The sequence below is a fragment of the Epinephelus fuscoguttatus genome, linkage group LG19, assembly GCF_011397635.1.
Source record: "Epinephelus fuscoguttatus linkage group LG19, E.fuscoguttatus.final_Chr_v1".
NCBI classification, from domain to species: Eukaryota; Metazoa; Chordata; class Actinopteri; order Perciformes; family Serranidae; genus Epinephelus; species Epinephelus fuscoguttatus.
The window spans coordinates 22208164-22347668 of NC_064770.1; the positions used below are offsets into that span (position 1 = coordinate 22208164).

The following is a 139505-nucleotide window of genomic DNA, read 5'->3' on the forward strand; positions in this document are numbered from 1 at the left end:
CTAAAATCTCCAAATCCATCTTTTGAAATATTTTTACAGACAAAGAGTAAGAGTCCTGACACACCAAACTGACGGATGGCTGTTCAATGTTGGGCCATTGCTGAGCATCTGTCGTCATAGTTTTTGCTGTCTGTCCCACACCATTGGCCCTTGGTGGCCCTTGTTGGCTTTTCTTTCGTTTTTTTTTTAAAATCGATTCAGCATGGTAAACCTGTGTTGGAGATGGCGGAGTCTGTCGGTGGGTGCAGTTGCTCTGACTGGCAGTTCAGCTCTGTGTATGAAAAGAGAAACGAGTTGCGAAAGAGCGAAACAAGCTTGTTATATTGGGCAAGATTATTTTTTCTAGCCACTGAGTCACAGCAATATCATTTGTTCTTTCAACAATGGGTTGTGTTGTTAAAGTGCTAACTGGCTAACTAGCATCTTGAATAATTCTTGTCAGTCTTCCATTCCCCTTTTTTAATGACAAACACAGACTACTGCCACCTGCTGGTATGGAGGTGTTTCCTCTCACACAGGTCCAGGACAAAATGCTGTGGTTGGCCATTGGCTGTGTTCTCTGCGGTGTGTTCAAGTGCAACTTTTTGGCATTGACACAGGCAACGTGAGGCAACACGACAGTTGGCCTTCATCGCTGCTAGTTCTTTGATGTCAGTTTAGTGAGTCTGGCCTTAAGGTGTCACACTGAACTTTGACCACAATGACGGTGTCATTTTCACAACAACTACATCTGATGATCTGAAGAAAGACTCTCTGTGTCTCAATTTACGACCCCTAAGCTCTCTCCAATCTTACTGCCAAAGCTGAAATACACTGTCAATACGCTACCTGAGTCTGTGTTTTGATCAGCCACAGTTGTATGGACATGACAACAAGTTGAGAGTAACTCCCTTAAGCTGCTCTAGAGTAAGAACTTTGTTGGTTTTATATATGTACAGGTAGACTGTCTGTGCCCAGTGCCTTAAAACTAAACTGAATTGCAACTGTTTCACATGGGAGGAAGGAGCTCAATCACAGACAAAAGCCACCATGAAGTGTCACCTTGATGAGTAATCACTGTTATTCTTATGCAATCGCTGCGGGCTACACTTTAACTTAAATGTGTCCTTAAAATGAGAGGTTGTTCGAGGGAGGCCTACCTCAACCGTAACGAGGCATTCCTGTGTTAAAAAGCTGGCTTCCCATCAGGATGCTCTGCTCGACTTAAAATATACAGTAGACCAGGAAAGTTTGGAAGAGACTGAAGTGGGAGGGAGGAGGCGAGGCGAAGAGGGGGAGAAAGAGTGATGGTTGCTTTGATCTTTGGAGGCCCCGTCTGGATTAAAAAAAAACAAAAAAAAAACAAGTGTCCAAGTCCCTTTTTCTAAACCTTAAGAAAACAAGAGCAACTCAACTACTCAGAACTGAAAGTGCTTCTTAAAGTAAGTTTTTTTGTGGGGTGGAGGTTTCTGAATAATGCCATGATTAATTTGCCTTAAAAAATAAGTGGAATTATATAAATGAAAAATAATTTATTTCCCTTGTTTAAGCAGGTAAAATCTGGTGAGATTGATTTTTATTTTCCTGGCCAAATATTGCTGGAACTCTTTGCACCAGTTTTGATTGTGTTCTGTTTTTTTCCCCACTTGATTTTCAGGCAAGTGTGTAACAAGATGCGTATTCTCACTTCATAAATTTGTGGTGGAATGGGAAATGGGCATTTCAAGGCCAATAAAAGCCACCACATCAAATAAAACATCGCGGATCAAAAGAACCAACGCATGGACATTTTTTCCCTCTATAAATTAAAAAGGGGGGTAGGCTAGTCTGCCACGCTTGATCATGCCCTGAGTCCTGCCCCGCTCCTGCGATTGGCTGGACGGACACACAAGGGGGGAAAGTTTGAATAAAATACAAGAGCATGGCACGAGTGTTGTCGTTCAAGCTTGTGCGCTTGGTTCAGCAGCGTTTGAGTTGTGAAGGTACATGGGCAAACACTTGTAGGCGCACTCCGAAAGTTTAAAATATATCCAGAGAACTCGGCGTATGATTGTGATTGATCTAAAGGGACTTTTAATTTAGTTAACCTTAAATGTAAGCGTTTCTGGGAGCGGATGATAAGAGTTGTGGCGTCTTTTAAACCGTGCGTAATTGTCGTTTCTTCCTCAGCTCCATCAGTGAAAGTTTGCACTTCCCTGACGAGGCTTTGCATTTGGAGAACGGACAATCTAACACCGGAATAAGATGACAGCGATCAGAATGGTTTCATCAGTGCTGGTGCTGGTGCTGATGCAGTCCGGAGCTCTTTGCGCACGGAGGTTCCGGGGTGGCCGCAACCCACAACCACGCCGCTCACCACCTCCTCCCACATACCGGGCGGATCGGGGAGACACCACGGAGAGCTTCCCTCTGGATTTCACCGCCGTGGAGGAGAACATGGATAACTTCATGACACAAGTGAAGAACCTTGCGCAGTCCCTCTACCCGTGCTCAGCGCAGAAGCTCGACTACGACATGAAGCTGAACTTTTTGGAGAATACATCAGTCACCTGCAACGATGGGAGTCCCGCGGGGTATGTACCAAGTGACAATACACATGTAGAGTGTTATAAATCGTGATTGAATCACAAGCAGGTCAGGGCAGGGTCAGCTGTGCAGCCTGGAGCTATAGCAGGAATTGTTATTTTGCTTGAGCAGGGCGCACCCCGTCCTGCTGGTCATCCTGCTACCCGAAGTAACCCACATGTATCTGGCCTGGGGACAGCAAGGCTCCTCTCAGTGGAGCGTGCGCGCAAAAGACAACTTCTCCTTATTTTGGCTGGTTCCAAATTGGTTTTAGATCCCTAAAAATGCTGAACAAGAAACAGAAATATATACATGAATGAAAAAAAAAGAAAAAATGTGGGGATTTTCAAAAGAGAGCAATGTCCTAGGACAGAATGACGGGATGAGATAAACAGCTGCTTTGCGTCAGCGAAGCGTGAAATTTGCGGATAGCCACATGGCCTATGCTTCATTTCCTTTGCTTCAAATTAGAATGCAGGATTTGTTCTGCAGAAAGTTTAGATTTAAGTTTTCAGACCCCCGCCCATCTCTCTGTGCCTGTCTCTCTCTGATGATTGCGCCCAGTGCGCACACTGCTGAATTATGATTTTACAGCCCTTTGACAGTGTGTTTTCCTCACTATAAAACGTGTACACATTCCTGCACATTGCTTTTTATAACTTGCTACAGAAAAATCATTTTTCATAAACAATGCATCACTACATTTATTTGCATTGATATCTAATGTTGACACTGTTGTTAAGCGGAAATCCATTTGGCAGTAAGAAAGCCTGCATGATTTCTCTACTAAAGCGGGATAAGCCATGGCACTAAAAGCATATTAATATCAGACAGATCCACTGCCTCTTATATTTTATAATACACAATACTCAGTCATATAGAGTCTCTTTTATGTTCCATTTGGTTGCAGGGAGTCAAACTGAGTACTGTAGGTTAAACTGACTTCTAGCAGGTGTGCATGGATCAAATAAAAAGCGCTTGTACAATATGTAATTTTTTCTTGAAATGGTAATTGTCTTTCAAAGCCAGTGGATCTGACTGTGTCTCAAACTGTCAACACGATATTTTGTATCACAAACTCAACCAAAGAACAACATTTAACTTGCATGACCCCATAATTTACTGGTAATATAGGAAAACTATTGAAAAGCAGAATTATATAAATGCTTTACTGTTGATGTTGCCTGGTCCTTAACAAGAGGCTTTGATGTTTGTGAATAAGAACTTATGTGGGACCAGTTCAGTGATGACCAGACATGTCTGAAATGGCTTTTTCTATACATGTCTCTTTATGGATTTACTATCCCGTCTAATTCCTGTAAAACCCCAAAGTGCCCGGTGGAGAGAGCTGTCTGTTAGTGCGGTAAAGCTCTTTAGAGACGCAGGGGACAGTTACTGGCAGATGGCCGTCTCATTTACTGCTGTGGCTGTTGTCAGTTGAGATGCTAATCCATAAGCTACAAACAGTATTTTCCAGAGAAGACGGTTACAGTCACAGTTAGATGCAATGAGTAAAATCATTCACTAGACGGGGAAGGTGGAACCGCGTGATTCATCTTCTGGAGTTGCACTTGTTAGAGTGAGTGGGTTGATGCAGCGCCTTTTTCCCCTCTTGGCTTGCTCAGCTTGCCAAGCCCGCCTTCACTTTGTTGTTTGGAAGTAGTAAGTAGAGTGCACCGTCCTCAGCCTACATCATTGACTGTGGCTCGCAATAATAGTACAAGACATTAGCTGAGCAAACAGCTCAGAGCCTCAGCCAAGTCTGTTTTCTTTAAAGTCACTGAAGTGTTTTTGGCAATCCCTTGAGTTTAGTCATTGGTAAAGTCGGGTGGATACTGATTGAATATTAAAAAAAAAAAAAAAAAAACTCTCAGCATCACAGAAGCACATTTGTAGCATCTTGATTTTGTGGCTAAAGCTACTTAACACACCAGAAAGTTCTTTGATTTTTCTCTGGCATCAGTATTAAATAAAAATCCTGTTGATGATGCGTCTGACATGAGTGCATCCAGCAGCATGGGTGAATCTTGATAGCATTGCCCTCTTCTGGGCTGACAACATACAGCACACATCTCTGGCTGAGCTTCTTTTTAAAGTTGTAGCCGAGCACGTACAGATAAATCCCTTTATCGTAACACGGGTGCATTTAAGGAGCATTATCTTGGACATACGTGGGATGAAAAAGGCAAACTGTGTGTTGCCAGCCAAATGTGGTATCTCGTATCATATCATTTCTATGGGCAAGAGCCTTGATTTTATCCATGTCATGTATGTTGTGAGCTGATGATGATGACCTCAGAGTGAGACGATGATGGTACATGACCTACTCTTGCTGCATTAAGCATGACGAACACCATCTACTGGCATCAGCATTACGAACAGGATAGGGGACAAGATGATGTTTATCTCCTGTTTAATCACTATATCAGTTTCCCAAGTGCAGACTGTACACACAACCTCATTGTTCTCTCCTGTACGCTCACTGAATTTATGTCAGCGTGATTTTATTTCTGCCGTTGTCTGTCACCTTTTAAGAGATAGAAATCAACAAAGTGACGAGACGTCCTTGTTTAGTTTAATGTGATGTCGTATGTGTTTATATTTCATGCCTGGATACCGTCACTGGTGGTAGAAACAGTGAGGGTATTATTTTTCAGTGTTATCTCGTCTTTCTGAAGAAAGTGCACCATATCACAATTGTGGAATGTGTGTTGTTTGGATACATTGTTATGCAGGCGGTGTTGAATAAACCATATTCCCATAGATTCAAGCATTACGGATGTGTCTGCTATGATGTGCTGATTTGATATTCTTCGGTCTCTTGCAGGTACTACCTGAAAGAATCTCGAGGCAGCAGAAGGTGGTTGATATTCTTAGAGGGTCAGTATTCATTTGAGTAATTTCATTATGTTTCTTCTTTCATAACTGTAGACAATTTATGTGATAAATTCTCCATGTTTTGTTTTCTGTGTGTATCTGTGTCCAGGCGGCTGGTACTGCTTCAACAAGGAGAACTGCGACAGCCGATACGAGACCATGAGGAGATTGATGAGCTCATCCAAGTGGCCCCAAACTAAAACAGGTCAGCTGGTCTGTATAGCTCACTACGCTCCCATAAGCACCACTGTTACTCCACCTGTGGCCCGTAGCACAGCCTGACCCCCTAACATGGTGAAAAAAGTAGCCAGATCCCACTGTAATGTCTCAGTAATTAAAAGGATCGGATGTATCTGTCACCCCGTCATAATGTAGCTGCGTTGCGCGGCTACCTGGCGCCCGCTTTTGTAGGAAAGGAGACGCCTCCCTCTCTCATTGCAGTGTAATAACTGTAATCCATGTGGTAATGATGATGAGGAAGAAGAGGATGTGTCTGGGAGTGCCAGGATGGCTAATGATACATGTCGATCTGTCTCTGCAGGCACGGGGATCCTGTCTCCGCTGCCTGAGGAGAACCCTCACTGGTGGAACGCCAACATGGTGTAAGTTGACTCATGTTTGTGTGTTTATTAGAGCTCAATTTTTAATCACGACTGCAAATTTAAATTTCGTGATGGCTGTGCAGGTTCGTCCCGTACTGCTCCAGCGATGTGTGGAGCGGAGCTACAGCCAAAACAGAGCAAAGTAAGACATCACTGAATTATTAAAACAGTCACGTGTGATCTTCTGTAAGAAATGTGTCATTCTACAGTGCTGCTCTCTTTGTGTTATGTTTAGGTGGATATGCCTTTATGGGCTCGCTGATTATTCAGGAGGTTGTGAAGGACCTGCTGAACAAAGGTCTGGACAATGCAAAAGTTCTGCTATTAGCAGGAAGCAGGTAGACAATTTTGTTTGTGACTTCAAATTTAAGATATTCTGCATTTTATTAATATTCCCGTATATGTCTTAATGAGAATATTTTATATTTATGCATGCAGTGCGGGTGGTACTGGGGTCCTTCTGAACGTGGACAATGTGGCGGAGCTGCTGGAGGGACTTGGGCACACTGGGATACAAGTGCGAGGCCTATCCGATTCTGGCTGGTTCCTGGACAACAAGCAGTACCACTGCACGGACTGTGTGGACGCTGTCAGCTGTGCCCCCACGGAGACCATCAAGAGAGGCATCAAGTATGGGAGCCAGGGATTATGATCGTTAAATAGACGAGATGTTTTGTGAGATAGACTTATTTTAGCATGGTGGTGGCTAACCTAACATCTGTCCCTTTCACCTGCCCCATCAGGTACTGGGGAGGTGTGGTACCAGAGAGGTGCAAGAAGACCCATGAAGGAGAGGAGTGGAACTGTTTCTTTGGATATAGAGTCTTCCCATCGATAAAAAGTGAGTTTGGGGACTCACTCTGTACATGCTAATGTTAGTGGGCTTCATCAACATATCAGTGCAAGCCTAAAACGTCTGTGTGCCATATATTAATCTTCTTCCATTCTCCCTGTGTAGGCCCTGTGTTTGTCGTCCAGTGGCTGTTTGATGAGGCCCAGTTAACAGTGGACAACATCCAGCTAACAGGCCAGCCTGTGCAGGAAGGCCAGTGGCGCTACATCCAAAACCTGGGCATTGAGCTGAGGAACACACTCAAAGACGTCCCGTAAGGCCGTGTTTCTGCATTTTAGGAAGAGAAATGATTAAAGCGTGGTTTCAGATTTATTCATTTGGATTTTTTTTCTATTTCCAGGGCTATGTTTGCTCCAGCGTGTCTATCACATGAAGTTATCACCAGAAAGTGAGTATGCTTTAATTTCAACCCCATTTTCCAGTGTGTTAATATCAGGAGACGCTCAGCTTTGTGTGTCAGACTTTCTTCCTGTGAGCTGACAGCGCCCTCTTGTGTTGTATTCTAGTTACTGGATTGACGTGCAGGTTAAAGGCACCTCCTTGCCCCGAGCTCTGCACTGCTGGGACCGCAGCCTCAACGACAACAGGAACAACAAGGCCCCGCCCAAAGGCTGCCCCGTACATTTGATTGACAGCTGCCCGTGGCCACACTGCAACCCCACCTGTCCCACCATCCGAGACCAGTTCACGGGACAAGAGATGAACGTCATTCAGTTCCTCATGCACATGGGCTTTGACGTGCAGAAGATGGCCCAGCAGCAGGGCATGGACCCCAGCAAGCTACTGGGCATGCTCAGCAGCGGCAGCTAAAAAGGACACACGTACACACAGTATCAACAAGCTAAGCCCGAGCAGGGCTGGCTGGTCTCTCCGGCCAGTCTTCCATGCCTGATACCTCCAACTCCACCTTCACAACCCATTCTACCTAAAGTCGATTCCCCTTTGACCTCCTGTTTACTTTAGTCCGAGCCTCAGTCAAACACAGGGGCTTAGATTTCTCCCACAATCCCTTCCCTCGCAACTGGTGACAAGTACAAGGGGGCAACATGCCGCCACGACAAGGCACAACTCTCTGCTACTCTCCATTTAAATTATCTTTTGCTTTGTAAAAGAAAAAAAAATATCACGAATGTAATCCAGTTTTAAGGATGCTCATTGATGTTTTTTAATATTATTTTCATCCTTCCATATAGATTATATTCAGTCATTGTTAAGAAAACAAAGAAAACGCCACAATGACGTAAGAATGCTGTCTTTGTTAAGTAGTCACTATAGAGTATATAAGGGTATAATGTTTTACAGTTTCTCATCATACATAAATCTACATCAAGGCAGAAACAGGGACATACGTCATAGGGTGAGAAAGGCACTGGATCAGACAGGAAATTTTGTATTTATCTCAAAAACAATGGCAATAACGATAGCGAGACAACTGACACCAAAACACCTCTCATTAGCTTGTGGTATGAGACCAGGTTGGATTTAACATGCATCTTGGGTGATCTGATGACAAGTGGACAGTTTGTCTGTTCACACCTGGTATTAGAATGCGTCTCCACTTGCGTCTCAAGTGACCACTTGGGATTGGATCTGTCTTTCTTGCTCTTTACGCAAATGAACACATATATCGTTTCCATTTGCAAAGACAGAATGTTTTTAACCAGTTGGAGGACTATGTTGCTATAGGCACACTCACAGCTTATTTAAAATTAGTAAAATCATATTTCATTGTAGAGATGAGTGCAGTATATCGATTTGCTTCGCCCCTTCTCGCTTGAGACATGACACAAGTACATCCCACAGTCCCCCTACCTCTCAGAGACAACTGCTGCAGGAGTGTGAGCTCTGTGCCGAGGACAGCTGGTGAGAAATTTGGGAAAAATAAGGGTTTAACAACAGAGTTGATCTGTTTCCAATGTCACTTTAAATTGAATGGGAGTGTTTAACAGCTGTGTTAGCTTGTGCTAACCAGGCAGATGTTGAACTGACCACTCGTCAGAAGGACAGTGGCTCCAGAGGGGAGTCAGATAAGCAAGGATGAGAGTTGAGTAGGTGGTCCTAAATGTGGCTCAGGACACACTGGCGTACACTGCTGAAAGCATACAGTATGTCCAGACCACCTCTGAATGTAGTCTGAGGATGCAGGTGGCGTATTCAAAATTGTACTCAGAGCTTTCCACATGAGATCTGATCTACCAAGACGCATGTTAATACCAGGTGTAAACAGGGCCTTAGTTAGGCCAATAAAAGTTGCCAAAAAGATATAGTGAAAATGACAAAAGACAAACAATGCTAAGAAAAAGGATATTATTGATTACTGATGATTGATTATCATGGGTTTAGAGAAAAGATTATAGTAACCTAAATGGCGTATTTTCAGATTAGATAGCTGTAAAGAGGCCACGATGCCTGGTTTGGTCATTTCCTGTGCTAAACAGGTAGACATTGAACTGACCACTCGTCAGAAGGACAGTGGCTCCAGGGCAGCAGCAACAGACAGGTAATATCTGGAGGGGAGTCAGATAAGCCAGGACGAGAGCTGAGTAGGCAGTCCGTAATGTGGCCCAGGACACATTAGTGTATACTGCTAAAGCACATGGCCATATGCAGACCAGACCCCCTCCGAATGTAGTCTAAGGATGCGATGGGAGCATTCAAAACTGTTTTTAGAGCTGTCCACTTGTGATCCAATCTACAAAGACGCATATTAATACCAGGTGTAAACAGAGCCTTAGTTAGGCGACTGGAAATAAAGCCACAAATAGACAATATTCCTTGCTAATAAAAGTAGCCAAAAAAATAGTGAAAATGACAAAAGACAGACAACGCTCAGAAAACAGATATTGTAGTGATTATCACGGGTTAAGAGAAAAGATTACAGTAACCCATACCTGACAGTGTTGACATCTAAATGGCGTATTTTCAGTTTAGATAACTGTAAAGATGCCACGATGCCTGGTTTAGTCGTTTCCTCAAGCTGATTGTGGTGCTAAAGCAGACCGAAAAAATACTTTAATGGTCTTTGAGTAGCTATACACACACCACAGTGCCATTACATCTAGTCTATACCTCTTTGTCATGGGCCGCATCGTCACAAGAGGACTGTTTGAACCCGAAACATCGGGCACACACTCATGCTAGGTCAGTAGTTCAGCAATCCTCGGATCAATGCAATGAACATTTAAAGGGAGACAAATATCGTGTATTGTATATTTTTTTGAGTATTTGTATAGGTTCTTTCAAGTGTTCACTATTGTAACTCCCTTCTTATATTTCATAATAGAGATCACTTTTTAATATAATGACAATGTTGTATGTAATGATGTCTTTATAAATGATGTTTTTAAAGGACCTCTATTTCACATCACACCAGAGAAGGAAAAGGTATTACTAATTGTAATTTTATTCTGTAACATATTTTTTAACAGAAAAAAAAACTCAAGCTACATTGGTAATTTACATATTTATTTTGTTATGTAAATCATATTTATAAGTGCTATTTTCACAGAGAAGTGATTCTTTGTAAATTGTAAATACATTGCTGTTTTTTCTCTTTGTGTTGATTGCATGTCTTTGTATCAGACCTGAAAGAAAAGACACATTACATATACTACAAGGTGAATATTGCTGCGCAGTCTTGTTGTTATTATTGTTATTAGTAGAAGTATCAGAAAAGGTATCAGTGGTATTTGCACAATTCTCATTCCCATTTTACATTCACGGCACAAAAACCTTTCGCAGGAGGAAAGGTCAACAGCTCCCTCGGGCTCCCAACAGTTTGTCACCATTTTGACATATCTGATAATAGATATGAGGCTCAGTGTACACACACTGAAATTCAAAGGGTTTTCAAGCCCTTATTTTTGAAGAGCCTTCGTGAAATCTCAAGAAATGTGGTCAATTTACAAAAACAGGAAAATATTTCAGAGTAGGTGAAGTGAAAGTGAGAAATGTGGCGTATTTATTTTATTGAAAATGGCACATAAGTAATAAAAAATGACCTGATGAGCTGATAAACTCAGACTTAAAATAACCAGGCTACACTACATCTTCTAACATAAAAGGTCTTATACTGGCTACGCCTAGTCTGTTTTGACATTGCTTTCAAATTTGACATTCAATCGCCTATTCACACATACACTCACATGTCGAAGGCACCGGCCTAACCCTCATGAGCAATTGGGGTTCAGTTTCCTGCTCAAGGACATTTCGACATGTGGTCAGGAGGAGCCAGAGATCAAGCTATTAACCCCTTCGATGAGAGCACCACCTGTGCTGTCTGCTGAGCTACAGCCATCCTCCCACACTCACAACTACGTCTGATTTTGTTTGCAGATCTACGTCTGCCACATTCATAGTTAGGGTGACTTTAATGTGCCAAACATGATGCTGTAAAGTGAATTTGCGAGGGAAAAAAGGGGGGACTGGAGCAGCTCACTGACTGACTTGCGGTCTTAGCCTTAGTCCATAGCCAATGTCCAAGTGCTTAACTTCTATAGTCACGTCAGAAACAAAAGAACACAGATTTATCTTAAAGTAACAAAGAAGGAAGTGTAATAAATCAAATCATGACAATTCAGTTCTTGATTTAGGCCTCCTCTGCAGAGCAGTGAGTTAATAATGTCACCACTGCTAGGCGAGGGTGAAATTATTTTTTATTCCCCAGGACTTTAATGACAGATGGGCTGTTTTGGGTGATTACTCTCACCTTTTAGAGGTAGGGCTGGGAATCATTTAAAAACATTATGATACCAGTACCAACAGTACTGTTCAATATCAAGAGAGTACTCCATTTGATACCATTTTTTTTTTGTTTAATACTTAATACATGACACCAACCTGGGCTGAAGCCGCTGCGGTAGTGGACCAATCAAATGCCACATTAAAGGGGAACTTCACCCGGTTTGAAAATTCATACATTTTATCTCTATGGTCAAAAACAGTTCAGAAATATTAGTAAAAATGAACAACTCTCTCCTGAATCCAAACATTAGAGTGCTAAATCTTACATTGCGATGTCACAGGGTATAAAGTCTGGAGCTGTTCCACAGACAATTAGTATGTTTACATGGACAGTTTAATTCCACTTTCATTCGGAATGAAAGGCCATTCCGATTAAAAGTGGTCATGTAAACGGTCATTCCGATTGAAAATTAAATCCGATTAAAGGGGGTGGTTTATTCCGTTTGTCATTCCGAATGAAAGAATTTTGTGTGCATGTATACACTCATTCCTCTTTAAGTTAATTCCGGTCTTTCTACGCATGCTCGTTTCCTTGCCCTTCTGGCGCGATGACGTATATAGCGCGCATAGCAATGGGCTGAGATAGAGCAGTCGGACTTGTTGCACTCACCGGTTTCCATACGCCAAAGCACGGTCTTCTATCTCCCTTCTTTGACCTTCTACTTCCCTTCTCCTCAACAGACGAAGCATTAGCAGAACAAGGTTGTTGTCGTACTGCTGCTTCAAGAATATAAGCAAAACAAGCCAGAAAAAGACACTAATAACGGCGTCGTCAAGCATCTTGTTATCTGGAGCGAGGACTACAGTGTTTTCTTCCGGTAAGCGTAAACACGTAACATCCGCCCCGCCCCCTATCCGATCAGAAACCTTCCCTGCCCCGAACCTTGCGCAGACCCGAATAAAGGCGATTAAACTGATCTCCCGTGTAAACCCTCATTCGGAATGAATATTTCCCATATAAACTACCTGGAAAGACTTTAAATCTGAATGATTTCATTCAGATTTATTTCATTACGAATGAGAAGCCATCATGTAACCGCACCCAGTGTATGATGAAAGTATACTAAACATGACGCTTCGAGCACAGAGGGGAATGTTATAGCATGAGCACTTTTTCGGTTTCAGGACTGAGCTCACTAGAATAGAATAAAACTAATTTGGGTATAAAAAAAAACATAAATGTTGTGGGTTCATAAAATCAGGCTCCCATTCATTGTCTGTGGAGCAGCTCCAGACTTTATACTTGATTACATCACTTCTGTGGTTTCTGGCTTCGAGAGAGAGTAACTCATGTTCACAAATATTGACTGAACTTTCCTAGGCCATAGAAATAACATGTTGGAATTCTTAATTTAGGTGGCGTTCCCCTTTAAATAGACGGACATTTGCGGTGACTGGCAATGGACACAACCTTACAGAGAGTCTTTTTTTTCTAGATCTGGGTACAAATATGATTGAAGGTGTCACTTTACTGGAGAAGTTTTGATACTTTTTGTTACTTGGTTATTTGGGTCAATTTAGAGGCCCTATTTAGAAGTTAATTTCTGCTTAAGGGTTTGCGATAAATTGTAGTCTTGTTGCTTCCCTTATATAGAGTTAAGTCTATGAAGGTTTCATGGTTTTCTAGTGAAAGAAAGATAGTATTAGAATGTATATTTTAAAAATCGGTCAGCCCTCCAACCTCTTAATAAGATGACAATATCATCAGCGTATGTTTTCCATAAAGCGATGGAGTGGGTTACGCATGAATTTCTTTTCCCATAGGCCCTTAAAATGATAGGAAGAGGCAAAAGCACGGCCCACAGGGCGCGTATTGGTGGATTTTGCAGTTTGGGGCAGGCCACATAAAACAGGACACACAGGAAAGTCTTTTTTGTTATCCAATCCCATTAAAATGCAGAGTCCATATCCTCATCAGTTTCGTCATTTAAACCGTTACCTCCCCTCATTCAGTCTGAATCCCACCATACTCACCTCCGGCAAATCAGTGGAAAATAATTTTTCTGAAATATACCACACTTCACAGGCTGTAAAAAATGAATATGTTCACCTTGCACACTGTAACTCAAAAATCACAGCATACTAATATCACAGGTTAAAGTATTTTAAGCAACTACTAATTATTCCCACTTCCCTCTTACAAGCATCGCTCAAATCTGCCATCACTCGTGCATAATCATTTCTCTGGACCTGTATGTAATTTCTGCCTCTAATGGGAGTCTTAGCCTCCCTCCCTGTCATTACACGGCATATAAATGCCAGTTTCATACCAAGGGTGCTCTGACTCAGCCTCTCTGGGTGCTCCCTAGAAATACGACTCCCATCCTGACTGCCACATGCAGCCTCCCACCCCTCTGTGGAATATAGAACCCCTATTTTTAGAGCTGGCGAGGCCTGTAACCCTGGGCTCGGCGCAAACTTTCATTTAAACAACCGCCCCTTGCAATCTGCCGAGTGCACACTGGAGGGAGAGGGTGTGTGTGTTTGTGTGAGCGAGAAAGAGTGGGAGACCAAATCCAAAAGGCAAAAGGAGGTAGAAACAGCTAGACAAAGAGAGCCAACAGTTTGAGTGATTCTGACGGGCTGTAAGGGCCTACAGTGGAGAGATTACAAGGACTGAGTCGCTGAGTAATGGAACTTGACTGACAGGACAACAAACTAGTCCACCTGCTCGGCACTTGGGGCTATTGTTGGAAGATTGATCTCTGGATACGGCTTACAGAGGACCTTACTTCACTTTGAACTTTCGATACACTGGACAACTTGGTGACTGAAGAGAGCACACGGGTGAAACCTAAGATTTCCGAGGACATACACTACGGCTTTGAGTAAGACCGGGATCAAATTCCTAATCTCTAGAACATTTTAAAACACTATGAAAGACTGAAACCAGTGTTTTGTGATTTACAGAAATTATGATCTGTATGCTTACTTCATAGACCTCTGCAGCCAAGTAGAGACATTACTTTAAAACAACAAAAATCAAAAAGATATCTCATTCAAGGTCCATCCTTTATGACTACAAGCTACTGTACAGACGTCTACATAACAGCGTATAAATGTGACTGGATCTAAGGCCCACTACGGTAATTACAAAGCAAGCTCAGGGAAGAATTACAGACATTTGTAATTAAGGACCATCTATAAAAGGCAACCAAAGGAAAGGGTGAGGTCTGTGACGAAAAAAAAGTGGGCCTCAAGGACACCAAGACAGACAGGACATCAAGAAACCAAGAAAAACAGCTGCTACTGGGAGACAACACACACCATGGATCCTCATGGCGGACACTACCTCAACAAAAAAGCTGTGCTGTCACCTTTAGGTGCAGCCCGAATTTGCCAGCTGCTACTCGGTTGCACCATAATTGCCCTTGTATCCCACAGTGCGGGCTACAGCGCAGACTATGGGACCTTTTGCATGTTTGTGTGGTGCTTCTGCTTCGCCGTCACACTGGTTGTGTTCACCTTGGACATCACACGCCTCCACACATGCATGCCCATTTCCTGGGATAACTTCACTGTGGCGTTTGCCATGCTGGCAACGCTCATGTACATCACCGCCTCCGTGGTCTACCCTGTTTACTTCCTCCAAACAGAGTGCCCTGATGAGAGCTGTGAAGTCCAAATCTACCGCATTGTTGTCACTGTCTGCTCCAGCGTCTGCTGCTTCCCCTACGGTGCTGAGGTGATTCTGACTCGAGCCAAGCCAGGAGCTGTGGTGGGTTACATGGCCACTGTGTCCGGTCTACTCAAGGTGGTCCAGGCTTTTGCGGCCTGCATCATTTTCGGGGCCCTGGCCCACGACAGCGAGTACAACCTCTACATCGCCACCCAGTACTGTGTAGTGGTGTACAGCCTGTGCTTCTCCGTCACCGTTATAGTGATCATACTGACAGTTTCTGGGAGGACCTCTGCCCTGCGGTTCCCCTTTGATCGGTTCGTGGTTGTCTACACCTTCTTCGCCCTGATCCTCTACCTCAGTACTGCACTGATCTGGCCCATATTCAGCTTTGACAGGAAGTACGGCACCACTACTCGTCCTGAGGACTGCCCACGTGGAGAATGTCCCTGGGATAGTAAGCTGGTGGTGGCGGTGTTCACCAACGTCAACGTGATCCTGTATTTTGTTGACCTTGTTTACTCCCAGAGGATTCGCTTTGTCTCCAGCTCTGCTGCCTGAGAAACTTTCCCCCCTCAAGACTGCTTAGCCTCAGAGACAAATAAAGAAAGTTTGAGGCCTCATCCATCATACTCTCCACAGTCAGGTCTCTGTGAAGGACTCATTTCCTTGGATCCATAGATTCATGGTGTCGTATTTATGTGTGACATTTTTTATTATCAGTATTCATCTAGAATTGAGCCTGTAGGCAGCAAAACTGACAGTATTACCCTATGCTATAAACTTAGAGGCCTTTTCCCAGTTCTGCGGTGACCTACCAGGGAGAGACTGCCGGGTGCGCCGATGAGCTGATCTCAGCAACTTTGTTCACAAAGGACCCTGGGAAGTATGTCCATCTCAGCACCCAACACATCCCTCTGCACCTGGTTCCTTTGGTGTTTGCACACAGGACAGACCTATGGGAGTGTGGGATAATGTTTAGAAAATCAGAGCAGTGTTATGTCAGTCAGATTACAGTGGCTGAACAATTTATTTATGTATTAATATATGTATTAAATGTATGTAAACATACATCTCATAGAGATGAATAGCTAATGTTAGGTTTACAGTTTGCACTGAACATAGCTTTTGGTTTCAGTTTAACCATTTTGTTGCATTTTTTCCACATTTTGTCCTCATATGTGCCAAAAGTTGAAGTTCATTAGGCTTTTCTGACATCCATTGAATGTTAAATATATCTGATACATTCATTTTTGAAGGCGAAATTTTGACAAAAGTATTAATTTTTCACTTCACTTGGGAAAGCACAATCATGTAGTGTAATAACTCCCCTTTTGCTATATTTCTGATATGTTCCATGTTCAATAAAATATCGAACAGGATGTTTTGTCTGTCTTTTTTAAAATATCTTTACCCTTTACTGCATGAACTAATGTGAGGTCTTAATTGATATGTGAACCTTTAACTTGCCACTTTCAGAAGATAGAAGACTGCTCTATCACATATTGAAATAAATCATTTGTTTATTGGCTAAGGATCAAATCAAAATTGAAATTGATCTACAGTTATGTTGATTGTTAAAGTACATTTGATTCATAGCCTGATTAAATCAAATAAACATTTCAATATTTGATAGTATCCTGTACCCTTTACTTTGTATGAAGTAATGTTAGGTCTTAATTGATATGTGAACTTTTACTCTCCACTTTCAGAAGACCGAAGACTCCTCTATTACACACTTTGACATCATAAATCTGGTTTGTTTATTGGCTAGGGTTCAAATCAAAATTGAAATTGGTACAGTTATGTTGATTGCTAAAGTGCATTTGATTCATGGCCTGATTAAATCAAATTAACATTTTAATATTTGATAGTGCACCGGAGTCATTTATAAATCTATTAAATTACATGTTATGTCGACAGTGTCAGAAAACAGTTTCCTGAAAAGCATGTTTGTTGGATTCCTGAGCTGCCAAACCAAATTGGTGAAATCTTTAGCCGCTAACTTATCAGTGTCAAGTGCATTGCTTTAAAACAATCTCTGCTTCATACCCACCCCGATGACCCTGATGAAGGCCACAAGCTGAAATATGTCTGTCTAATGATAAAGTTGTTCTATAGCTAATGCTACAAGTGTAATGGGAGTTTTACCTCTTAAGACTGTCTTCAATTCTCCATGCATCTTGAAAAAAGTTGAAGTTGTGCTGGATGTTGCTACTCTGCCTCCTAAAGTGTAGAGTAAGATGGGCAAAGATCTCCCTCCCCTAACCCCTCTCCTAACCAACAGATGGCACTAAATCTACTATCAACACATACATTTAATGGCTTTGCTCTGGTGAATTGTGACAATTAATTTGGATTCTTGCATTCTTAAGCAGGGGGAAACTGATTGCTTTTTTTTTTTTTTTTTTTTTTTTCTGGTCAATGGATAATTGTGATGCATGTTTCATGTTAAGATATACATAACAAGCTTTGATATAAATATCATGATGGGGGATCAGTTTGGAGGGTCATTCAATTGGTTTCTAATAAAAAAAATATTTTTTTCCTTTAAAAAAATGAAAAGTTAGACCTTCGGAGCAAGAAACCTGCAGGAGCATCCTGCCTCCAAATATTATGTAATTATATTTTCTAAGCTACTTGTAGTCAATAGGGTGTGGGAATCACCAGAGGATCCACAATAGGATATTATCATGATACAATATTATTGCGATTTAAATATCTTGCAATATGCTGATTGTTTGGATAAAATATATTGTGATATACTGAAATTTATTACCTTTTGTCAATTATGAATTATGTCCCCTAAGGAAAACTTTTTCTTTTCTTCAGTAAAATGTATCTAGTGGACCAAAAAAGCAATTAATCATATTATGTATTCTAGTAGGCTACCTGAAGTTTTATTTGTCTTTGTAATATTAATAATTTATATAATAAATATAAATTTTGTGTATATGTGCAAAGTTTGGGTGCATGTACTGTACGTGTGTATACATATAGTTTGACAAAGCAAAAGATATCTGTCATGGTTGGATAAGCATATAAAGATGAGATTATATATAGGTGTGTGTGTGTGTGTGTGTGTGTGTGTTTACATTTTTGTAATTATTCATATCATGCTATAAGCCAAATATTATTGGTGATTAATTTAATATATATCATCATAGGTTTAGGAGAATGAATTATTGTACAGCTTTCTAATGATGGGGAGCTACATAATTGACTATTATTAATACATGGAGAAGGGGTGGGAATAAATAAGTTTGTACTTCCTCCCACTCCTTTTGGACATCTAATCAAATCAGTATGTTGTTTACAGTTTTGAAGCTTCCTTTAGAAAATGTATGACTATTTTGTTTATTTGCTACTTACATGTTTGAAATAAACTGCCACTAACTAATTTTCATTTTTGTTCTAATTACAACACAATTAGGCCTAGCTACTCCACCAACAGTGTGTTGGTTTGTGCATCATCGTTCTGCATATGCTAAACTCATGTCCAAATATTTTTTAAATTTTACAGTAAATTAACTATGTTGTTATGGCATAAATGCACAACATAAACAAACAGGCTATGACATGTAGCTGCGCAGTTACTAGATAAATACCCAAAATGTATTACTTACTCCAGGCTGGTAATTGGGCTACAGATTGTCTTTCTGGGTTAGGCTAATTTGTGTGTCTCCCTTCCCAGTAAATAGCCTCCACCAACAACTTTTCTCCCCCAGAGCACAACCTGATGCAACTGGCTTTCCGGCTTTAAAGACCCCGCCCCAAAGTTATGCTAGCATTGCTGTGATTGGTCGAGCTTGTGACGTATTGACCAAACCTGTACGCTGATTGGCTCTGTCGCTCGTCAGTTAAGTGAATCTCCGCAGGTACAGTAGAGCGCTAGACAACCGCTCTGGCCACGTTGACATGTCGTAATTTCAGGTGTTTCGGTTAGGCGGTTGCTGTTTCGGTCGGTCAGTCGGTCAACTTAGGAGCTCTTCAGTTTATCCGTAAGTGTTTTCTGAACGAATGTGTTTACTGTACAACAACATGGCTGCCCCCACTGTGTGTTAACGAATGTCTTTCACTTTGCTTCATAAGGAAGTAAGAGTTTGTTTACTACTAACTAACTTAAAGGACAACATACCCAGAAATGTAAAGAGGCTACACGCTGCACATGAATTGTTAAACGTAGAAAATGATTAGTTTGTGTTGAAATGAAATGGATTAATCACTGTTTAAAGTTTTCAACTCTGTCCCCACACACACACACACACACACACACACACACACACACACACACACACAGGTAGGATGAGTGTGGGTTTCATAGGAGCAGGCCAGCTGGCCCACGCTCTGGTGAGAGGCTTCACAGCTGCAGGTGAGTTTTGAATCACACTTTCAAATGTTTTTTAGGACTATTATTCAAATCTGACTTGTGTTGTTGATGTATGTTGATTGCAATCAGACACTGAAATGACTTCTGGACATTTTGTCCCCTTCAAGGCGTGATTGCCACCCACAGAATCACAGCCAGTTCCCCAGACACAGATCTCCCCACAGTGCAGGGACTGCGGGTGGGTAGACAAATGGGGATCAATATTGCACTCCACTGGTGATTCTGTTAAATTCTGAATATGTTTGTGGGGTTTTCAAGGGATAAAGAAATACTTTTCTTGCATGTTATGAGTTTCTATTTATAGTATAAGCTTACCTCTGTCCACCAAAGTACTAAAAGATGTCTTTTGTGCCTCTTGTACAGAAACTGGGTGTCAATTTCACCACCAGCAACAAAGAGACAGTGAGCAAAAGTGATGTTCTCTTTTTGGCTGTGAAGCCCCACATCATCCCTTTTGTACTGGATGAGATTGGACCAGACATTGAAGATCGTCACCTTATTGTGTCCTGTGCTGCGGGTGTCACCATCAGCTCTATAGAGAAGGCAAGTCATAGTTATCTGTATTCCCATGTTACTAACTGAACACAGGTTGATAATAGCACACCTGGTCAATATGACAAAATCAAATACACATTTTTCACTTAATACTAAGTCATAATACATAATCTGGGAGTATTGGCGTTACTGCATGTACAGTGTTTAACCTAAATGAAAGTCAGTTTTGCTTTAAAGCTGCCTGTAAGGCCAGAAAAATGCATTATTCAAACTTTAATTTTGTGATTATCACATTTTTTAAAAAAGCGAAGTGTACCGTAAATCACTGGCTATGTTAGCCTTATGCACAATCTGTATTTGCATTGGTATCTGTGCGCGTATTTATCTTCAATTTACTGTTATGTACTGTAGTAATAGCTCTCTGTGGTAGCTCTAGTACTAGACTATCATTTCACTGCTGTGTGTTTTTTATTCTTTTGTTTAATTTTTCTGCATATATTCTCTGTTCCTTTGTGTATCTGTGTTTTTGTATGCATTGTGTAAAAAGCCACTGGGTGCCTCAATTTCCCTTGGGACTATTATCTATCTATCTATCTATCCCAGATGATATGTAATTTTGTATGACATGGTATTAATCATGTTTTTATCCAGATGTTGGCTAATGCTTGTGAAATACTGGCTTCACTGTTTATTTGAACTTGAGGTTCTCACTGTATTTCTGGGCTCACACATTGCAAAGCCTCGGGCACAACCGTCACATGTTGTAACATGACGTTGGTTAGCTGCCTGAACTTGAGACACCCCTGTCCATTTAATGCAGCCTAAGATATCTTATCTCAAAGCAAATGAAATGTCAACTATTCTAGACTAGTGGATAAACTTTGATCTGTGTTAGTAACTGTAAATAAACTACATTGCTATCCGTTACAGAAGCTGCAGCAGTATCGTCCTGATCCAAAGGTAATGCGTGCAATGACAAATACTCCAGTGGTGGTGCGGGAGGGGGCAACTGTGTACGCCACGGGCACCCATGCACAAGTGGAGGATGGAAAGCTTCTGGAGCAGCTGATGGCCAGTGTGGGATACTGCACTGAGGTGGAAGAGGACCTGATTGACGCTGTCACAGGCCTCAGCGGCAGTGGTCCTGCTTACGTGAGTCATTTATATCATGTCCAGCGTGTTTTAAAATGCTGCCTTACCTGTAGCAATTGTGATAAATCAGTCATGTGGTTGTTCTCCCTCGTTTCATTATGTTAACAATTATGATTGTGGCTTTGCAGGCGTTCACAGCTGTAGATGCTCTTGCTGACGGTGGAGTTAAAATGGGCCTGCCTAGGAGATTGGCTGTACGCCTTGGAGCCCAAGCTCTGCTGGTATTACCTGTTACATTTAAACAAATTTATGTTCTACAAGCCTTATTTGCCTTAGCTATGGCCATAACATTCTTCATTTGTTCTAATAAACATTTAAATTTGCATTGTCCCTGTAAAATCTATAGATCCAGATACAGTTGTGCCTGTTGTTGGCTGCAGTCTGTCTTGATTTTTTTCTACACACAGTCTGAATGTACAGCATCTTTTTAAAAAAATACAGGTTCAACGTGACATAATCAATACTGTGTTTGTCTAACGTGCATCTCCCTGTGTGTTTCTTTCAAGGGGGCTGCTCGAATGCTGCTAGATTCAGAGCAGCACCCTGGCCAGCTCAAGGACAATGTGTGTTCACCAGGGGGCGCCACTATCCACGCCCTGCACGTCATGGAGAGCGGTGGCTTCCGCAGCCTCCTCATCAATGCTGTAGAGGCCTCTTGCGTTAGGACCAGGTAGGTTGACAACAAAAGTGTCAGACAAACAAACTAACAAATCATATTTCCTGTCACAGGGTCACACAAGAAATGCTTTTAAGTTAATTGTTCTATTTAAATGGCCAAAGGGTGATATATTTCTTTACAAGTTTATATTTCAGACAGTAGATGGAGCTATATGCAAATAATGTTACAATGAGAGTTTGTCCTCTGGTTGTAAGTTACCTAGTGATAGGATTGATATTACACCCACATACTGTGCTGTGCTGAATATGTATGTTGCATACTATGTTGTAAATGCCTCTGTGTTCCCGCCCCTTCTCTAAAAAGGGAGCTTCAGTTTTTGGCCGACCAAGAGAAAATCTCCCCAGCTGCCATAAAGAAGACAACTCTGGATAAAGTGCTGCAGCAGCCAGGAGTGACTCCAGAGGCAGTCGGAGTCAGATCTCATGGGATCAGTTTGTTCAGTAAAAGTAACCAGAGGACCAAGAAGAAGTGATCTTGTTTTTTTGGTCAGGCTTTGAAACAGCACATTTTAATATACCGTGAAACTTCAATTAATAGCCTGCTTATTTATTATTGGCTTAAATCACTGAAATCAACAGGCCTATATATGGGACAGGCGTTAATTCCTTTCAGACAAAATGGTTGATCTGCAAAAATTGGGAAATACAATAAAATTGTTTATATAAACCAGTATGAATATTACTTGTTTAAAAATTAGGCTTCAGACAATATATCAATTATGAATCATTTTTTTGATCCAGCTCTGATAGACAGCACATCAGACAGAGAGAGTGACAGCACTCGAGGATTATGGCAACTGACACAACACCACTTTATCCTGTTAAAACAATACTCGTAACTTGGCTTAATTTTTTAAGAAAAACCCTTCAGATTCTTATGATCTGAGGACCCTTATGGACTTGAGGAATATGAATAACTTGCAGGGTAATCGAGGAATGGACACATAATTTGAGGTGGCCTTTATTTGTCCAGGCCAGTAAAAGGGACTGGGCATTTAATTGAAGTTTTATGGTATGTCACATCAGTGAGGAGGCAGGATATGCTGTGAATAAACCACTACTGGCAGGTGATTTTTGGAACATAAGATAACAAAGTGGATTTATTCCTAGATTTTAAAATAAGCTAAATGTTGGATGATGCTGTAAAAATGGCACGAGCCATATTTCTTCTTGTAATGAAATGCCTTTACTTTCTCAGGCTAGATAAGACTAGAGTAATAATGCCAATACCTGTGTTTGATACAGAGTTATAAATCTTATTGCAGTCAGTCTTTCTGATTGGGGAAGTTAGGTTGACTAAATAACAATGCAATTCAGTGGTATGCAGTGAGCTCTGTGGTACGTTTTTAAATGGTGTTACAGTTATGTTTGTAGTTGTATTTGTGTAATCTCAACATCATGTTAAAAATTGTACTTTAAAGTGTTCTCAAACAAAATGAGCTGAATGCAATATTTTCTGATGCAAGGAAACTGTGAGGATGTTATCAAAACCTTGTGTTATTATTAAAAAAAAAATAGTTTGAGTGTTGTTTATTCTGTGAATTGGCAGGTGTTAGATTCACTGCTGTTTCCCAGCCATCTAGCAGTTCTCAGCAGCCACGGTTTAACAATAGGTGGTATATATTTGGTTAAAATGTTTTCTCCTTGTGAGGAAAGAAGATCCTTCATGAATGAAGGCACGTGACCAAACACGATGACGTCTGGCTTCGATACAAGAGAAAGGAATCAACAAGGAGAGCACGAGCTGGCATTTGGAAGCGCTGTCGCTTCTGTCAGTTAAACCGACATTTAACCGTGCCTCTCATGTCCGGTCACCGTCTTGTCGGTGTAGAAAGAGGACCTTGACGGCACCGACTTCAGAGGGCGTCATTTTCAAGCCAGGTAGGTCTGTAAACCCAAACAGAGTCGGTGTTGTTATGCTGAGTGTGCATGCCTTCGCCTCGCCGCTGACAAGCTGGCCGCGGCTAGCTTCATGGGCTAGCATACCTAGCTTCTTACATCTATCTATGTCAAGTCGGCTCAGTTTATACCAGGATGTGTTTTCAAACTAAGAGTATCCGCATCACTCCCGGTGTTAAACGCACCTTCTTTGAAGTGTTTGGTTTTATTTTGAAAGCGCATACCGGAAATGCTCGTGTAGCCGTTGGGAGCTGACAACGGTCAGGTTCCTACTATGCTGAGATGGCAGCTAAGCTTTTGTACACACTCATGAGCCGCAAATAAAACATGTCATTCAGATTTGGGGTTTGATGTAGCGTAAAGGCCAGCTGTTTGGCGCCTAAATGGTGATATCCCCGGTGGAGGAATGGCGTGTGGTGCCGTGTTGCTTCAGTTATAGTAGGAAAGACTGAGCACGGGGATTTCCTCGCCTGCTTGTTTTGTAGGCGGGGAGTTGTTTGCCACTTTCACAAGCAGGGCGCTGAGAGGTTGGAGACAAGAGTCGAGGAATGTCAAAACTGTGTAACTAGGCTGCTTTTGTGAGAAACAGTTTGCCAAGGCGTCGCGTGTGCCTCTGTATCACATCACAGCGCTTCTTGCTGGTTTGTCAACTCATGCGCTTCTTGCTGTTCAAACCTGCTGCTTCATCACCTCGTTGTGGAGAGGAGCAAGAGCGAGCCGAGGCAGCGGTTTAGCGAGATCAGGTTGGTTTCCAATATTTTCCCCTCATGACATTTCTGTCAAACATGAATGTGATTTTGGAATCTGGGCAGTGTGTTGTGCTTTTGTGCAGCTTTTTTTTTTTTTTTTTTTTTTTTTTTTTAAAATGCATGCATGGATTTAATCTTTAAGGGAATGTAAAGCATCGCTTCGGATTGAATTGGTTCACCTGAAGTGACAATTCATTTAACCGGTGGTTAAATTGTAACAATGGCAGTGCCAAATCAAACCCGCCGTCCTTGGCTTTAATATCACAGCCAGGCAGTTATTTGTTTTATTATCATACCCAACAAACAAGCAGCGGTATTTTTTTATATCGTGCTGAATCATCACAATGATGTATTTAGACGTTCCTCAGAATCCACCCCGAAATATGGCACCACCGGACAAAGGTCTGCTCGGTGGATAAGGGTCGATGTTTATCACCACGCCGCCGTTAATAAGGAGATGGATCGAAATGGTGCTGATCTGTCGTGCAAGTCAGTCATCAAGCCATGAGCATCAAGTGATGACCATCATGCATTTATCAATAGCCTCATCTACATTCAGCTGAGAATGTGCATTTTATTGCAGTGCTGTCATGCTACATCAACAAACCAGGGTGTGAGTACATTTAGACTAAGTGCTTAGATGTCAACTGCGATGTCAAATCCATTTAAAAAATGCATGATAAGCAATATATTATGCCTGTGTTGTTATAATGGAGTCTTGCAATGAGTGGCTGTTTAAATTGGGTCATGTGTAATTATGGGATATATGGGAAGTTAAAAACAACACCTAATGGAGGTAGAATTTGAGATAAAAATGTCTGTGTGGGCAAAAATATTTTGGTGTGTGTGTGTGTGTGGCATGCTGTATAGCTTTATATTTTTGTTATTGAATAGTATGCTATGGAGTACCAGCTTGCTTGTGATATTATTTAATGCGGTATAACACTCAATTTCTTTTATTTTGGGCTGGCAGATGCTCTTGTTTCCCTGTGTGTGACATGATGAAATTTGCTGCCTATTAGAGTGCACGCTTATGGAGGGCAGGTAATGAATTATCCATGGAGAATCTCTGTGCAATTTGAAAAGTCACCTTGGAAACTGTTGAGCATATATAGGCACGGCTAAACAGATAGAAGTTGCCCATTCTTGCTCAGATATCCAACTTATTTCATCATCTCTGTTCATGCGAGCAGGGCATTGAAGTGTGTTTAGCAGACAGGCCAGCCCTACATCAGAAGCTTGGCTTCGCAATAAAGCGTAATGCCCATCTCTGCCTTTCTCTGCAGGTAACAAGAACAGATGAGGGCCCATATAAGAGCCCGATGGGGCTGGCAATAGTGTGCGGATGGAGGCAGGGAGTGGTGGAGATCAGCTCTGAGATTTATCGCCTCTTGTATTGAGGTAGCGACGATAAAATAAGGCTGGATACCACAGAGGTGAACCGAGTGCACAACTCATACCCAGTGGCGTTGCTCAGACTGGGCAGGCGGCGGAGGGTGGAAGAGGATATTTGAGGTTGATGAAACACGAGGCAAGACTTTGCACAGAATAGAGTACACTCTGGCCACCAACACCTCTGTATGGCCAACACAGCTGTGCCTTGGGAATAGTTACGCCTATTCAGGACAATTAATAGCCTCCAGAAAGGAACACAAATGTGGGATTTGTCCACAAAAGTGCTGCTTAAGCTGCACGGGGAAATGGGAATGCCTGGAAGGAAGGGAGAAAAAGATCAATATAGTTTTTTTCCCCCTTTTTTTGCAATAGGGAGGGAATGGTGGTGATGAAACCTCTTGCAAGTGTAGTGCGGATTATGATTGCTTAGCGTTGCGATATGCCCGCTCCACTTCTCAAAGTAATACTTTCATCCAGACAGAGTAGCAAGTGTGTTTGATGAATTTCTGTTTGGAACTTGAGTTCGACTTGGCATGTTCATTACTGCTCTCTGTGTGTTCATAATTTAGATTAGCCAATATCGGACAGAACATGGAGAGCATAAGCGTGGAGCCGTGCACTGGCTGGTGTTTTTCATGTAACCTACTTTTATCTTGGCTGATTAATGTTTGAGACGTATCAGTGGTGAACTGACATTAAAAACAAGTGATTTAACCGTACCCATATTTGTGTAATAGGCCAAGTTAAAATGATACTAGTGAATGAGGCAGGGAAGAAACAGTCAGTGTCAGTGCATTTTTGAGGAAGCTATGTTCTGATATGTTCTCGGCTGGATATGTATAAAATTTTCTAAGGAGGTTAAAGATAGCGAGACCTTGTTCTAAGATAAGCAGTGTATAACCCACATTGGAAAGGAGCTCAGGCAGATCATTAGAGTACGGTTAGTGCTGTTTTTATTAGTTCTTGATTAAATTAACAGATTCTTTGTAAATAACTGTGGGTTTCCCAAATAAATGCCTGCTATGTTTGTACCTGATTAAATTATGCCCCACATGCAACAGGATCCAGCATTCATATCTTTTTATTACTTGCTCTGTCTAGCCAATATCCCTTCACTGGCACCAGCAGACCATTTGACAATAATCTAAATTTATGAATGTGAGGTGTTTATTATTCAGAACTTAAAACAAATACAAAAGCAAAGGGACAAAAATAAAATCAATAAAACTGTCCTTGGACAATCTGTATTGCTGAATACAGAGTTGGGTTCTTTATTTAATAGTTTACTCAATATTTACAGAGCAGGTTGTGGTTCATTTTCCTTTTAATAATATTGCAGCTCATCTGTGGATGGACACAGTGGGTGCTTTTGGGATCAACCTTGCGACCTTACTCTTACAAAATGATGTTTTTAACCTTCAGACCATTGAACCATCTTTTTCCCTTTTCCACTGTCTTTGATATGTAATTGATTTTTTTAATTTGTTCAAGCACTCGAAGCTTGTGAGGGAAATATGTGAGGAACTGAAAGGGGGGTTACATTGACAACCTGAGTTAAAATTCCTGGTACTGATCGTGTGATCACATATTCAGACTGCATTCTGGAGTGACGTAATTGTAATTTTTTTAATTTATTTTTTTTGGACAACCACATCAAGTGTGAGGCTCCATCAAATATCCTGTGGGCAGACATCATCAATCACTTGCCATAATTTGAACTGAGTGGTGGCAATGTTATTAATAGAAATTAGCATCTTTGTTACTTCCAGGTAATAACTCTGGCTAGCCGACTGCATTTGAATCAAAGCACTCCCCGGGAAAAATAAGATGATAAATTTGTTTTCTTTCTCTTTTTTTGTTTGTCAGTGATGCTGCTGAGTTTGTTTGATGGCCTTATCACAGAGTTGTGTTTTAATTGAAGAGAATCCACCTCAAATCATAGCTATGCAGTTGTACCAGTGAAGGACCTGAAATATTTCAGTTTTATTTTACTTTAAATAGCATTTAAAATGTGTCGAACTGCTTTAGTTTAGCCTTTTGTGCTGTAAAGGCTGCCTTGTTATTGTCAGGTCAGAGCAATATGCATTTAATATGTATGCAACCAGTGTAGTAAAGCTCCTGGATATTTTGCCAGTGTGTGGGTTGCCTGCAACCCTTACTTCCTCTGCCAGTGCAAGGCCGAAGTATCAAGAGCTATTCTCTTCCTGTTTAATCAAGTCCTCCAGGCAGATACTGTGGAAGGCCAATGGAGTCTCTTCTCCTGTCATACCGCTTGTACTAACAGAGCAGCACAGAGAGTAAACAGCAGCTACTGAGCTCGGAAATATATTTTGTATGTATCGAAACATTGGTTAATGCAAACCAGTCTAACCCGAATCCCTTTAAATAAGCCTCACATTATCATTGACTTCAGAAATACGAAATCCCTTGAGGGAGGTGATTCATGTTTTCACTTTAAACCACATGAACTGGATGCAAATTCCAGACATAAATGTACCACATGTTCTTCTGCATGGTATAACAAACTAGCTCCCATATGGGACACTTTCAGTGCCAGTGTTCATTATGGTACATTATGTTATGGTGTCTATTTTCACCTTGTGACAAATAATCAGTTATCAAATGTGGGGTTTTTTTAGCACATGGCATATAATGTGCCAAATGAATGTTACAAAATATCTACAGACATTTAACTTTTTCTGCTTTCACCATCTACTGTTTGTCTCCATCTTACAACCAGAATTTCTTTATACTTTGTGATCGATGTCAAATGGTGACACACATTTTGGAAATTAAACAAAATATTTTGACAGGAACAAATGAGAGAATTACCACACGTTTAGATAATTACTAGCTAGAGATCCTCCTAATGACTCATTTCTCTGATGCTGAACAGAAGGTTAAACTTAGACTAGTCTAAAAGTAGGAAAGCACTCAGAAAACAGTCAAAATTGGGCCCAATTTAATCTTTAAATTTAAACATTGTTTTAAAAAATATTGTATACGGCTGAATATTGCCATTTAAAATCGTTCATCACATTTTTAACAACCAAATCAAATTTGAAATGCTGCTGAAATATGTTGTTCTCAGCTTGGTGCATTATGAACAATGCACATTATCCTACAAAACATGACAACAACTTACTGAATAAAATCAAAACACTGCTGAACCACATTGGATTTACGAGATTTGAGTTTTGTCCAACTTTTACCTCCATACCTCTGTTGTTTTTGTTTTTTAAATCTGGCGTTAACATTAATAGATGCTCGTTTTTTACAAAGCATTTAACCAGGATGACATGACATTTCCACACACAGTATGTCAATATGTAATTTAAATGTGTACATTAATAAAATATCGATAAGTTTAAGTTTAACCAACTAGTAGGCCTATTTCTGGTGCTGACTAGCCAGGGTAGCAATGTTAAATTGAGTAGTCAACTAATCGTGCACATCCCTACTATAAACCCCTACAACATTTTGCTTTAATCCTGAAAGGCTTTTTCAGGTCTTCACCGACAGTACGAGGGGAAAAGGACACTCCTTCTTCTTCTCACTAAATCCTGTTGTTTTACAATGCGTTTATTTCATCGCTAATCTGTTGATCATAGTGTGTTTTGATTTAATATCATAGTCCTTGTCTATCTATTCATTTAGCATGACTTAATTTGCAGGTAAGAGCAATATCAGTACAGGGTAGAATGTTTGAGCAATCATTTAACCCTTCATGATGGTCACACAGTCCCTCCAAAAAGCAGGCATAAGATTTTGGTTAGCTGCTATTTTAGCGTTGCCCTGAACTTCCACTGGTCAACAGTATAGGCTTAGTATTTCCCCTCTACTACAAGCATATCACATTTCCCTCTGAAAGCTGCTGAATGATTTCCCCTCTCCCTCTTTTTGTCACTCTTATTTCACGCTCTGAATACTTAGTAGTTAATAGCTTCCCTCCCCTCTTCCCGTCGTACCTTTCTCTCACACAGACACACTCGCACACTGTGTTTTCCCCACACACAAGTTTACACCAGTCTTCCAGTAACTCTTCCAGAGCTATCAGAGGAGTCTGATTTTTAATTTGCGGTTAAATGGCGCCCAACACATGCAGCCTGCTTGATAATTGACTTCACTCAGCTGAAGGGAGGAATGATTAGATCTGAATATCTAGACAATCTTTTTCGACTCCGAATTAGAAGGGAGGGAGGGAGTAAAAGTAGTGGCTCCTCTGATCAGGCAAGAAGTGGTGAGAATGGCTATTTATGGCAAACAGGGTGAAACTGTTGGCTCTCTGCTTTCAGCATCTCAATAACAAGCAAGCACAGTGTAAATTAACGAGCTAAACAATAACAAGAAAATGCTGACATTTTTTTTTCTGTCACACACTTATCTCATCATGTGCTTTTCAGTATCTTTGTGGTTATCATCATTCTATTTCCTGTGGAAAGTCCATGATAATGGAGCGAGAGGCTACAAGTCTCATACATTATTGATCAGGGAAACTGAATAGGTGATCATACTGATTTCACATTCGGCTCACTTCTTTTGTGTTGTGTTAATCGTTTAATATGTGCAGGCTTAGCGAAGGCAATCGAAAATGGTGCTGAACCAATGTATCATTCAAGGCCTATGTTAAATTTGGGCCACAGCTCCTAACTGTCTTCTTCAAGCTGTACAAACCTTTACAAGTCTGGACGAGGAACAGCAAAGGAACGAAATTTAAACTAGGAATATGAGCAAAATGAGCCACATTGTGCGTCTGCTCTTTTGGAGTGAAATGCATTGTTTGGTGTGAGATGATATTCAGCTGTTAGTTTCACAGAACTGAGTTGCCATTGTTGGATGCTGCCTGTGCTTTCCTGAAAACAGTCTTTCATCAGCATGCACCTCCACTGTCTAGTTTTATTCACTTCATTAGCAAGCTGCCAGTGCGAAGTGCTAGGACGCTTCTTTCCAAGAAGTGATCATGACAAGTTAAATGTATATGTGCTTGTGTGCTTTTGGTAATCTGTCGGCGCATGGATACATGTGCATGCGATTAGTTAACGTGATATGCAACCCACTGTCATGTCTCAGTAAAGCCCGCGCCCCGTTAGTCCTCCCTAGCCATGTTTAGTATTCAGAGAGCAGGCGCTGTTGTAATCTGGATTCTGAGGCAGGTTGCTGGGGTTTTTGTTTGCTCTTATGGCCCTGATAATCTTGTTACACCGCTGTCAAGTGGAGCTGGCTCTCCCTGCAGCCCTGAACCACCATGCATGCCACCTCCAGTACCAGAAATCCACCCCCCCTTCCTCCCCCCTCGCCGCCCCCACCAGCCTACCGCCATTTTGAGACAGCCGTTGATGGAAGAGCCTTGGATGTATCCTTGAAGAATCACCTCCTGAGCATCTTTATTCAGCCTCCCACCCCCGCCCCTGTCTCCCACCCCCACCTTAGGCGGTGAACGACAGTGATAAATATTCATCAGGGGACGCAGTGCGTGGATGCTGTAGCCTCGGTTCCCCCTCAACAAAGGGTCCCCCAGCTAATGGTGTCCATCCTTGGCAGCCCCCCTGGAGAGATCCTGTGGAGGGGATGAGATCATTAAAGCATGACACGGGCTCAAGGCCGGACCTATCATGTCACATCAGCATTTATCCCACCAGTCCCCCCCCCCCCCAAGTCTCAACCTAAGCCGACCCCACCTTCACGAGCTGCCCTCTATGGATTTAGATGAACACAGACAGCTTTTGAAGGTTGGCTGGGTTGCTCTCGTCGTGTTAGTTCAACTTCACAACTTCCTAATTGGCACCTTGGTTTTGGTCCTTGCTGAGATCAGTATTTTTTTTTTTTTTCTCAACCTGTTCTTCTCAAGCTCCTCTAAATGTGTCGATCGTGCATTTTTCACAAGGCTCTTTGCGCTCACTCTCTCTCTTTCTTTCTTCTCACCCTCTCTTTCCCTCTCTCTTTCTCTGTCCGTCTCCCTCACTATCCCCTCCTTCTCTTTCTCCGGGTGACCACACTCAGCGATTTCTATTTCCTGTGGGTGTGATGTCTCTCCTCCACAAGCAATCAGCTCTGATTTGTCAGCGTTCTTCCAGGCGATTCATAAAAATTCAGCAAGCACCTACAAAAGACGTCTGTGTCCCTGCGCTTGCTCCCTACCTCTGCTGCCCCTGTGCTCCAAGCTGCCGCATTTGTCTCCTGCTCACACAAAAGACCTGAAATCATTACTAGGAGGTAATACATGTGTGCGAGGAAGACATTGGTGTCTAGTGTCTTCCATCGTGACTCTTGAAAGGGTGAACCTATCAAAATGCAAGGGCATTCTGTTGCGATTAAATTAGCGCAGCAAATCTGAAATTTTCCTCACATATCTTTAACAATATAGGTGTGTTTTTCCTTTCTTTTCATCCCTCTGTGTTTGTGTGAGCATGCCTCTTTGTCTCTGTGAGGTATGACATGCCTGGTAGTGGAAGGGAGCAGCTGTGCATTGGACCTTGTCTGTGTTGTGCTGCCATGCCCTGTCATTGGTAGCCGTCTGTTGGCAGCAGCCTGTGCTGGAGGGTTGCAGCCTGGGCTCAATCATTCCACAGTGTCATATGGTGAGCTTTCAGCCATGCCAAGCCGTGCCTACTATGTCACCCTACACAGCTGTGTGACAGAATACGCCTCTTCAACCTGGACAATGTGCCATCTCTTTGCATTTTCAAGATTCCAACTGGTTTTTGAACAATGTTGGGTCTAGGCGGCTGAGGGGGAACTGATAGGCTTATATGAAATTTGGAAGAAGCAGGGCTTTTTTTTTTCTACTCTCATCTCAGTAGCTATTAGTGGAGTACTTTCCTGTCTATTTGTCCATTATCTGTGCATCATCAGGCAGACCATTATCCCATTATGTTTTGCATCTGTGGTCCAAATGCTTACTGGAAATGAGTCACCACAAAGGCCGGTGAAAGGTAGGTGTTACTATCAGTCAGCTATTCATAGCCAGCCCAACAGGGATGAAAGTATCACATTTAAAAAGTCCTCCGCAGAACGTGAAAGGCTTTTTTTAAATGGGCATCTGCAGCGCGGGGAAACATTGCCGTTTTATGAGGAGCCAGAGGACTTTTTGAAGTGAAAGCATCAAGAATGCGAGTCACAATCTGACCTCATGTTATGTCCCCAGCCTGTGTGATAGTGTCGTATTCAGGTCATTTTTAACAAGCGTCTGTCTCTGCCTGTTTGGCTCAGGTGACCAGTCCACCTGTAGCACCCTTTTGTTGCCATGGAAATATCCTGGCCATCTTAGTGCACTTCAGAGCTACGACTCATCTCTTTCTTTTTCTTTTTTTACCCCCTTCCTCGCTGAGCTTCTTTGCACACATCATGCATATACATGATGACTATCTTAGTGGGCGTGTAGACTATAAACACATGCACACACTGACAGTAGTTCTTTTTAGGATTCCTTCTTTTTTTTTTTGAGATTCTTTTGTTTCCTGTTTTGACGCTAAAAAGTTGTAAGAGCCCACATGCATTTGTTTATGTGCTCAGTACAAACACACACTGCTGGGCTGTGTAAATCAGCTTACAGAGGCAATGTGCTGGCTGGGCTGACTGTGGTGGGTGCCTGTGTCGCTGACACAGCATTTACTGTGTGTAGTGTAAAGCACCCAGGGCCACAACTGTGTGTGTGTGTGTGTGTGTGTGTGTGTGTGTGTGTGTGCGTGTGCGTATTTGTGTGTGCATACTTATCCTGTGGCAGAGCTCACACGGTGAAAGACACCCAGCCTTCTGTCTGTCTGTCTGTCTTAACACCAGTAGGTTAGATTTCTCCTCTGCACAGCTTCCTTTGGTCTTCCCTCAGTACTGACATGACAGAATAAACTGCAGTGCAGCCCTGTTGTTCTGGATGGTAGCTGGGCTCTGCAGCAGTTACAGCATATCCCCTTTTCATTGATTTATGGGATTATAGTCTCACACCAGCCAAATCTAGACAGGTGTGACTGTCTAGACTGGATAGCTCATACAGTAGATGAAAGTCTGCCCTGTGTCCCTCCAGTGATATATTTTAGCTGAGGTTGTATGTACAGTAGAGAGGCTGAAGGCTTTGTTTTAGTCCATCCGCATCCTCTGCTGTTGCTGCTCTGAGAGGCTGCACTTAACAGAAGTGACTCTTGAGCTTTGTTTTCCAAGAAATCGTTGTGAATTGCTGCCAGCCAACTAAATGTCATCCTCCTTGTGACCTGCCACATTGCTGTTTGAATGCAGCGCAGGCTTGGAGTGAGAGACCTATGTTGGAGGGGGAAATGCATACCGCCAAGGTATTTGTTCATAGTGACAGGTGCAGTAATGGTCCAGGTACCACTTGCTGAACAGACTTGGCATCACTTGCAAGGAAGTCATAAGTCCTTGACCCACTTTGTGCCTTGTGTATTTGAAGGACTTTGTCATGCTGTAGCATCTTTGCCAGAACATTTCACAGAAATGTTCTTCCTCTGAGCTTGTTTTTTTCTGGTGGTATTGTTCTGTGTACTGATGGTGACTTTTCTTACCCACAGACCAACCAGCAGTACAGGTGGACGCGGCTCTCGTGGCATGACTACCACAAACAAGGGAAACAAGGCCTTGAAGGTAATTAGCATGTATGACACAGATTTAATTTGTCAAATTGCAAGGGTTGGGTGCTGAACTCGGTACTTTTAAGGGAACCTACCAAATTGCATCGGTACTCGCAAGTACTGATTAACATTAAATCAGTCAGTGCCAAATTTCAGTACCTAAGAGTGCACCTGGGTGAAAGGGCTGGGTTCAGACAAGACGCCGAAGCACCGCGAAGCACCCCAAAGCGGGAAGCTGCCTGTGGAACTCCCTGGCCGGCTTTGGGATGCTTTGCAGGGGAGACAACAAAACTCCATAGAGCCGGTAGTGCTGTGAAATGCCCAAAAGACGGGAACCCGGCCAGGGTGCTCCATCGGCTTCCCAGTGAGTCAAACCTACTCCTGCAGCACCAATAGTTTCATTCTATCTGACCTGCTTTCTTTTTATTTTAGAAATAGCCTAGTATCACTTCTGTTTGTGATTGTGGTTTTTTCAATTTACATTCTTATTTCTCACGTTTATCAGTTGTGTCTAAACACAGAGACGAGCAGACACATACACACACATGCACACACACTCACACACAGGAAGCAGATAGACAGAGATTAAGCTCTATGTGTGATTAGAAAAGAGAAGAGAAGCTGAATTGCTTGTTGACTTTAGCTTATTACAGAAAGTACCAAGAAACAGTACTGTTTGGTAGTGGTACTGAATTCAAGGTGAACTGGTATCGGTTCAAATGTGAATGGTACCCAACCCTACAAATTGTGAAAAAGTCAATGTTAAATGCCAATATAAAGACCAACACTTACTAATCCCCATCCCCAGGTGAAGCGGGAGCCAGGGGAAAATGGCACCAGCCTGACAGATGACGAGCTGGTGACCATGTCAGTGCGAGAGCTGAACCAGCATCTACGAGGCCTGACAAAGGAGGAAATCCTTCAGCTGAAGCAGCGGCGGCGTACCCTGAAAAACCGCGGCTACGCTGCCAGCTGCCGGGTGAAGCGTGTCACCCAGAAAGAGGAGCTGGAGAAGCAAAAGGCTCAGCTGCAGCAGGAAGTGGACAAGCTGGCCACAGAGAACGCCAGCATGAAGGTGGAGCTGGACGCTCTGCGTTCAAAGTATGAGGCCCTCCAGAGCTTTGCTAGGACTGTGGCCCGCAACCCCGTCGCCTCAGCCAGGGGACCCATGGCCTCTGTCATAGGGCCCCTCATCCCTGGTAAAGTAGCTGCCACCAGCGTCATCACCATCGTCAAATCCAAAACGGAGGCTAGGTCGTAGTAGCAGAAAGGGCGGGAGGAAGATATTCAAGACTAAACTAGTCAGTGCATCGTAACATGCTGCAAGATTACCTGTGTAAGTTCTCTGTTTTAACCCTTGGCACTAACACTAAAAATATGCTTCCCAAATTCACTCTTAAAGTATGACTCAGCAGTGGTTGTCTAAGAATGACGAGGTATTGAAAATACTGAAACGTTTTATTTAAAAAGCAGACTGTGGTTACAAATACTCATGAAGGGAATGCTGGGTAGAAAAAGTACAAAAATTGAATCAAATTCAGACTGTTAATAGCTTGTTGATTTTTGATGAGGTACTGTGTGTGATGTGTTTGTTTCCTTGAGGCTGAGCTCTAAAGATCTTTCCGTCCTAAAAATTGGCATTTATAGAGTCTCACAAACAGTAAAATAATATGTTGTAGACATTAGTCCTTGCCCCTGAAGCCCTTTGCCTGTTATTATGCACTGACTTAAATTTGGATGAATAACAAATGGTCACAAACTCTTGGTGTGGATGCTACAGATGTCTTCATAACAGCCTGACTAACCCAAAACTAGTAAATTAGTCAAATTTGTGATTTTGTTGGTCGTCTGTCAAGAACAAGCGTGAAATAATGCTCCCAAATCTAGCATTCATTTCTGTTTATCTGCGACAGGCTTTAATGAACTTGTCATTATCAATATGACTGGTAGATGCAATAATATATGTATGCACTGAAAATACAAAGAGGTCTTGCATATTTATGGTTAAGTGGAAACGTTAAAAATGATCAGCAGTTCTTAATGATATTGTTCCAGAACTGAGTGCCATTCCAATATGACAAGATTCTTCTACAATATCTGAATACCTGAATGTTATAACAGTAATATCCTCGTGTTTTGTGGGGACGGTGAAATCCACAGACATTTTGAAACATAATTTTTGCTCATAGAGAAAATACGTTCAAGTTGTTTTGTTTGAAAGATATATATTGCATTTTTTGTAATTACTTGTTGACAGGGCCGTCAGATATTTCCAAAAGAAAAATCTTTACACAAGCTTTACTGTTTGAATTGTTAAGGTGTAGAAAACTTTGTCTAATGTTGAGTTCTTGGTTTTTATTACTAGGTAGATTACCTTCCATTGTTTATAGAAATACAGATAACGAAAACGTAAAAAAAAAAATCCTGTGACATCTTTTTGCAATTGTACCGAAAGTGGCTTACTATTGAAGTCTGATAGCTTTTTTCTAGTGACTAGGCGCGTACTGTGGGGTAGCGCGTGACGTGATGTGTAAGTGACAAGTTGGCAGTGTCGTTCACTGTATAGATGTCAATGCTGTGCTATTTAAAACAAATCTGTAGAGCTAAACTAGGTGGTGTAAACAAGGTCAATTGTCTTTGTGCGTATTGGCATCTGTGATATCCTCCGCTTCCTCGGTGTTAGTTACAAATCATATTGTCATCAAGAGTTTACCACATTGAGCCATGTAAGACAGAATTGGGTGGAATCGCATTAGTGACTTTTACCTGAAGCTTAAAGTGATACTGTCATTGCAGAATCTGAATAATGTTTCCACTTGGTGCTGGATGCCCTCTAAATACATCCTCTGTAACCTGGTAGTAAACGACTTCATTGTTGGGACGATTTCATCATTGTATCCATTCCAGCCACTGAATTTATTTGAAATAGATTGCAGGAATAGAAATGAAAAACCCTTCAAATTTGACAGACTAAATGAAATGTGAAGTGAAACGTCCAGTGTGTAGGATTTAGGGGGATAAAATGAATATGTTAAGTTTTTTTTTTTTTTTTTTTAGTGTATAATCACTTTAAATAAGAGTTGTTGCGCTTTTGTTACCTTAAAATAAGCTGTTCATATCTAAATAGGGAGATGTTGCATCAACACGTTTCTACAGTTGCCCAGACCAGACAAACCATTGGCTCTAGCTGGGGCTGTTCGTGCTTTCGCGTTGGCCACCATAGTTAGGGGCCCCTCTGTGACACGTTGTTTGGAAAAACACACATTTTTTAACATGAAATTGCTTCCCAGCTGGCACCAGATGTCATGTGATGTTAGAAAGACGTTGGACTCTTTTATCAGACAAATGTAAAATTTTGGTTGGAATGAAAATCGAGTTGACGATTTCAAATGTCTAACGTTAGAATTTCACTTTGTGTGGACGTTAACATTATTATGTTATTCTACATTAAGTCGCCATCAGCGTGAGACATTTGGAAGATGCTGGATTTTGGTTATTTAACAAAACTTACTACCAACAAAATATTAGCATCATCTGTTGTCAGTAATCTATGTGAAATTTAGGGATGCACGATAATATCGGCACATTATCTATCGGCCGATATTGGCTTTAAAATGAAACATTGGAATTGTCCAACATGCAGATTTTTGCCAATATGACAAACCTATATATTTTTTTAATTGACAGTTAAATGATACAGCACAGGTAGCAAAACAACATATCTGAAATATATACAAGTATGTAAGTAGGAACGAAGCAGAAAAGGTATCTCACGTGCTTGTAAATGACAATGAAAGGGCCATTAACCAAAGACAACATGTCTTAAATGTTTATGATTCAGTTACTAACTTTTTGGTGCAAAAGCACTTACAATATAGTATGAAATGCTGATACCCAGTGTGAAGATAATGTTCACAATCACCATAAATTAACCATTAACCCAATACGTTTGTCATTTGAGTCTATTAACAAACTGTTAGGAATAAAACATACTGAACAATGAAACAATTGGGCCCACAGATGTGTTACTGTTACAGTCTGTGAAAGTCTATGTAGTAGTTGAGCTCAGAGGAGTGAATCCGTGTGTTCAGAGTTCAGTAACTTACGACACTGCACTGTCCTGTCTAAGGTAAATCTAGGAAGCTGCCTAACAAGGTCCTTCGCAGAAAAAAACACTTTAAAATCTGAAGACTGATGCCAAAAAAACTACGATGTTAAAGGATGAGACCTGCAGTGCTGTGTTCTGATGTGGCGTTATCCTCTCTTGATCCAACAAACAATGTAAACTCAACTGGTAAGCTAGCTAACGGTTAGCAAGATAAAGTCCACACTAGTTGGAGGCTGCCAAAGCAGCTAGCTAGATGCTAGTGGGCTAAACCATCCACACAATTCTTCCGGCATGGCACTTTGTCAAAAGTTTTTTTTTACAGTCATTCCAAGACACTGAGCAAAAGCCCCACAATCAGCATGCTCCTGTGCTTACAGTCAGCTCTTTTCGGCTCACTATTTAGTACATGCTACCGTCTCTACCACTACCGACAGCTTAACAAGCAAATTAACACCCATTCAGCTTGAACTCCACTAAATAAACTCTGCTTTACAAATTTCTTTAACCACCACCAAGGAAAACAAAAGACTGTGAAGTCTTATTTTTCTTATGGCTTTTCAAATTTTAAAGGGAACGTTCTTTATAAATACATATAAATCAGACAGTAAAAAAATAGCACTATACAATGTAAACACAAGTAGGCTACATGCTACAGGCCTACAAAAATGAAAAGACATGTAAAAATAAAGAAACTGGGTGCAAGCATACAGATAAAGAGGTATATTCAGTCATAGATTCGGAAAAGAAAGATGCATAATTTTCCATTATATATAGATATATTGATACCAGTAACGGTTATCAGCCAAATGAGATTGCGTATTGCATATCAGATATCAGCAGTGAAATTAGGATGGGTTTACAAAATCCAACCAAATATTAACGTCTAATGATGTTTGAGGCCAGCTGGGTGTACTCAGTGTTTTTACCAGTTTAAAACGCCACGTTTGTTTGTTCTGGAGACGAACAGACCTCTGTGGATAATTTGACCCCCCGTTAAAATCTCCTGAACATCTGTATCTTAAATTTTCAGACAGAGACACATTAGCAGGTGCTGGGCTAGCGTTCCTTTTGCAACAAGCCGAACAGCATCAGAGAAACACTGATTTTTTTTATCGTGCTTTTTTTCAGTGTTTTTACCTGTTTTAATCCTCTGGTCCGTTTGTTTTGGAGAGGAAGAGACATTCGCTGATAATTCGGGTCCCTGTAAAAACCTCATGAACAATGAACACCGAAGGAATTCTAACCAGGAGGAGTTTCAGCTGTTTACAATCTGCATCCTCACAGCTAGATCCCCCTAAATCTTACACACTGCTCCTTTAATACTGTTTTTTTTCCCCTCTGAATGTTGAGAAACTTCCTCAATACTCTCACTAAGATTGCATCAATGAACTGAACGGGTAACAGGCCAAATGGTGCAGCATCACTCGTGTAAATTTCCCCACTGGACTTCAGATTGTCAGATTAAAAGCGGTAGGGTTTGGCTGAGGGTTTGTATGCACTAAGCTCCTGCTTGTTTTGCTCAGGACAAAACAGGTCACTCTAAAAATGAACAAACCATTCTAGATGAGAAGCAGGGGATGGCAGCTCTATTCAATTTTTGTTTTCCTTTTTTTTTTTTTTTTATAATAATAAGCATGTCATAAAGGGCTTCAATCCACACTCAGAAAGAGACACAGCAAGACCACGTAGAATTACAATCAACAACTGCTGCCAGCAGCCGCTCCTTCTGTGCCAAGTGTCACATCACTCTCCTGGTCCTCTAAAACAAAACAAAAAAAACCAAGGAATTTAACAGTGGAGCGGTTTTACACCTCAAGGTGAACGTAGTTGTGTAATGACGTTAACCGAATGCACTTCATCCGGATCTCACTCTCCTGCTGGTCAGAATGTCTTATAGTGTCGGCGAGGTGTTAATCTGCGGTCACTCTCAAAGCTACGCCTCAGCAAAAACTCCTGGGTGCTGGTTATACCGTCTGTGTGCAAGTATCCTATCCTCAACATGCTTAGCTATCTACATTGACTGGTTAACTGTGGGAAAATATATATCTGACTCTTGACATAGCCCAGTATTGATGTTGGCGTCCTTATTGCTGTGGCAGTCTTGTGGAGTGAATCTTTTTTCGTGTCAAGTGTCTTTCAAGGTGTTCGAGCGGCACCGCCGACCAATCTCTCGATCTCCGCCAAGAGATGACGACTCTCTCTTTCTCACACATACAGGTGTATAGTATGTAGCTACAGTAGGTATTAATGACCATTGTGAAAAAGTGACCCTTAATATGCAACTCAGTGGAAAGGTGTGAAAGAGTAGATGTAAGAGTAATCAATATTGTCAAAGTGACTATGGTCTGTTATTTAATAATTCTTGCTGTTTTGTAGGTTTTTTTTGTAAAGATGTGTTTTTTATTTCGCCCTCAGATTTTGAATCCCTCAAAGGAAGCGCAATTGGCCCTTGTTTATCGTAGCTAAAGCTGTAGTAGTGTACAGTGCTTCAAAGGAATCATGGGACAGTTGCACTCAAGCCTTACTCACTAATTACTCTGGTCTCAAATTGGCTGATTCACCCGGAACCATACATTGGACTTGGATATCTGACTGAAAGATAATGCTATTCTGTAAACGTCTGTGCACTGAGTGAAATGGATGCTACAGTAGATTCTGTCACAAGGGCCACTTGCAATATTTTACTTTCTTCGGTGTGCGTGCGAGCGCGTGCGTGTGTTTTTTGTACGTTTGAGGTTCCTCTGCTGCTACACCAGTCATTAATGCTCGTCGTTTGCTGTAGCATCATCCACGGCGTTTTCTGTTCTCATTACGTGTCGAGTGTGTATTTGAAATTGATCTTAACACTGTAATTTGTTCTGCAGATTTCTATTTTAATTGGTTATGGCTTTTGTTTTCTTCTTATTTTGTTTTTACAGGCAACATGTTAGAGAGGATAAATAACAGCACTTGTGTGGCAGTTGAATTTAATAGCTCTCAAGACATTGGCTTTTTTTTTTCCCATGAAATTATGCTTTGAAAACAGTTGACTGTGCAGGTTTCTTCCTCTTACTCTATGGAGTGGGTCTGTGTTTCAAAAGTATAAAAATCTGACTAAAGCGAGTAATACAAAGTTAATTATCTGTTTTTGTTATTTTTCTGTATGGGTTGTAATAAAATATTGCAGTACTTTGTATGAAAACAGACAATAGTTAATTGTAACTATTTATAAATTAAATTATTGTACTTTTTGCAATCTGTAGATAAGTACTATGTATTCATATATACAGTAACAACTGTGGATTTAAACGTGATTCTCTGAGGTGTCTAAGTTATTGATGTATATATTGTATGTTTGTTGATACAGCTTACTTTATTTTCTATAAGACCAATAAAATGTTTTGAAAAAGGATACTACTCTGTCTCTTTGGAGGCTTTTAAACACTGTTGAAATGGGGTTTTGTCATATTCTGTGGCGTCATTGACCCAGTTTGATACTTGTAAAAATAAACTGGCGGGGAAGGCTCTTTGCCGTCCAGGGTGGGTTTTAGAAGACAGCGATCATTTAGATGGCACGATTTCTTTTTCTGTGATCCAAAAAAAGCCGTTGGGCGACCCACTTTGGCTAACCTCAGCGGACATATTTTTGGCCCGACACGAGTAAAACATTAGAGTCATGAAGGATGTCTAGGTGTGCTTGTCCTAGATTAGGAGGAGTAGTGAGTTAGTCATCTGTGCTCCCTATGGGCCTCCTAAACCCCCCCTCTGTCTCAGCGCACCTCATCAAACATCACCCTCCTCAGCAGCGTTTCAACCCCAGCACATTCAAAACACATCTCATGAGAGAACACGCGGAGACAAAGAGACAGATGGCTGAAGACGAGCTACATCTTACCCCTCCATCCTGCGGGGGTGAGTCTAAACCCCAGTGCCTCTGCAGCGATGCAGAGTGGTATTGTTCCCCCCTTTGTCTTAAATTGAAGAGACTCCTACAGGTCTGTGTGACCTGTGCCTTAAATCAGGCTCCTCTTCCTCTGGATGCCTGCCCCAGACAACCGGATGGCCTCTGAAGAGTTGATTAATTTGGCGGGTTGGGTTAAGGTGAGCTGGTGGGCAATCTAGGACAGCATTCTTCATCTTCACCCACTTCTGCAGCAGGTGCCTGCCCCAGTTCTCAGACCAGAGCCCCGCTGTACAATTAATGTTGCCATCCCCATCAGCAAGGCTGTTCATTTAGCACATCTGCCGTGCCAAAGCTTGGCATGGGGCTCCGCTCTGCAAATGTCACCACGGCAGAGGACATGCCTGTTTGTAAGAGATGCTGCACTGGGTGAGAGGTGTATTACTCCTCGTACCATCAGCAAATATTTGAACCACATACAGCTGTAGTGATGACACATCATATGAAGGATTCTTATCGTATCAAACACCATGATTTTTCAGACAGTCAGTGCCATTGCAGCTATAAGAAAAACCCACAGGATAAAAGCCAAGTTAAAGACTCCAGACAGCAGATACCAGGATGTAGTGAGTTCACCTTGCCCCAGCTCACATGCAATAAGTGGGGCTGGGTTTCCCTCTGCTGGCACGTCTGTGTAAAGACCTTGTGTGATTTAACAGGGTTTTTCCACAAGATGACGCCACACACTCTTAACACAAGGATTTCCCCTACACTGCACAGCTTTACTATGTCAGTTAGGAAAATCACTAACAGCATCACAGTAAAGGTTTGTGAGTTCAGATTTTATTGACACTGTGCAAGTGAGGCGTTTATTTAACCTTTTGAAAGCATGGTTGGTGATGTTGTATAAGCCAATTAGACAAACTTAAAATATAACAAAACATTATCTTTTTTTTGTGGAATAATTTTATTGTTTTAAATAAAACAAGAAAACATGAGCACACCACTCCAGTCTTGATCTCACTTCACTGGCTTCCTGTCCGCTTCAGGATTGATTTTATTGCTTGTTTTTAAGGTTTTAAATGGCACGGCACATCCTTACTTATATGAGATGTTACGCATCCACACACCTGTTAGAGCTTTGAGGTCATCCAGTCAGATCCAGACTAAAAAATAGAGGTGACCGAGTTTTTTCTGTGGCTGCTCCTAACCTTTGGAATAGTTTAACTATGCAGATAAGAACTGCTCAGACCGCTGAATCTTTCAAGACTTTACTAAAGACGTACCTTTTTCTTTGGCTTTTAATGTGAGCTGATCTTTAACATCTCCACATATTGTTTTTTGTTTGTTTGCCATGTGTTTCTGTTTATTGTTAGTTTATTGTATGCTTGTGAAACACTTTGGTCAACTCTGCTTGTTTTTAAATGTGCTATATAAATAAATTTGACCTTGACCTTGACAATAAACACTGATAAGAGTGTCAACAAAAATCAAGCAGTAAAATAAAGATTTACTGCAGGGCTGTTGTGTTGCATGCCTGTAATTATTTATCTATTTACATTTATTTTTTCATGCACTTCACGATCTATCAGCTAAGCCTGTTTGTACTTCATTTTGTCTTTTTTTTAATTGATTGCATATGTTTGTTTTATCCGCCTTAGTTGGACTTTAAAGTTTGTAAAAATGTATGTCTGTGTGTGTGTGTGTGTGTGTATATATATATATATAAATTTAAAAAATTAAGGAAAAAAAAACACACAACAAAAATAAATTTATATAGGTAGAAATTGGAGAATTATACCAGTAATTATTATTGGTTTTAGATGCACATAAAAATTTCCCAGTATGGAGATATTTCCTTCTTGCTTGTGATCTTATTAGTCACCACAAATTCACAGTAATATTTTAAAATAACTTTTCATTCATTTTCTAACCGCTTCATCCTCTTGAGGGTCGCGGGGGGGCTGGAGCCTATCCCAGCTGACATTGGGCGAGAGGCAGGGTACACCCTGGACAGGTCGCCAGACTATCGCAGGGCTGACACATAGAGACAAACAACCATTCACGCTCACATTCACACCTACGGACAATTTAGAGTCTCCAATTAACCTAGTCCCCAATCTGCATGTCTCTGGACTGTGGGAGGAAGCCGGAGTGCCCGGAGAGAACCCACGCTGACACGGGGAGAACATGCAAACTCCGCACAGAAGGGCTCCCACACCCGGGATCAAACCGGCAACCCTCTTGCTGTGAGGCGAGAGTGCTATCCACCACACCACCATGCCGCCCTCAAAATAACTTTTATATATGCTAAATCAATATATCTATAGATAGATTATGTAAATTTGCCCAGTGTTTCTGTATGTGTTCATAGATAGGTTACAGTTTGTATTTATTTAGCCTTTAACTCTTTTTTTAAATTATTGTAATTTGATTTAATTTAATTTAATTCCGTTTTATTTTATTTTATTTTATTTTACAGACTCCCTGTCTTTTAAACCTCAGGTTAATAATCTTCTTAAAAAGATGAGGCTGAAGTTAGGGTTAAATCTCAGAAACAAGTCCTGTGTCTCCTTTGAGGCCAGAAAAAGACTGGTTGCTGCTATGTTTTTACCATTTCTAGATTATGGTGACCTGCTGTACATGAATGCATCTGCACATTGTCTGCACATGTTAGATAAAGCACATCATAATGCACTGAGACTTTATTCCAGGGCTGGTTGGCCTTCTTTAACCTTTGCTATAGCTCAGTCACTGGTATTTGTTCATTTATAAAGCCTTACTGGGTAAACTCCCTTCATACATTTGTACTGTGATTGAACAGAGATCTGACAGTAGCTTCAGTCTGAGATCACAAGACTTAGTGTTGTTGTGTGCTCCTGGTGCACAGACTGAGCTGGGAAGGAAAGCTTTTATGTGCTCTGCTCCTCTCACTTGGAATAACCTTCAAAAAGAGCTGAAACTATGTGAACTGGTCCCACTGCCTGATTTTAAAGCTCTCAGAAGTACGAGGATGAATGAATCTGTTTGTCACTGTGCATAGTTGTTCTAATATTTCTACAAGTTACTGTGTGTCTTTTATGCTTATTGTGCGGCTGTTTGGCTGAAACTTTTTGTATGCTGCTGTCTTGGCCAGGTTTCCCTTTAACTAGTTAAAAATTGGTTAAATTAAAAAAAGCATTATTGTTTGTGATATTTTTCCTAGAAGCACAAAGGAGGAATGTGTGTCTCTCTCCACTGTTATGCAGATGACACTCAGCTGTACCTCCCTGTTAAACCCACTGACCTCAGCATGCTGAGTTCTCTACAGGACTGTCTATATGATATCAAAAACTGGGTGTCTTTAAATTTTATTCAGCTCAGTTCTAAGAAAACAGAAATCCTTGTAATTGGGTCACAACATATCACAAAACAAATACTGCCATCTACTGGTCACCTGTGTCAACACATAAAGCAACAACATGTCACTGAGCTTATCCAATCATGTTTCCATCACCTCAGAAACACTGCTATAAGAAGATCTATTTTAATGTTCAGAGATACAGAAACTGCTTTTATCTCTTCATGTCTTGATTATTGCAACAACCTTTATTCATATCTTAATAACCAAGAAGCACGACCACATCACACCAGTTTTAGCCTCTTGACACTGGCTCCCCATTTGTTTTAGGACTGACTTTAAGGCTCTTCATGGCCTGGCTCCAGATTACATTTCAGACCTGCTAGTCCCTTATGAACCCCTGTGTAGTTTGAGATCCTCAGGCAAAGGTCTTCTGCTTGTCCCAGAGTCCGGACTGAAGACCAAAGGAGACAAAGCTTTTGCCACCAGGGCCCCGAGGCTCTGGAATGACCTGCCTGAGGGTGTAAGGCTGTCTGAGTCACTGTCTTCATTTTAGTCTCTCTAAAAACATACTTCTATCAGCTGTCTGTGTATTTTATTGCTATCTTATTGATGTTATTTCCCATTTATTATCTTGATCTTGATTTTAGTTTTGGCCTTCCTTATTTTATGACTTAGATTGCTTTGTTTTGTTCTCCTTGTCTTTGAAGTGTGTTTAGTTTTATTGTAGCTGTGTTTTGAAAGGTGCTATACAAGTTAAAGTTCATTATTCTTACCATATCTCCAATGTTACTTGTTTTATCAGCTGATCAGGTCCTGTGTTTGGATATGGGGATGCAATTCATGTGTTTATTTGTGGATGTATCTTAGGTGAATATTTGTGGATGCATACTGTGTTTTTAAATCTGTGTATGCGTTTGTGGATCATGTTGTAGATGCATTTTCTTTTCTTTTTAATATCATAATTTGTATTTTCTTTCTTCTTTCAGGCCTCCAGTGGACAGGTGTTGTAAATTAGTTTCTGGTTCTCGTGCATTAATATGCATTTTTTTTTTTTATTTCAAGACAAGGGACAGGACAGTACATGTATGAGACAGAACATAGAACAGGGTACGAAACGAAAAATAGATGGCAGAGCAACATGAATAACACAAGTACGGGTCTGTGTGTGTGTGTGTGTGTGTGTGTGTGTGTGTGTGTGTGTGTGAGGGTAGGCAAGCATGGATGTAGGGTGTGTGTGTGTGAGATAGGGTAGAAAGGAGGACTGGGGGAAGCACACACACAAAAATAAATAAAATAAACAACTAGATTATTTACTTAAAATAATAATATGAATTAATTAAATAATAATAACAATAATGATAATAGATGCTACTACTGTAAAATTTATCAAATTAGTAGAGAGAAAAAAGTAAAATAATAGTAAAAATAATAGTGGACAAAAGGTGTACCATTCTTTATATAAAAAGAAACTGAGTAAGCATTAATATACATTTCTAATGCTGCTGTGATGTCCATATTAAATAAACTATAAAGTGTAGAAAGTGTAAGAGGTGTATTTTAAAGACAAAAACAAATATATTGTTGTGGTTATCTTACTTGAGGTGAAGGTGCTGGCCCCAAACTGGCACGTCATCAAAGACACTCTGGCAGATAGCCTGCTATTTCTGTGGGAATCCAGATACTGTCACATGACAGTGGAAAACGCCGCTATTATGTAACAACATGTCGGCTGCGTGCACCGGCACTCCATCGTACGATTCAACCTGTGTCAAGTCTGTCGTAATGAACTCACTACTTCATGTTTGGTCTTTTCAAAATAAAAGTATACACCACAGAGGTGTGTTGCAGTGAGTTTTATAAGCAGTGCTTCATTTCCTTCGTGGTTTATCTGCTTTCTTTGGCCGGCTTGACGTAGCGCGTCGTGCGTCGTTGCGTCGCCCGTGGAGGAGGCGTTTGCGCATCGCACTCACTGCTGCTGCTGCTGGTGCTGCTGCTGACACAGAAACCGGCTGTCCTGCACTGAAACGGGGCACACAACTGCCACCGCTCACCATCTCACCTGGAGGGATCTGTGGCACCTGACGCGGTCATCACCCGGCAGCCTCACCATGATCAAGAACGGACATCACCACCACCAAGTGAACACAGCAGCCGGGAAAGACGCAGGGACGACCCCCGGCGCTGCAGCGTGCAGTCCCGAGAAGAGGAGGCGAAGAATCCGGGTGTGGTGCGATGGCTGGTGAGTAATGCACTGGATAAATTATGGCAAGATGAAGATGCACTATTGTCCTTACTGTCTGCATCGTGCACCATCTAATGAGTGTGTCAGGCTGTGTGTCACCTACCTCCGGACAGGCCTGCTGCAGGTGACACAGCTCTCAGGACTGCTGCTTCATCCTCCAGAGATATCACTATACACTCAACTTTTAACTGGATATCCCACTGCATATATCCTGCCATGAGGGCTTCAATGACCACCATATAACCTGTATAACTCAGGACTTACTCCATCACTTACTCTACATTATCACTGGGGCATCCTGGTGTCAGTATTCCTCATCAGTAGACACATTATTACATAATAACACCAGGACAGATTAATATTGATCTTTGCTGCAGCCATTTATTATAACTCACTGTCATGAAGAGGGAGCCTCCAAAATATGACCAGTATACTCTGTGGTAATGCTTATAATGGCAATGTATGTGGTCAAAATTAATTTGTTGTACAAACTTAACACAGTAAAAAAGCCTATAAGAATCAAGACACCACTGTCAAGCATAGCACAGGCTAAATGTTGAATTTATGTGTAAGATTTTGCATAGATGCTTCCAAAAATCCTCATCATACTTTACTGGTATAAAAGCTTATATAATATGTTTATAGGTCTGTATAAAATCCATAATGCCACGCCTTGAGACACAAGAAGGTCACATTGCCACGAAGGTGTTCAGGTGGTCACAGCGGTGATATTAGGCACAAGGAGGCACAGACATATTAGGCTGAATTGATGGCATATGTGTGTGACCATGTCAGCTTTACGAGATGGATGTTTAGACTACAATTATTGCAGCACAAACATGCAAGATATTTTGTCACTTGGACAAATGAATATAACGAGCCATCATTAATCTTATTGGCAACCCTTGTGCTTCTCCTCCTAACAGTCAAAATGTCTATTCAAATATTCTAACACCACAACATGATAATGTACACACATTTCATTTAAAAACAATACATTTATTTATTTTGGGACGTGAGGCTAAGAACACTCCAAACATGCTCAGTTTGACTTTTCATTGGATTACTTTCATGATGCCATAATGGCACCTGTACAAACAAGGTGTCTTCTTTCAGCACGGTGTAATGTAATAAAGAATAATTATATTAGGAGTTGGGCAAGGCGCTCACGCAGCGCCAGACGCGGCCTTTAATGCAATACAGGTGATTAAAGTGAGCACACACGCACAGCTGTGGGAAGGGCGAGACTACCCAGAGAAAATTAGCACTTGCGTTCACATCGATTGGCAAAGCATGTACAACAAAGGTCACAAACAAAGAGGAGCTTTGTTCGCTCTTCTCCTCCAGCTTTATGGTCTTATATCATACTTTTCAACTTATATTATTAATATGTTTTTTGGGTTTTTTTTTTCTTGGTTCCTTGGGAAAAATTCAGTGTCCAACTAAAACACTTCGGCAGCAGCAGCAGCAGCAGCAGCAGCAATAATGTCCTCCTTGTTAAAAAAATGACAGGCAGCCATATTAACTTTTAACAAGCTAAATGATGCTGAACACGCTCTACAGGTTTCATTAACTGGACTAGGTGAGGTTAGAAGTTTTGGTGTCTTCTCAGATCCACGTATGGGGCTCGGTCAGTGCACTAATATTTCAGCCACCTCACCATGACACTTTCAGGAGGACTGTCATGTAGAGGATCAGATACAGAATACTTCTTTGCTGCAGCCTGCTTAACAGGACATTATGGAAGACCAAGAAACTGGCCAATGAATAATTTTCAGTTTTAAATGACAAAATGGATCACATAGTGACAGTCAGGGTACAAAATTGGCACCATCCACTAGCTAAATGCTGGTAAAACATGCAAGAAAATACAATGGCAATCTATATGCGGGTTAAACTTAAACTAGAACTGGTTATATGTTCTTTGAGCTGTATGCATCTCAAAAATGACGAGGAACTGATTAATTGATTAATCAATTGACAGGAAATGTATTGCCAACTGTTTTGCAATTGATTAATTGGTGTTTTAAAGCAAAAATGCCAAATATGCCAAATATTTACTGGTACCAGAGGTGATTTGATGCTTTTCATTGCGTAGGTGATAGTAAACTGACCATCTTTGGGTTTTGGGCTGTTGCTTGACCCAAACAAGATATTTAAATACTTAAGTTTCTACACAAAACTATTATTTGCTAATGACTATAATCATTAGCTGCAGCCCCTAGATGTGACCCTATAAGATGCCCCCTCTGGAAGAAGCACCAAGCCTTGGTGGACAGAGTGTGGGCTCCATGGTGCGGCAGAAAAATAAATGTTTTGAATATCTGTATGAAGGCCAGGATTACGGTGGCTTTCTCTGGTCGAATTCCTGCCATTTAGGTGTGGCTGTCTATCCGTGGTTTGATGGAATGTTGCAGAATATTTGGGATGCCAGAATGTTAACCGGTGGGGTGAGCACGCAAAGAGAGCCAATGTCAACAGAGCTCATGCCATTAACCCCCTCTAACCCTTCCGGCCCACACCTGCTACAGCCGTTGTGCCCGTGCAGCCATTCCCGTCACTGAGTGCATTGTCGTCCCCCCCCGAGCCCTACTGGACGCCACCGCTCACTTACTGACAGCCAGCGTTGTCAGCGGTATGAGAGGAAAATTCCAAGGAAACAGCACAGTCACTTCATGTGTTGACCCGGCCCCTTTTTCTCTGCACACAGATGCTTATTTGTCACAATGACAAGAGGTGACAGGGGTTAAAGATCAGTTGTCAGTGAAGCATCAGCAAGAGGAGGGTAAAGTCCACTTCCACTGTGTCTCTGCTGAGGTAGTCCGTCCATGCAGGACCATAAATGTGCTATCTAAAGCCTCAGTGAAGCAACTATTGCGACTATTGGTATCCTGAGAATTACTCAATAAAAACATCATTACTGTGTGTCCATGTATTTAAATTTTTAATTCAAGATTATAATTTTTGTACTCCTCAATCCCTACACATGTCCCATTGTATTCTCTCAGTGTCCACAGATGTCTGTGTGGCTTTGTTCTCCAGAAGCGTCTACAGGTGATGTTTGGGTGTCCGCTAACAGCCTAAGCTAATTAATATTTAACCATGTCACGGTCATGATCCATCCCTGCTAAAAAATACAACAGGAATACGGTAACACATGTTGGACATTGAGCTAGTGTAACACCCCCAAAAGCAGCCTCCTAGTCTTATGTAACTCTGTCTGGGTCTCCGAGTTTCCTTCCCTATTCATTCACCTCCAAATGCTCCCCTTTGCTGCATTCTTCCGGCCCTGCACTATCGCCTCAGAGCCCAAACACGTGGATCCCATTTCAACAGATTGACAGCACAAGACACACACACACAGAGAACATCTTGCTTCCTCCACAACAAGCCTCTTTTTGTGGCTCACCTTTGTGCATTCTGTAGTGGATGCATCTGAATCACGTGTAGAGAAGCCCCGGAGTCTGGGAATAGTTGTTTTTGTGTTACAATCCATTCAAGTGCAGTCCAGGCTGTTTCCAGTCAGGCTGTGTGTAGTGACACCACAGCAGGGCACAGATGCTGTCTTTCATTAGCATAGCCTGGGGCTGCAAACAACATGGGATCCTATTGCTGTTGTGGCTGTGTACATACTGTAGTCCTGGCAGTGCTCATCTGTTTTCTTATTGATTTTTGGAAGATGCTATTCATAGTGCTGCTTTACACCTGACTCCTGAGAGACCTGACGTGTAATTTAATGTACTAAAGAGGACGCAGGTGCCAGTTTTAATGTATTTCTCCCCCCATTTCAGCCAGTTAATATCGGTCACAGAAATGCTAATGATGATAGTAGCTATTGTCACCAAATTTCTCTGCTAATATGCTAATGAACTCAATGCATCCTCAGTGACACCTGCTGTCGCTCTCACCAGTCAGAGCACATTCTTCTCTTTTCTGTGCAGATGTCAATATCACGTTCCAAGTAGAGCAGAAAGGAGAATGATCGGACTGATGTCAGCTGTTGGCTGTAGAAATAGTGATGGAAGGCTAATGCCCATCTGTTCTCTATTACTATGCTAGATTACCATGTTACAATCTCAGTCTCCAATCTGTGCTAATCTAATTATCTACAGATGGTATCATGGCTGGGGTGGAGTGAAGTGGGAGGGTAAAACACACTGGCTGTGCTGGTGACTTTTTTATGTTGAGACTTTGATCAGATATCTAGGAGATTGCATGAATGAATGTGCGTGGATTAGCTTGATGGGTCGATAATATCAGAAACACTGAATATTAAAGGTCCAGTGTGCAGGATTTAGGAGGATATACAGGCGGAAATGGAATGCAATATAATAAGTATGTTTCGTCAGAGTATGATAAGAATTGTTGTGTTTACGTTCCCTTAGAATAAATAGCTTATGTCTACGTAGGGAGCAGGTCCTCGTATATGGAGATCGACATGTTGTACTGCCATGAACGGACCATTCAAACACTATCTAGATAGGGCTATTCATGTTTTCGCTTTTTCAGTTTTTATACCGATCCTGATGCTGTGGCTTTGAGTATCAGCCGATACCCGATCCGACACCACGGTTGACCTAAAAAGCTATATACCTTTACATGTAGAACAGAGAAGACGAGAGGCATCAGGCATTGATGACTACACAGTTCTTTCCCAAGATAAAATGAAACAAGAATAAATGGATTAATGCAATGATGAAGTATTTATTTTTAACAAAAATAAACAATTGTGCAACAGCAGTTGAAATAGTGTGAAATACCTCCACACAGCAGATTCTCTCCTTCACTCCATGACGTATGACATAGCTCACGTCGCAATAGATTTAAAGGGAAAGGATTGCCGCAGGTATAGGTTGCATTTTCCGATACCCGATCCATCTGTTTTGATGATATCGGGGCTGATATTCGATCCAGATATCGGATCGGTGCATCCCTAGCCACCATACTGAGCAGTCCCTCCAAGATGAGCCAAATAACGTTAGAAAAAAACAGATTTTTCACGTATAACTGCTTTATTCAGTGTTTTTACCGGTTTAAATCCTGCGTCCAATTGTTTTAGAGAGGAAGAGACCTCTGTGTTATCAAAGGAAGAAAGTGAGTTCACATTAGCAGGTGCTGGGCTAGCGGCCCATTTGCGACGCTGATGCACAGCCTCGCAAAAACACAGATTTTTTTAACCGTAAACTGCTTTATTCAGTGCTTAAATCACCAAGGGTCTCATTTATGAAACAACGCGTAGAATCCAAACTAAAAATGTACATACGAACAAAAGCCAGAAATGGCGTGCGCTAAAAAATATTTGACGATGTGTATGATCAGGCTTCCTGCTCACCATCTGCGTCACCAATTTCCTGTCTCCAAAATTTTTGTAAGCATGGGTCAAAGTTTCTCCCATCAGGTCTGTTATTATAGATCACAACTTTTATGTAGGCAGCGTGCACCTCTTTCAGGACTCATTTTGTGCATACGTAGTGTTTTTAAATGAGACCCCAGGTGCATTTGTTTTGGAGATGAAGAGACCTCTGTGGAGACTTGACTCCTGATAAAAAAAAAATACCCCTCCTGAACATTGAACACAAAACAAATCCTAACTGGGAGTTCATGCTTGGCAGCTGCAATCTGCAATCCTCACCACTAGGTGCCACTAAATTCCACACACTGCTCCTTTAAAGGCTCACACTAGTAGTTTGCATGTTTTAGCCCATCCTTTAAAATGTATTGATCTCCCACACCCCAGGTAGTCTTTACTTTTCATTTATTTCACAATGTTTTAATCAACTTTCTTTTTTTTTTAGTCAAAATGAACTAAAAGTTGTGGGGAAAAACCTAATTGGTGCATTCAGGGACACTCAGACATCTGTGTACAGTCCAGTACACTGTGCTTTATCCACCAGATGTTTCTAACTATCTTGCTATCATCAGGATAAAGCATATGTACTGTGGAAGACATACATGTGCAACGTGTTTTAACTTTGATTAAAGAGTGGCTGCCAAATCTTATTACTCTAATTCAAAGAATCCTTTATCTTTGATTTTCTAACCAAGAGTTTTACAAACAATCCTTTAATTCCTACAGCTCCTTTGCCTCACTACGATCATGTAACTTTTATGTGACTTCTTCTCTTTTCATCCTCCCAGCTATGACATGGTCCATTATGGACACTCCAACCAGCTGCGACAGGCCAAGGCTATGGGAGATTACCTCATCGTTGGAGTACACACAGATAGTAAGGCTCAGAGCCATTGATTCATTTTCCCCTCCAACACTACAACTGCACATCTTCGGTGGAAACCCTGTCTTAAAAGTCTAGCTCATCTGTACATGACTTTTTTTCCCCATCCTTAATTCTAATACTCCTCCTAATACTCTTCATGCATGGTTCAGCCTGGAGCTGCTGGGTCTGGGGAGCCATGGCACCTGTAGCCTCTGTTTATGATCTTCAGTCCCATCATTACCAGGCAGACACCAGCTGTGCCCTGTACCCTTTGGAGGGGCTGTGGTGACACTAGTGCAGCGACTCAGGGTGATTGCATCTCGCCCTCCTATGGTACGCTGGAGCATTCTGACGTTAAGATAACTCAGAGTGACTTAGTAGTCAGGCCCAGCACAGATATCTGCTGAAGTGCAAATAAACTATCTCAGTGACGAGGGGGATGCTGCGTTCAGTGACTGTAAAAACTGCTTATCAGAATGTCACGCAAAGGGAGATTTCTGTCTCGCTGTTCTGTTTAGTCTCAGTTTATTTATGTGTCAACAGTATGGTTTCATCTGAGTGTACATGTTTTGTTTTTAAGGTGAGATTGCGAAGCACAAGGGTCCGCCAGTCTTCACTCAGGCAGAAAGATACAAGATGGTGCGGGCCATAAAGTGGGTGGATGAGGTCGTGGAAGGAGCGCCTTACGTTACCACCCTCCAGACCCTCGACAAGTACAACTGTGATTTCTGTGTGCATGGAGGTACACTTCTATCACAACCTCATGTCCTTATTTAGATGCACAAACAGATTCATTGTCATAAGCTCTCAGTATAATGCTAGATTGCTGATTTTTTGTTGTTGCAGATGATATAACTCTAACAGTGGATGGGAAGGACACATATGAAGAGGTGAAGAAGTCAGGGCGGTACAGGTGAGTTAATATGCAGAAGATTGATCACAGTTTTGACAAGATGCATGTGTTTCTGAAATTTTTTAATTGTGTTTTATGCTGTTCCAGGGAGTGTAAGAGAACCCAGGGAGTTTCAACCACAGATCTGGTTGGCAGGATGCTACTGATGACCAAAGCACATCACAGCAACATTGTAAGTGCAGCCTTATTCTCTCTAAATCTCAGTCTCAGTGCACAGCACAACCCTAATTCAATCCTCTCTTCTCTTTAGGATAGTTCAGACTATCAGCAGCACACAGACAACTTTGGAAAGGTAGGTACCAAACATATTCACAGATTACTTGAATGTCACGTAGTCAATATCAAATCCTCAGCTTATTACCAATGTGTTTTTAAAGAGGATCTATTACGTTCATTTTCAGGTTCATACTTTATTTGAGGTCTCTACTGTGGGTGTGTCCCGAATCGCATACTTTTTCTTTCTACTTTTAATAGGTACTGCAGCTGCCCTTAAACAGTATGAACTGTTGCATGCAGTATGTACACATACAGCGGGACATACCACTTTCTCATAACGTTACGCCCTGAACTTTGACCCCCTTGCTTTTGCATCCCTTACCTCGGAGATAAGCAAACGCCACTTTCTGAGATTATCAGGGATGTAGATAAACCCACAGAGCTCTGCTGTTGTTACTTTGCAATGTATGTAGTTTAAGTTTAAAGTTATAGCTGCACAGATTGTAGATTCTAACATATTATATTTGCGACAGTGAAATTACATCTGCAGTTCCCTGTCGTTTTCATTTTGTCCTACTGGTGTTTGTGGCATTTATTTTGGTAACTTAAACAATTGATATTCCTATTATTACTATTTGACTGGTCATCGGTTTCTTGAATGCGCTGTCATCCGTCATTGGGACTTCTGACAGCTGTCAATCAGCTGTCAAACGGCAGTCATCTGTTTGCAGCTCAGTCGATGTGACGTATCGTTTGCTATGCAGAGGACTTCTGGGCACAGTCTGCTCTGATCAGTCCGTTTTCCAGGGTCAGGGAATGACTATAATAGAGCACAGCGGCTCTTCCACTATGAAGTATCACCAACAATAGCTTCTAAACAAAAATGGATATATTCCAGCAGGAATATGATCCAAAATTGAGGAGAAGTTCACAACATCAGCAACCGAATTTACATGTTTCCCTGAAGTTAGCATGTAGCTACATGTAGCAGTGTAGGCTATGTAAACACTTGCAGAAGCGTGCCTGGAGCAGATGACCATATAAAGAAATCTGGCACAAAATAGAAAAAAATGAAAGGAAAGCTGAGGTTTTTTCTACTTCTACATATGTTTACCTTATTATCTAGAACTTTGACCACGTTTAATTTGAACATCCCTCACTGTAACACTATATCTAAGACACAAGATATGTGAAAGCATAATAGTCCCCCTTTAAAGCTCAATTCTTGGTAGTCTTCTTCTCCTTCAGCTTCCTCTTCCTTCACTGTTTTGTCATTCAAGTAGTCAAAGTTGCTAAGTGGGCCAGACGTCAACCATTATTAAACAAAGGCCTTTACTGTGTACCCACTTTATAATCAAGTTGCAGGCCTTGCCAGTAAAACAGTGAATGCCACTTCTGTTCCTGAATGGGTAAAGTAGCTCAGAGTCAACATGCTGGGGATTTGAATAGTGTGAAAGCAGCAGAGGGTCTCTCCACATTTGGACATTTAAGACTGGCAGAGTGATGCTGTTCATTTGGCAAGGGCTGAATACATGTGCTGGGGATTTGTGGGACAGCCTTGAGTTCGCTATGGAGCAAAGGGGACATTGCTGCTCACACCACTAGGTGGCAGTGATGCAGCGCTCTTGTCTCATGTACTCAACATACTCCAGTGATGATACTGAAGTGTATCTGTCTTATTGTGATGCTGTTTGTACTCATTGTGCCTGTTTCTGGATTATGGGGGTCGCATGGTCAGAAGGGCCACAGTCCCTGGACCGGGGTGTCTCAGTTCCTGCAGACTTCACAGAAGATCATCCAGTTTGCTTCAGGCCAGGAGCCTCAACCTGGAGACACTATCATCTATGTGGCAGGAGCCTTTGACCTCTTCCGTATCCTTTTAAACCCTCACTAAGAAAAGACTTGTGCGAATTATTTACAATTCTGTGAACTGCTGTTATAGAATAGTCAGCTTATCTGAAATGCCTATTCATCCTTAACTGGTCTCCTGTCAGACATTGGCCATGTGGACTTCCTGGAAGCAGTACATAAGCTCGCAGAAAAGCCATACATTATAGTGGGGTTGCACTTTGATCAGGTGACTCTACTTGTGCTCTTATTCAGCCATGTGAGACAGTTGCTGCTTCCTCAAGTTGAGCATTGACATTTTACTTCACATTTCCTCTTTGTTCAAATTTTCAGGAGGTGAACCGCTACAAAGGGAAAAACTACCCCATCATGAATGTCCACGAGAGAACCCTCAGCGTCCTGGCTTGTCGAGTAGGTTCCTCTTCTCGTTTTCCGTAGACTGTTAAAGAAGTGAACGTAGCCTCCAGGTCTGAAAAGTGAAGCCAGTGTGGAAGTGCTTTAAACCTATACAAGTCTATGAGGAAATGACCCCACTTCTCATTTAACTTATTACCTCAGTGGACGTTTTCTAAATGAGTTTATGGTCTCAATCACTAGTTTCAAGTCTTCTTCAATAAAGCATGAGGTTCATTTTGTAAATGATGTTCCCATTTAGAGTGAAATAGATGATAAAGCAGGGTATGCTTAAGACATGGCTGCCCTGTGATTAATAGGTGGTTACCACGGAGCCCTGTCAATCAGGATAGAGGTGTAGCAGTGCGTATCCATGCCAGCTCCATCCTCTCATCCAATATTGTCACCCCTCACTCTAAAAAAGCCGAGATGGCGACGGCCAAGGTGCCACACAGTAGTCTGCAAACCAGTGAGTCACATCACAGTGGCAACGTCCACTTCTTTTATACAGTATGTGGTTCTACCGCCATCAACACAGTGCATTGCAAGTACTTATCTACTATTCATTTTGTGTGACTCATTACTGAATTTGTTGTGTTGCTTTTTCCTCTCAGTATGTGTCAGAAGTGGTGATCGGTGCACCCTTTGCAGTCACAAAAGATTTGCTGGACCATTTCAAGGTAAGTTTAGGCAATACAGTTAACACTCACCATTAGATAATGATGTTCTTTGCGATAAAGAATCAATAAAGTAGCACATCTTTTTATTCACAGGTGGATCTTGTATGCCATGGAAAGACTGAAATATATCCTGACAAGGATGGATCCGACCCTTATGCTGTAAGACTCTAGGGGTGTTTTCACACGCGGTCTTTTTTAGCCCTCTTAACTGACTCTGACGAAACTGATCACTTTTTCGTGCATATGTGAAACACTCCAAGAGAACTCTCGCTTTGCTCTTTGCCACTGTATTTAGCCCTCTTTATCACATGCTGTTGCACTGGGACGTTTGAAAGAAAAGACGAAACCACGCCGGCCTGTTACACTTGCAAGGATGCAGGACGAGGAGTAGTTTGGTCTATGAAAGATACTGCACGTCTCCAGATGTGGAATGTAGAATAAATTAACGGCAACAGTCTACAGCACAGAAATGCAAAGGCTTTCCTTATATGTTAAGTTAATCTGAAAACGTGGGGCTTCATAACTACACTGCAGTCTCACGTCACAGTAAAAACAAAACCATATCAATATGTATTATACATTGGCTATAGTGAACAAAAAGAGGACTGAGACCTCATCAGAGCTGAAGCTGACCAGAAAGAGTCCTCATCAAGTAGACTGACAATGTGAACACAAAAAGGAGTCCCTTTTCTGTTGGTCCACTTTTTGGTGCACTTAAGAGGACTGAGTTTGGTTTGTTTAAAAAGGACTATATGTGAAAACACCCTAAATGCCGACACAAAGCTTTTTTAGAAAAAAAAAAACACCTCCATGAAATGCTGTAATCTGCAGAGATGCTGAATCACATTCATTTGGGTTGTTTTCTTCACCAGGAGCCGAGGAGGAAAGGAATCCTGCGCACCGTTGACAGTGGGAACAGCCTCACTACAGATGCCATTGTGCAAAGGATAATCAAAAACAGGTAAAAAGAAGGCAAAATTCCAGTCAACTTCTAAAAAAAACAACAGTAACAAAGGCTTGAGGGCAGAAATAGCCAATGTTATATTGGGCAAATCATTATTTTTCTGACAGATACAGTGTATCGGGGATTTACTGGCATCTAGCGGTAACTACGGTGCCCAGCGTGAAAACTTTGCCTTTGTCTGAAAGAAAAAAAAGAAAGAAAGAAAAAAACTACCTCAAATAGTTGTATTTCTGATCACTGCATCTGATAGTAGACTAGTTAAACCCTCTGGGAAAATATATTTTCCCACCTCAGGCAAAAGGACTAATCATTATTATCCATTCTTTAAAACTAATAGTCGCTTTGGGTTCAATTCCGTCACAGACAGGATTTTAAAAGTTATTCAAGTAAATTTTTGACGTCCATTGTTTAATATCACTTATTCTAAGTATAATTATTATTTCTACATACCAAAATTTGACTGTTAAGCAGGTCATGAAAACCTTATCTAACATCGGTCTTCATATTTTATCAAAAATATGCATCAGTGTCTAATGTCGATCAGACTTTATATTATTTCTTATTTTCCAGTAAAATGTATACACAGTCCAACAACATCAACCTCATATTTCCTGTTAGCATTAAAATATTGGTTAAAAACTCATCAAGTGACAGAGGATTTTACCGGGAGCCAAATTATCTGCGGAGGTTTCTTCCTCTCCAAAACAAACAGACTAGGTGATTAAAACCGGTAAAAACACTGAATAAAGCAGTTCCGCTGGGGTTGATCTCTACAGTGGCCGACACGAACATGGGCCTATCTTGAGCCAGTGTTTGGTTGTACGTTCTGGGCTACTGTAAAAATGTGGCAGTGCGACATGGCAGTCTCCGTGGAAGAGAACCTGCTCCCTATGTAGATATAAACTAATCCAGGTAACGAAAACACAGCAAATCCTTAACTTTTTAGGGTATTGCTCTCTAAAGAAAACATACTTACTTCATTTCTGCCAGTATATCCCCCTTAAATCCTACACCATGGACCTTTAAAATGAATGGGACATCATTTGTTTGCCTCTGTGATAAGTCATATTAGATTTAGACTTTTTCCGTTTTCCTTGTTTCGATTCAGGTTGCTATTTGAAGCGAGGAACCAGAAGAAAGAGGCCAAAGAGATCGCTGTGATCCAGGCCATGAAGCGACAAGAGGAGGAAAAGACTACAGAAAGAGCCCAGGCCGTGCTGTAGGAAAAGCCTTGACCGAGCACCGTAGACCACGTGTCAACATCAAACTGACAAGCTCAATGAATCTAGACTCATGTACAGGAAAATCAGCCCTTTTCTATGTGTTATGACACCCTCCACACACGATCCTGGTTAGTAACAGCAGTCCTTACAACAGCCCGTTTATGGCCAGGGCGCCGGCATAGTCTGCTGTGGGATCATCAGGTATACAACGTGTGTGTGTGTGCGTGTGCGTGCGTGTGTGTGTGTGTGAGATCTTCTGTGTATTAATATATTCAGCATATGCAAATACATGTTCATGTCAGTCAACAATCACTCATACAGATGTCTAACTAAGCAGTTATGGACAGAAAAAAAAAGTTGAAACAAGGAAGACCTATTTTATGTCTTTGGATATTTTTAATTCCTTTTATTTTTTTGCCTTCAAAAATGAATTTTTAAGTGATTATATTACAGGATTTGGACATATGAAGGGCAAGTGTGGGAACCTGAGATGTTGAGGCATTAAACTGTAACCAGGAAGTGATTTGATCAGTCATTTCCATGGGGTCGTTGCTGCTTTCTGCCCAGCAATGGGTGTAGCCCCACAACTGATCTATCAATGTATATACTGTACGTACTGTATCTATGTATTATAGAGTCATTAAAGGCTCTCTGGAGGATGCTAAAACCACGAGAGAATCAGGGGAGGAAACCCCCCGCCTCTCTGCATCTAACTTGGGTTGTTTGGACGTGAGAAGGTGTTGAAACTCTTTCGGGACCTCATGTACATATCAGACCTTTCTCCAGACTGCACTGACTGCTCAGAAATCATCAGAACTGTTTCTGTTTTACTGGTAGAGCAGGTTTTTAACTCGAAAATGCACACTGTCAAGACCTGCACGCCTGGCCTTTTGAGTGCAATTGTATTTTTTTTAAAACCACTTCTTAGGTTTATCCTAACATAGAGAACACTAGAGAGTTTTAACAGACTGCTTTTAACCTTTAGTTTTATTAGTAGAACCAGAGAACTATGACAGATGCTCAGTGTTGTTGACTTGATCATGAAATAGACCTCTTACTGTCATTGAGCCCTGAACAATTTAACCTCTGTCTCTATATCAAATGGGATTAAATAATATATTTTTTGTAGATGTATATTTTACTCACCTCCTCTCCATTAACTACTGTATAGATGGTTTCATATTGTTTAAAAAAAAGCATAATAATCTGTCTGTATGTCAAGTTGGAATGTATTCAGTGTAGGCTATAATGTATATGTTATTGACAACTCTCAGTTGACAGATACTGTAGGAACTGATTGGACTACAGTTTACTGGCGCTGACAATAATAACATTCTAATCTGAAAGGCTACTTGTCGTCTTCTTTTCCCTGAAACGCAAAATGTCTGGGTGAAGTGTTGCAATGTCGGATCCATGTCTTCAGTATAATGTAGGTAGGCTGTACATGAGTCATATTATGAAAGGGTTAAGGTCATGTTTGGACACAGAAATGACCTTACCTATCTGTAAGGTTTTTATTTAAAAAGAAAAATACACAGGCATCGTGACCTAATTGTGACCTCGATTTAAATTGGAAACATTAACATATAGGACTACAGTATATTTCTTAGTGCCCCAGAACCTTTGGCTCATGTTGGCCGTATGTTAATAAAACAAAGCGTGCGTAATTCATTAACATATTCAAAAAATTTAAGGTCACTTAAAGGTGCTTTTAGGGACATTTGAAGTGGTCATAATGAATTTTTGGCAATCCCCATGCACTGTATCATGCAGGCAGTGTGGTGACAGAAGTATTGTCATTTTAAAAAGTAGCACGGTACAATAAATCAATACTCCATTAAGAGAAAGGCCCTGCATTCAAAATCTTACATCTTATCTTAAAGTCTTAAAAGTGAAAGTATTAATTTTGCAAAAGATATATGGATATATTTAAATATTATCACTGATTCATTAACATGTAGGCCTGCATGTAAACAGCATTTTAATGTTTCCAAGGTAGCAAGGGTGTGAGTTTCAACATATGCGTAAAAATTCAGTTAATAGCCTGTGCTATTATTTGCTTAAGTCACTACAATCAACCGGCCTATATATGGGCCAGGCCTTTAATTCCTTTCACACAAAACTGTTGCTCTGCAACGATTAGGAAATGTAATCAAATTGTTTGTTTAAACCAGTATGAATATTACTTGTTTTAAAAAGCTTGAGATAATATATCAATTATGAATCATTCATCTGATCTAGCTCTGACAGACAGCACATCAGAGAGGGAGTGAGTTATGGCACCCAACATACTGACACAACACCACTTTATCCCGTTCAAACAACACTCACAACTTGGATTAATTTTTTATGAAAAACCTTTTTGATTCTTTTGATCTGAGGACCCTTATGCACTAAAGGAATATGAATAACATACAGGATAATGGAGGAATGGACACATAATTTGAGGTACCTAACAACCCAGTTTTATACATGTGAAGAACTAAAAATGAACTGCTTGGCAACCAGACAGGTGCCTAATTGAGACAGACCCGTATTTATCAAAATGTGTAGCCACACCTGGCTAATAAAAGGGACTGGATGTTTAATTGAAGTTTTACAGTCTTAAAAGGGGAATTTGGTGGTCCTCCCCTAGAAACTTTTGTGCATCATATACTTAGTTTTCTGCATTCCGGTGAATTTTTATGCACCAAATTATGGTGTAAATGTCTTTCATTATGTCAAAATTAAAGTCCTTTGCTTCTTTCTTGTTTCACTGGGAAAGACAAATGCACATATAACCTATATTATGTGTATATATGTATATATATATATGTCCACTAAGACCTCTCACCTCTTATCTAAACCTATTCAAGACAGAGTAATTAGAAGCTTGTTATACTGTAGTAGGTGAATCTATAACAATATAGATTTTGTAAAGTGAAGCTGTCAGATTAAATGTCATGTGGTAAAAAGAACCTTTCTCTGAAAGGCAGTTCAGAAGAAGCATTAAGTATTATTTTAACAGACTCTTCTGTATTGTTTGTCCCTCTTGCGTTGCCGTAGGGCAAAAAAAGGTTTTGGGGTGACGGTCCATTGTTTTAAGCATGGTTTTAAGGGGCTCATACCTGTGTAAAAGTGTTGGGCGTGGAAAAATTAAACGGGACAGGAGACGGTGTAAGAGCTCCAACAGCAACCGCTGCCCATTCTTTTCCTTCACACCCAAAACTCTCACATAAGCATAGCGCATTAAAACCTACTGCCCTACGGCAACTCAAGAGGGTCAAGCAATATAGAACAGTCTGTTACATTATAAAATGTAATGATTCAACTCTTGTGCTAAGTAAGTTATCTAACATCTTGAGACGTTACTGTAGGGCTACTTGTTGAATAAAACTGTGGCCTTAATTTAAAACAAAAATACATTTCCCGGCGTCCTCTCGGCATCAAGCTGAGAGCAATGACCAGTCTACAGGTAATGAGCACGTGCGCCTAATTAAGCTTATTAGCACTTCCGTTGGTTGCTAACTTTGTTTGCTAACAGTTCAGATTGAGACTCAACGACACCAGCGTGCCGAGCAGGAGCAGAGACATGTTTTGCTGCCTTCATTTACTGCCAGTCCCACTGCAGGTACAACATTTATTCAGTTGGTGTTATAGTCACATAAAAATGAGAATTTTGCCTCAAAATAATTTTATGAGAAGGTTGTGTAAGGGAAGTGCATATTTATTTTGTAACACTGGGTGTACACTCCTCAAAACATACTTTTGTAGAAAGGCTTTTTTAACTAAACCTGTTGTGTCCAATTTCTATCCTTATTTTATCAAATTTATACTTTATTTATTTTAATTATACCCTTTTTTTTCTGGTCTTAGCCCATGCTCAAAGTTTTATTGCTGTTTTTATCTTGATGGTGTATACTCTTTTATTTGTCTCATAAAGCACTTTGTAACTGTTTTGAAAAGTGCTATACAAAAATAAAGTAAAGTAAAATTACTTATTTATTTAATTGGGTGGTAAATAGACTGGGGATAGTTGTATATTGGTTGTAAATAAATTTGGGAATTTGTTGAAATAATACGAGGTAAAAGAAGAAATGTAAAAGGGCAAGGGACAAAAGTTTTACTTCTACCTACTCCTTTTCGGACACTTATCTTTGTCTTGTTTGTTATTTCTTTCTTTTTTTTGTAAGTTTTATGACATTTTAGATTACAAAATTGGTGAAATTAACCCACCATTATGGGTGAAAAATAGACAACATAGTTTCTTATAAGCTAGTCATCAAATATTGACATTAAAATTACATTTCTGTATGCTATTTAGTTTTAAATTACTCCTCTATGCTATATTTGAGTGCTGAAGATATTATTTTGATGCTTAGAGAAATGAGGAATGTCATCTACTGCATTTTTAGTCAGTGTTGCTTTTTAAAACTCTCAGTAAACGTCGTAATCATTTATGAAATGTTAATATTAGTAACGTAGCAATAATTAGCCATATTTTTTTGCGGCCAGTGCTTTACAGTAGTACTTATGCCTCCCTGTGAAAATTGAATCCTTTCTCAGATCTGCTTGGGAATGTGCCTGCACCAGGATATCACAGAAGAGGGTAAAAAGGCTAAACTCCAGAGCTCTAAAATAGAGCAAGACCTTTGTGAACAGGCCAAGACTGAGACGAATGTGGTGAAAATCCTCATGCTTGGTAAGTTTAAAGGCACTGACATGTCTGTAGTTTCAGGTTTCACTGAAGTGATTTTAAAGTGAAGCATCTCTCTTGTTTGTGTGTGCCAGGGTCTGCAGAGAGTGGAAAGAGCACCCTGATCAAACAGATAAAGATAATCCACAGTCACGGCTTCTCCAAACAAGAGCTCAGTAGTTTCAAGGTATTGGACTGCAGCGAAACAAATGGAGGATTTATTTTAATGACCTGAAATATTAAAGTTATGAGTCAATGGGACAAAAGGTTGACTGCCATTCCCTCTGCAGCCTGCAGTACTAGACAACCTGCTGACCTCTATGAAGTTTGTTCTCCGAGGAATGGGGATGCTGAGGATTAACCTCGCTAACAAGAAGAACAAGGTGAGATGGGATGATGCGCCTTTAGATTAGGTTTCATTAAATCTGCTTTGTGGTAGCGCAGTTTTCATGCAGCTCCTCACTGTCACACTAGATGTCAGTCTTCATCTGTAGACAGTACACATTGTCAGTAGAGATGACTGATAGAGATCGGTGATCATTATGTTGGAAGGCACGACATATTTGTACCTTCAGACAGTGTATCACCTGTACTTTTGTACTTTTACTTTGAGTATAAAGATGTATATATAATGTCCTGTCCTGGTTTGGTCCATTTACTGCAGACGCACGCCCGCTCCATCCTGTCCTGCAACCAGTGTTTAGGGGACGACCAGGAGCTGCTTCCTTTTGTAGCTCATGCCGTCTGTGCACTTTGGGCCGACCAAGGGGTGCGAGCAGCTGCAGCCAGAGGTTATGAGTTTGAGTTGAATGACTCTGCACTCTAGTGAGTAGAATGACCTCAAGTGATCTATCAATGCTGCCCAATTATGATAGACAGTGGAAATGTCAAGGGAAATTGCCCAGTAAGATGCGTGTCATCACAGTTTATCAATACAGAGCAACGGTGAAACAAGTGCTGAGAAAAAAACTTGTCTTCAGGAAATGATTCATGTGACATTTGTTTAATGGGAGGCTTAATTGGGTCCAAATTTAAAAAGCACTGTTTGCAGATATCCAGGAAGGTGGGAGTTAGGGTGGAGCAGATGAAACAGACTTGGTTAAGGAGTTAATTTTCTTGTTTACTGAGTAAGAAGTCAAACAGCATCATGTGAGGAGCTGTGAGGCAGGGAGAATTGTGGCAGAGGTTTTGATGAATCTGTAGCATTAGCTTTTTATTAAACTTTTTAATGTAACTGTATTTTACCACAATACATCTCCCTGTCTGATTATGTCCACTAATTATATATCAGATTTTATCTTTATGTAGGCAGAACTGTGTTTTTTCCAATTGCTGTCCTTCAGCAGTGTGCTCTTTGAATTGGTCATTGTAAAAAAGAAAAACTCAAACAAGCAAAAACACCCATCATGCACATTGTCATGAAATCCTACCCCACTTCTCCGCGTGGATCCTTTGTGAGTGTGGGTTGTATCATTGGCTGAAGTGTGGATCATTAACTTGAGTGTGGAATACGTTTGGTAAATGGCAGTATTATTGTTCTGATCACTCAGTTTCAGGCCAACTATGAAGTGTGATTATTTGTTTAAAAACTCAACCTCCAACACACTTTACAGTTCACATGTAAAATAACTGAATTTATAGCACCAGTCAGTGTTTCATACTGCAGCAAAATCAAAAATGTGTGACTTCCACATGGACAGTTTTGAGGGCCATTCTGGGAAATGTAGGAAATTCCAAGGCATAATTTGGCACCTTTTTTAAAGGTCCAGTGTCTAACGGTGAGGTTGCAGAACTGAAACTTCTCCAGTGTGCCAAGCGTGTAGGCAAACTACAGTGGCCGACACAAATAGGCAAATGGCTGTATTTGGAGCAACTGTTTGATTTATTCAATCTGGGCTACTGTAGAACAACATGGTGGACTCTGTGGAAGAGGACGGCCTCTGTATGTAGATAAAAATGGCTCATGCTTAGATAACGAAAACACATTTCTTATATTCAGGCGATAATGAAAACATAGTTATGATTATTACATAACATTTCTGCTAATAGATGCCCCTAAATCCTACACACTGGACCTTTTAATGGGAAGCAGTTTCTCACAATAATCAGTGAAGACACTGAATGAACAGAGAATTCACACAGGCAGCTGTGTACCCCATTAATACTGATCTATACCTCAGTAAGTTGCAGTATTTCCCTTTTGAGGGTTATCGTCAGACGTCATTAAAGGTATCTGCTACTTATTCGATTGACTGAATGACCCACTTATGTTGCTCATGTTTAGATGCCTTCTGTAATTTAGTTGATGCTTAAATTGCTGGTGCATCGCTTACAAACTACAGCACAAAATTCTGTTTTGTGACTTATCGTGGTGGTTGCATACAGTCTTTGAAATGAAGTAAAGGTTGACTAATTTGTCTTTAAATAAACTTTGAATAAATAGACTGAGGACGAGGTCTTATCTCCGAGGCAACAGGGAGGAGGTCTGCCAAGTTTAAAGGTACTCTAGCCGGCCAGACTGAGAAAGATGATGTGACAGCTTCATTATCGGAACTCGATAAGTTTGGGAGCAGGAGGATGATATGAAACTCAACTGACTGCCTTACAGTATTCTCACTCTGCCGGACCCCACATTGATTTCTCCCCCCAGTAATATTGGATTAGACTGTGTCGTGACACACTTGACTTCCCCGGGACCTGAGGGCACCTCAACGTGTGAAATGACTTCTCGGACATTAGCTTCGACACGAACTGAACTGTTAATGTAGCTAGAAAGAAATGTGAAGTTAGAGGAAGTTAACTATTGATGTAAAATGTGTGTTTTAGAAATCCATTCTAATCAACATGAGCTTTATTAGGTTGAAGTCACAGCTGTTGAGAAATGGACATTGTGATTTGGAAACCAGCATGAAGAATGACATGAATCCAATCAATTAGTGTTTGTGTTTTTAAATGAATCAAGGGTAGCTGTGGGATTTTTTAATCGTGACCCTATTTTCCCACATTTTTTGTTCAAGTGACTAATAAGAGCAACAATATTTGAAATTGCACCAGTTTGAGCAAGAGCGCTGCAGCCAACAGCAGCAAAACGGACAGCAATATAACCATTTCAGGCGTGTGCACAATGTACATTTACGTTCACTAAAAGTGGAAGTGAGTCTCACAACATTATGGAAGGGATCCATGGAGAGGTTTTTTGTTCAAGAATAAGCATCAGCCCCCAAAATCGACATCACTTCAATAGTCTCCTCTATGGTTTGTCAGCCAAAACAAACAGTATATCCAGAAGTCAGCTGCTCGTCTTCTCACGCACTCTTGCACTCGTGATCACATTACCCTCATCCTTCATAACCTCCGCTGGCTCCCCATCCACCAGCGTATCCAATTCAAACTCATCACTTACAACCTTGCTCCTCCTTCCTGTCTGAGCTCCTCCACCGCTATATAAATCCAATGTAATCTTATTATTCAAACAATTAATATTGCCAAACCACCAGGCTCCATTTGAATAACACTAATTTTAGTTTGTACAGAGTCAGCATAATTTTAACGTGAGTTTAATATTGTTTCTGTCAGCTTTCAATGAAGTATTTTTTACAATGATAGAATTACTGTTTATTTAAATTGAGGATGGTGGGTTAGGCGATAGCAATTTCGGGGCTGTTTCTGGTTAATCAAAAAGGATCTTACTCCTTGACAGAAAGGTCTGTTTCTGTAGGGATCCTTTCCATGATGTTGTCAGACACTCAGAATAACAATTTGAGCCTGCAGTGGCAAAAACAAGCACTTTTAGTGAAGGTAAAATGACATTGCAGCCTGTTTCGCAGCTGCTGGCTACAGCCCTCTCACTCAATATCAAAAGCTTTTAGACACAAAACTCTCATTAATAGGGACCAGGTTAGAAGATACTGTATCAGTATCAACCGTGTCACTGACATAAAATCATTGTTGGGAATCGTTTGTGTAGTCTACAACAACACAAGTCACACACAACAGACCTGCAGCCAGTAAAGTAGGCAAAGATATTTTCTAATCTGTAGGTCACGTAATGGCACATACTATACTTTATATACACTCTCATCACATTGTCAGACTCATGATGGACAGTCCAAAAGAAAATAAAATCCATGCAGTAGAACAAGAGAGATCCTATTCTTTAGTTGCTAATGTAGTCTTCACCCATTTGCCTCAAGCAGAGATGAGGCGCAGACTACAGGGGCTTGCAAAACGACCAGCGCTCACTCAAGTGACATCTCTTGACACTTCCTCACACAGCTCCCTGTGGAGACACAATACTTTATACAACTTCTTTCCCCATATGCAGCAGTACCTCCTAACACCTATAAACAGACTTTGATGTGTAAAATCTGTGCAGTTCCTCTTTAACTTCAGTGTTTCTTCTTGACTAATGGAAGTTATATCGATCAGGGAGACTATATATTAGAAATGCCTCTCAGTTTAACACATTACAATTCAACAGTCTCCAAAATTAAGTAAAATCAACACATCTGCACTAAGTCACAAAACCCACCAAATCAGTTTCAACAAAAAACAAACATTTTGCCCTCCATGGAGGTGGAATTTGGTTCAAGGCTGTTGTCTTAGAAATTAGTTTTCACTTGTGGCAACTGGGTGTAGAAGTAGCTGAGTAATAGCTTGAATCAAAAAGAAAGAAAGCTTGTGCAGGTGAGAAATTACTTTTTACTGCCCAATTTCATTAAACTAGCTCTCAGAGCCCAAAGCCTCTGTATGAAAACCTCAAGCATTTGCTGTCTTAGTGTGATATTAAAAGGAAATCTGACAAAAGCAAAATCTGGATGCGTATCTTCTCATAATAGACTTTCTATGTTCGTCTGATGCTTCTTGTTCTCCTTCCTATTCCCTCTCCAGTTTCTTCGAGAACATGAGTCGAATCATCGCTCCCAAATACGTCCCCACCGAGACAGATGTTCTGAGAGTGCGAGTGAGGACCTGTGGAATCATTGAGACGCAGTTTCAACTTAATGAAATGATCTTTCGGTAAGACTTATTAAACTGGCAGTGTGAATTCAGCAGTGGTTGCAACATGATATAGTGCCAATGCTGTATATTGAGTTAATAAAGGTAAAGGTTTTATTAAGTCACACTGGGCTCTCAAAAAGCATATTATACAGAAATACATTGCTGAATATGCACTGTTAATATTAACACAATATTTCACCTGCCTTCACTTTCAAAGGACAGTTGAACTCTTTGCTTTTTATACTTAAAAATGAACAGTCAAGCTATTCATGTCTTATGGCGTTATGAAGTGTTAATAATGTTACCTTGAATAATTCTAATGAAGCAATCGTAATTATAAACTGGATATTAAGTCTAAAAGCAACATTTAATGCAAACCTGGGGGGGTATAGACATCACTGCATGCACAGTCAATGTGTATACATGGCAACCACATGTACACATGCAGTTTAACACAAGCATGCTGTTACACACACATACACAAAACACTTGATGTCAGACTGTAGGCTTTACATTGCATACTAAGTGTGTTTCAATATGTATCTGTAGACGAATAACAAATCAGTTTTGGTCAGGGATGAGAAATGGTAAGATTTTATTGATCCTTATTCCATTATCTGTTCTGCTTCAGTCTTTCTGATACTTTATTGATTGCCTTATTGATTCTTGATCAGTTTTCTGTTTGGGGAAAAAAGTTTTCAGCATCAACGCAACAATTTTGTTTTGCCTTCACACAGGCAATAGCTGTGGCTGGAGGCATATTTTCAGGTTGTCCGCCCGTCCCATTCTTATGAACGCAATGCCTTAAGAATGCCTAAAGGTCATTTTTCCAACTTTGGAACAAACGTTCCCTTGGACTCAAGGACGAAGTTAGATATTTTAATTGTCAAAGGGCACTGGGACCTTGCATCTGTCTCATTCTCATGAAAGCAATATTTCAGGAACACAGTAAGGGAATATTTTCAAATTTGGCACAAATATCAACTTGCGGCCAACAGTGAACTGTTTAGAGTTTGGGGGTCGAAGGTCAAGGTCACTGTGACCTTGTGTATGTCTCATTTTGTGAATGTTTTGTGTCAAGAGCGCTTTGTTTTTGGCCATAACTTAGGAATTTATTTGCGAATTTTCACACAAATGTCTAATAGGATAAAATAATGACGTGGTGACATTTTCTATCTGACAGGTTAAAGGTCAGCTTCATAGTGACACTTTTCTGGCCATTATTCAGCGTCATAACTGAGAAGCAGAAGGGGAGACATTTTGTCAGATACTGAATCTGTGACACTGATGTTGGGTGTCCATCTTAAAACTGTGCTAATGGTATAGATCTTCTGTGCAGCTGGGGGGGAAGATGGGTGTGAAGCATCCATGTTTTTCACAGACATTGATGTAAATTGTAATTGCAACTTGCCAAGTTCGTGAAGGCATACAACCAATAATTGTAATTCTAATTATCTCAGAGTCTGAATAGTGTTGATGAAATGAGAATATTTGTACAGCCTTCAAATTCAGCGAGTATTTCTTAGTCAAATGAAAAACGTGCCAAGACTGTCTTCATGGTGCTAATGCTATTGTAACACAGGATATTGACCCTTGGTAATGGACATGCTGCGCAGTTGGTAAGCAGTGTCACATGTGCATAGAGTGTCAGATACAAAGCATTTGCGGAATTTATAGTGTTTTTCCCCCACCCTTACTTGAAATGATAATTTTATAGAAATTATAGAAATTACCACCAGCACTGATGTTATCTTTGTTTGTGAAATGAAGCAATGCTTTGAACCATTTCTTCCTCTGTGTCGCAACTCCTTGTTGCAGGTTTCCAGTTTATGAGCATGAGCTTGATGTCATTGTTTGGCAGAAAAACATGCCAGCATCAGTAAAAGCAATTGCTAAGCTAAGATTCCAATGGATCAGACAATTTAAAACCGGTTCTCAACTGGAACCAGTTCCCTATTTTTTTGGTTGTTTAGCAGATTTGTGCTTTGCGCCGCTGCCTTTAAAAGGTTTTGATTATGTTAGTAATTAGCTTGCTTGGTAACGAGGAGCAGCCTGTAATAAAGATGGCTTTGGAGCTGTTAGAAGTTGTAGTTGCTCAGTTGTTTTTATGGTTATTGTTCTGCATGTTTGTCCTTTTATTGGACAGTTGACAGCATACAGACAGTCAAGAAACAGCAGGAGAGAGAATTTATAATTCATAAGCCTGTAGCACAAAATATCGTAACTTCAAATTTTAAATAAGTACATTTGATTAAATGTTGGCTGTGGTGACAACAACCACATTTTACCACTCTCTAAATAGGTTTTCAGTAAAACTTGTGATGACTGAGAAGGTATGGAACTGATCAACAATAAATAACTTTGGGAAGTGGGTGTCAATAATGTCAGTATACTCAATTTCCAATCAATGGGTTAAACACAAAACCTATTCTATGGTGCATTGAGGACTTGGACTTAAATTTATTTTCCATCAGAGTTACTGCTCATGGAGTTGTCATACACTCTTTAAGATGATGCTGTCCTAGAAAGCAGTTTGTTGAGCCTCCAGAGACTCGGCCTCACCACCAACACTTGAACGGTCCCTGATTGAAGCTGAACTCTTCTGAGCTGCAGGAAGCAGCTGCCTGGGCATGGCTCAGACATGAAATATTGATGGCTTGACTCCACCTGGTTATTCCAGGAATAATAACACAAATATGGAGGAAGCGTACAGAGTAAGCAGTCATTCTTGATTCCCCCTGCGCCTTGTGCTACGACTGCATTCAGTGTGTGGGTCATTATAAGAAATCCATACAGACCAAGACATCATTAATATTGTAAACACTGTAGCTTCTTCAACGTTAGACCTGCTTCAAAGTTAGGACTGCACAATGAATCAAATTATTATCAGAATCTTAATATGGGCAAGTTCAGTATCCAAATTTCAGGACCTGAATTTTTTTGATAAAGGTTAAATGTGTTGGAACATCCATGACCTCCAGCATGCACTGGGGCAGTTTGCAGCTGAGTGTGAAGCGGCAGGGATAAAGGTCAGCACCTCCAAATCTGAGGCCATAGTTCTCTGCCGGAAACTGGGGGATTGCCCTCTCCAGGCTGGAAGAGAGTTACTGCCTCAAGCGAAGGAGTTCAAGTATCTTTGAGTACTGTTCATGCCTGAGGGTAGAATGGAGCGTAAGATTGATCAGAGATTTGGTGCGGCTTCTGCAGTGATGCAGGCGCTGCGCTAGTCTGTCATGGTGAAGAGGGAGCTGAGCCGGACAGTGAAGCTTTTGATTTACTGCCTCATCTACGTCCCAACTCTCACCTATGGTCATGAGCTCCAGGTAGTACCCGAAAGAATGAGATCACGGATACAAGCGGCTGAAATGAGTTTCCTCTGTGGGGTGTCTGGGCTCAGCCTCAGAGATAGGTTAAGGAGCTCGGACATCCGGAGGGAGCTCGGAGTAGAGCCGCTGCTCCTTCGCGTCGAAAGGGATGAGCTGAGGTGGTTCAAACATCTGACCAGGATGCCTCCTGGGTGTCCCACTGGTAGGAGGCCCCGGGGCAGACCCAGAACACGCTGGAGGGATTGCATATCTCATCTGGCCTGGGAACCCTTGGAGTCCCCCTGGAGTAGCTGGAAAGTGTTGCTGGGGAGACGGAAGTACAAAGTACTTTGCTTGGCCTGCTGCCCCGGCAACTCGGCCCTGGATAAGCGGACAAAAATGTAATGGTGTTGCAACATACCATTATAAATGAAGCATTGTGGTGTTACAGAAATGCTCCTGGCGAAATGCTAAACTTTCATTGAAGGACATTTCATCATATGATATTCTAGATGTTCAAAAGGCATTTGGGAAAACAACTGCAGTGTACTTAAAGCATTTTTTATCACCTTTGCCAATTTTCAAAGCCGGAACTGCACATAAATATTTGATACCTCATAACCTACCAAAGTATAAAGTTATGTTTTTATTCCTTACTGTAGTGGTGCAATGTCTTTTTGTTTTACTTTCATGCTGAATACAATAACAGTGTGTAGGTGGTTCAAGGTCATCAAGCAACATTTCCATTCAGATACCACAGAACAATAAGCCAGCCAAAATTGTGCAACATTGAAGACCATGTAAATATTATAACTGTCCATATGCAGTCTGTTATTATGTTCCCTGCAGCACTTATAATATTCTGAATAATAAACAGACATGTTACATAGAAGCAGTTTATGTGGCCTTGCTTTCCATCTCCTTATTGAATTATAGGCATACGATTTTAATATGTTCTCAGGCAATAGTCATACGCATGGCTAAAACAGCATCAGACTGAGTCAGTCTCATATGTCTTGAGCTGATTTCACTAAATACCTAAATTCAATAATGTTATTTCCTCAGGTCTTGTGAGGTGTATCAGTTTACAGGTCTGATCTTGCTCTTCCACTAAATCTGAAAAACCATAAAAGCCGGCCATGAGTGATGGTTTTCTTTTCTGCAGCTCAGAAACTACAGCTGTCAAACACCACAGTTAAGGCTTATTGTCCCCCGGCTTGTTAAATCTGACTCTTGACCCAGGGGATAAACGCTTCATTGCCTCTGACATGAGTACTGCAATCATGCACCTGGAGACCGTCTGGCCCAAATGGGAACTCATTACCTGTGTCACCAAGACCCTTGACTGCACTATCGTGCCGCACCATAATTTGAAGTGGATTGCCCCAATATTTGAACCGGGTTTGAATTAATATCATTATTCAATATAAAGGATATCACCCTAGACTGAAATAGTTTTCTGATATTTCTAATAAACTCATGTGACCAGTCTCTGGAGAGTTTAGCACACACAAGCGCTCCATCATGTCTTTATAGATTGTTAAGAGTGATTTAAGGTGTAAAACACACACAGTGAATCATACTTTTCTCTCTCCTTTGACGCACGGTCTATGTGAGCTGTTGTAAGCAACTCACTGGATGAGTAAAGCATGACTGGATTGCTTTTTGCTTACTGACAGGTTGTATGATGTCGGGGGCCAGCGCAGTGAGAGGAGGAAGTGGCTCAGCTGCTTTGACTGTATTCAGGCCGTGTTGTTTGTCGTGGCCCTCAGCAGCTATGATATACAGACGGAGGAGCCTTCAGGGGTATGGTAATTTTTGTGATGGTATAAATCAAATTTGATACTGTGTGTTATTACTTGGCAGAAAAGTCACTGATTTTAGCTGAATGTGTTGCTCTCGGCGCCTCTACTTCATTTTCCTTCAGAATCGCCTGCAAGAAAGTCTCAAACTTTTTACATCCGTCTGCACCAACGCAGTTTTCAGCAGCGCCTCACTGGTAAGTTTATTCACACCCTGGCTTTCTTACAAGGGCTCTATGCAAAATTCAGAGCACATGAGTTGTCTTCTCAACATGAAGGTGGCTGAGCTGGTGGTGAGAAGCTAACGATGCTAACTCCATAAACAGGAAACAGACGTATGAACCAGACTGGCTTGCCACAGCCAACCACAGAAGTGTGCCTTTATTCTCAGCTCTTGTTGCTCCGTCTGTTTCAAAGCTCATCTAAATGTGTGGAGGTGACGAAGGCACTGAGGGGCTTTTTCGGTAATCATTCATGCCAAGCAGACGTGACACAAACTGGGTATGATTGCGTCTGACAGACATAATTAGCATACAAAGTCTAGCTGAGATGTAGGGCAGGTGATGTGTGTTTAGTAAGTTGGCTGTGAGCACTGTTTAACACCTGGTGTAGTGACTTTTATTTATTTCATATTGTGAGTTTCTCGGGCTCTTTGTATCAGCATTTATATCTCACGTGTTGGTCAGTAGCATTTATATCTGTGCTTGATTAACTCGAGGCGTTTAGGGGCAAGGGATATCTTACAGATATTCTCTTGCATCATTTTTAAAAATATTAATTGTGTTTCCAGTGCTGGACAGTGTATTGCTTCTCTATTAGCGGTGTGAAGAGATCTGCTTTAAATAGAGATTACACATTATTATGCATTCAAGGCAAGGCTACTGAAAACCAAAATATATTTGTAGGTATTTGTAAGATTTTCATTTTTCACTGAGTGTGGTTCATTTTTGTGTAAAGTGCCAGTAGTGTGTGTTTTCATGGACTAGTCTGATACACACGTTGTGCATTAGTGTGTTTTGGCTCTAGAGGTGCAGTTTCAGCCGATGGCTCAGTGTAGAGCAGGACGCTTGTATGTATGGAGGGTATTTATTCCCTCGTGAGTTAGATCCACCGTGTCCTCATTACAGAGGATGTCAGGATGCTCTGTGTGTGATATACAGCAGTATGGAGATACTATCTTATTCATGAGGCTCATGCAGTCTTTTCATAATTTTAAACTGATACTTAAATGTTGTGAATGTGATACATTTCACACCCATGAGTTATGTTGTGAAACTGTACCCAAAGTCATCCACTAGAGGGTTATTTGACTGTTGCCACTGTGGATTTTCTTTTTTAAATTTACAATTCTGGTGCTCTATCTCTCCTACAGATTCTGTTTATGAACAAAACCGACCTTTTCCGAGACAAGATCCTACACTCTGGAAGACACTTGAGATTTTACCTGCCTAGTTACAAAGGTACTTTAGAGAGGATTGATTGTTTTATGTTTTATGATGCAGGTAGAGCTGTCAAATATCTGTGTGATTTTTGAGTATGGCATATTTTTGCCTTTTTGTTTTGGGCAAACCAAGACAGTTCAAATAGTTATTTAAACAAAGATGATAGATTTTAAACATATTTAGTTATCTTAGTATCTTAATAGTAATCTAGTGATCTTGGGAATCTCACATTTACATTGCAACTGCCCCAGTGTTCTGACCCCAAACTTGAGGAACTGCTGACATATGCTATCAGCTGTGTGCAGCTCTGGAGTTCACAACTTGTAACTCAGAGGTATATTTTAAAATTCTTACTACCTCATGGAATTGGTTGTGTGTGTGTGTGTCTGTGTCTGTTTTTGCTGGGTGGTCGCTGCATCCTCTGTGTCCGTTGGGTAATCAGAATTCCTTCTGGTCAGAGAGCATCAGAGTATTCACATACAGTCCTCTGTTTGTGTGTATATCATTAATTCTGGCCAGATCATGGTCATACATATTTCACACTCATTCACAACAACTGAGTACTGAACTCTGTGTCATGTTTTATTTGTGTGTTTGAGGATTGAGGAGGAAAACTTGTGTTGAGTTTCTCACCGGAAGACCATGTCTTGCTTATCAATATTTAATCAATGAATCAGACCGACTGTGTGCAGTTTGGACTGTCCTTAACACTGACTCCTCACTTCACTGAAATCCAGGAGCCGATGGTGACGTGGACGCTGCAGCCCACCACATCACTGCCATGTTCTCGTCATGCAACAGCCGCCCGGACAAGCCCATCTACCACCACTTCACCACTGCCACAGACACCGCTAACGTACAGGTTGTCTTCCACATGGTCATAGATCAGGTTATGAGTGAGAATCTAGCGGCTGTGCAGCTGCTGTAAGCATCTCCTGAGGGCTGTTAGGATTGTGAAGTTGTGTTTTTAGTCATCCAGCACTGGACTTTTAGTTTTATCACGATTGGTTTCACCATTTTAAAATAACTTATTTAAGCAGATGATGATGTTCTGTTAAGATGCACTTTCCCAAATTTATTTTAAAACATTTTAAATAAAATATTTATTGATAAACATGCCTAGTCCTTTTAGTGCCGTTTGTTATATCTTCCATTTCAAAGACGATATCTATGCAGGAGTTTTTATTTATGAGCTGTTTAATGCATGCATGTTAACTGTAACTTGGAGACTGCACCAATTTTTAGTTATGTTTTTAAGGTTTGATTCATATACATTTAAATCATCCAGAACTGAATTAATCCCCAAAAGGATTGTTCAAGTACTGATTATGACGTTAGCTTGCAAAAAGTGCAGTGTGTTTTTTATCAGTATATATGAGGAAAAAATAGAAGTTTTTCATTCAGTAATTTCAACAAGAGGCTGCAATGTGATTAATTTATTAATGAAAACTCATAAAATATGTACAGTCATACATTACTTTTACAGCTTAAAGATTTAAGACACATTTTTTCTTAAAACCAATAAATAACCTGGTGAAATGGTAAATGAAAAGTATCATATCTTCCATCTAGTGCAACATTAACATTGAGGTTGAAGTCTGAGAAATGTACAGTCATTAAAAATGGCACGCTTTCAAGAAGTAGGCTTCATCATCCAGCCCGGCTGTCGGCTTCACTGCTCAGTCTGCTGCACAGTCTGCGGAGTCCAGAGTGAGGAAGATGTCCGCTTTGCACTTAAATGAACCCTTCGTTGCCTGGAAGAGTTCACAGCTCTGCAGGTTTGGTGTGATGTCTTTGATGCAAACGGGCTGTTTGGAGAGACACAGACAAATGATTTTGTTACCTTAGGAAAAACTTAACCTTTTAAATTCTATACGCTTAAATCAGACAAACTGTGATGTGTGATATCCTAACAAATATAACACTCTGGACCTCATCTCAGTAGTTTGTCTCCTTTTATGTGACAACCAAATACATTTACTACCATAGTTTCCATCCTACATTTCAGAGAGAAATACTGCACTTTGTACTTGAGACAGTTTTGTATTTACTAGTAGTTTGGTAGATTAAGGTTTTAAAATACAAAACATGAAGTCAGTTTATAAAACTGGATGCACCAAGAAGGATTAAACTGCCCAAAATTAACCAGCTACATTATTTTCCAGTGATAATACATCAATATAACACATTATTTTTGATATGGAACAAAAACCAAGGAGGTCTTGCCGTTTGTAGAAAATGCAGACGACCAAGGAAAAAATGCTGAGGCACTCCGTCTTCAGGTAAAAATATATGAAGTAACTAACATTATTTTTGATATCCTAAGTACATTCTAAATCATCTAACATCTAAATCTTCAACGTTCAGTGGTGGTGACTGGACAGCTCCTTCTGACTGGAGTGACCATGAGTCCAGGAGAAGGAGAATTTTTCTGGATATAAAAATAAAACGCAAAAATAAAAGAATATATAATACAAATATAAGTAATATTATAATTATATATATATATATATATATATATATATATATATATATATATATATATATATAATTATATAAAAAATATATAGCGCTAGAAAGAGGGGATTCACTGCAAAAATAAAACAAATGGTACTACAAACTAGCCAGAGTTTATGCCAAACTCATGAGCATAAAAGTTCAAAATCTGACATTTCAAAAGCAAAATCCTTCAGTAACTTCACCTGTTTACAGTCTGTGTTCAAGACAATCAAATGCTGTTTTGTACTTTTAAGGAAAATTGGATTTTCAGGTTAAACAAATCATATTAAACTCGGATAATGCGCTTTTACGCTGCGTAATGGCACTCCCATCCAACCCATAACGCCTTGATAAAACACAGTGATCACTGACCATCGTCTTCAGGATGTAACTCTGCGCAGTGAACTCAGGAAACACGCTGTTAGTCGCCAGTTCTTCGCCGTCTGACGGCTGCGGCTCGGCTCTCCTGATGTACGGTGACCTCCGGATTCCGGACAGCAACCCGGACGCCCTGCCCACTGAGTAGTAGCTCGGACCGGCCATCTGCTTGTACCACGCCTCCGTCGGACTGCAAGCCACCAGCACGGAGATCACCACGATGGGGAACACGAGTTTAGCGGGCATGTCCATGTCGAGCACTGAGGCTAGGTCCTGTGCAACTCTGACTGACTGGTCCTCCTCTCTGTCACCGCGCACTGCTCCGGTCTTTATACCCGTGATCGTACTTACGTCAACGTAAACTGACCCAGACTGTGTTTCACACACCCCCACACACACCTCAGAGAAATTCACTCCTCCTGGCCAATGCTTTTTGTTTATTTGTCTATCATCAACATTTTAAATAAAAAGTTGAACTTAAATGCATCAAATTTGTGAAAGCACTTGTAAAACATTCCAGTTAAAGTCTGATAAATCTTTATGCATTTAACCTGAGTTAAAGGAGCAGTGTGTAAGAGGGGGATTTGGTGGCACCTAGTGGTGAGGATTGCAGATTGCAGCCAGCTGAAACTTGGGGTTAGGATTTCTTCAGTGTTCATTGTTTAGAGCAGCGGCCAACTGGTGGGAGTCGTGGGTCCTTTCTAAATTGATCACAAGTGACTGCAAAAGTCTGAAAAAACAAAAACAAAAAAACACACTTTATTTTTAAATACAGTGGATTTCCGACACAAAGCTTTTACTTTGAAGTGCTGTTTCCTGCAGTAGAGTGAGTGAAAAAGCTATTAAACATACAGAGCAAACTAGCTCAATGACATGGCCAAATGCAAGTGTGACGCTGAATATATTAAACTGTTTGGACCTTGAACTGATGACTAAGGAGAAATCTGGAACCTGTGGCTGGACCGGTTGGGAACCACTGGTTTAGAGGGTTTTTGATGGAAGCTGTATTAACTGCGGAGGTGGTGATGCAACATGGTGATCTCCGCAGACGAGGACCTGCTCATGATTCAGATATAAATGGCTCATTCTACGGTATCGAAAGCACAGCAATTCTTTTTTTCAGGTGATGACACACTGAAAAAAACATTATACTATGTTCCATTTCTGCCAATATATCCTGCTAGCACAACCTATTAAGTCTAAACTAGGTCTAAATGAGCATCCACCATTCATTAAAATGTTGTACCAGAAGGTGGCTACTCTGCAGTGGGCTATTTATGATTATTTGGTGGCACGGTGGTGCACGGTTCCTGGTTCGAACCCAGGGTGGGGGAGCCCCTCTGTATGGAGCTTGCATGTTCTCCCTGTGTCAGTGTGGGTTTTCTCCGGGTGCTCCAGCTTCCTCCCACAGTCCAAAGACATGCAGGTGAATTGGTGACTCTAAATTATCTGCAGGTGTGAATGTGAGCGTGAATGGTTGTCTGTCTCTATGTGTCAGCCCTACAATTGTCTGGCGACCTGTCCAGGGTGTCTCGTCCAGTTTTCTCCAGCTACTCCGGCTTCCTCACGCAATCCAAAGACATGCAGGTTAATTGGTGACTCTAAATTGTCCATAGGTGTGAATGTGAATGTGAATGGTTGTCTGTCTCTATGTGTCAGCCCTGTGATAGTCTGGTGACCTGTCCAGGGTGTACCCCGCCTCGTAGTTTAACTTTGTAATGTTGGCAGTGAAAGCAAATGAATTAGTTGGCGATTAAATTCTCTATTAGAGAGCTAGGGAGACAAGCCCCCTCCCCACTGAGGTCCAGCAAAATTCAGAGGAAATCGATCTATGAATTAATGCACCTTTTTTTTCTATTTGGTGCATAGGCTACACATTTTTACAATTGGAGAATTTAAGAATCACTTTAGGTCTACAACATAGACAAATATTATTTTTATTTTCTATTGTTTTACTTTGTCAAAGCCACAGGAAGCCATTGGAGAGAGGCTATTGAGCTGCATGTGGCTCCAGAGTCACAGGTTGCCCCCCTCCCCGCCCTAAATCCTACACCCCGGACCTTTAAAGCAGAACAAAGCAGGAACTACTGGAATAAAACATGAGACACTTTTCATTTGAAATAAACTTAAAGAACACCTAATGTTGCCGTTAAAGTACTCAAACATGAACCAGTCAGTCTAAAGCTAATTCTAAATACACAGTATTCTTGTTTGTCTTGTTGGACGGTGTCATTTCCTAACACTTTTTGACAGTAACAGTAACAACTGGTTGTGCATTTTTCTAATGTGACTGTGCTGTGACCACAACAAAGCAACAAAAGACTTCCAGGCATGTACACAAGACATATGTTTTCTCTACACAGGGGGGCTGGTTTCACATATTCAAAGAGAAAAAGCTGAAACGGCGCACTGAGTCTCTGATGCATGACCTCATTTCCACCTTGTATGGGCAACTCAACACCTTTTTTTTTTCCATCACAGGAAGCTGTGTCAATAGTACGTAGATTAAGAAACAGATGAAGACAAGACAATGCTCTTTCACTGTGTATTTTGAAAGACCATCAACGATCCCGGTGAAGCTTTTTACACATTTAACAATTAATTGAGGATTAACTTGATTTGTGACTGGAAACATGCACGTTGAACCCAGGAACTTGATGTGGACATTGATGCCACTTTTTCTGGCTGGTAAGTACTTACATCTCATTTAATGTTTTATTAAAATGACACAGTCTTAAAGGGTGTTAATAAATCCATGTCTTTCAGGTGCTCTTTGCAGTCAGTGGAAAGTGGTGTATCAGCAGCAGCATATCTGTGCAGTGAGAGGCTCGTCTGTTGTCATTCTTTGTTCATTTTACTATGCTGACGAGCTGAGAGGGAAGAGATTCATGTGGGGTATTGTAAAGTCTAATCTTCTCAGTGGTCGCTTCATTTCTGGCAGGAACCTGGGAAAATTCAGCTCAAGATTTCAGTATATTGGTGACAAACATCACAATTGTTCTTTAAAGATACACCAAGTGGAGCATAATGATGCAGGAAAATATGCCTTCACATTTATAACGAACTCCAAAGAAAGCAAATGGCCTGGCCCATCTGGCTCAACATTAAAGGTTGTTGGTAAGTTGTCTTTCTCATATAGTTGTCAGTCTACTCCACAATTCAGTCTGTGGAGTTTGAAACTGACGCAGCCCTTTGCTCTTCTAGATTTGAACATTTTGGTGACTAAGCCTGATGGGAACAGAAGAACAAAGGAAGGCGACTCTGTGAATCTGACCTGCTTAAACAGCTGCGATGGCGGTAACCTTTCGTCTGCTTTCACCTGGTTTAAGAATGGAGAACTCATAAATGAAGGACCTATACTTTATTTAAGCAACATGTCCATCGCTACCTCGGGAAGCTACACTTGCTCTCTAGAAGCACACACAGGAACAGCTTCAGGAGTCGTAAATATTGATGTTGAATGTGAGTATTGGACTCAAAATCAACACTATAGAATGAGAAAGAAATGAATACAATAAAATTTAGATAACAGAAATTAAATCTGCCATTTTGAGGGTGTGCCACATGATTTTTCTGACAGATGGCCCTAAGAACACTTCAGTGTCCGCCAGACCATTGACGGAGGTGTGCGCTGGCAGTAACATCACCCTCGTCTGCAGCAGCCGTGCAAACCCTCCAGTGAAGATCTATACTTGGTTTAAAAGAAATAATGATGATATAATGGATGTCGAACACCAGCCTGTGTTCCTCCCTGGTGCTGGTGGTCAGTATTTCTGCAGTGCCACCAACAAACATGGAAGTCAAAACTCTTCTGTTGTGACTGTGACGATCAAACGTAAGTAGATTGATACCGTTTATTACCAGTTGTTTAGTGAATGCAAAATAAACCATGTGTTATATAGAATATGCAGAATATTTTTGTCTGTTAAAAACTAATTGACAAGGACATGTGTGGATTAGGGATGTTATGTGAATTAGATCCCAGAGAGGTCAAACGGGAAGTTAGACCTCTTATCAACAGTTTTAAAAGAAGTAGTCAGAACATTAAGATTAATTGAATTAATCGCCTTTTTTATGTCACATTGATTTAACACAAAAACAATCAAACAAGAAAAACAAAAAATCAAGGTATTAAAACTGCTCTAACACGCTGCCTTTGTTTCACAGCATGTTGGATAACATTTACCAGAGATGCACTTATCATTGCTGCTTTTGCTCTGCTTCTGATTGGGACCACTGTTATCACCATCAAAAGGTAAGCTGTAAGAACCATTTAGACGCTTAACTTAAGTAAAAATATTAGTATTAAGTCCTGCTTTTACATTCTACTTAAGATAAATTAAGATAATCCTTTATTCATCCCTCAACTGGGAAATTTGCAACATTACAGCAGCAACGGGAGAGTGCAAACAGGAAGCATCAGTAGAAAAAAATAAAATACAAAGCAATATATAAATAGGTAAAATAAGTAAACTGTACAAAAATAAAGAGCAGAATAAGCAAACAGTATAAAACACAAACCAATATCATAAGGAAGCATCAGAAAGAAGCAGAATATGATAAAGAGACTGACTGACTGACTGAGCCAGTATAGATATTGCACAGTTTAACAATACTGATATCGCACCTGAGTCATTGTCAGAAGTGAAAAATAAAAGCAAGATATTAAAATAAATAGGCTGAGTGGCAGAATTTATTTTATTGCACGTATAACTATTTCACAGTTGCTGTACAGATACAGATATTGCACGAGTGATGACTGATTGTCCGTCCATTTAGTATGTGTGGTCTGAATAGTCTGACAGCAGCAGGAAGGAAGGACATGCAGTATCTCTCTTTGAAACACTGTGGGTGAAGCAGCCTGTCACTGAAGGTATAGTGACCCACTTACTAAAGATAAGTAAAAGTATACAAGTATAAAGTATGTAAGTATTATCAGAGAAATGTATTATGAATAATAAAAAGTAAGTTATTGATTTGTTATTTCTGATAGATGTATTAGCAGCATTTAAATGTTAAATGTTTTTGTGTAAGTTGTCGAGCGTCAGCCACAGAAAGGTCTGCCTTCTAATTGGATATATCGAAACTAGATGACACTCACCTCCCAATCATCTACTCATTCATCTACTGCATGAGTAGATTGTTTATATCTAGTAATGGATGAGAGGCTTGTGCTCATGACAGTGCGAGATGTAAAAGCGTCCTCTTCAGCTGAGCTATAATGTAAGCTAGCTCAGTGGTGCTAGGTGAGCTAGCAGTAGATGCACACTTCCTTCTGCACGGTGATACAGTTGTCAGGTGGAGACTGGTGGAGAGAAAATAGCTCCTGCATGAAGCAACAAGGTCTGTGGATTACCTTTAGTAAGCAGGTCATGATTTCTGAAAAACAGTTTTTTTAAATGTGTTTTTTGGTGCCATATAGTTAAATTAAGTACAGCACTTGAATCAGAGGTGTAAATATAGACAGTGCAGGCAGTATGGTTGCACCAGGGCCGGTGAGGTGGGGGAGGCTGTAGAAAGAGTGGGCCCTCCAACAATGTGGTTCTCACGAGTGATTGCCACCTAAACATTTGCATGTGCTCAAAGAATTCTCATTAAGATTAAGAACATTTGCTATATATGCCCTTAAAAAAAAGGCAAACCTGACTTTGTCATGTTTTTTTGATTGTAAAATATCCAATAGCATCTATAACAAAATGATATGTCTATTAAAATAAACTAATAACCTGTTAAAAATTAACTTTTGTTATTTTCTTTTGTGTTTTTTGTCATATACAGATATGCAGTGATGATTGTTGGGTAGTCTGTATGTTGATGTTATCCAATGACAAGTCTCTGATCATGTGACAAGACGATATGTGCACAATAGCGTGCACTATGGCCTGTCTCAACTACCTTACACCACTGCCAGATTTTCCACGAATGTTGGGCCGTTTTGCCGGCATGCTGCGAGTGTTTAGACACACAGAGCTGGATTGGCGAGTTGGTCCGAGGTGCCCAATTTTCCGCTTCGTATGGTAGACATATTGGCGGAAGCCTTTTAGTTTAAACAGACCAAAGTGGCCTTCCGCAATGGGAGGGGCTGTTGAAGACTTGTGGGAGTAGCTGTTGATGACGCCGCACGTGCGACCCACTGGCTGTGGATAAACAGGAAACAGCTGATAGCAGGAATTAGCGAGCAGCTAGTAGCAAGAGGGAAACGCAAACCTGACAGACACTGTAAAGATGAGCAACTGGGGAGACAAGGAATTGCGCACCCTCCTTGCCCTCGCAAATGAAGAGGCCATTAACCGTCAGATGACAGGAACAGTGAAGAACGGGCCGACTTACGAGAGAATCGCTGAAGGACTGACTAGCCACGGCTTCCCTCCCACGTAACTGTTTACGTCACATGCTGAGCTACACGTTTTGTTACTTGCTCACGCCCCCCATTGCCCCGAAAAAGGCGCATTCTGTATTAACAAAAGCAGGTAGGCAGCATTTTGCCGCACTCTCCGATTTTGCTTTTATACTGCCAATGCTGAAAGAAGACTGATTGGGCTTTCCTGCAAATTTGCACAATTCCTATCTAAAAAGAGGTAATAGCTGTGTCTCAGTTCAGGAGCTGCAGCCTTCGAAGGCTGCATTTGAAGACCAATTGCGTCACATCAGCGTGACCATGACTGTCCCATTTCATAGGCTCCTTCAAATGCAGCTGAGAAATGCAGTCTTTCCCAGAATTTGGAGGGGGCCACCGATGAATCCTTCGTGGCCCAGCCTACCCCAAGATGCATTGGTGACGATTACATATTAAGTTAACTAAGTAGCTAACAGTTAACTGTTGTTAGCATTACTATTAGCTAAAAGCACACAGTTTAAACATTCCTAATTTTATAATTTAACCTGAAAACAGTCCTCCATCAGCCTGAAATACATCAAACAGCTGTGACTCCAGCGGTTAATCATGTCCTCAAGTATTAAATTTAAGAAAATATATATAACAACAAACTCTGGGTCCATGATTTAGGGCTAGCTGACTTACTAGCTTACTCCTTCTTGCGTCAAGCATAGCTGGTTGCTATGTAACAGTAATGTGAATCGGTCGGGGCAAGAACAAGCGGTGATGCATCCAGGATATCCTCCACAGACCAGACCGACTCATTTCGGAGACTGTTTGGTATGGATGATGCGGTCTTCAAAGGACGTGGCCGATGTGGACTGTGAAGGCCGCATCCTTCATTGGCTGCAGCCCCTGATTGAGACGCAGCTATTGCCCTCAGATTAACTCACATCCTTGTTACAGGCCACTGGTGTCATATGAGTCCTGTCAGCAAAACACACTGTGGATCAAAAGCATCTTCTTGCTTTTGCTAAACATGCTCTGATGTGGCAGATTTTATCACAAACCACAAATACAATCCTTGTAATCATTCACTGCTCATGAGTCCATTAATTGTCTTATACCAATGATCATGTCATGATTCTACTTATTATTTCAGACTCCACAAAAAAAGGACTTGGACAACAAATACAGACTGTGAGGAGGAAGACACTGAGGTGACCTTTTCGTGGCATACATTTTATACAGAACTCTGTAGTCTATATCACAATTAGAGCTGCCAGTTGCACAGAGATTGTCTACAACTGATTAAAGCAGGTGAAAGGCAAATCAAACCCACATCCGTAAGTTTCTGTTGACTGACAAATACCATGATGGGCATCAGATAAGAGAAGACAGGCTGTTTTTGTTGTGCGAGTGAAACAGGAACTCAAAATAGGCATATAAAGGCACAATCTGATGTTAATCTTGTGTTGTTTCTTCACTATGGTATGCAGGATGCAGACTACGTCAACTGGCTCAACTGTGACAGTCAATCACAAGAGGGAAATCAGCGTGAGGGAGAAACAGCAGAAGTCATCTATACAGCTGTATACTTCAACAAGAAAAGAAAGTCAAACATGTGAGATATTTTTACACTTCATGTCATCCATTGTGTCACACATGTTGCATTTGAGGCACATGTACTGATTGACTGTATCACTTGCAGGGAGCAGCAGATGGACGACCATAATGATGTCATTTACATCGCAGTGTGCAGGTAAAGCTCAGGAAAGACTTGCTGATTGAAAGAATGATTACTCACATCTCAAGTGCAAACTTTTTGCCTCTCTTTTTCAGGAACCAACTGCCGAACCCTTCATATGTTGAGCCTCCCTAATGAAGCTCAGCGTAAGTTCAGTCAGGAATATCCATTCACAATTCTCTCTCTATCCCACTGCCACCACTTCCTCCAATCAGCTGACTATGGCCGTCCTCTCTCCTAGTTAGCCAATCAAACTTCAGTCAGTCATTCATATTGCTGCTGCCAAACTTTAACTCTGTTCTCCTCTCTGCTCCTGTCAGCTGTCATTTTAGGCGGAATCATCACACCCTCCTCCACCCCATTCACCTCCAGTCACCTTATCCAGAGCCCAGGATGAGCTCATCAACAATCCGCTCCTCTTCACATCCAGATCCTCAGCTCTATCTTCATCTCATCTCACTATTACCACCACCAGCGTCTAGACTCCACAGGGGGGGGTTCCCTAATCTACTACGTCTTTACCGCCCTCCTGCAATATACGTCATCACAATGGGGTCTAATCGCCAAAGACATTTCACATTTCTCATACTTATTTGCACATGTAAATAAATATTCTTGTCTCTTAGAATGAGTCTCTGCTGATTGAAATGAGTGTGTCATAGTGTCTCAGCTCATTCTCGTTCCCACGTCATCAAATTCTGAGTCTTTGTCATGCCCTTTTAATTGTAATTCAGGAGGTGTTAGTTGTCGAGGACTGGTGAATGGATGTCTTCTGCTAGGTTGATCTGGGAGGATGTGCTGGAAATCGCACAGAGTAAGACTCAACCGAGGTGATGACAGGCCCCCCAGACGGTACCTAGAGTGAGATATGGGAGAGGTATGCACCAGATTGAATAAGAAAAGATGTGGGGAGAGGGGAAGAGAGGATGAAGGAATGTTGGCAGGGATGAGGTTGGGAGGATGATGGATGAAGGAAAGGGAAAGGGAGGGTGGGTCAAGAAATCTACAGCAAGCAGAGCATGATGGATTGACCAGGTATACGTAGGTGTGGCAGGTAATTAGAGGTGTGGTTGAGACGTGGCCCTGCTCCAAAACCTAAGGTAACAAACTAACTACATTTGTGGTCTCGTGGGTGAAAGTCTTGTTTCGTTTGACTCATCCACCTCCCTTACCTACTGTCCTACATGCACTTTCATGCTCTTTTGCTACGTCTGTTGCTTTCAACGTCAAGATGGGTTTACATAAGAGGGAGTTGAAAGCCTGGTGTATCCCATAAAGAAGCTAGAAGAGTGTTCTGACGTTGATTTCTCACACCAAGGGGCTGACAAAGCATCCATATTTGACGACCGATGGATGAGATTGAGCTGAGTGTTTTGAGGGTATTTGGTTAAATATTTCCTTACATTTTACAAATGTGTGAGATGTAATGCACATGCATTGCAGTAAATATAAATATTTCAATCTAGACAACAAGACAGTGACACACCGGGGCACTTAAACTTTTTAACTAAAAAGAAAAGACACCACCAAGAGTCATTAACCAAAACAGAGTTCAACATAATCTCATTTGCAATATATACATAAGAGACGCCTACAGAGGGTACACATTCACAAAAAGCTTTTGGACAGTAAGTCTGACATCAGCCTCTACTCTTGTACTGTTATGTTAGCTGAGTGTGTAAGAGGGATGCATGTCTTGGCATCAAAAGGTAGTCCAATGGGAAATTTAGATAAAAACGCTGGAAAGGGAATAAGTGTTTTGTGCATCATTTTACTGCAGTGATTTTGTTGTTGGTTGTGTGTATGTGAGAGTTGATGAAACTTCTTCAGGGACTTATTCCCGGTTCAATACAAAGGAACGACTGTGAGCCCGAGACATGATGCCGTTTGTTGTCTCTTTGTTTCCCTCAGTGTTACAGGAGGGTGATGTCTGCCGGCAAACAAAATGACAATCAAATGATCAAACATACATCAAGGTTTCATCAAAGGGGAAAAAATGATTTGTCTTTACTGCATTTTGTTGTAATTCTTTCACCATGCCTCTGGGTGTGCACGCTCACACGAGCTGTTAAGTTGCCTACTGGTGCTGAGTGTTTTATAAATCACATAAACTCCTGTTTTGTGCTTTTGGCACTGAATGTTCATTTAATGTCTGCAGTCTTTAGTTCCTGAGTTTCTCAAGAGTCTAAAATTGTGTTCCCAGCTGTAAACATACTGACAACTACAATAAGTTACACAGGTTGTAAAAACTGGAAATATGTGAAAGAAATAATTAGGTGAGAAACTAATTGTTATATTGGACAAATGAGAGCATAACAGAAACATTGTTCAGAGAAACGGTAAAACATATTTGCTTGCAGCGGTTTAGTGGTATTTCTTTTAACTGATGCACGAGATACCAGGTCTGCTCACTGCATACAGTAATACATAGAGTGATGCATCTAAGTCTTCACTGCATAATGTTTAAACCCTTAAGTATTCTTCACCAAGAAAATGAGGTGACTTCACTTGTTTATAGTAATCCTTTAGATAACTGAAAGAAAACTGCACTGCTTTAGTGTCACACTCCTATAACATTGTCGGTTTCATGATGGACAGTATTTAAAAAAAGGAGCAAAATCAATTCCGCAGAACCTGAGATGTTTTTTTTTCTTTTCCCCACGCATTCTTCATCTGTTTTAAAACCTTGCACCTACATTACCCACAATGCAACTTGACCACTGACAGTTTAATTGGAAATTTGGGTTTGTTATTGTAGATATAGGTAGCCTGTAGCACGCTATAGCATGGAGCTGCTAGCCTCCAGCAGAGATGAGGAACAGGCTACAGAGGGCTGGTAAACTCACTTCTTCCTAACTCCACAACACCAGAATTCTCTCATGTTTAAACTTGTATTGATTGATTGGTTAATTGATTAATTGATCACTTGCATGTGCCCAACCCTCATGGGTTTACAAGACACCTTTACAATGATGTTGCAGTAACAATCGAAAGTACATGTTATTTTACCACTCCAGTCTAGAAACGGAATACTCTGCCTTCTATCCTGGTGCTGGCAAGAAAAACTCCACAAAAAAGGTTCCCTTTCTGAGACAAAACTAATTTTTTTCATGATCATCCAGCCAAAACAAATCAACATAAATAGAGGTCACGTTACTGAAAAGTACATTCCGTATGTCTTCATATACAGGACAGCAAACCAAGAAATGAACCTCATTCTCTTCACCTAAATTACACAACAAACAAATTCTGTCCTCCTCCAGTCTCTAAGGCTAATGGTAACGTTCCTGAGTGCAGCTGTGCACACAGGGATCTTTGTCTTTTGTTTAGATTGTACTTCACATAAGATTCCACACTACGCATTCTTCAGCCTCAACAGAGTGCTGCAAGGATGACGTTTTTTTTTTTGTTGGGCTGACTAGGAAGTTAGTGTTGCCAGTGTTGCTTCAGCAAAAAGCCAATGGGATTTTTCCATTTTGGATTATTGTAGAAATCAACTCTGTGGTAAACAAAAGTTCATGATACTTACATGTTATATTCAGTGTGATAATCTTCACAAGTAAACCCTACTTTTATGATTTTTGAAGCATAAATACAATTACCAGAATTAATGTGAGGCAATAAACAAACTACAGTACGGTTGCATAACTTCGGCGTCGCCACAACAAGACTGTAAAGCTATGTTTGGTGTAATGATGTTCTGCACTCTCATTTAGCAACTTGACATCAGCCGCCATTTTTAAGAATTCAGTGGTGGGGAATTTACTGATGTAGGCTACTTTGTATTGTGGAACAAAATGTGAAAATATCTTAAAGGGCCAGTGCGTAATATTTGGCATGGTTTATTGTCAATCTGAATCTGAATCTAAATATTCTACCCTTTAATATGTTTATACAAGTGTATAATCGCTATAAAATAAAATTCGTTTGGTTTTCATAGCCTTATAATTATGCTTTTATATATATAGCAGGGGCCTTGCTTTAGAGAGGTTGCCATCTTGCGCCGCCATGTATGTATGGCAGAACGAGCGGACAATCCAGCCAGCCAGATTTCGTGTGTATAAATGAACCAACGAAGACAGCGGAAGGAAGGAAGAAGCAGGAGGAAACAGCAGAGAGTGTTAGTAGTTCGTTGATAGAGAGTAGTGAAAAGTTTTTTTAGTTATAACGTTTGTGAATGGACCACACTTACCACGCAACAGGAGAGAATGAACCTGAACCGTCATCTGCGAGGAAAAGAAGACGCAACTTCACTCCTTGTGATGCACTCTCTGCGACGCTTTTCCTCCTGATGATATATCTCCCCAACGATGGTAGCAGTAGCACCGAATCCCATTCTGTGCATTCAGCCTCTCTTCTCGCCCGCTCAGGATCAAACACATGGAGTTCCTCATCTGTATGCTCCGGCTCAAACAGGTATGGCTCTGGGTCTGTGTCCGCTACAAGAAACTCTTCAAAAATCGCGTTCAAAGTCATCCATTGCAGCTACTATAGTCCGGAGATATCGCTAGGCTAAATAAACAGCTGAGCTCCGCACACTGACTGTCAGTCAGTGTGCGGGCTGGAGATTGGCGGAGCAGAGAGGGGAGGGGGTCCCCACTCAGTATGGTAAACGAGTATGTGTGTAAAGTTATGGAGTGTGTGCGTTACGCTAGAAGAGTCAGAGTTTGGGACGGAGTGTTTTACCCCCTGGAGTGTTACCGGAGTTTCTTGAGTGCTCAAATAAACTGGCCTTTTTTCTGAACGCTCCTCTGGTCTCCTGCTCATGAGGGATTCATTACAATATCGTAACATGGTTTAGATTTCTAAATAAACATTCACCTTGTGGCTAGATAGACCTACTCCTGAAAAACTCATGCGCAAGGCTTTTTGTCCCTACGAGGCCACCGTCATTTACCCGATGGGAGGGGTGAGCGAGTGAGCCCTGCAATCTAGAATTTGACCACTGATGTCACTGTTTTCAACCCATTTTACACACTGGCCCTTTAAGCTTGTGTTAATCATGGACAGTGGTTTGGAGGGTACACTCAGGTATATGGGGTATACCCATCTCTTTTTCTGGCTGGTTACAATGTACCCACTTATCAGCCAAAAAGCCAGTGGAATATATGGGGGAGTGAACCAACCTCTTCCTTCCTGGTAGTCAGTGGTGGAATTGTTAATTTTTAACGAAGGGGATGCAATATAGCTTTGATTTTTTTGCGTGCACACATGATCAAATATGACAGCACAGATGTGCAAAATTAATCAAGATCAAAGAAAAATGGCATGACCTATACCTGCTGCCTTTAAAAACACAAATAATGCAGTAATATTGCTATTGCAATACAGACAAAAAACATTTTAGAGTATAAATAAGAGTGGTTCTGAAATAGCTGTGAAAATTAATCTTAGAGTCACTCTTATCCTATAGACATTTCCTTAGCCAGTTATAAAATCTCCTTACCTGTGAAGCCTTGGGCTGATAATTGGTGCTGCTGTCAGGTCCCTGTCCTAATACCTGCCTGGTTTCTCCCTGTCCCTCTTGTATCTATTGCAATAATATAGATAATAAATGTGCAAAGCAAAATTTAGAAATAGAATTACGAATAGTAGTGGTGACATAGCTGTGGAAATTAATCACACACTTGGTCACTTTTATGCTATAGATATTTTCTCTCAGCCAGTTAGAATCTCTCCTCACCTGTGAGGATCCTGCATGATCATCCTTGCTGGTCTCTGGTCCACTGTCTCCTCCCTGACCCTGCTCTTCCTATTGTAGCAATAAAGATTAAAAAAATATGTGCAAAGCAATAGTGAGCACAAGTTCTGCGCAGAAATTAAGGAGGAGTGGGTTTAAAACACGTTATCACAGGTTAAAAACGAATTGAACGGTTGTAACAGCTATAAAAAGTGCAAGGGACGAAGGGCACAAATACGGGAAGTGCAGGGGACATGTTCTCTATGCTCCTCCCCTCAAATTACGTCCATGCCTGCACATAAAGATTCTAGATTAACAAGGGGGATGCTTTTTGGTAAATTTTCTAACAAAGGGGATGGCATCCCCCCTCAATTCGACCCCTGCTGGTAGAACACCCACCTCATCAACTACCACTACACCACTCTGACCAAATCACAGCCATGCTGATATATAGTACAACAGCACTCCCTCTTGTGTGATATTACTTAATTAGAAACCCACTGACTTCAAGACAATAGAGCCAGAGGTGCAAAAATGCTCAGTCATTTCTGCATTTTAGGACTCATTCCTTCACCACTTTGCTAACGCTGACTGAATCATCACTTTAGGCAGTTTATCAGACTTTGTTCAGCTTCTTCTGAAGCCAAAAAAACGCTTCATATAACTTTTTTTCACATATGCAGGAGTTTTCCTAAATACTTAAATGTGTAAAAGTGGTGGATATAGCTAATGTCTTGTGATGTACACAGATATTACAGTTTGGTTTTAAGCTCTAAGTTACCAAACGTAAACATGGGAAAACAACAACAAACAATTTAGTGCAGTCATTAGTGCAGCAACACTTTGTTTGTACTGCTTAATGTCAAAGTACCTGTGACTGTGCTTTGCTAACAAGAAAGCAACATCATTATCGCTTGACATATTTCCTCTACGCAGGGCCTGGTTTCATATATACCTACTGCTCAGGTTCAGATTGAAGCCGTACATTGAGTCTGTGGTGAGACTGACCTGATTTCAGAGTTTGTGAAGCTTTACAAGACAATCCAAAACTTTTTCATACAGGAAGCTTTGCTCAGTAGATCTAGAAGAGAAAAGAAGTTGGTAAATTCAAGCAGAACTTTGCTCTCTTAGATATGAACATAGTGTTGACTAAACCTGATGGGAACCTGATGGCTGTGAATCTGACCTGCTTAAACAGATGTGATGGCGGTAACCTTTCATCTGCTTTCTCTGGTTTAAGAATGAAGAACCCATGACTGAAGGACCTGAACTTTATTTAAGCAACATGTCCTACACAAGCTCTGAAAACCACACCTGTTCTCTAGAAACACACACAGACACAACTTCTGGAGTTGTAAATATTGATGTTGAATGTGAGTATTGGACACAATGTCAACACTTTACAGAATGACAGGGACATCTTTATTATTTATATAATGAAAATTAAATCTGCAGTGTGTTGTCTCTGAATACACTAGACTTTTGTTTCAGAGGACATATCCCCTCAACATCAAAAACATGAACCCCCGCCACAGTAAAAACATGAAAAACATGAAAGCAGCAGAAGACTTTTTCCTTTTTTTGGATGAAATTATGGACATTTCTACCATAAATTGATGCATAAATATTCAAAGGGTCAAGACTCAAGGGTCAGTCCATGGTCCAGTCTTGCTCTCATAGCCTACATGCTCCCCTTGGGTGATACCATCCTTCCACATGGTGTTTCTCTCCACTGTTATGCAGATGACACTCAGCTGTACCTCCCTGTTAAACCCACTGACCTCAGCATGCTGAGTTCTCCACAGGACTGTCTTTATGATATCAAAAATTGGGTGTCTTTACATTTTCTTCAGCTCAGTTCTAAGAAAACAGAAATCCTTGTAATTGGGTCACATCATATCACGAAACAAATACTGCCATCTACTGGTCACCTGTCACAACACATAAAGCCTGTTGCAAGAAATCTTAGTGTCATGTTTCATAATAATTTATGTTTTGAACAACATGTCACTAAGCATGTCCAATCATGTTTTTATCACCTCAGAAAACCTGCTATAAGAAGAACTATTTTAACTTTCAGAGATACAGAAACTGTCGTACATGCTTTTATCTCTTCATGTTTTGATTACTGCAACAGCCTTTATTCCTGTCTTAATCAAAAAAACCTTGCAACGACTTTGAATTGCTCAGAACTCAGCTGCAAGGTTTTTAACCACAACCAAAGCTCTTCATGGCCTGGCTCCAAATTACATTTCAGACCTGTTAGTCCTTTATGAAACTCTGTGTGCCAGAGGTCTTCTGCTTGTCCCAGAGTCCAGACTGAAGACCAAAGGGGGCAGAGCTTTTGCAATCAGGGCCCCGAGGCTGTCCCAAACCCCCTGCTTTAGATGTCCCCCATGCTGAGACAAAATCTGAGCCCCTGCTTGAAAACTTAAATTTGGAAAAAAAAAATCATTTTCACTGTTTAAGGGTCATTAATTGAAACTGTAATTTTTAAAAGAGTAGATTATGTCGCGTGACATATTCTGACTTTAACTTGAGCACTTCATTCTTGTGCTCTCGCAAAGCTAACAAGCTAGCAAGTTTGTTATCACACAGAATATTTGACAACATTTAGCAGACGTGGGTTTATCATTGCAACTGTTGCTGTCCTCTGATTGTAACAACTGTTTCTGCCATCGTAAGAGAAGCTACATTTACATCATATCACTTTTATATCTCTCATACAGCAATCACATGATGATGTTTAATAGTCTGTTCGTGTTTCAGACTTGAGAAAATGAAGGACAAAGCCCTAGAGGCTGACTATGAAGAGGGCTTGTAGGCGGCTTATTATGGCTCTATTGTGCTCTGATCTGAAGGTGAATTTCAGCTGACATATCTATACTGTATGTATACCGTATTTAGCTGTAGGTAGTATTGAGGTGGTCGACATGTAAAGCAGAGTATTATGAGCAAGTTAAACCCACATGACAAGGCTGTTTTTGTTGTGTTTACAGTAGAGAAAGAAAGGTAGAACTGAATGTAATAGATGGATATTGTTCTACACTAATTCACCATTTATTATATTCAAAACACAGACTACATCAACTGGCCTGTTTTTGAAATCAGTATGAAGGAGCACTCATATACGCAACTGCTGACTTGAGACTAAATTGTGTCAGACTGGAGAAAGTCAAACATGTGAGATAGTTTTTTAATATTTCACCTATTTTTCAAATAATAATTCATGTTGCATCAGAGGCACATGTACTACAGCAGGTGGACTCTCTTAATGATGACAAAGGTGTGATCTACAGCACAGTGTGCAGGTGAAGCTCTGTGAACACTCACACATTTCATCAATAATGGCTGTCTCAAGACAGTGCAAATGCTTTATTTCCTTTTTTTAATTTTTCATATATATATATATATATATATATATATATATATAGGGTAAAAAGTGTCTTTAATATGTAAAAAAAATCACAGCAAGACTACAGTTAGAAATGGACAGGTTTAATGAACAATCGCCCCTTTTTTTTCCTTCAGTGGAATTAGTAGTATTGTTTTGTTGTACATCTCTTGTGAATTTTTCAGTAGATTATAAATGATAATATGCTGATCTAGTATCCTAGAAGGCGACATCACCATTGCAGATGTACTAATTATTGATGAATATGGACATGAAAAGATGTGAAGTGTGAATAAGTATGTTGATATTATTGCAAACATCTCCTTTACGTGTATGTTTTGTGTATTGTCTTTGTGTTACGTGTACTTTAAGGGATATTTTAGTGTTAACAAATTAACTCCAGCCTCAACCCTTTAATAGTAACCCGTTAGATTATGTCGGTAAAGGTAATCTGATGAAAGACATGCTGGGAATTTGTGTTTTTAAATGACTCAGTTCCATGTTTGCAATGATTCTGTAAGCTGCACATTGGGAATTCAATAAATGTTTTTAGTGTTTAGGGTGTCACTTAATTCTCTTTTCGTGTCTGAATCAGTGTAGAGGAGCGCCTGTGAGTCAAGAGACCCCACTGACACATTGTCACATGATGCTTTGTTGTCTCTGCTCTTCCCTCAGTGTTACAGGAGGGGAATGGCACCCAAAACAGTAAAAAATTGTGGGAAAACTGCACTCAAAGTGAATGTGAAACAAGTCAACTCATGACTCATTAAGGTTCGGTCATGTTTCTCTCTGTGGATGTGACACTCATTCCTCTTTGACATAGTGTGGGGGAGAGAATGGGAAAGGGGCCCTTGAAAAGCCTGGGATGAAACATTTGGTTTTGTTTGCAATGTTTTAATTGGCTCACAGAATCAGTGACTTCTTTCAAATCATTTCTTAAAACCCATTTTTATAGACTTGCTTTAATGTGATGTCATCTTCTTATTTCATTTTATTTATATATTATTTGTTCTATTTCCTGTTTATTTTGTTGTTTTATTGCTTAATGTTGTTTCTGGTCTTTATATTTATTTATATGGATATTTTGCATCTTGCATTTTTTTGTGCTCTTGTTTTGACTTTATCTTAACTCTTCCCTAGTTTTGTCTCGATTATATTTAGTAGGACAGTTTGGCTTTCTGTTGCTAAATTGCCTTCTCAGTATCCCGTGTCTGCTTTTGCTTCATTTGTCAAAGCACTTTGGAAACTCTGTTTTTAAAGCTGTTATACAAATTAAGTTAGTATTATCATTACTATTTTATTTCTAAATGATTAATGCCACAATTAAATTAAAATTGGTTCTATATATACATAGGTTGAAAGACTGAACTTTGTAATAAAAAATATGTGGAAGCTCTCTAAGGCCTGTCCCACCCTCTTAAAGGATAAAATGGTTTAGTCCACTCCTGCTCTAGGATTCAGCTCTAAACTCAACCAGAGCTGAGTGAGTGGAAGGAAGGAAGGAAGGACGGAAGGAAGGAAGGAAGGAAGAGAAAGAAGGAAGGAAGGAAGGGAGAGAAGGAAGGAAGGAAGGAGAGAAGGAGAGAAAGAAGGAAGGAAGGAGAGAAAGAAGGAAGGAAAGAGATAAAGAAAGGAATAAAGAGAAAAAGAAAAGAGGAAAGAGAGAAATAAGGAAGGAAGGAGAGAAAGAGAAAGAAAGGAGGAAAGGAGGAGGAGAAAGAGGGAAAGAGAGAAAGAAAGGAGGAAAGAGAGAAATAAGGAAGGAAGGAGAGAAAGAAAGAAGGAAGGAAGGAGAGATAGAGAAAAAGAGAGAAAGAAAGGAGGAAAGAGAGAAAGAGAGAGAAAGAATGAAAGAGGGAAAGAGAGAAAGAAGGAAGGAAGGAAGAAAGTAGGAAAGAAAGAAAGAAGGAAAAAAGGTGCATGGCAGGGTGGGGGACCCACAGAGACTGCTTATTGATGCCCTGCTCATTTAATGTCTATAAGCTACCTGCAGTCTGAGGGCTGCTGTGAAACGGCGCCCTGATGACAGCACTGATGGTAGCACTGATGATAGTCGAGACGAGGACTGAAACGTTTGCTGCTGTTTTTAGTCACTTTTTATTATTTGCACTTTGAGCACTCTTCTTTTTGTGAACGGATGTCTTAAATAAATTGACTATTTTGGCATTGATCTCAGCCTGTGGACATTTTTGTGGCTGTCCAGCCCAGTTGGTGTGCAGGTGTCTCCTCTGTCATCCTATATAAGCTACCTGCCAGTGAATGTAAGCAGCCATAAAATAGCCTTGACATGCTTCTTGTGTCTGAGACAACAAACACACTCCAAACATCTCCTCTTACTCGCAGGACTCTCTAAACTTATTGTTTATACAGGTTGCATGTGACTAGTTTGAATACCTGTGGATCTGACAGCCTGAATGTAACACACCCCTGATCTGGGAGTGCAGTCCAGGTTACCATGGTAACATACTTGCACAAAAAGAACCCGAAACCCTCACGATTGGTGTTTCAGCAGGATAACTTAGGTGACTGATCTTTTAGAGATGTGGAAGTCTTGCTACAAATGTGTGGTTAATGGGAAAACTTGCATGGTCCCTGCACTCCATGGCACATTCTTACCCAAGCTTCCAGATTTGTCTGCCCTCTGTTGACAATTTTAAAGTACAGCATCCTGAGACAAGTTCATATCGAGCCCCCGTTACTCCAACTGCACGATGCAGAACACAACACTCCTCAGTGGGGAAGTGGGTGTCATGTGAGAGCTGTGGAGAGGAGCAGCTCATAACTGGATAAAAGGTCAATCCCACAGGCATCACAGGATGCTGAGTGTAACTGTAAACATCTGCAGGTTGAGCATGTTTCACTTTACTGAGAACTGAAACAGGATAGTGGATCTCTCATCTAACAGAAAACAACACACAACAGCTGCTCGTACATTAGTTTCTATTACAGATTACCTTGAGACAGTGTTACGCAAATGTAATCTTTGTCCTCTGCTTTCACTCATTGCTCACCCTGAATCCATGTGTAGCTTTAAAATGACAATGAAACAAACGGTAAAATGTCCACACTGAAGCACATCATGAAGGGGGGGTTTCCAGTAGGCTGCAACTATATTTCTAACGATCTGCTGTGTATGTCCTTACTCAGAGTGAAAATCAAAGTAAAATACATCCACAAGCTGTATTTCTTTGAGGGCCTGAATGTGTTGTGATCATTTAAATGTGACCAGTGGCTGCAACTAATAGACTTTAAGTTAATTTCTGCATGCATGGTTATGTAAAAAAATGTACTTAGCCTATTGTAGGCTACTGACGACCCTTGTTTAACACAAAGAGAGCCAACCAGTGGTGTAGTGGAGGGTTTACCCACCATTTTTTCTGGGTTTTTACAGTATACCCACCTATCAGCCTAAACACCATTGGAAGATATAAGAGAATATACCCACTTCCTCCTCGCATTAAAACAGTGATGTGCTTTTTATGCCACAGGTCATCAAGCTGTGTGACAGTGCTCTCTAAGGGGTGCACATGCACATTCTTGCCTTATAAAGCACTTAAATGTCACTGTATCACAGCCTAAATCAAAAATATTGATTAGAGTGGGTGTCAAACTCATTTTAGTTCAGGGGCCACATACAGCCCAGTTTGACCTCAAGTGGGCCGGACCAGTAAAACCACTACATAATAACCTATAAATATCAATAACTCTTTTTAGTGTATTTACTTTATTTTATTTATAAGGACAACGCACATTAATCAGCATTTCTGTAAATGCGTCAGTGTTAGCCAGCTGGCTAAATTTCAGCTGCAGTCCTTTGGTGAGATGTTTTGAAACCAATAACAGGATAAAGTTCACAGGACAAAGACAGCATGAAGACAGCAGCATGCAAAGCAACAAGCAACAGCAGAGCATCAGTACAATACAGTAACACAACAACAACAAATGGCATGTTAGCAAACAGACATGCAAGCAACGTGAAGCACCAACACACAGATTAGCACCACATTCAGACATGCAGAGCAGCAATCGAAAGGACACATAGATAAAACACAATAGTTATGTATGGACAAATGCACCAACACACAAGTTAGTGTAAAGATTGTGAAAACATTCATCCATTTACAAAACAAATGATGAACAGTACGCGATATCCTCAGACAAATGATGTGCAAAGTCTGATACAGCTTCTTTTGTACTGAAGCTGCTGACCAACACTATCCATCCATCATCCATCCATTTTCATCCACTTATCCAGGGCCGGGTCACGGGGGCAGCAGGCTGAGCAAAGCACCCCAGACGTCCCTCTCCCCAGCAACGCTTTCCAGCTCTTCCTGGGGGACCCCGAGCCATCCCCAAACCAGATGAGATATAGTCCCTCCAGCTTGTTCTGGGTCTGCCCCAGGGCTTTCTAAAAAACCAGGATGTGCCTAAAACACCTCCAATGGGAGGTACCCAGGAGGCATCCTGATCAGAGGCCTGACAGTATGTTTCACAATATTCAATATCTTAAAATATGACCACAGGAAGTAGTCATTGTTATTTCAGAGGGCGATATTGTGGTCAGGGTGGAAAAGCCTGTGAAGTCATCTAATGAGCCGGATTGGACAATTTGGGGGGCCTGTTGTGGCCCTCGGGGCATATGTTTGACACCCCTGGGTGAGGGTGTTATTAGAAAAGGTTCTTATTAACCACTTGGTTACAGTAGCCTAATGAGAATCCTGATTAGTCACTCCCCACACCTGCGCATGAGACCTTGCTCTGTCTTGAAATAAAAATATGGATATGACTCATGCAGAAAGTGAACTTTATTAGCTGACGCCCATTTCTGACAAAACGAAACTTTAGAAGACATGCGGAAACGCAAACACATCGGCTCCACACAGCCGGTACAGCGACAGGTCCAGCAGACATGACCTGTGCGCTTTTCCTTTATGCACCACACACGAACAGCTCGCGACACCGCAAGCTCAGGTAGGACTGCTAACATGTTTGCTTTGTAGATATGGAGGCGACAACGTCAGACTTTACGTTATGACAAAATTAGCAATAAACTAATCCTATTAGCTGGAGGAGCTATCTGACCTCGCTGTCACGGGACACCTCCGAGTAAGTCTGGCTCAAACTGGGTTTAAACGCCGTGTCCTCTGGGTGACAGCTGTCATTGCACCTGCACAGTTTATTGGTTTTCTGGAAAGTGTGCCAGAGAGCAGACAGACGCAGCTAATGCTCATGCTAGCTAACGTCACTGTTACGCAGCGCGAGCGAGTTTAGCTAGTTAGCTAACGCGCTGCTAAAACGTAGCGAGGACATTTATTGAGTAAGAGCTGTAACTACAGTGTTAAATGTGTTGCTGTACAACAGTAATAATGGCTGCTGTGTGTTTATTTAGGCGGTATTCTCAGTTTAGCTGTTGTTGTGAGGGTTAAATGATGGTATATAAACAGGTAGTGACGTCATTTTCGAAGAAAGCATGTGATTGGCTGACCTGCGGAGCCAAAGATCTTTTCACGAACAAGAGGAATCACTCGGTACATGAAAAACGTCGACCCACGTTCCAGTCTGCAGTTTTTCCATGTTATTCTAATTTTACCACAGACCAGAAGTGATTTACATTATACTTCTTTTACAGTGCTGTGTTACAAGTATTCCAGATTTAAAATAGCACAGACGACTGTATAATTAAGTACACTGACAAGCCTATTTCCTGATTTTTTTGGTGCATTTTCCCTGCATATCAATAATAGCACAGTAACATAGACCTGAAAATATGTTTACACGCACATAAAAAGTGTGATTCTCAGTGCAAAAGAAAGATGGGAAGTATTTAAGTATGCACAGAATGAAATGTGACTGATTTTTTTCACTGGCTCTGTTAGGCATGACAAAACAGATTCAGAAAAACACTTTTGGACAAAGTGCAAATAAACAAACAAACAAACAAACAAACTTAATCACACTCAAACACCGCTATGGGTTTAAATGCTCGAGCTATTTATTGCCTCAGGGTGTAGCCAGAAAGCCAGAGTGTTTCAGTGAAAAAGGGAGCACGTTTAACTAAAGTTTAACTGAATCCCTTTTCCTTGTTTTCACAAATGATTTTTAATAAGCAGTGATCATATTAAGACACGTCATGCTATAACATCAAAACCAATCACATATATAAAGAACTCTGCAGCTCAGAATTGTAACTCATATTTTATGTTCACTGCATGTGTATGCACTGCTTGTGTGTGTGTGTATGTGTGTTTAGACTGAATGAATGATATCTTATCCCCTCCTTTATTATCTATTTATTGCTTTTATGATGAGTTCTGTTTTAGTTTGTGCATTGGATTTTGTTGTATTTATTTCCAATGACAATAAAAAGGAATTGATGTATGATCAGCTTTTACTAGTAGCTGCAAACTTGTCATGTGAACCAAATAGAAAAGTAGTAAAGAGGGCATCCTGCCTAGTCTGTCCTTTGTACCCTGGGAAAGGTAATTATTTAATATTTAAGACTACATGTCTTAAATATTCTATAAATAGGCAAGTTTATTTATTTTTTTTTACATAAGAGGTCTTCTTTTAAGTAGTTTTGGTCCATTTTTATCTTCCTAAAGCCTCAGGGTAGTGTATTTTTAGAGGAACTCAGTTCATTATAGTGCGCAGTGAGACCGCTTAGTTTTTCCACCTCTTTGGCTGCAGTGAGTTAGCGGGACTGAAGTGGGTGTGCATTGCCTCACTGCTGCATGGTTATTCCTATTTCAATCACTCAGCCTTACAAAGTGTTTATTGGTCAGTGTGTTGGGCAACACTGCTCAAAGTCCATGTCGGTGATAGGAACAGCTTTGTTGCGGGCGGTTGTTGTGCACAGCTGAAAACTGTCATATGAGGCCTCATGAGTGGGGAAATTGAAAGTGAAAGGAATCTTCCTCAGGGTGGGACCTCAAGGCACACTGCAGTTCAGCCTTGTTTCTTTCTCTGCAGAGATAACTGAAGTGTGAAGATGAAGTGTCCTGGTTGTGGCCGTGATATTTTGGAGAATGATGCCAATTTCTGCAGCAAGTGTGGCCACAGGCTGTGTGTCCAACCTGCAAACACACAGGGTGAGTGGAGATGTGGTTTAATGTTACATATTTGCATACAGGGTTTCATGAATGATGTTCACACCGGGTATAAAAGAATGTTGTTTTTGATACAGCTACCAGAAAATAATTTGTGAGACATCTGGGGTGTACTGTGCGTTGATGAACAGTGGTTCTCAACTTTTTTTGTGTGTGTGTGTGTGTGTGTGTGTGTGTGTGTGTGTGAAGGACCCCTAAATTAATAAGGTTTCATTTCAGGGACCTGCACCTGAAAAGGTTTTGGCTGTTAGATCTGATTAAGACCAGAATTCTACAGTTGATTTGAGGTGTTAACTGTGGAGGAAGTGAAACTTACCGACAGAGTCACTGGTATCACTCCTACTCACAGTGGGTACTCCTCATTTTCTGGGAATCCCCTGGAACTCCTTCAAGGACCCCTGTCCTCAGACCCCTGATTGGGCACCACAGCAACAGAGGACTACCCTATCAATGCCATTAACTGCTAAACCCCCCCCCCCCCAAAAAAACACAATTAAATATCACTTTCTCCCTAAATGATAAATTTAACATCTTGTGTGAAAGGAAAGAATGATGAAAATTATGTTCAGCTGTTCAAAACCTTTTTTTCTGTAGATTGTGATGACAATATACATTTCATTACTTACATAGGACATGCAAAAAATTAGAAAGTGCTTAACATAAAAAATGAAACAAGTTTGCAGCCAGATGTTCATGTTATTCTCTTACTGTACCTCAAGATGGCAGCATCTCTGCATCATCTGTCCACGTGTTCGCAGACAGCAGGACAGGTTGTAGTTACACAAGCGGCAAGATTACATTTGAGAACAAGGTCAATATTGTGATCTGTAAAGGGCTAATGGGGAAAACGCAGATGCAAATAGAAAGGTTTATTTGGTCGAACAAACACTACCAAGTGCAGGCAGGTGTGACAAAATGCTGTGAAGTACGAATACTTTGTCTTTGCAGTCTGATTTGTACACCATGTCTTTATTCCAGACACTGGAGATCAGCCTAAATCCTTAGTAGCAGACTCGGAAAGTGCATCTGAGAAATCAGTGTCACAGGAAAACGACCCACCTGTGGACGGCAAAGACCCCAATAAATCCACCAAACGACCGAACGATGAGACCACCAGCAACCTAAGGAAAAAGGTTAGTGTAGCTATCAGTGTGTGGCCTCGCTTTTCAATTTTCTGTCTCTATATATGAGTCTAAGTGCAGCTGCTTTTGGTGTACAGTGACTTTATGATTGTCAAGCAAATGTTATGGCAACTTTAAACTTATCTTAAGTTTGCAAAGAGTTATTCTTCAAGGCTGAATGCTATCATCCATTCTGATATTTGCTATTGTTCCGACTGGCTCATGGGCCGCAACAAAGGAGGGTGATGTACACTAAACTTAGCAATAATAAATAGAATTTATCAAAGTGACTGAACGATCGTTCCCCACAGTTGAACGAGTATGAAAGTAGGAATTCAGGGCGTCAGTGGCTTAGTGGTAGAGCAGGCGACCCATGCACAAGGCTGTTGCCGCAGCGGCTCGGGTTTGACTTCGGCCTGTGGCCCTTTGCTGCATGTCACTCCCTCTCTCTCCCCCTTTTCACACTTGTCTGTCCAATCAAATAAAGGCTAAAAAAAAGCCCCCCCAAAAATATCTTTAAAAAAAAAGAAAGAAAAAAAGTAGGAATTCCAATTTGGAAACTTGGGCAAGATCCACCAGGCACAATATCATCGACATAAACAGGCCTGATGTCACGGTAACATAGCAGCGCACACAGTAAACCATAGCAGAATGACCTTTTAACCTTTCACTCTGTATTTAGACTATGACATGGTTTCATTTAAAAGTACAGCAGGATTTGTAAAACATATCTTCTTCCTTCTGGCTTTAATAGAAAAAAAAGAGGAAGAGGAACAAAAAGAAGAAAGATGGCAGCTTGTCAGCAGACCAAGAGCTGTCCCTTCTCTCCCTCAGAGACAACCAGGGGAAGAAGACGCAGGACGGAAAAGACTCCTCTGACAGTGAAAGCTCAGATAATGCCATGGATGACGCACCAGATTCACTCCAAGACGGGCCCTCCTCACTAGAGAACCAGCCTGGTTCTGTAGCCGCTAACATTCCTGCTGCGCCACCTGAAGACGCACAAGTCATTCAGAGTGAAAAGGCTGCTGCCACAGAAGAAGCAGCGACTGCGATGCAGTGTGAGGAAGCTCCAGGTGACCCAGGTGAGGGAGAAAGCAATACACCAAGATCAACTCAGGATCAGACAATCGAGACAGCTGACACTCCGACTCCCATCTCAGAGGATGGCAAGAGTACGACTTCTCTGGCAGGTTCAGGCAAAGGGACAAATCCCATTAACCCTAAAGATCAAAAGACTGACACGAAAAACGTAAAGAACAAGAAAGACACGGCACAACAGCCTTCATTGGACCAGAATGCCAACATGGAGACAAGTGTGAAACAGACGGAACAAAGCAAACAGAAGGGGAAGAGCCAGCAGGAGCAGACACAGAAGCAGACTGCAGCAGCTAGCCCTCAAAAATCATCAAAGGTAACACAAACTAAAATGTATAAACAGTTTTAACAGGCGCCTGTACTTTATTCTTTTAGTAAAGAAAGTACATCTGTTAATTTTCATGAGTTTAACGTGTATATTTAACATGTATGGTTAATGCTGCTTGTGCAGGCTGACAGTAAAGGCTCCACTGGGGACCAGGAGAGGAAAGCAGGAGAAAGCAACAAGAAAGACACGGCCAAAGAACCCGCACTGGACCAGAATGCCAACATGGAGACAAATGTAAAACAGACGGAACAAAGCAAACAGAAAGGAAAGAACCAGCAGGAGCAGAAACAGAAGCAGCCTGCAGCAGCTAACCCTCAAAAATCATCAAAGGTAATGCTGACTAAAATGACCGAAAAGTTCTGACAGAAGCCTGCACTTTCTTCTTTTAGTGGAGAAAGCACGCAAGCTCAGTTTCATTGTTAAGATGCATGTTTAATGCTGCTTGTGCAGGCTGACAGCAAAGGCTCCACTGGGGACCAGGAGGGGAAAGCAGAAGAAAGCAACAAGAAAGACACGGCCAAACAACATGCGTCGGACCAGAATACCAAAATGGAGACAAATGTGAAACAGAAAGGACAAAGCAAACAGAAGGGAAAGAGCCAGCAGGAGCAGGAACAGAAGCAGACTGCACTAGCACAACAGAAGATGGTTTTTGGCCCTCAGTTATCATCAAAGGTAATACTTACTAGAATATATGAATTTATTCTTTTAGTAGATTAAGATGTATATTTAATGGATTATGGTTAATGCTACTTGTACAGGCTGACAGCACAGGCTCCAGTGTGGACCCGGTGGAGACAGGAGGGGACATGGAGGTTCAGCAGTCTGGGGGCGAGGAGGACTCAACCGCAGCACAAACATCAGATGATGAATCGGGAAATAAAGACGGCAGTAAAGATAACGCAGAATCCAGTACCCCAGCTGGCCAACCACCCAAAACGTTAGGAAGCTCCCTCAGTTTGTTGTACACATTTGCTTTGGATCACAGCCATGTGGTATATTTGCTATATCTGTATGCATTTGTTTTTGCTTTTTAGGTTGACCAGGAACAACACCATCGCCACACGTGACAGACTCACAATTTACTTCCACGCAGTTCTCTCAAAGGATTTTAAGTTTGCTCCAAATGAAGATCGTATCTTCATCAGGGCTGGCAACCGCATTGGGAATTGGGAGGAAGATACAGTTGAGCTGTTTGTGAGCAGGTACGTAATCTTGAAACAATTGCCAGTTAAGGCTCAGATGGTAATTTACTCTATAGGCAAATCAAATAATTCTCCAAACTTTCTTTGAGCAAGAAGAAAACGTTTGAGTTCTTTTTTTTTCTTTCTTACATTTTTAAACATACACTTTTTCTCCACGCAATCACTGTATGCACACATACAATGTACAACACATATGATGGTTGTTGTGTGTTGATAAACTGGCTTTAACACATCTGTGATCCTCAACTTGGGGTTCGCCTGCCTCCCCTAGTGGCAGATGGAGGGATGACTGGGGCTTTTGATGTGTACATTGACAAACTGGGGAGTTATTAAAGGAAAAGTGTGTGAGATTTAGGGGGATTTAGTGGCATCTAGTGGTGGAGATTGCAGATTACAACCACCTTAAACTTATTCTGGTTAGAATTCTGTTAGTGTTCTTTGTTCGAGGGATTTTTAACCATGAGCTATATTATCTGCAGAGGTCTCCTCCTCTGCATAACAAATGGAGCTGGTGATTTAAATTGGTAGAAATGCTGAATAAAGCAGTTTTGCGTTACAAATCATTGTTTCTCAGATGTTTTTTGGTATATTGGAGATGGGCTGTTGGCCCAGCACCTACTAATGTGTTAGGGCTGTCAAAATTGCTCAAAAATGACGTTCGAATATTCCTTCTAAAAATAACTCGAACCATTCGAATTTTTTTTTTTTTTTCGTATTATGTCCACAAGAGGGCAAACTAATCAAGGAAACATACTTGTATATGTATTAATACAAGGAAACATAACTACCTGTAGGTATTTTTATTTCAACATAAACGTCTTTGAAAACATTTACATACCTACACATTAAAACAATTATCTATAAAATTATGTTATAAACGACTGCGGACCTCTCGCTCGCCCCCCCTCTCTGACCCATGGCCACACTGCCCACGTTAACCGATTGTGACATCCACACCGGCTGCGCCGCGCCGCGCAGCTCCGTTTCGGCGTCTGGTCTATTTTCTGCACGAGCCGCGAGCGATTGTGTCAAGCTGGGGGGTGACGGAGACAACAGCCTCGAGCAGAACCTCTAGTCGACCAGCAGCACTTCTACGGGCGGTGTGGCCCTGGCATTTATGCAGTGCGTTCAGTGCAGCGGCCCAGGCCAATGCCCATTCGCAAAGAGGACAGCTGCGGTGGTGTTTTTTTTTTCTCTCCACAATCGAATATCAATTTTCACATTCGAAGGTCCAGTTTTTTTCAAATTCGAATTTAAATTCAAATTTAGAATATTCGTTGACAGCCCTATAATGTGTGCTCATCTACTCTGATACCTTCAGATCCAGATGTTTAGGAAATTTTTACCAGGAGCCAAATTATCTGCAGAGATCTCTTCCTCCTCTAAACAAGCGGACCTGGTGATTTAAACCAGTAAAAACACTAAAATAAAGCAGTTTCATGTTAAAAAATGATGAAAATGATGAATGTTTTTCCGGTGCTCTTGTTATGGAGCAGCTTCTGACTACAGTAGCCAACGCAAAAACACTAATGGCTCTATCTAGAGCCAGTGTTTGGTTCATCCGGGACCATTGTAGGAACATGGCAATGCAACTTGAAGATCTCTGTAGACAAGGACCTGCTCCCTATGTAGACATAAATGGCTCATTCTAAGGTAACAAAAATTCGACAGTTCTTATTATCAGGCGATTATACACTAAAGAAAACATTCTTACTATAATGTATTTCATTTCTGCCAGTATGTCCTGCTAAATCCTACACACTGAATCTTTAATGTCCTATCTGACTGACTAAACACCATGTACATTTGACTTTCTTTCCCTTTTCACGCAGGGATCTTGGAGAACACGGCTTTCTGGTGGAGGGCAGTCTGCTGACACTCAAAAGTAAAGCTGTATCTGTGTCGATACCATACAAATACGTTGTCTATCACAAAAAAAAGGGCAAATATGACTATGAGTTCATATACAAGCTGGATGCTTCACAACACACAACTAACAGATGCTTGTTTGTGAAGTCCCACCTCCTCAATGAAGAAGGTAAATGCAGCCATTTCTGAGGCCATTTGCAATTACATAACTTCCTGCATGGTAGCAACCACATTCTGATCATTATTCTGAAATCTCATATTAGTTATGTTTTCATTTTGTAAAAGGGGACTGGCATCAGTATGATGACATCATCTGTGTCGAGCCATCCAAGAATGTGCTCAAACGCATCAAAGATAAGATCTGGCCTGAACAAAGGAGGGATCTGATTCAAGGCAGAGAGATCGCAGGGAAAGTGATGCTGGAGACCATATTTGATCTTCTCAGGACCTGGACCACCACAAATTTCAAAAGTTTTCTCATCCAGCTGGACCAGTTCTTTCAGATTTATGGTGACCCTTTTGTGTATGAGGACACCCATAAGAAATGGACCTCCTTAGACTATGGGAAAGAGGATGTAAGTTTGTTACTTTGTAAACGTCACACAGAAGCAGTAGAAACACCATCTCTAATGACTACTCTTTCTTTGGTTTCATATCTTAGGTGAGGAGGATGATAAAGGAATTCATGCTGACGAACGTGATTCCTCAGTTGGTGAAAGATGGAGATGGCAAGATGCTCTTTATCCAGGATTCTATGAGAGCTGCTGTTATCATGCTCTATGTATGCAAACACCATGGTATCAGACTGAATGAAGGTGAACTCCATCGGCTCTGCACTGCACTGTGCCTGCCCAGCCTAAACAAAGATGAGTTCCTTCAGTACTGGGCAGATTTTACACAAGATGTCTCTATTCTTAAAAAGTAGGTACCTAAGCTACTCATGAATAACCTACTGTTTTATTTGCTTTAATAAGTCATTTTCTTTTCAGATGCTCATCAAATTTTCTTTGTTGCAGTCTGACAGTTCACTTGGCGTCTCTGATAAACGCTGTAAAAACAACAGGAATGCCCCGATGGATTCTGGTCCTACCGCTCCTCCACCTGCTCAGAGGCAACATAAAGCCCTTTGAAATGCCGTCCTTTGGAAACTTAAAGTACGGCCTATCCTGGGCAGGTTTGCAGGGCCTTGACATTGGTACCTCACCAGTATACATGAACAGTCAAGAGAGGAAGTAAGAGTCCCCCTACCTTTGCCAAAGTACAGCTTACACAAAGATCGTCCATTAGATGGCTATTACATATGTTCACTTGCTCTTCTGTCTCTTCTGTTCTTCAGGGCACTGGTGAATCTGATGAAAAGCCACAGTCACTTGATGAACGTGGATGCACTTTTGGTGCGATCCTGTTCGTACTTGATGCCACTTGACGAACTTATGGAGTGTATCATCAACATCAACACTGAGCTTTTGGACATACTTCAAGTTTTCACTTATAAGACTCCTGCGGGTATTACAAGCAGTAATGTCCAGGTGAAGTGGAAACAGTAGTTGTAAATAATACATTTCATGCGTATAGTACAGAACATTGAACAAATTAATCCTCTTGAATCTTGCTTCACAGACAGTATCTGCCATTCTCTCACATATCCAAGAAAACCTCATTGAAGAAAAATACAGGTAATTTGAGTTAGACACGTTTATCATATATTAATTGTAAGTGCTGTATCGTAGGCAACTGGACTTGCTTGTGTTTCTTGAAGACATTTCGCCTCTCATCCAAGAAGCTGAACTGAAGAAGTTTCTTGGATGAGAGGCGAAACGTCTTCAAGAAACACAAGCAAGTCCAGTTGCCTACGATATAGCGCTTACGATTACCATGACCTGGATGACTGAGAATCTTCACCAACATCATATTAATACTTCACTGGCAAACTGTCATTTCTACATCAGTTTCTCACTGTGTGTTACCTTAAATATTCTCTCATGCCTCAATGTTTAATGGGAAATCCAAAAAAACACGAACATTCTTCATGAATTGAGGTAAACGGGGACTGCGTTTAAGTATTTTATGTTGTACGTTTGAGTGAAAATGCATGTGTTTGGGAAGTACTGAGCATACAACTTGATAAATGAGACTTGGATTATATTGCACGAGTTGTATGAGAGTTTGTAAATGGATGTTTTGATATAGTTTTGCTGCTGACAAATTGTGGTCTCCAATGATGTTAATTCATGAAGAATGTTCGCCTTTGTTGGATTCTTCGTTCACAGTGGAGGCATGCAAGAAAAACAAAGTTTTCTTAATGAATTCAAGGTAGCATTTTGTGGATGACATATACTTTTAATCCTCCATTCTCTCTTGTTTTATTGTAGTCCTTTTACCGAGGTTTATAGGAGAGAATGCCTTGCAACAGCAGTGAGACTGTTAGAGACGCTCTGCAAAGGAGTCAAACTGGCATCCTATACCCAGAACTTCCCTGATATTCCTGTAGCATGCATGAATCTGGTTGCATCAGTGTCAGACTTTATTCACTCTAAAAAGCAACAGGTATGTAAAGTGAATCTTGTAAGGCAAGCTGTTGGTATTTCAGACAGAATTCTCAAATACTGAACTGAAAATTCTCATTCAGGAGACTCCAGAAGGGGAAAGAGAAGAGCAAAATGCAAAAGACTTGGTGATCTCTCAGGCGATGGTCATCATGAGAGACTGGATCAGTGTGTCCTTCAGACAGAGTCTGCTCAAAAAGGGTTGGTCATCCATGTTACGAGATGAGACCAAAGCAGAGATTGAGGTGAGCAGCTTTGTTATGTTTGGAAATACAACACAAAATGTACATACAGATGCTCATTGGTAAAGAAAGCTGGAAAATGGTTAATTTGGTGATTGCCTTTTACAGATTTGGAACAACATCATTTCTGTGCAATTCAAAGATGAAGACTGCACTAAAAAATGGAGACAGACATTCATAATGGATTTTGAGGGCAAGTACAGACAGGTATGTGGTACATCTGTTGCAGACCCCTGTTCTTTTTTGTTTTAACTACAGCATGTTAGACATATCTCATGTGTCTGTCTGATTTTAGGAGTCTGCTGTGGATCAAATTGAATTCTACTGCACAAAGATAGAGGAACTCAGTGAATCCCATCCACACATTGCTGCTAGTATTGAGAGGTGTGCTCTTGAGGCCGTTACATCTTTGTGCCAGGTATGAAGAGTTCTAATTTACTTTTGAACTATGCAAAACATGTAAATACATATACATGTATTGATGGCATAGGTTATAACAATCCTAGCCATATTTAAGAACTACTGTACAACTGTAGACTAGATTCTCTGCATCTATTTAAAATACACACAATAATGTTTATGGCTGTTTTACCTCACTGCAGACTAAGTCTGAGGGAAGGCTGTTTGAGAGGCTCAAGATAAACTGGAAGTTCGGGAAACTCATCTCAGCGATTATCCAAAAATCCTGGCCGAAGGATCGTCAAGGAAATTTCCAGGAAGATGAAGAATTGGTCCTTCAGCACCTCCTGTCCTGGACTGCCGCCAAAGACATTTTCCAAATGCATGGTATCTCCTTGGGGAAAAAAAAGTCATTAAAACATGCACACACCAAATAGAAAAAATCATTAGGTTAGGAAGGTAGAAAACCAGGCCTCAGTTTATGACTTCATGGCAGAAGCAGAAGAATTGTAATTATTGATGTGGTTTTGGACAAAAACACTGACATGTAATTTCTGTCATCACAGGCGCAGACGAAAAGCTGATTGAGAAGCTCTCTCAAGATGCCAGGGACAGAATTGCTATAGCCATATCATCATTCACAGCCATCAACAATCAACTGGTCGACGGAGGCATTAAGATCAGCCTACTCAATATCATTTTGGACAAGAGAAATGCCTTCTTAGATATGCTGAAGATTGGTAATAACAGTCTGCTTGTTATCACATATTTCCAAAGAAATTTGTTCAACATTTAATAATGAATAACCCCAGAATGTGTGCATTTCATATTATGGCGTGCACTGGCCTATTCGAAATATTGATTTGTGTGTGTGATTTGAAATTAACAGATTGCCTCTCTGAGAAAGAACAATACAAGGATAATGCCAAAATGAGGAGGCTGTTACAGTGCAGAGAGGATGAAGTGAAAGCTGTGTACCATGAGAAGGAGCTTGTGGATGTCTTCTTAACAATGAGCCACAAACTTGAGGAACACATGACAGGTATTGTGGATAATCCATCAGTTTGTTTTGACCAGGCAATTAAACGCCTGCTTACATAATTTAACACATGCTTTATTTTTATGACAGTTGATGTTGCCGACATGGAAGAGAGACAGCAGGTCAACGTCGAGATTAAACCCCTGAACTATTTCATGGAGGTTCATCCATTTGACAGAGTTCCTTCACCCATGGCTGGTACTGTCACCTACTTCAATCTGAGTGAAGATATCAGACACATGGCAGAGATCCTGTTCACCTTCAGGGACAGCTATATATTCAAAGTGTGTTGGGAGAAACAAGCCAAACGCATGGCCACTGAAGAAATGGAAGATGAGAACCCTGACCAACATGAAGTAGTGGACATTATGGCAACACCAGAAATGATATATGATGACATTTTCGAGCCTTGCTTTGCTGATTACAAAGACATCTACACTTGTCTGAAGAATGGCAGCATAAGGCTTGAGGAGGTAAATCAGCTCTTCAGAGATTACAAGGGCAAGTACGACGAGCTTGCACAGGACCTGGACATCATGTGCAGAGTCGATAAATCCATCGACAAACAGTGGATCTACAGCAGGGTTCAACAGATCGAGCAGTATCACGAACTTCATCTAGCTGTGGCTTCAGCTCAGATTATCATGATGGTCAAAGAGACTCTTCACCTTCAAGGGGACTTCAGGGTTCTGCAGACACTCACAGAAGCTGTAAGTGGCAGTGTTTTAAACAAAGTATATTGCATCCAAAAACATTGCACATTATGTGAAAACTCATCAGGCTGAAAAGCTCCCTGTGCGTACCATAGGTGCATTAAAGGGCCAGTGTGTAATATTTGGCATGGTTTATTGTCAATCTGAATCTGAATCTGAATATTCTGCCCATTAATATGTTTATATAAGTGTATAATCGCTATAAAATAAAATTCGTTTGGTTTTCGTAGCTTTATAATTACGCTTTTATATATATATATATATATATGTATATATATAGCAAGGGCCTTGCTTTAGAGAGGTCGTCATCTTGCGCCGCCATGTATGTACGGCAGACCGAGCGGACTATCCAGCCAGCCAGAGAACGTGTTTCGCGTGTATAAATGAACCAACGAAGACAGCGGAAGGAAGGAAGAAGGAGGAGGAAACAGCAGAGAGTGTTAGTAGTTCGTCGATAGAGTAGTGAAAAGTTTTTTTAGTTATAAAGTTTGCGAATGGACCACACTTACCACGCAACAGGAGAGAATGAACCCGAACCGTCATCTGCGAGGAAAGAAGACGCAACTTCACTCCTTGTGATGCACTCTCTGCGGCGCTTTTCCTCCTGATGATATATCTCCCCAACGATGGTAGCAGTAGCACCGAATCCCATTCTGTGCATTCAGCCTCTCTTCACGCCCGCTCAGCATCAAACACATGGAGTTCCTCATCTGTATGCTCCGGCTCAAACAGGTATGGCTCTGGGTCTGTGTCCGCTAAGAAAAGAAAGAAACTCTTCAAAATCGCGTTCAAAGTCGTCCATTGCAGCTACTATAGTCCGGAGATATTGCTAAGCTAAATAAACAGCTGAGCTCTGTTTACCTGCTACGCTGTCAGTCAGTGTGCGGGCTGGAGATTGGTGGAGCAGAGAGGGGAGGGGGTCCCCACTCAGTATGGTAAACGAGTATGTGTGTATGAAGTGTGTGTGTTAGGCTAGAAGAGTCAGAGTTTGGGACGGAGTCTTTTACCCCCTGGAGTGTTAACAGAGTTTTTGGAGTGCTCAAATAAACTGGCCTTTTTCCTGAACGCTCCTCTGGTCTCCTGCGCGTGAGGGATTCATTACAATATCGTAACATGGTTTAGATTTCTAAATAAATATTCACCTCATCGCAAGATAGACCTACTCCTGAAAAACTTGTGCGCAAGGCTTTTTGTCCCTACGAGGCCGCCGTCATTTACCCGACGGGAGGGGTGAGCGAGTGAGCCCTGCAATCTAGAATTTGACCACTGATGTCACTGTTTTCAACCCATTTTACACACTGGCCCTTTAAGTTACTGCATTGTGTTGAACTTTTGACTCCCTTCTCCTTTCAGAATCATGCTGACTTTCAGAGAGAGCAGCTCAACAGGATTGACAATGACTTGATGCAGGCAAAGATGGTCCTGGTTGACATCACCGAACCTCGCAGACTGTGCCTGCAGGAGCTGGGACTCAGAGGACACTTTGTAAAATGGGTAAAAGATGCACTTGAAGGTAAGAATAGTTATCTGCTGTAGTCACAGTGGTACTTTATTTAAAGGCTCACTCAGACAACTTACTAATTCTATTTTTATTTTTTTTAAAGATATCAATGAGTTGAAGGTCTTCGTTGACCTGGCTTCCATCTCGGCGGGAGAGAATGACATGGACGTGGATCGTGTCGCTTGCTTCCATGATGCTGTCCTCGGCTACTCTTCAATGTTATATGAGCTCAAACCAGACTCTGGTTTTCCTGTCTTCAAAGAGGTGCTCAAGAAGCTCTGGAGAGCTTTGGAGAATGACAACAATCTACCAAAAAAACTGGTAAGAGGACACCTTGCTTATACTTCTACTAAAAACACTAAAGCTTACAACCTCAAACTTCCAAACAACCAGGATGCTTGGGTTGACCCTGACAGTATGAAATAGAAAATGAATATTTAAATCACAGTTAATAATCATCTTTTTATTAGCGGGACAGTGCACGCCATTTGGAATGGCTGAAAACCGTGAAGGACAGTCATGGGTCAGTGGAGCTGTCATCTCTCTCTTTAGCATCAGCCATCAACAATAAGGGGATCTACCTGATCAGTGCACAAAATGTGAAAAAGGTAAATAACAACATCCAACATGATGGCATCCCTATATCCAGGCAGCACAGAGGTTGTCTCTGAGAACAGAGTTCTTACAGTGAAAATGTATTTCTGTTTCTCAATCCAGTTGAACCTTGACACCGCCCTGAAGCTGCAGATTCCAGAGGAGCATGATGAAGGTCAGCAGATGCGTGGCTATTCTCTGGAGGACCTGCGGGAGCTGCAGAACAAGCTCATGCTCATGTCTGGGAAAGGGGATCAAGGGCAGAATGAAGTTGATCACTTTGCAGAGGTATACTGAAATGTTTCCCTTTTATACAATTAACATAGGTTGCTTCGTTTAGCAAAGAATCCAAAATGCTACTCCTAATTCTACAACGCATCTACTACTACTACTTCTGTATGTACTATATAAACCTTGACAAAAACCACAGAGATCAAATTAATTAAAATAACAATAAAATACCAAAATAAAAGGAATAATAATTTATGGTGAAAAAGTATTTTCTATCACATCTGAAAGGTAGAGAACTAATATCCATTATCATTAACAGTGATGTGTACTTAATGCATGAAATGCAATGAATATGGACTCATCCTCAATAGCTCAGTGTTTGACAGCTAAAGGATACACAGTATGCCTCTTGATTACACTGTACATAGAAAAAAGGATTCATAGTTGCATCTGACTGTTTATTTTTCAGGTTTTTGCCAGTGTTCAAAGGCTAGCTGAGGCATTCATTGCCCTCTACAATGCTGGGAATCCTCTGTTCAGACACTGGGAAGCACAAATCCACTGCTGTTTAAGCAGCGAAGAACCCAGTATTATGATGGACTTCAACCTAGACAGTGTTGTTGGTGTTGTCATTGCGGAGGGCAGCATAGAGGAGCAGCTTCCTGACCTTTGCAGGAAAATGGAGAAATGCCTGGACTATTGGATGAATTTTGTGGACAAACAGAGGTCCCAGCATTACTATCTGAACTACTATACGGCTGAACAGATTGTCTACCTCTGCAGCAAGCTGACTCAGCGAAATGTGATCAATGTGGAGGACCAAGTTCTCATGATGCTCTCCTTTGTCAAGCCAAATTGCACAGCCTCAGACTTGAGGCAGGTCTGGCATGCACTCCAGTATGAGATCCTCACTAAACCACAAGAGCAAAATGAAGACATTGAGTTTCAGACTTTTGTTATGGTGCCAAGAAGTGAGCTTGGAGGTGCAGACTTCGACAGTGAGTTGGACTCTCTGCTAAGTCTTGTGGAACAAGCAAATGGTTTGCAGAAATTTGATCTGATATGGAATGCCTATATGAAAGACATGAAGAACTATCTTCCCAACATCCTCGATATAAGAAGTCTTGGAAGACTGCTGGAAATACTGGCCAACAAAGAAGATGAGAGTGACGGAGACGAAAGCGAAGAGGACATTTCTGATGACAACACTGGGGATTTCATACAGAGGAAGCTACCTCAAGGCCTGGCCATAGGAAATCCAAACCTCATTGTTTGCCCGCACAATGAGGTCTTGACATCTTGCATCTCCGTTTACATGAGTAGCAAAGACGAGACACTTCCCACCTATGACGAAGTCCTCCTGTGCAACTCATCAACACCATACGAACAAGTGGAGCTATTCCTCAGACGCTGTCTCAGCACAGGCTACAGGGGGCAGAAGATATACTCTCTACTGTATGGAGATCTGCTCTCTTATGATGTGAGCTCCAAAGTTGAGAACTTTTTTCAGCGAATGAAAATGCGGAGCAGGAAAGACTACAGACTTGTTATCATCTGCAGCTCGGAAAGAGAACATGCCTACCTTCCTTCAGCCTTCAGCCAGTACAGATTGCACATGGTCCCACAGGAGCCACTGGCGAGGATCCAGAGGTACCTTCACAACCATTATGTTGTCCCAGCAGATCAAGACAGTGCAGCAGCTGTATTCAAAGACCGACTGTGCGTTGGTGTCATCTCATCCAAAAGGGCTGGTGTTGGTTAGTATTTATATACAGTACTCAGATATCTGAAATTGATTAATATTTCACTCCTAAAATGATTGATATGAATGATAATAACCTTTTTTAATTTGCAGGTAAATCTCTCTACATCAAGAGGCTGTATGAAAAACTGAAGCACTCAACCAAAAAGCCGTCAATGATGAAATGCATCCCCTTGATCGAACCAAATGTTGATGAGAATGTTATCGTCCAGTCTCTGTTGAAAACCCCCAAGAGGAAAGAACTCATGATGTTCCACTTTGACATCACATCATCGGTAATAATGAGTCTCAAGTTAATGCTTAGCTTAAGGCAATATAGCCTTATTATTAGGATTTGTCTTGACAGCTTGCATATGGTGTTAATAGACTGTTTTATATGATTGAAAAGGTGCAGAGAGGTCTCCATGAGTTTCTTTTCAAGTTGCTGATTCTGCGTTATTTGATGGACTCTGAGGGAAAGACATGGAAGTGCAGTGACAAGCACTTGTATGTCATTGAAATTTTAGAGCCAACTATCATGTCAACCAGAAATGCTCCACGACAGGTATGAGTTTACAAGTTTGGCACTGATGCTGATCATTTGTAATTGGATTTTAAACTGTTGCTAACTCTGTTGTTTTTATATTTGTTTTCTGCATAGGCTCAAAATGTGAACAGCACGTTCACAGAAGTGTTTCCAAATATTTTCTGCCGACCACCGAAAGAGGTGCTAATGCTAGAGATGAGCAAGCAAGAAAATCCTACCGTTGTAAGCACTGATGACCCACTGATGGATGATAAAGAATTCAGGAGTGCAGCCTTTCAGCGGCCATACCAGTATCTTACACGATTTCATAACCACATTGATCTTGATGTGTTCACATATCAGGGGGTTGAAGGGTCTCATGTTGAATGTCTTCAGATGTTTCTCATGTTCTGTGGCATTATGGATCCATCCTGGGCAGAACTGAGAAATTTTGCATGGTTTCTGAACCATCAGTTGCAAGACTGTGAGACATCGGTTTTTTGTGATGCCACTTTCACTGGAGACACGCTTGCTGGATTCAAAACCTTTGTGGTGGACTTCATGATTCTGATGGCAAAGGACTTTGCCACTCCATCACTCAGCATCTCAGACCAGAGTCCTGGCAGGCTGCAGATGGACCTGACTAATGTCCGGGATGAAGACCTGGCTCCTTTCCTGATCAGAAAGAGATGGGAAACAGAACCACATCCATACATCTTCTTTAATGATGACCATGTGTCCATGACCTTCATCGGTTTCCATCTTCAGCCCAATGAACAGAACTTTGTTGATGCCATTGAGCCCACCTCTGGAAGGGTAATAAAAAAGAATGTCATGACAAGGGCGTTGTATGAAGGCCTAAACCTACAGAAAGTACCTTTCAACATTGACTTTGATCGCCTTCCAAGAGGGGAGAAAATAGAGCGAATCTGCAATGTTCTTGGAATCCAGTGGCCTCTTGACCCCGATGAAACATATGAGCTTACAACTGACAACATACTGAAGATGCTGGCAATCCATATGCGGTTCAGGTGTGGCATCCCTGTCATTATCATGGGAGAGACAGGGTGTGGCAAGACGAGACTCATCAAATTCCTTTGTGAGTTGCGGAGGAGTGGAGTGGCTACCGAGAACATGAAACTGGTCAAGGTACATGGAGGGACAACTTCGGAGATGATTTACACCAAAGTCAGAGAAGCAGAAGACATAGCTGCTATTAACAAGCAAGACTACGGATTTGACTCTGTTCTTTTCTTTGATGAGGCCAACACTACTGAGGCCATCAGCAGTATTAAGGAGGTTCTCTGTGACAAGACAGTCAAGGGCGAACCTTTGACACCCAATTGTGGGTTGCAGATTATCGCAGCATGCAACCCTTACCGAAAACACACAGATACGATGATTGAGAGGTTGGAAGCTTCTGGCCTTGGATACAGAGTTAGAGCTGAAGAGACAGATGAAAAGCTTGGGTCTATCCCTCTCCGGCAGTTGGTCTACAGAGTTCAAGCATTACCACCAAGCATGATCCCTCTCGTGTGGGACTTTGGACAGCTCAACGATCACACAGAGAAAATATACATCCAGCAGATTGTGCAAAGAGTGGTTGAAAACAGAGAAATTGATCAAAGTTACATCAAGTGGATCACTGATGTCCTCTCAGCTTCACAGAAGTACATGCGGACAAGAAAAGATGAATGTAGCTTTGTCAGCCTGAGAGATGTCGAACGTTGCATGCAGTCTTTTGTTTGGTTCTACAACAACCACGTCATGGTCTTTGCAGAGCTTGAAGACTTTGAGAGTAATCAAAATGCAGAGAAGAGTGAACGGCATCACAGACAACCTGAGGTCAGAGATCCTGTGCTCTGGTCTCTGGTCATGGCCATAGGAGTGTGCTACCATGCCTGCCTGGAAAATAAGGATAAATACAGACAGAAAATCAGCAAAAGCCTACCACCACCATACAGCCCAATAAAGGTGATGCAGGAAATCACACTCATGCAAGATTTACTTCTTAGTGGCGTGCCAATGGGGGATACTATTGCAAGAAACAGTGCCCTCAAAGAGAATGTCTTCATGATGGTTCTCTGCATTGAGCTAAGAATCCCTCTCTTCTTAGTTGGAAAACCTGGAAGTTCCAAATCCCTGTCTAAAACTCTGGTGGCAGATGCAATGCAGGGCCAAGCTGCTCATTCGGACCTCTACAAAAAGCTCAAACAAGTCCATTTGGTGTCCTTCCAGTGTAGCCCTCACTCAACCCCAGAAGGCATCATTAATACGTTCAAGCAATGCGGACGCTTCCAGGAAGGAAAGAACCTGGATGAGTACATTTCAGTTGTGGTTCTTGATGAGATTGGGCTGGCTGAGGACTCTCCAAAGATGCCACTGAAAACTCTTCATCCACTGCTAGAAGAGGGATGCATTGATGATGAGCCACTACCACACAAGAAGGTTGGATTCATTGGCATCTCCAACTGGGCTTTAGACCCTGCAAAGATGAATAGAGGCATTTTTGTCTCCCGTGGTGACCCTGATGAGAGGGAACTCATTGAGAGTGCTAAAGGCATATGCAAATCTGATGCAATGGTTTTGGAGAAGGTCAGGGATTTCTTCCAGCCCTTTGCAAGAGCCTACTTGAACATCTGCCGCAAACAAGGCAAAGGCTTTTTTGGCCTTCGTGACTATTACAGCTTGATTAAGATGATTTTTGCAGTGGCAAAAGCTTCTCAAAGACGGCCCACTGCAGAGGAAACCGTGAAGGCTGTGCTGAGAAATTTCAGTGGCAGGGATGAAGTGGACGCAGTTAAGGTCTTTACCAAACGACTGCAGATTGCACCCAACCTGGAGAACATCAGTGCCATTGAGTTTGTGAGAGAAAACATTCAGGCAGTTGGACAAGAAGAAGAATGTAGGTACCTGCTGGTGCTAACAAAAAACTACGCAGCCCTACAGATCCTGCAGCAAGTCTTCTTTTCAGAAAGTGGTCAGCCAGAGATAATCTTTGGATCCAGTTTCCCGAAAGACCAAGAGTATACCCAAATCTGCCGCAACATCAACAGAGTAAAGATCTGCATGGAGACAGGTCAAACAGTTGTGCTGCTAAACTTGCAGAACCTCTATGAAAGTCTCTACGATGCCCTCAACCAATACTATGTCTGCTTGGGAGGACAGAAATATGTCGACCTTGGACTGGGAACCCACCGTGTGAAATGCCGGGTGCACAAAGACTTCCGACTAATTGTCATTGAGGAAAGAGAGGTGGTGTATAAACAGTTCCCAATACCTCTCATCAACAGGCTGGAGAAACACTACCTGGACATCCACACTGTCCTTAAAACTGAGCAGAAGAGGTTGGTGGATGAATTGGAGAAATGGTTGAGAGTTTTTGTGTCTCTCAGCAGTCAACATGCAGCAGCAGCAGCTCAGGTTTACAAGTACCAACCACCAGACGTCTTCATTGGCTACCACTCGGACACTTGTGCTTCTGTGGTACTTCAAGTAATAGAGAAGCAGAAGGACAGTTTGGAGATCTCAGATCCTGAGAGGAGAATACTGGATGAGGCTAAACTCATTCTGCTCAGATGCGCCACACCAGACTCAGTTGTGCGGTTGGACTGCACAGGCCTTCCCAAAGTGGAGAGTGAAAACCTGGCCAGGGTCTACTTTGAAGAGCAGAATAACAGCTGCTTGGCGGACTTCATTCTTGCTCACACAAGGCAGGAAGTCCATTGCTACTCCTCCTTCACAGAGGTAACTTTAAGCGTGTGATACAATACTACTTTCAAATATATCCTGAAGCTGTTAGTATTAGGTTTTAAAGCCCTGATTGTAATTTTAAACCATAGGTGACAACATTCTCCAGACTCCTGACAGCATCTGACCTGGAACCTTTGGAGCAAGTGCTGCATAGTGTTGAGCTTCTCTCACTCCAGCAGTTTGACACAGAGCACTCCTTCCTGAAGAAGATCAGGTTTGTTGATATGTTGGGCAATGTATTGTTTTACACTCGATAACAGTTATGGCCCATTAACCTGAAACATGTCGGTATGCTCACACAGTAAACTACAATAAATATTGTAATAAAAATAATTACTTTTCATATAAATATTGGTATGTTTGGTTGGAAGAAACAATACTAAAGAGCCACAGACATAAACTGTCTTTTCAGGGGGCAATTATATTAAATTTACAGTTTATTCTGGTTGTTTTAGAGCCTTTCAAATATTTTGACATCTGTATTGTTAAAGTAAGTTTGTAAGGATATACTGTATGTTCAAAAGCATGGAATAATTATCAGCAAGAATGACTCCTGTGATCTTTTTGTATGATCTCAGTCTAAAGATCAAATCCCTGTTTTCTTGTAGAAACGTCCTCACTGCTGAAAATGGAAACCGCAACATTGGACCCTGCAACAAGATTCTCCTCATTCAGAGTGATTTTGATGAAGCCTCTCATAGTGCAAATCTCATTGCATCTGCAAAGTAGGTTCACCAATTCCTCTCTGCTGGGTAATGCAATGCTGTGTGCTTTCGCCATATTGAATTTTGCTGTTCGTTTGTAGGTATTCATCCATCAATGAAATCAACAAACTAACTCAGGAGAGCATGGGAAGCAGGGTGTTTGTGTACTTTATCACCAGACTGCCAAGAATGGAAGGTGGGACCTCCTACATCGGCTTTCATGGAGGTAAGACTACACCGACTTTATTTTAAATGTTTTATCAAATTGTTTGAAGAATAATCTGAGACATGTTGATATTTACAGGCCCTTGGAAATCAGTTCACATTGATGACCTCAGACGGTCAAAAGACATCGTTTCAGACATCAAAGCCTTGCAAAACATGACAATCTGTCAAATGTTTGAAGCAAAGACAAGTCGGCCTGATGGTAATTAATCGATAAATAATTGACAGCAAATAACAATTTCGTCTACATAAAAAATGTGTGGCAGTAAATGTTTTTTTTTTCTTCAGCCATGGAGGTGGATGACATGTACACTGAGAATGAACAGGAGGAGGCAGAGACAGAGGAAAATGTGAGAACAGACATTTATTTCAGACACTTTTCAGCCTTAAATTTAAAATCTACATTCATAACATTCACCATATGTGCATCAATTTTAGACAAAATTGTTCCCTCCACACTATTTTTTCCTGACAACAATGACATATTTTTTATTCTGCGCTGCTTGTGACACTAGTTTTTAACCAGCATATCCTCCCGCTGCAGGGCTGGGATAACGTTGTGGACACTACAGCACTGGTGCGGAGCTGTGTGCAGAGTGCAGTAGGCATGCTCAGGGACCAGATGGAAAGCGGCTTCCGCAGTACTCGGAGAGTTGAGATTCTGCTGATGCTCCTCAATGACAATGACGAAATAAAAGGTACTAACGGCAACTTTTTTTTCCCCAGTGTTTTTGTTGTTGATACAGCAGGGCAGTGCTCAACATGTTCGCTAACTCTTGTCAGGTGAATTTCTACAAACTGTGAAGAGGCATCTTCACTCATTGCTGGCGACTAACGAGGGCAACGCCTTCTCAGCCATCAAAAGCAACTGGGTCATGAAGGAGGCCTCAAACATTGATGCCTTGCAAGAAGGAGGCACCTTTAGGTGAGTGTGTCAACTGCAGAATACAACATTTCTATGTTTGCCTGTATGTTCCTTTTTTTTTTGAACAGCACTGTCAACTTTTTGGGGTTCGTGACAGGCACACCTTATGGAAGCGTGTTCAGGCTGTGGTGATCCCCCTCTTGGCACAACTGGTTTCAGTCATTGACCGTGACCAGAACTTGGACATCCTGCTTGATAGAAACTGTGGTGAACATGTCAAGAGGCTGTGGTTAGACATCTTTGGCAATGCTAAGCTGCTGAAAATCCCACGCCTAACGATGGACCACAAGTAAGTGGCACTTTACATAAAGGACGCCAAATTCCTGTACCTGGTAAGATTTAACACTATTAACTTTTGCCCATTTTAATGTTTTTAACATTTTCTCTTTTCACAGCTCAGAGACAAGAACAATCCTTGTACAGAACTACATTGCCCAAAACAGGAATGTAAGCTGCAGCATGCCCTTCAGCTGGAGGATCAAGGACTACCTGGAGGAACTCTGGGTTCATGCGCTTCAGCATGAAGGTAATAGCCTGTCATCAGGTACCCTCATAAGTGGCATGTCACCACCATGATGTTGTTGTGTGAATTAAATGTATATGTCTGTTAGGCCACACTCAACAAGAGTTTGATGAGTTTTTTTGGAAGACACCACTGGGACCATACATTATGAAAGCAGACCAAGAGATCCAGACAGAGTTTTTCCAGCGCTACCTTCAAGACTTCATCTACATGACAATGAATGTGACTTGTCAGGAAGATCTGCAGGTTGTTTTCCTGTAATCCTTAAATCATACTTTGATTGTAATGCTGCATGTGTGTGCACGCGTATACTAATGCACATTATTGCTTTGCTAGCTCCTCTCTGGTGCTTTGAATTGTTGCGTCAATGAGCTGCGATTGCACCTCAGTGCTACGGATACGCCGACATCGCTTGCATGGGTCCACGCTGCTTATCACGAGTTCAAGAACCGACTGCAGAACCTCTCGAGGATGATCTGCATCGAGCCCCAAGTCACCCAGCACCTCTTGCAGAATCATCATACAAGAGACGGGGTTGAACTGGTGAGTCTGTAAAGACTGTTTAAGTATTTTAAATAAAACACTTCAATTTTTGTGAGATGAAATGCCAAAGAAGAGTGAATCTGGGGTTGGCTTTTATTTTCACTTTTACTGGTGAACGTGTTTACAACTGTAACCGACAATCCTGCATAGTATAACTGTAAGAGTAAATTATGTTTGATAATATCTGATATTTATGTTGCCCTTTTATTGGCCTGTGATGTGTAGTGATCATATTACCCCTCTATCCAAGGTACTCGATGTGTACGCTGCCTTTGCATGTGTGGAGTACCTGGAGCCTCAGCTCCTGAACACAGATGCCCAACGACAAGCCTGGCTCAGACAGGTCAAAAAACTCCAGGTTCCCATTGAGCTGATCTGCTCAGAAGACAGTGTGAGACGCTATGGCGAGAGGAGCAAGGCGATGGTCTGCAGAGTCCAGTAAGTCAAGCTTTATTAAATATATTGAAATGGTCCAGGTGGGACTGTTGTATTGTTTATGCTGAGGTTGTTAGGTTGTCTTTAGAAACTACTTTAGCTGCATTGACTTGGATGATTATTTGTTCGTGTTTCTTTGCTTTTAGAGCTGGATGGAATCGCATATTCACCCTCTCGCTCTTTGTGGAACACATGCTGTTGGGCATTGAGCAATTAGAGAAGAAGCTGACGCCTTTACTTTTGGAGCATACAAGAGGGCTTTGCCAGGTTGGTATTGGTTCTTTGTACTAATCTGAATCTTCACGACTTCAATAAATTACCTTTAAAGTATATCCACAATAATGCCGCCGTCAATAATGAAACGTATTGCGTCTGCTCTCTCATCAAGATACTGGAAAAGAATTCAGACCTCAAAACTCAGCGGTCATTTGAGGCAGTAATCGGTTTGCTCAAAGCTTGCAAAGATGGAGCCGTTGAGCGCATCTTCAAGTAAGAAATTTTTATCAAAATCTCTTCTACTGTAATTTCCCTCGACCCTGTGTCTTCACCTTGCGTGTATGTTTTTTCCAGGTTTGGGCTTAAACTATGCCCAGTGTGTATGGGAGACCCACAAGACCCGCTCTGCCTGCCATGTGACCACATCTACTGTGTAGCCTGTATCAAACAGTGGCTGATCCCCGGTCAGATGTACTGTCCCCTGTGCATGCAGCCAGTTAACGATGACTTCCCCTTGGTTCCTTCAGATGCCATAAGGTTTGTAACTGCATGTCGATACAACAACCGGATTGATTACATTTGTGTTCCTCATAAAAGGCGCATGTCATTTATCTTGTGTCTCTTGTTTTGTGCAGGGTTCTCGTCAACCGACACGCTCAGTTCAGGAAGCAGTGCAACGCTTTCTTCATCGAACTGGTGTCCACTGTGTGCTTCAAGGACAACTCTCCCCCCTCTTCGGCTGTCATTGTCCATCTGCTGTCCTTCCTCATGGTCGAGGCCAACACTGTTCCCATTCTCCGAAGTAGGAGGCTGCTCTTACCCAATTCACTTGTGTGTGTGTGTGTGTGTGTGTGTGTGCAATCATGTCTCTGTTTATACGTGTGCTGTCACCTCTGACTAACCCTTTTTTTTGTATATTTACCAGTTAATCGACAAGTGTTGACAAAGGTGCTCTCTCCGTTTGATGACTCTGTGGATAAAAATCCAGTGGTTCGGTCAGTAGTGCTCAAACTCCTGCTGAAGTACAGGTGAGGTGCTGTGGTTACATGTAAAGCCTACTTGTGTATGCCTCAAACATTTTTAGCTGTGTTTCTCATTGTAGTATAAATTGTACTCTTTCTAAAGCTTTGATGAGGTGAAAGAGTACCTGCAGCAGCATCTGGTGGCAGTTGAGCAGAGCAACATCTTGGAGGAGACGGACAAAACTGAGCTCTACTTGTTGTACATCAACTGCCTGGAGGTACACATGAATTCTGACTCTGCTGTATATTTGATTTTTTTTTTTAATTTGAGTTTTGATTTCATGGTCACCATTTTATTTAGTATTTTTTTCCAGCACTGACAGCTATGCCATTGTTAGACTATGAAGATCAATAGGTCATAGGTTTTATGCCCTGACAACAGGATTTCCACATTGTTCTTTAAAAAGTGGTATCAAGTGTTTATACTGCCATATATGTTTTGGAATCTACCACACTGAGGCCGTATGGTCATATTAGATTGATTAATATAAAACACAAAAAACAAAAAGAAGTTTCCTCACCTGCAAAAAGCCACTAGATCCTTCTTCCTTCTGTTGAACCTTCTGTTGCCTGAGGCAGCGTATGGTACCCGCATGAATACTATAGAATACAAACTGGAGTTTTTTTGTCAACAATGTGTTCATTGTTTCCATGGCAAAAGCAAAATGTTGCCACAGCGGTGACTTCAGGGAAGCAGGAGGATTGTCCAGTTCTGTGGTTTGTCCTTCATTACTGACTCTGGCAGTGGCCATGGTGTCTCAAAAAGTGCAGCTTCAGGCTACCAGTAAGTTAGACTGTGTCATCTTGGAAATATTGCTTGTTTTTAATTTTTTCCTCGGATGTGTGCGAGTAGGCGTGGGCAGAGAGAAAAAAGAATACTGGAAGACTGGCATATCCTGCTTTTGATTTGACTGAAATTGAAAGTTCATTTCGATCAATTTTTGATTTAGGATTGAAATCGTGACACAGTTAGTTGTGATACAACTTGTTTTCATCGGATATATTCACTTTTCATTTCTCTAGGATTCCATGTTTGAAAGGTTGCAGTTCAGGTCCGTCGCAGACCAGCAGGTGTGTCTGCAGGATGAAAGTGCCTTCCTGACCGACTACCTGCAATCACATGGTCAGTCTGCTGAAGCAGCCACTGTGGAGTATCTACAGCAGCTGGCCAGAGTGCGTATGGACCTGGATATGGCTGCAAGCCTCATTATGGAAAAACTCAGAACCGCAGGTGTGTAATTTGGACGAAATACAGTATGAGGGATTGTGCTCATGCTGCGTTTTTTTTTTGCCCTCACATCCATTGTTTTCAATGCACACAAAAGCCAGAGCGATGCTGTGACTCGCAAGCGTTCCCAGGTGCCTGTTTTTCAGTGCCTGATGGCTGTGCCCTGAAATAAACAGGGTTCAACTTTTGGAATACAGCAGCACACTCCACATCATGTGACAAGAAACAACCAATCACTGCCGACAAATTTCTGTTCTTCTGTAAATATTACTCTGTGGTAAATATGGAGAAGTAGTTGATCATTTTAGAGCAGGGCTACTCAGAGCTTTACATCCGTCCCACAGACAATACTTTAGGCCTAAACACTTAGAGAACAATGCTTGTTAAAAAAATCAGCTCTGCACTCAGGATTTCAGGTAAGTAGACAATGATATGGTGCTTGTTAGGGTCGCTTAGCAACCTCAGACGCAGCCTGGCTCTGTGTTCTTCACAGTTGGCACAGAGTAGCACCCAATACTCGACCTTGCGTTCTCCAGGCAATTAAAGACGCGGCATGTGTACGGGCCCCAAGTGATTGGGTTTTAGAATGCGTTCATTTTACTAAACTGTACTTCCTCTCTTTTTAATCACAGCAGAGGCTGGTCAAAGTGGAACCACAGCCTTCCTGACCAGTGTGGTGAACTTGTGTAGGCGCAGTAGAAACGACTGGTATCGTGTCTACTTGATCCGTAAGATCTGCAGCCAGCATGGAGTGGAGTTTGTCCTGAAACTTCTCAAAAAGGAAGAAATGCGTTGGCTCTTCCCTGAAGAAGTGCTGCAAAAGGTTCAATTACCAACATTGTGATTTTCATTGTTAGTGCTTAAATAAAGGCAAGGTTGTGCTCCAGATGTAATGCCACGAGTAACTAAAGAGTGTGGTTCAATTTCCATTACACCCAGAGTGAAGAAGCCACCCCTGTAGACCAGTATCTTGTGTGTGGGGAAGACTACAAGACCATCAGAAATGCTGTGGCAAAGGGAGTTATGGAGGGCAAAATGGATGGACTGGATGAGACTTGCAAGGTAACGTTACATCGCTTTCTTGTTTGTAACCGAGCATCAAGTCAGGACTCTGCTTTTGTGTGCGTGTCTGTGCGTTTACGTGGGTATCTCACGGCTCTTTTTCTTCACAGGGGTGCCGATGCTTACCACAGTGTACAACAGTTTATCTTCTATTGGCACTGTATAGAGAAGTCACCACTCTCTACAGAGAAGCCAATGCCAGCTTCCATCCCAAGCTTGAGGTAGATCTTTACAATAAGACCCAATGAGGTGCTCTGATATAATCGGTCATGCTTGTTTACACCCATTTGTGCAAATGACTATCATCAAGACTTGTTCTGCATTCATCCAACTTGCTTGCAATTGACCTATGGCTAAGCCACGCCTCCTCCTCTCACTCAGACAAACTATCAACATTCAGTGACCGGTGCTATGGCAGGCGTCACAGTACACGGCATTTTGCAGGAGGGAATTGATGATTTTTGGGGACATGATCAGATGTCATTGAGAAGTAACCAAAAGGGCCTAAACTACGCATTGGAGGGATATATACATCATTTTATTGTTGAGAAGGTCGATGAAAAGCTTGAATTACAAACCAAAATTTACAGGTCACAGTGTACGCTTGTGAACCGCATCTTGTTGGCGTTGTCATCAAAGACAACAAGTTAAAGTGCCACTGAAGTTAAGGTTTTTGGCTCAGAATATGAGAAAAGGATTAACGGCCTTTTTACCACCTTTACCAAGAGTGTCTCTCCGTTAGTTTGGTGCAACAGTATTTCATATCATTCAGCATAATGTTTGCCAACTTTTGTTATCTCTGCGATTACCGATAAATTAATGAAGCTAAGCTCCAGAAGTTAAAGTTAGCTTAACTAGAGCCCTTTGGACAACAGCTAACAATGGTGTACAATCAGCAAAATACAAAACTAGAACAAAATAGGCTAATGAACTCCCAGCAAACAAGGTGACATGATGAACAATGCAGCTAGGAGCTAACGTTAGCTAACTTTAGCTAACGTTAGCTAAAAGATAACTTTATATTTCTTTCCAGCAAAGTGGCAATATGTTGCCTCAAACACAATGTTGACTTACCTTAGAACAGATGTAGACATCATTGTTAATCTTATTATTGATGTTGCGGTCTAAAGTCACCGCACAACTTTATCCATAGCAGACACTTTCCTCGGTTGAGATGTGGTTTAAAGTGTAAAAGTACATATCTTTATATTTTTGTGTGTTTGTACTCACAGCAATTGGAAGCCCTGATGGGTTACATCGAAAACTCAAAAGTCCTCGCCAGCCCACAGATGAAGGCCTTTGCTAGGGGTCTGGTGACCAACAACCTCGAGCTGTTGGGTGTTCGTCCGGGTGCGTCTGGTGCCCATTGTGTGTTGGTGGACTTAGCTATTCACCTGGCTGCTGTCTTGCTCTGCGGGAACGAGGGGATCTTAGCTCCCCTGCAGCAGCTGGCAATGGCTCCTGCCAACATGCAGGTATGTGCACAGTCAGCCGTTGTCAATGTTGGAAGCTAGGCTTTCTCTTTTTTTTTAAGTGAATTGAATGTTTTCATCTGTCGGTACAGGCCGCCTTCTTGCCTAGCATGCCGGAGGACATGTTAGCAGTGGCTCAAAAAGCTATGGGGCATTTGCAGTGGTACCGTAAGTCACAGACAGGAGAAAGAAAATGTACTCTAAAATTTGAAATATTGTTGAAAATTCTCTGTAAATAATTTTTTATTAACTCTCACCATAGGTTGTCCAAATGGTCACCCATGCACCATTGGAGAGGTATGTTGCTTCACTGTGATCCATAAAAACGTTTGTAATCAGTCTTATTTCCGTACTCTTAAGAATTTATTTTCTAAAATCTTGTTTCTTTTTCTCTAGTGTGGCCAGCCCATGGAGAAAAGTCACTGTGTGGACTGTGGTGCTGAGATTGGAGGAGACAATCACAGGCCTGTGCAGGGATTTCAAGTTACCGGCCTGCAGTAAGTGGTCTTAAAGTTCAATTGAGGACAAATTGTAACACAGAAGAAAATCCATTGTGAATTTTCTTTTTTAAAATTTCTATTTATTTATTCATTGTCCTCTCACAGGGGTGACCGCACTCAGACAGGCCACATCCTCGGTGACCCCAGCCGCAGGGACAATCCGGACATGCTGGACACAAAGAGCATTTCTCCTGTTCCCTTCACGATGGTCCGCATGCTCACTCACATGGCCATGCTGCTCGGTGCCTGCAACCACCCACAGGTAGCTTAAATTATGAGAACAATTCCAATGTAGATCCTTTCTTCAAGCAGTATATTCTTATGTGTTTAGAGGTACAGCAAAACAAAAATGCTCACAAACAACACAAGCTATCATTCAAGTGTTAGAGCACTGTTAATACCCTGCTCTTAGAGAGGGGGAGTCTGGTCGCTCATCCACTTTATTTGTGTTTCTAGTCCATCTCTACAATCATCAAGCCACCAGTCCCTGACACAGGTGCTTTTCTACTTGCGCACCTGCGAAAGGACCTAGAACATCTCATCAGGTCCCTGGGTAAAGGCACCGACGACACAGTCAGCGCTGTTCACCTGCTCATCAGCAGCCTCATGGTGCCCAAACAACAAACATGTAAGGACCAACAGACCTACTATAAAACTATTAAGTGCTGTGTGGATATTTATAGAAACATAACAATACCAAAATGAAGTTATTTGAGTTTGAATATCAACAGCTGTGTTTCCTTTTTCACCTCTATTTTAAAGGTCGTAAAAACATGTTTCTAAAGTTTATTGCACCTAAATCATCGTCTACCTGTTGCTGTAAAGTTGTAGCCTGCAGGGTAGTGACAGAACATAGGAAAAGGGTGCCCTCTAGTGGTCAGAAATTGCATTGCGTTCCTTTTGCAATTTATGTACACACATTGGATGATATAAAGATGGATATGGAGTCAATTTAGGTCACTTAACTCAACAAATGTGGGAGTTATGGGTCAGCACTGCCCTCTGCAATGCTTTCTCTAGCTTTCTGTATGATCCAGGATGATATGGCAGTGTGATTACAGTGGTAGCTTACTATAGCAACTTGGTTATGTGCATTTTTTTAATTTGTTTTGAGACTTAACCTTCGAATATGAAACAATTAAACTGGTCTTTTCTTTTAGGGCCTGCTCCTTATGACAATGTGCTCTCCACCAAAGAGGCTAGAAATGGATGGGAGATGGAAGTGAGCAACATCATCATCACACCTCAGTTGAAGGTAGAAATACTTTTTTAATAATCTACTTGTTCTAAACTGGAACAAATACAGCAGATATTTGAATTTCAGCAATTAGTTCTGCCTGTTTGTAAGAGATCTGCATCCAACACGTTGTCTTCTGCCACCTCCTCCTCCTCCACAGCACTTGGATAGGCAGCTAAAGGAAGTGAACGCATTCATCCGGGCTGACTCCCGCATCTCTGCCAATCCAATCATGAAGCTCATGTTCGGAGAACCTCGTCTCTTCCTGGCGTCACTTCCCCAAAATTCACTGATTCATGGTTCGGCCGTTTGGAGCTGCAGGGAGAAAGTGTCTCTGCTGAGTCTCACCCACATTGTGGAGCAGAATGACGGCAAAGACACTCTGCCGGTGCTCTGGAGATTTCTGCATAGGGTAAGAAAACGCTCCACTTTTGCAAAGGAATGCAGTTTCATTAACCCTACTGTTTAATCACAAATTAAAAAAAGAATACTTATTATTTAAAGGCATACTGTCCAGAGATTGTTGGTTACATGTTCACAGTTGTCCCCTCCTCTCTACACTGAGTGTGCGCACTCTGCAAGATCCTACTGTTGGAACGTTTCATTTTTTGTCGCGGAAAAGCAAATACTTAAGCAAGTTAACTAAGCTAACTACCAGCACCAGCCTGTTCATCAGAAAAAAAGGTCAACTTACATCACTCATGATCCCCATCCTCTCCTCCAGTGCACGCCAGAGGAAATAAAAGTGAAAACCAACCCAGATTCACTCGCATTTTGAAACAAACTTTGTCCTCTTGGCATTTCACTGTGCTATATTTGCGTTTTTTTGTTTTTTTTTTGGCACTGTGTCTGCATTTTGTTTTTGCCTCCTCTCAAATACGTGCTGATTACACTTTGGCACCCGGTAATTGCCTTTTTATTTAGTCCTCACCTCACCTTTGTGCTGTTTTGGCTGGGGGCTACATGCCCAGAGACATCCTGAAAACAACAAAATAAGAAGAAAATAAAAATACACAGGTAAACGGCAGGACCTCTGCAGATAAATACACTGCCACAAACTTTTAGGGGGTCATAAGTGATGACTGAGAGGGATTACTTTTGTATGAATCTATACATTTTTAAAGAAAATCCTGTTAAGAAAACTGAAAAATCATTGGAGTAACCCAAGAATATACAAGAGATGTGACGTGATGTCCGTCTGAACGCACCACTGAGGCAATTTCTTATTTTTATTTTTTAAGGAAGCAGAGGTCCGACTGGTGAAACACCTTCCTGACATCCTCACGCTCCAGAGAGATCTGGTCAAGAAGTTCCAAAACATCACCGATCTAACTTGTGGCACCATTGCTGAATTCCTCCAGAGTCAGAAAGCAGGTACTGAAACTAACTGTCTGTGCCAGCTTTTTCAATTGCATGACTCACTCACACAAGAGATACAAAGTTCCACGCATTTCCTAATTACCTCTTTCTCGGAAATGTCATAGTAAAATAGCTGGCAGCGCACAGTTAAAAACGCTGCCTGCCAAGGAATGAGTTGTTTTAACCTGGGAGGAGACAATGATTGAGTATTCTTAAAGGAGCTAAATCTCTTCCACACGTGAGATGCCTTAAAATGCTGTAGTCGGTCCGTCCAACGTGCTGCAAGTCGTGCCTCTGAGGGACGTTTGTGCACTTGGGATGAAATTTTGTTTTCCTCGTGTGTGCAGTTTCGCTGAAAGCCTGGTATGATAAATACATCAAAATCTTCCTGACAACCTGGAATCAGCTCCGAGTGTCGTTGGCAACGAACGGTAAATACACACACACTTAGTAACACTAACACTGGCCCTGTCCAACATTGTGATCTGACCTCAAATGAAATGCTCTCGCTCAGGTGAGATCAAGATCCCGGCGGATTTCTGCCAGAAGGACCTGGACGTCAACAGTGACTTCAAGGTGCTGTTGCCGCGGCGACAAGGCCCGGGCCTATGCTCCACAGCCCTTGTCAGCTACCTCATCGCCCTGCACAATGACCTGGTCTACTGTGTGGATAAGCACACTGGAGAGGAAACCAGGTGGGGGCGCTCATGCCACATTTTTCTCACTTGCACATGTTTGGCTGTCAGAACACAGTGTGTGAACTTCTTCCCTGAATGTGTATCTCATTTGTGTGCTGCTTTTACTGAGAGATTGTAAAAAGGTTAGAAAGATAACTTTAGAATTACCAACTCATAGCTAGAAAGGTTAAAAACAAACAAACAGATGTACTCTCATGATTCATAGACACTGTGTCTTGTGTTTCTCCCTCCTCCAGCTACAAAGTGAGCCCTGCAGATCTGACTGACCTGCACGTGATTCGGTACGAGCTGGAGAGGGACCTGATGCCTCTGGTTCTGTCCAACACCCAGTACAGCATTGAGAGAGGCCAGGAAACCCTTCATGAGTATGACCTGCCCAAGATCCAGCAGCAGATTGTCTCTCGCTTCTTACAGGGCAAACCTCTCATCACTCTCAATGTGAGCGATCTGAGAGCACATGCAAAGTACAGTTATGACACCTTTTTGTTGAGGATACATGTTAAAATACTCGCTCTTTCCCACAGGGCATTCCAACACTGGTGAACAGACATGACCGCAACTATGAGGTTATCCTAAAGGATGTAAAAGCAAAAGTCCAGCAGGTAAGTTGTGACATACAGCACAGTAGGTAGCCCAACTGAGCATGCTGCTGTAGAGATGATACGACCCGTGTCTGTGTGCCAATAGGAGCCTCTTCAGACTCTCACCCTGTTCGCCGTGGCTGGGGAGCTGCAGTCCTACAGCGAGGTGTGCGAGGCCTTGTCCACACTGGAAGTAGCCCTCGGTTTCCTCGCCATGACCGGGGGAGAGCCTCACATGCAGCTGTCCAGCTACCTGGAGGAGGTGCTGCAGATGGGAAACCAGATGGCTCCGCATATCCTCAAGGTCAGCCTATCTGGGACACCGGTTATATTATCCTATTGAAGTTCTCTCACTTCCAGAGATGTTACTTTGTATACAAACAGTTTGCCAAATCAGCCCCTAAGAGCAAATTCTCTTGTCCGAGAGTAAACTATAGTATAACAGCACTAAAAGTCAGAGTATTGGATTTAAAATAAACATGGTTTTAATTAGTGTGGGGCCTTTTTTTATTAGCTACACATGAGAAGAAACTTCATGTTCTCCCTGTTTTGTTCACAGGCCCTGAGCATGTGCTGTCTGAAGCACTGTGTGGCTCTGTGGCAGCTGCTGGCCTCACTCAAATCAGAAAATATGCTGCGGCTCAAGAGGGTAACACATGGCTACCAGTATGGTGAAAATGGCATTATTATCATCATTATTATTATCCCTGTTTCATGCACTCCCTGTGTTCTTCAGGATCCATTTGTGGAAGTCTCAGAGAAGTACAAACAGGCCCTGAGTGAGGACGAGCACAGGCTGCTGACTGGCTTCTTTTCTAAGAGCAGTGCTGACACATTCCTGCTGGAGATGCACGAGTTCCTGGTGCTGGTCCTTAAAAAGCCTGATGCACCTGACACCTACAGGCCTGACTGGAGGTAACACTCCTACTTCTTCTTCTTCTTCTTCTTTTTTTTTTTTTTTTAAAAAAAACATAAAATAAAATCGACCCTTCCCTAAGCCCCGCCCCTCATAGTTGCGTTCAAGCTGTTGGAGTAAGCATGGAGCCCACACTGTAACTAACTGTACTCCCTGAAGAAATTTTATCATATTTTTGGAAAAAGTAAACAGTGATTGCAGAGAGAAGCAGACAGAGGGGTCTACAGTCTGTGATTGAAGGATATATCCAGGATGTCAAACTGACTCAGCAGCAACAACAGGTTAAAAAGACAAAGATAGTTAGAAGCTAAAGCCGAACTAGAGGCTACAGATCACAGTGTAAAAGTGAACCACCACATCACTGCTGATCGCCACAGAAGACAATGAATATAAAGGGAAACTTTGCTGATATTGAACCAGCTCTGTGTCATCACAGTGTGTGCAGATGAACGGTGTTTGGCTTCACCCTGTGCCGCTGCCAGCGGACGGGCAGGGATCTCTGGGGGAAGTCAAACAACGTTGATCTGCGCACCATGCGATGACACACAGCTGGTTGAATATCAGCAAAGTTTCCCTGCTTCCCTTCACTGGTTCCTGTACAGCAGGGTCGGCCTTTTTTTCACTGTTATAATCATTAAAAAGCAAAAGCAGCATGTGTATACATTCAGTAGGCTATATCTTCAGTAGCTAGCTAGCTAACCCTACACTTTTCAGGGTCTGATTTTGGTTTTGGAACAGGGAAGAAACGTATATCTTTTTCCAACCTCTCCAGGTAACGAGTATAGTAAATGAAGGAAATCTGAAACGATTGCATTGGAGTCAATGGAGCGCAGCTGTGTTGTTGTCATACCCTGGTCTGAGTCAGCCTGATGCTATGTTATGATTGGCCAGTCTGCGTCTGGGGGCGGGACTTAGTGAAGGGTCAGTTATTGAAAGCAGGGCATTGGAGCAGGGCTTTTTGGGAGAGGTGCTTTCAGACAGAGGATGAATACAGGTGTTTCAGCACAGACAGTATGAGGAAAATTAAGTATTTTTGGAAGATGAGAGCATGTAAACATGTTCTTGTAGAAACCCAAAATACAAGAATGAATCTGAAAATGAGCATAATAGGCTCCCTTTAAAATCATGTACAAAATAAAAGACAGGAAAAAAGGAGAAAAAACACAGCATGCTGTGCTGTTGGTCTCAGTTGAAACAAAGTGGTTTCTGTTTGATTCATTTTGAGCCACCTTGGCGGGATTCAGTGTGTTGCATGCAAACAAACCTGAGGTTAACTTTGGTCAGAGTTGGCCACCTACATATTACATTTGGTTGTCCTGGAAAAGCCCAGGACAAAAAGTTATGTTGTACAAATTTCTGTTATTTGATTGGGCGCAGGGACAACCCATGAAGGTGAAACACTGTGCCTAAGTAAATACTACGCTATTAAGTAACATGGCTATTAGTACAGTATAAACAATTCAAAATGTACCTCTCATCCTAAGCCTCAGTGAAGTGTGCTAGGTCTTTTAGCTACATAGCTTTATTTTATTCAGACTGGTAGTTGTGTGTGTGTGTGTGTGTGTGTGTGTTAGATCACATGTGTAAAGTATCTTTTGTCTCTTAAAAGCCTGAAAGACACATTGGTGTCTTACATGGAGCGCAAAGACCTGGACATCCCCCCTGATGTGGAGGAGCTCTTCCCAGAAGCGATCTGTCTGTCCCAGTATGTCGAAGCCTGGAAGTTCATCATGGCTTTCAAACAGGAGCGCAGCCAGAGACAATAACGTCAAACCCCTCAGATGAAGTTTACAATCATGGTGAAGTGACAGTATTGAATCCGTATGAATGTGTGATATGTTCTGTGTTTTACACATATTTATGCAGAGACGTGCCTTTTTTAGCACAAGTGGTAAGCTTCACAGTGCCACAGAATAAGTGTGCAGGTTTTTTTTATTATTATTATTATTACATGATCTTGTTTTGTATTTTCTATTTTCCTGAGCACCAACATGTACGATTTCCGTACAGTTGAAAGTCTTCTTTCTCGCACTTTACTTGTAATGTGAATAAGTTTGTCTCGAAGAGGCAGAAAAATAATCTGAATTCTACTCAGGTACAAATGTGGAATAACTAGGGTCTGAAAATAACACTGACCGAAGTCACTTTATCAAGTATAATGTGTCTTTTCTCTTTCTCACTTGGCTGGTTTCTCATTTTCATTCCTCTTTTGAATCAGTGTTTATTCATGTTTTGTTGTGTCTTATGCAAACGTTGCACTTGCCTTTCTTCCACTTTTTAAAGTCACTGTCCAGAAATTTCCTTCAACTTATTTCCCTTTTACATTCCAGTTTTTCTTTCTTTTTTTTTAAACTCATCATGTATTGTTGAGCATATTTACAGAATACAATATACCCTTAATGTCTTACTTGCCCATTTAGTATAGGTTTTTTTGGTTAAGTGTGTGTGGTAATTCAAACTGCTTCCAATAAAGTGGAGCTGTCACCTTTTGTGTGCTTGTTTGTGTGTTATTTAATATTAGGTAATAATACATAACAGTACAGGGCATCTTATTCACGTCGAGCTGGTGTGGCAATAGCCTCGGTGCTGCCTCCCCTTGGTGTCCAATAACAGTAATATTACAAGAATTTGTCTAATTATTTGTCGATAAGTTACATAAGTAGAAATACATTTTGGTGTATTGTAAATGCTTCCATCTGCCATCGCAGGCAAACTGGATTATTCTCTCAGTCAGCTATAAAGTCGCCTTAAATCCTGTACTTGTAGTGGAGTGTGACAGTAGAATATTTTTGCTCAGCAGGGGTTTGGCAGCAACTTCTATAATGAAATGTTGATGTCGTGCTCAGATCCACCTCCCGTGAGACTAACATCATTTATGGCTTATGCAGATGCCATTGTGTCTCTTGTCATTTTCCTTTCTTGTGTGATGCTGCCATTAGCTTAAAGGGTACTGCCTAAATTACAAAAACAAAACAAAAATAAAACACATTTTATCACTTATATCTCTT

The 139505-nt window shown here is 41.3% G+C and overlaps 9 protein-coding genes across 17 annotated transcripts; 8 read left to right on the forward strand and 1 right to left on the reverse strand.

The window, feature by feature from the left end:
• The first annotated feature begins 979 nt into the window (after positions 1-979).
• notum1a (notum, palmitoleoyl-protein carboxylesterase a) lies at positions 980-10592 on the forward strand. Of its 3 annotated transcripts, none has more exons than XM_049562198.1 (12): positions 980-1049; positions 2149-2552; positions 5372-5424; positions 5531-5626; positions 5963-6023; positions 6107-6165; positions 6259-6361; positions 6462-6653; positions 6767-6864; positions 6982-7129; positions 7217-7264; positions 7383-10592. In XM_049562198.1, exons 2-12 carry the CDS (start codon positions 2224-2226, stop codon positions 7684-7686), a joined length of 1491 nt encoding a protein of 496 aa, XP_049418155.1. In that variant the 5' UTR covers positions 980-1049; positions 2149-2223; the 3' UTR covers positions 7687-10592. The 3 variants fall into 3 exon arrangements, with proteins under 3 accessions (XP_049418155.1, XP_049418154.1, XP_049418156.1); XM_049562199.1 differs by lacking the exon at positions 980-1049 and adding an exon at positions 1943-1961; XM_049562197.1 differs by lacking the exon at positions 980-1049 and having other exon boundaries at positions 1934-2552.
• A 3509-nt stretch (positions 10593-14101) lies between these two features.
• Positions 14102-16063, forward strand: LOC125879997 (myeloid-associated differentiation marker-like protein 2). The gene has a single exon (XM_049562200.1). It carries the CDS (start codon positions 14888-14890, stop codon positions 15797-15799), a length of 912 nt encoding a protein of 303 aa, XP_049418157.1. The 5' UTR covers positions 14102-14887; the 3' UTR covers positions 15800-16063.
• A 3039-nt stretch (positions 16064-19102) lies between these two features.
• Positions 19103-23438, forward strand: pycr1a (pyrroline-5-carboxylate reductase 1a). Its single transcript, XM_049560845.1, has 8 exons — positions 19103-19239; positions 19539-19610; positions 19736-19806; positions 19992-20171; positions 21054-21275; positions 21404-21496; positions 21782-21945; positions 22258-23438. The coding sequence occupies exons 2-8, from the start codon at positions 19544-19546 to the stop codon at positions 22424-22426; spliced, it is 966 nt and encodes a 321-aa protein (XP_049416802.1). The 5' UTR covers positions 19103-19239; positions 19539-19543; the 3' UTR covers positions 22427-23438.
• A 225-nt stretch (positions 23439-23663) lies between these two features.
• LOC125879181 (transcription factor MafG) lies at positions 23664-42074 on the forward strand. 2 transcript variants are annotated; one of them, XM_049560846.1, is made up of 3 exons: positions 23664-23834; positions 34516-34588; positions 35384-42074. In XM_049560846.1, exons 2-3 carry the CDS (start codon positions 34553-34555, stop codon positions 35834-35836), a joined length of 489 nt encoding a protein of 162 aa, XP_049416803.1. In that variant the 5' UTR covers positions 23664-23834; positions 34516-34552; the 3' UTR covers positions 35837-42074. The 2 variants fall into 2 exon arrangements, with proteins under 2 accessions (XP_049416803.1, XP_049416804.1); XM_049560847.1 differs by lacking the exon at positions 23664-23834 and adding an exon at positions 24134-24595.
• Positions 42075-47847: 5773 nt separating this feature from the next.
• Positions 47848-61900, forward strand: LOC125879959 (ethanolamine-phosphate cytidylyltransferase-like). 4 transcript variants are annotated; one of them, XM_049562148.1, is made up of 13 exons: positions 47848-48145; positions 54287-54375; positions 54944-55105; positions 55210-55276; positions 55364-55448; positions 55527-55568; positions 57231-57363; positions 57487-57569; positions 57674-57751; positions 58348-58413; positions 58507-58572; positions 59286-59374; positions 60486-61899. In XM_049562148.1, the coding sequence occupies exons 1-13, from the start codon at positions 48015-48017 to the stop codon at positions 60598-60600; spliced, it is 1206 nt and encodes a 401-aa protein (XP_049418105.1). In that variant the 5' UTR covers positions 47848-48014; the 3' UTR covers positions 60601-61899. The 4 variants fall into 4 exon arrangements, with proteins under 4 accessions (XP_049418105.1, XP_049418106.1, XP_049418104.1 ...); XM_049562149.1 differs by having other exon boundaries at positions 57234-57363; XM_049562147.1 differs by having other exon boundaries at positions 55527-55567; positions 57215-57363.
• Positions 61901-63906: 2006 nt separating this feature from the next.
• On the forward strand, positions 63907-77892 carry LOC125879435 (guanine nucleotide-binding protein G(o) subunit alpha-like). The gene is made up of 11 exons (XM_049561312.1): positions 63907-64054; positions 64124-64210; positions 65146-65281; positions 65371-65462; positions 65566-65658; positions 65940-66100; positions 70166-70294; positions 75261-75387; positions 75509-75580; positions 76756-76843; positions 77563-77892. The coding sequence occupies exons 1-11, from the start codon at positions 64040-64042 to the stop codon at positions 77751-77753; spliced, it is 1191 nt and encodes a 396-aa protein (XP_049417269.1). The 5' UTR covers positions 63907-64039; the 3' UTR covers positions 77754-77892.
• Positions 77893-78361: 469 nt separating this feature from the next.
• Positions 78362-79997, reverse strand: LOC125879460 (neuropeptide B-like). Its single transcript, XM_049561359.1, has 2 exons — positions 79697-79997; positions 78362-78633 (listed from the first exon to the last, which is right to left on the reverse strand). Exons 1-2 carry the CDS (start codon positions 79952-79954, stop codon positions 78505-78507), a joined length of 387 nt encoding a protein of 128 aa, XP_049417316.1. The 5' UTR covers positions 79955-79997; the 3' UTR covers positions 78362-78504.
• Positions 79998-82214: 2217 nt separating this feature from the next.
• LOC125880076 (B-cell receptor CD22-like) lies at positions 82215-88692 on the forward strand. The gene is made up of 10 exons (XM_049562324.1): positions 82215-82390; positions 82469-82819; positions 82907-83164; positions 83283-83537; positions 83870-83957; positions 87181-87238; positions 87518-87642; positions 87730-87780; positions 87861-87911; positions 88086-88692. Exons 1-9 carry the CDS (start codon positions 82336-82338, stop codon positions 87898-87900), a joined length of 1281 nt encoding a protein of 426 aa, XP_049418281.1. The 5' UTR covers positions 82215-82335; the 3' UTR covers positions 87901-87911; positions 88086-88692.
• A 12937-nt stretch (positions 88693-101629) lies between these two features.
• Positions 101630-138986, forward strand: rnf213a (ring finger protein 213a). Of its 3 annotated transcripts, none has more exons than XM_049560435.1 (69): positions 101630-101810; positions 103809-103927; positions 104924-105078; positions 105821-106480; positions 106616-106822; positions 106943-107167; positions 107254-107432; positions 107530-107697; positions 109530-109735; positions 109852-110141; positions 110228-110487; positions 110583-110798; positions 110903-111095; positions 111187-111242; positions 111939-112113; positions 112196-112357; positions 112463-112561; positions 112650-112772; positions 112957-113140; positions 113320-113493; positions 113643-113795; positions 113883-114502; positions 115859-116018; positions 116110-116327; positions 116477-116614; positions 116724-116888; positions 117301-118588; positions 118687-118868; positions 118982-119137; positions 119234-122845; positions 122941-123065; positions 123460-123576; positions 123657-123781; positions 123860-123982; positions 124069-124130; positions 124325-124478; positions 124564-124705; positions 124803-124994; positions 125101-125231; positions 125317-125474; positions 125565-125771; positions 126022-126209; positions 126353-126473; positions 126595-126695; positions 126777-126959; positions 127058-127224; positions 127348-127450; positions 127548-127662; positions 128468-128675; positions 129308-129495; positions 129612-129734; positions 129845-129955; positions 130967-131209; positions 131299-131374; positions 131469-131503; positions 131603-131703; positions 131812-131968; positions 132163-132334; positions 132867-132961; positions 133104-133355; positions 134185-134317; positions 134650-134733; positions 134817-134997; positions 135237-135438; positions 135525-135602; positions 135688-135885; positions 136141-136230; positions 136318-136496; positions 138107-138986. In XM_049560435.1, exons 2-69 carry the CDS (start codon positions 103828-103830, stop codon positions 138261-138263), a joined length of 16101 nt encoding a protein of 5366 aa, XP_049416392.1. In that variant the 5' UTR covers positions 101630-101810; positions 103809-103827; the 3' UTR covers positions 138264-138986. The 3 variants fall into 3 exon arrangements, with proteins under 3 accessions (XP_049416392.1, XP_049416393.1, XP_049416391.1); XM_049560434.1 differs by having other exon boundaries at positions 101633-101810; positions 129305-129495; XM_049560436.1 differs by lacking the exon at positions 106616-106822 and having other exon boundaries at positions 101632-101810; positions 129305-129495.
• Positions 138987-139505: the final 519 nt, after the last annotated feature.

Excerpts from the sequence above, each read along its gene's own strand:
- LOC125879435 (XM_049561312.1), top strand. Across the intron at positions 65,463-65,565 it reads AAGAGCTCAGTAGTTTCAAG|CCTGCAGTACTAGACAACCT; the intron begins GTATTGGACTGC and ends TTCCCTCTGCAG. Across the intron at positions 65,659-65,939 it reads TCGCTAACAAGAAGAACAAG|ACGCACGCCCGCTCCATCCT; the intron begins GTGAGATGGGAT and ends CATTTACTGCAG.
- LOC125879460 (XM_049561359.1), bottom strand. The coding sequence starts at position 79,954 with ATGGACATGCCCGCTAAACTCGTGTTCCCCATCGTGGTGATCTCCGTG. Across the intron at positions 78,634-79,696 it reads GTTACATCCTGAAGACGATG|CCCGTTTGCATCAAAGACAT; the intron begins GTCAGTGATCAC and ends CTCTCCAAACAG.
- LOC125879997 (XM_049562200.1), top strand. The coding sequence starts at position 14,888 with ATGGATCCTCATGGCGGACACTACCTCAACAAAAAAGCTGTGCTGTCA.
- LOC125880076 (XM_049562324.1), top strand. The coding sequence starts at position 82,336 with ATGCACGTTGAACCCAGGAACTTGATGTGGACATTGATGCCACTTTTT. Across the intron at positions 83,165-83,282 it reads CGTAAATATTGATGTTGAAT|ATGGCCCTAAGAACACTTCA; the intron begins GTGAGTATTGGA and ends TTTTTCTGACAG. Across the intron at positions 87,239-87,517 it reads GTGAGGAGGAAGACACTGAG|GATGCAGACTACGTCAACTG; the intron begins GTGACCTTTTCG and ends TATGGTATGCAG.
- notum1a (XM_049562198.1), top strand. The coding sequence starts at position 2,224 with ATGACAGCGATCAGAATGGTTTCATCAGTGCTGGTGCTGGTGCTGATG. Across the intron at positions 6,166-6,258 it reads TACAGCCAAAACAGAGCAAA|GTGGATATGCCTTTATGGGC; the intron begins GTAAGACATCAC and ends TGTTATGTTTAG. Across the intron at positions 7,265-7,382 it reads CATGAAGTTATCACCAGAAA|TTACTGGATTGACGTGCAGG; the intron begins GTGAGTATGCTT and ends GTTGTATTCTAG.
- LOC125879959 (XM_049562147.1), top strand. The coding sequence starts at position 48,015 with ATGATCAAGAACGGACATCACCACCACCAAGTGAACACAGCAGCCGGG. Across the intron at positions 55,106-55,209 it reads TGATTTCTGTGTGCATGGAG|ATGATATAACTCTAACAGTG; the intron begins GTACACTTCTAT and ends TTGTTGTTGCAG. Across the intron at positions 57,752-58,347 it reads TCAGCGTCCTGGCTTGTCGA|TATGTGTCAGAAGTGGTGAT; the intron begins GTAGGTTCCTCT and ends TTTTCCTCTCAG.
- rnf213a (XM_049560434.1), top strand. The coding sequence starts at position 103,828 with ATGAAGTGTCCTGGTTGTGGCCGTGATATTTTGGAGAATGATGCCAAT. Across the intron at positions 109,736-109,851 it reads CCACCTCCTCAATGAAGAAG|GGGACTGGCATCAGTATGAT; the intron begins GTAAATGCAGCC and ends ATTTTGTAAAAG. Across the intron at positions 127,663-128,467 it reads TGTACATCAACTGCCTGGAG|GATTCCATGTTTGAAAGGTT; the intron begins GTACACATGAAT and ends TCATTTCTCTAG.
- pycr1a (XM_049560845.1), top strand. The coding sequence starts at position 19,544 with ATGAGTGTGGGTTTCATAGGAGCAGGCCAGCTGGCCCACGCTCTGGTG. Across the intron at positions 21,276-21,403 it reads GCGGCAGTGGTCCTGCTTAC|GCGTTCACAGCTGTAGATGC; the intron begins GTGAGTCATTTA and ends GTGGCTTTGCAG. Across the intron at positions 21,946-22,257 it reads GCCTCTTGCGTTAGGACCAG|GGAGCTTCAGTTTTTGGCCG; the intron begins GTAGGTTGACAA and ends TTCTCTAAAAAG.
- LOC125879181 (XM_049560846.1), top strand. The coding sequence starts at position 34,553 with ATGACTACCACAAACAAGGGAAACAAGGCCTTGAAG. Across the intron at positions 34,589-35,383 it reads AGGGAAACAAGGCCTTGAAG|GTGAAGCGGGAGCCAGGGGA; the intron begins GTAATTAGCATG and ends CCCCATCCCCAG.